The 125,357-nt window shown below is 58.2% G+C and overlaps 3 protein-coding genes across 4 annotated transcripts; 2 read left to right on the top strand and 1 right to left on the bottom strand.

Annotated features, from left to right (window-relative positions):
- The first annotated feature begins 26,751 nt into the window (after positions 1 to 26,751).
- Positions 26,752 to 61,520, top strand: PPP1R13L (protein phosphatase 1 regulatory subunit 13 like). 2 transcript variants are annotated; one of them, XM_044989214.1, is made up of 13 exons: positions 26,752 to 26,848; positions 47,440 to 47,545; positions 48,730 to 48,860; positions 49,530 to 50,064; positions 50,817 to 50,915; positions 51,420 to 51,517; positions 52,033 to 52,450; positions 54,385 to 54,926; positions 55,872 to 56,009; positions 56,536 to 56,669; positions 57,782 to 57,948; positions 58,277 to 58,476; positions 59,925 to 61,520. In XM_044989214.1, exons 2-13 carry the CDS (start codon positions 47,491 to 47,493, stop codon positions 59,961 to 59,963), a joined length of 2,556 nt encoding a protein of 851 aa, XP_044845149.1. In that variant the 5' UTR covers positions 26,752 to 26,848; positions 47,440 to 47,490; the 3' UTR covers positions 59,964 to 61,520. The 2 variants fall into 2 exon arrangements, with proteins under 2 accessions (XP_044845149.1, XP_044845148.1); XM_044989213.1 differs by having other exon boundaries at positions 54,385 to 54,992.
- A 9,636-nt stretch (positions 61,521 to 71,156) lies between these two features.
- On the top strand, positions 71,157 to 90,100 carry ERCC2 (ERCC excision repair 2, TFIIH core complex helicase subunit). The gene is made up of 23 exons (XM_044989216.1): positions 71,157 to 71,224; positions 72,266 to 72,365; positions 73,164 to 73,241; positions 73,675 to 73,737; positions 74,106 to 74,219; positions 75,681 to 75,797; positions 77,105 to 77,221; positions 78,507 to 78,630; positions 79,570 to 79,666; positions 79,742 to 79,875; positions 80,379 to 80,547; positions 81,137 to 81,255; positions 85,048 to 85,117; positions 85,243 to 85,312; positions 85,909 to 86,010; positions 86,174 to 86,237; positions 86,830 to 86,951; positions 88,091 to 88,183; positions 88,598 to 88,670; positions 89,004 to 89,074; positions 89,334 to 89,477; positions 89,605 to 89,748; positions 89,862 to 90,100. Exons 1-23 carry the CDS (start codon positions 71,220 to 71,222, stop codon positions 89,952 to 89,954), a joined length of 2,283 nt encoding a protein of 760 aa, XP_044845151.1. The 5' UTR covers positions 71,157 to 71,219; the 3' UTR covers positions 89,955 to 90,100.
- On the bottom strand, positions 90,099 to 100,717 carry KLC3 (kinesin light chain 3). The gene is made up of 13 exons (XM_044989225.1): positions 100,389 to 100,717; positions 98,855 to 99,134; positions 97,668 to 97,895; positions 97,335 to 97,413; positions 93,849 to 94,074; positions 93,430 to 93,517; positions 92,683 to 92,784; positions 92,426 to 92,599; positions 92,024 to 92,123; positions 91,839 to 91,882; positions 91,570 to 91,697; positions 90,927 to 90,999; positions 90,099 to 90,825 (listed from the first exon to the last, which is right to left on the bottom strand). Exons 2-13 carry the CDS (start codon positions 99,119 to 99,121, stop codon positions 90,754 to 90,756), a joined length of 1,581 nt encoding a protein of 526 aa, XP_044845160.1. The 5' UTR covers positions 99,122 to 99,134; positions 100,389 to 100,717; the 3' UTR covers positions 90,099 to 90,753.
- Positions 100,718 to 125,357: the final 24,640 nt, after the last annotated feature.

Below are 125,357 nucleotides of genomic sequence, written 5' to 3'. Positions count from 1 at the left end.
ATCCTGATTTACTCAGAGTGTTCACAAGGGCTTTGCAGGGAAGCCCAGCTGTTCCCTGCCGGCACTGACAGGTTTTCAGTTGGTTTAATGACTCCTCACTTCGGCTGGTGGCTCCCAGGATCCCTCTTTCCTCAGAGCCCTGGTGCTCTGGAAGCCACGGCTCTTCCCCTCGTTCCAGATGGGTGATCACATCAGGTTTGGAAGCTGCAAACCCTGCTCAATGGAAAGAGAAATGAATTCACTATGAGTCACCCAAAAAAAGTTCCATTATTTTAACTCCAGCCCATTTAACGGAGTAAAATCCCAGCACACTCTGCTTATGAGGGATTTAACTATCTCCACCTCCACTGTGGGGGACGACACAGCCAGATACTCAGCACCAAAGGGAAGGTAACTCCATTTCCCAGGATGGGGTGACTCCAGCCAGAGGGGAAGTCCCCCTGGAACTACTCCTTACTGACACAGAGAGGCCCAGATGCACTGCAGGAGAGGGAAAGACACGAGGCCTGACAGCTGAGAGGGGGCAGTCAGAGACATCAGGTAGGGGACAGAGGTGCTGCTAGCCCTGTCACTCCCTATGACACCCACTCCCCACCCACCCACACCGCCTTGGGCCCAAGCAGCACCCACTCCTTTTTCCCCTCTCCTCCCCTCCCATTGAGTGCTGCCCTCCTCACTACCAGGTCTCCCAAATTTTCTCCCCCCCCCACCCATTTTCCACCCCCAACCCCCATCCCACTGTCCCAAACGTTCCTTGCTCCTGACTCCCCAGGGCTCCTGCCAAACCAGTGTCCCTTGCCTCCCTCCTGTTGCTGGTGCATCCACTCCTGGGCACCTACCCTCCCTTTACTCCATCCAGCACCGACCCTTCCAACTCCTTAAGCTCCATTTCTTCCAACCCTCCACACATCCCAACTCCCTACAGCAGCTGCTCCATTGCATCCCCTCCCCATCCCGCTGCCCCCAGCCCTCCTGACGCACAGGAGCTCTTTGTCCCAACCCTTCCCCTCCCTGGTTCTCCAACACCCTCCCTCCCACTGCCCAGAACTGCCCTGTTTTTATCATAGAGCCTAGTAGCACGTTTTTGGAGCAGGATCCCACGGGGCTAGACATTCTCCAAACAGAACAAAAACAGTTCTGCCCCCAAAGTATGACAAGCAGCCTGGAAACACCTGGATACAGACAAGAGTGTGACAGAGGTGGAAATTTCCTTCAATATCCTGGACCATCCTGACCACATTAATTGGGGGAGATTTAGGTTGGATATTAGGAAACACTATTTCACTAGGAGGGTGGTGAAGCACTGGAATGGGTGACCTAGGGAGGTGGTGGAATCTCCATCCTTAGAGGTTTTTAAGGCCTGGCTTGACTAAGCCCTGGCTGGGATGCTTTAATTGGGGATGGTCCTGCTTTGAGCAGAGGGTTGGACCAGATGACCTGAGGTCTCTTCCTACCCTAATCTTCTATTATGCTAAATTTCAGTACCTAAGGAGTATTAGAAATATGAGTGTGTATGTGTTACTGTGGGATTGGCTGTAACATCTCTGGGACTCTGAATCAATGTGCTAGGCCCGTGGCTCTCAACCTTTGCAGATGCTTGTCCCCCTTTCAGGAGTCTGATTTGTCTTGTGTACCCCAGGTTTCACCTCACTTAAAAACTACTTGCTTACAAAATCAGGCATAAAAATGCAAAGGGTCACAGCACATTATTACTGAAAAATGGCTTACTTCTCATTTTTACCATATAATTATAAAATACATCAATTGGCATATAAATATTGTCCTTACATTTCAGTGTATAGTATATAGAGCAATATAAACAAGTCATTGTCCGTATGAAATTTTAGTCTGTACTGACTTTGCTAGTACATTTTATATAGCCTGTTGTAAAACTAGTCAAATATCTAGATGAGTTGATGTACCCCCTGGAAAACCTCTGCGGACCCCCAGGGATACGTGTATCCCTGGTTGAGAACCACTGTGCTAGGCAAGCAAAGTTAAGTGGGAGTCCTAGGAAACACTTGGGGGGTGGGGAAGGCAACTTCTCACCTTCAGACTAAACCTTTTCAAGCTGCGCCCTGAGGAGAAACCCGTTGCCTGCTGATCACCTGTTACATGAAGCCAAGTTCACAGGCCCAAACTGGGCAAAAGGTGACACACAAAGGCCCGGTGGTGCTTGTTCTGGGCTAACAACTCTTATGAGTTTGTGACCACAGGAAAAAAACTCTTTAAGGCATTTGGAGGTCTGTTCAAATGCCAGAAGCTTTGGTGGAGTTGGGTGATCTCTGGTAAGTTTATTGGCCTGTGTGCCAGTTCTTTTCTTGTTTTCAGTATGTTTTCTCTGTAATGCTTTACCTTAAGAATAAATGCGTGCTTGGAAAGGGCTGTGTGGTACCTTCAGCGGGGGCAGTTCATAGCCTCTGAGGAAGGAAGGCAAAGAAGGCCTGCTGAAGAAGTCTACCTTGCTGGGGAATTTACATTGTAGGCAGAGAGTTAAGCAGCCTGGAAATACCCCAGTCAGGAGGAAGAGAGATGTGGGTCTCTGCCCGAGAAAGGTGATGGCAGGGGCGCCTGAGAGTGGTGTCCTTGTCCATAAAGGGGGGATACAGGTGCAGTTATCCTGAATAGAGACGGGGCAGCACAAGGAACCAGTGAGACAACATTGGTCACCAGGAGAGGCAGTGGTATCAGCACACAAGCACCCCAACAGTTCTCATGTGTCTGACGGCTTTATGGAAAAGAGGAGTTGTGCAGAGGGATAGGAAGGAGGATAACGAGGTAACTATGGATGTTTATGGGGAGTTCCTCCGAAGAGGAAGGGGCAACATGGGAGAAAGCACAGAACCATTGAAATGTAGGATCATAGAATCATAGAATATTAGGGTTGGAAGGGACCTCAGGAGGTCATCTAGTCCAACCTCCTGCTCAAAGCAGGACCAGTCTTGGAACCCCAAGAAGTCATCAAGTCCATCCCCTTGAGATGTGACAGGACCAAGTCAACCTACACCATTCGGCACCGGTGTTTGTCCAACCTGTTTTTAGAAATCTTCAGCGATGGGCAACCCGCAACCTCCCTTGTGTAAGAGAGAGAGAGAGCCTGGATCACTGGCCTTGGTGCAAGATCTGAGGCCTGAACCAGAGGCTGTGAACCAAAGTCAGGCCATGTAGGAAAGCAGGTGCTTACAAGTTCATTGTCCAGTACATGAACTTGGCAATGTTGTTACTAGTGCACTAGGCACTAGATATTTACGTAAATATATTCCAGCTAGTACAGCTACATTCCAATCTAGTGCAAGATGAGATGGTTGGATGGAATAATGAATAGGGATGTTTTGTCCGAGATATCAGGAACAAAGGGAAGTAACAAAACAGATGTCATGAAACATGTAAGGTGGTATGTAAGTTGTTTATTCCAGTTGTATGTCTCAGCCTATAAATGTAGGGTACTTTGCCTTAACCCTTTGTCGAGACTAGAGGACACTGGAAAATCCCGCCTCTGACCGAGCTGAGTCCTTGCCACTGGGCACTCATGTGTTAGTGTACCTGTAGATACTGATCCGAGAAGCTAGTATTATGCCTTGAGGGCAGTAAAACTGGCCGAGCGCCTTCACCACCGAACCAAGTCTGTGGTCTTTCTGGGTAACAATTATCGAGATCTACTGCTTCCCTTCATCCACTAGGCCAGTAACCTTGTCAAAGGAAATAAGACTGGTTTGCTACAATTTGTTCTTGACAAATCTGTGCTGGCTATAACTTATCAAATTACTATCCTCTAGGTACTTACAAGTTGATTGTTTAATAATTTGTTCCAGTATCTTTCCAGGTACCAAAGTTAGGCTGCCTACTAGTCTATAATTCTCTGTGTCCTTTTTGTTCCCCTTTTTAAAGAAGGCAAGTGTTATGTTTGCCCTCACCCATCCTCCAGAAGTTCTCAGTGATAATTGCTAAGGGTTCCATGATTGATTTAGCTAGTTCCTTACGTACCCTAGTGTGAATTTCATCAGGCCCTGCCAACTTGAATCCATCAAACTTATCTAAGGCCATGTCTACACTGACAACTGAACGACAAAACTTTTGTCTTTCCGAGGTGTTAAAACAAACACAGACACACACACACACACCCACCCCGAAAGACAAAAGTTTTGCCGATGACAAGTGCTGATGTGAACAATGCTTTGTCGGGGGTGGAAGTTTTTTGTCAGCAGGAGAGCTGACAAATAGTGACTACACGGTGCGCCTTTTAGCGGCACGGCTGTAGCAACACAGCCGCCACTAAAAGCTGTGTAGTGTAGACATAGCCTTAAATATTCTTTAACCTTTTTGTTTAGAGTATTAATTATGTTGAGTATTTGGTCACCATTAACCTTTCTAATAAAGACTGAACTAAAATAGGCATTAAACACCTCAGCTTTTTTGATGTTATCAGTTATTATCTCTTCTTCCCTGCAAGGAGAGGACCTATGCTTTCCTTCATCTTTCTCTTGCTCCCAAAGTTTTGAACAAATATCTTCTTATTGCCTTTTATGTCCCTTGCTAGGTATCACTCATTTTGTGCCTTAGACTTTCTCAATGTGTTTCTACATGCTTGGGCTATCCTTTGTACTCATCCTTACCAACTGGTCCACGTTTCAACTTTCTGAGAGATTCTTTTTTGATTTTCAGCTCAGTAAAGAGCTCCTGATAGAGTCACTTTGATCTGTTACTATACTGCCTATCTCTCCTTCACATTAGGATAGTTTTCAGTTGCACATTTAATATTGTCTCCATAAGAAACTGCCAGCTCTCTAGAACTCCTTTTTCCCTTGGATTTTCTTCCCATACCTACCAGTTCTGAGTTTGTTCAAGTCTGCTTTTTTGAAGTCCCTTGTCCTTATTTGTTTTGGATATTTCTGTGATTTGTTCAGAAATGCCTCATGCACCTCCTCTTCCTGATTCAGTGGACTATAGTAGACCTCTACCATGAGGTTACCCCTATTTTTTAACCACTTTTATCTTTGCCCAGAGACTATTAAGTGGTCTGGCTCCCACCTGCTTTTGCAGCTCAGAACAAGTGTGTACAGTCTTGATTTAGAATGCAACACCTCCTCCCTTTTTACCCAGCCTGTCCTTTCTGAACAAGCTGTACACCTCTATACCAATATTTGTGTCATGACACTTATCCCACCAAGTCTCTGTGATGCTAATTAAGTCATCATTTAGCTTAGGTACTAATACTTCCAAATCTTCTTCTTTCTTACCCACACTCTTTGTATTTGTATATAGACAGCTAGACGTTGAGCAGGTTCCCCCACTGATTTCCCTCTTGTTGTTCCTATCACCCGATTATAATTTCCCATGTCCATGAAGGAGCATGTTTTAAGAATCAGAGGGGTAGCCGTGTTAGTCTGGATCTGTAAAAGCAGCAAAGAATCCTGTGGCACCTTATAGACTAACAGACGTTTTGCAGCATGAGCTTTCGTGGGTGAATACCCACTTCGTCGGATGCAAGTAGTGGAAATTTCCAGGGGCAGGTTTATATATGCAAGCAAGAAGCAAGCTAGAGATAACGAGGTTAGTTCAATCAGGGAGGATGAGGCCCTGTTCTAGCAGTTGAGGTGTGGAAACCAAGGGAGGAGAAACTGGTTCTGTAGTTGGCTAGCCATTCACAGTCTTTGTTTAATCCTGAGCTGATGGTGTCAAATTTGCAGATGAACTGAAGCTCAGCAGTTTCTCTCTGAAGTCTGGTCCTGAAGTTTTTTTGCTGCAGGATGGCCACCTTAAGATCTGCTATTGTGTGGCCAGGGAGGTTGAAGTGTTCTCCTACAGGTTTTTGTATATTGCCATTCCTAATATCTGATTTGTGTCCATTGATCCTTTTCCGTAGAGACTGTCCAGTTTGGCCGATGTACATAGCAGAGGGGCATTGCTGGCATATGATGGCGTATATTACATTGGTGGACGTGCAGGTGAATGAACCGGTGATGGTGTGGCTGATCTGGTTAGGTCCTGTGATGGTGTCGCTGGTGTAGATATGTGGGCAGAGTTGGCATCGAGGTTTGTTGCATGGATTGGTTCCTGAGCTAGAGTTACTATGGTGCGGTGTGCAGTTACTGGTGAGAATATTCTTCAGGTTGGCAGGTTGTCTGTGGGCTGGCCTGCCACCCAAGGTCTGTGAAAGTGTGGGATCATTGTCCAGGATGGGTTGTAGAGCCCTGATGATGCATTGGAGGGGTTTTAGCTGGGGACTGTATGTGATGGCCAGTGGAGTCCTGTTTGTTTCATGTTTTAAGAACATGTTTTAAGAGTTCACAAGTGGGTGATGAAGGCTGGCACCACGGGCTAATCAGAGGTGGGAACTGGCACCTCAGTACCAAATGAGAGATGATTCACAAGGAAGGGATAGGCCATGAAGGGCTTTGACAGGGAAGATAGGAAGTTACGGTTTTACAAGGTCTTAGATGCCCCAGTTTTTATACAGTCTTTGCCCCCGTTATATTTACACTGCATCGGGGAGCGAGCCGATCAGCCTGGATCCACCGTGATGCTAATCTTAGCACATTAAAAAAACATCCGTGCAGACATTTCTTTGACACAGTGGCTCAGGCTGAAGCTCAGGCTCTCAAGCCCACCCTTGGCTTGACGGACTGAGCTCCAGCCCGATCAACAACATCTATACAGGTCCGTTTAGCCCACTGGTGCAGGTCTATGGACCCAGGCTGGGAGGCAAGGGGACATACCCATAGTGTGCTACACCCTAGGGGTAGCTTGTCACACGGGAGATCCCCACAGCGCCACAGCTCTGAGACAGACCCTTTTCCAGGAAGTGCAAATGATTTCAGACTCCTGCTAAACACTCTCTCTGTCGGGTGCTGCAACCAGTAGGTATTTGCAGCAATGAAATTCAGCCTTTTCAAAACAAGATTAGGCATTGATTAGGCAACTGGAATACAGCATTTGACGATCCATAGGTTAGTCTGTGTAGCCCTGAGGGGTTTAAAAGCAGCCCTGCAGAGGGCTGCAGCTCTAAAAGCCTGGACTGATTGGGGGAAAGGAGGCTCAGCTGGGGCCATGCCCCAATCAGGCCCAGCTGACTCCTATAAAAGGCTATGAGCCAGCAGCCCACTCAGTCTCTCTCTGGCTGTAGAGAGAGAAGGGCCTGGCTGCAGGGGGCTAGAGACCGGTTACCTGACTGGAGCAGGGCTGGGGAAAGGCAGAGGAGCTGGGGAGCTCCAGCCTGGAAAGCTCCAGGCTGCGGCCTAGCATTGGGCTAACAGGTACCGGGGGTTGCAGAGGGCAGCCCGGGGTAGGCCAAGGCAGCAGGTCCAAACCCTCCTTGCCAGTGATGAGTGGCTGATACTGCAGTCTGCCCCAGGGCGTGGGGCTAGACAATGACTGGCAGTAGCCTGATACTGAGGCAAGGTGGGGATAGTGGGTGGGGGTTCCCCTGGGAGGGGGAGACCCTGAGGCTGAAAGGGGTTACTGCCAGGGGGCAGAACCCCAGCTAACAGGGCTCTGGGGTCCAGAGAGGGACATGGGGGTCGGAGGCCAGGCAGATCAGCATCCTGCAGAGGGCGCTCCGGAGCTGAAAATCGAGCTAATTCCCTGAGAGACCAGCAGGAGGCGCTGCAGGGGTGAGTCCGTACATCTACAGTTGGGTAAAACAAAACTGAACTCGAAGTCCATTTTGCAAGAGTCATCTGCCTGGCTTTCCCAAAGCCTCCTCGATTTCACCTTTCTTTCTGTCCCCCTCTCTTGGTCTTTTTGCCCTGGCCAGCTGCAAGCTTTTTGTCTGTTTGTAACCTAGTCATAACTTGCAGTCCCATTGTGTTCCCATGTTCTGCTACCCTTGGATCACAGTCACTACAAGTTAATATCTAGTCCTTGGGTCTTCCATTGTCTCTCCAAGGTGCTTATTGATAGTGTATCCATGCCAATATTGAGAAGCCCATGTTACTTCAACAACCACTGTTCCCCTGTCCCATAAGAGGAATAAACTCATTCACAGCCAGTGGGTAAAAAGGCAAAGTGGGAGGAGAAGCTGACTCATGCATATTTTTCATTTAAAAAATATATATACTAATTGAATCCTCACATTCTCCAGAGGGAGATAAAGATCTAGCAAAGGGGTAGGATAAAGAATCATAAAATCTTGGACTTGTAGGGGTAGAAAGCATCTCAAGCGGCCATCTAGTGCATCCTTCAGCCCTAAAGCAGGAACAAGTATCCCTAGACAAACCCCTCTCAGGGATGATGTCACTTATTCTCAAAAAAACTCAAATTACAGGGATTCCACAACCTCACTTGGTAACCCTGTGAACCCCCCTCAGATGCTGGGGAGGGGATGAGGAGAGTTCTCCTAAGGCCCCTCTGGAGGAGAGGTTAGAGAGGTAGGAGGAGAATCAGGAGCGGCTAACTGAAGATCAGACTTCAAGAAAAGGACCATGGTCAGTGGTGGTACAGGTGGCTGACAGGTCAAGGAGGATGAGGACGGAGTACTGGCTCTGAGATTTGCCTAGCTAACAGTTATTAGCGACCTTGGCAAAAGCAGTCTCAGTGGAGTGCCCCAAATCTCTCTCTCTCTCTCCCTCTGAAACCTTCCCTTCCCAGCCCCACCAGACCCTCCACGCTCCCTAGAGGAACCACTCCCCAACCCCTTCCCTCTCCCATGCTTCTACCCCCAGCGTTCCCCACTCCCATGTAAAATGGATCTTCTACCCAAACCTCCTCTAGAACATCACCACTGCTGGGCCCTCCACCCCCGTTCCCATTCTCCCAGTTCACACCGTTCCCAGGAGTGCCTCCCCCGACTCCCTCCATCCGCCTCCTTCCACTGTACCCAACCATCCCTGATTCCCTCTCGTCCCAATGTGCCACAAACCCTTCCCCTTCATGCTCTCAGCCCTCCCTGCCGTGTGGCACCTCAGCACCATCAACCCTCCCCGCCCCCTATCATCTCTTCTCTCACTGTTCCCTACTCTCTGCTTTCACTTGACTCAAGGGCTCCTCTGTAAGACCCTCACACTGTCTCCTGTCTACAGAGGGAAGCACCTAACACCTGCCATGCATGTGCAAGTTTTTACAGCAGAGTTAAGCTCAGCATTACTGTCTGTTTAAAGGTCAGCTACTCTAATCTTTCTAAAATTTACATTCTTACTCATATGGTCTTGAAATACACTGCTCATCCTTGGGGTGCAGGGCTGGGTTAGTGGTCCAAAGATGGGGTTATTTGATCAAGAAGTACCTGAGATACAGCCCCCACAAAAGCAGCTTTTTTTACAAAAATCACTTTGCTCCTATAAACACTTCCTTGCAGAACCTGGACTCAAACCGCAGGGCTTTGGAGCTGTGCTCCGGTTCTGCTCCAGCTCCAGGCAAAAACCTGCAGTTCCACTGCTTCGCGCTCCAGCTCTGCTCCAAAGCCCTGCTCAAACCATAGTTTTAATGGTTCCCTGACTAATCTGTCACTTGGCATTTATCTCAGCTAGTCCATGGCCCCCACTGCCTCTTTGAGGAAGCAGCACCGAAAAAGTTAAATATTGCAGAGTTTGAAACTTAAGATTGGCACAAGCCAAACTGAGTCAAAGACAGTGGCTCCAAACATTTGGACTGGTGACCCCTTTCGCACAGCAGGCCTCTGAGTGCGACCCCCCCTTATAAATTAAAAACACTTTGTATATAGGTAACACCATTATAAATGCTGGAGGCAAAGCGGGGTTTGGGGTGGAGGTTGATGGCTCACAACCCCCCATGTAATAAGCTCACAATTCCCCTGAGGGGTCCTGACCCCCAGTTTGAGAACCCCTGGTCACAGAGATTGAAATGCACATGTGTAGCAAGACTGACTCTGAACAGCCAGAGCAATCGGCTCTCATACTAACTGGTAGGCTCAAGAGGACATGCTGTGCCCACGGAACCTGAACTCCACCAGTGCATTTGAATCTGAGCCCCATCAGTGACAGCTTTCAGAGAAATGTGTGGGGTGGAGTTTTCTGACATTCCGCAGGAGCTTCTCTTAGAAATGTTGCTCTTAACCTGAAATCTTGGTATCAGGACAATATTATCAAGGTGCTCTAAAATCCACATGGAGACTTTGGCCTGGTGACCACTTAAATGTTTTGCCTGCAAATCACTATCACATCCCTATCCAACGCAGCTTTGCTGGCAAAAACTCTAGTGACAGTCATCAGTGGCAAAAAAAGACCATTTAAAAACTCAAGAAAATTAAATATCCATAAACCAGATAAATGCAGAGTTCAGGTTGCTCAGTGCTGCCCCATGCCCTTCCAGCATGTGGATGGTAGCTACATTTAAAACCTCTGAAAACCAGGAACTGAAGAACTCAACCCCACACCATCCCTGCAATGCAACCTTAACTCTGCCCCTGACCCCTAACCTTGGAGCTTAGGTCAGTAAGGGTGATGCATAAGTTAAACTACCAAGTGACAGATTTTCCATCTCCTGAAGTCTTCATGCCCTTCAGGAAGATGTTTTAGTCAAACACAAGGTATTAAGCTCAATACAACAGTAAGTGGATTAAAATTCCACAGCCTGTATAATACAGGAGATCAGATGATCACCTAATAGGTAATAATTGGAGATATACCAATCTCCTAGAACTGGAAGGAACCTTGAAAGGTCATTGAGTCCAGCCCCCTGCCTTCACTAGCAGGACCAATTTTTGCCCCAGATCCTTAAATGGCCTATCTCAAGAATTGAACTCACAACCCTAGGTTTAGCAGGCCAATGCTCAAACCACTGAGCTATCCCTCCCCCCAAGTTATCCCTCCTGGCCTTAAAATGTATTAATTTATTATCAATATGAGGCAGGACTAAGAACATGCCGTTGTGTTCTACGTATTTGAATACCAGCATTTCTCTGCATGTACTCCGGCTGTGTGCACTGTGTCAGCTGTATGTTAATTGAATAGTGACGGGATTAGCTGGTGCAGCTTGGCAAAGCTGTGACTGTGATATAAAGACAGGTGCACGTGAACCTTGATGGAACAGGTGTGCCTCATTTAAGTGCTGAACACTGGAGGTTGTGTCAGTAACAGTGCACAAGGGGGTGTCCTTGCCATAGTTTGTCAGCACTCCGGTGGCATACATGCTAGATAGAAGTCTCCAGGGCCTAGTGAGAGGTAAGTGAACGCAATGACTTAGCAGAGAGTAAAGGGGAGGTAACATTTTAGAAGTCTGACTTGGTCTGTGTGGAGTAGGCTCAGTATTTGAGTTCAGCCCACGTGCATGAAGCTTCTGTTCGCCACACCAGACCTAAAACCCAAGTTTTGCCTTAGCAAAGAGACGGTGTTAGATGTCTGAACTGCCCCTCTCCTTCTAGCAGGAGATGTTGTGCTATGCGGCTCCTGTGCTCTGTTCCCAAAGTATCCTGTAGCAGAAGAGGGTAGAGCGCTTGCACAGGTCATTGGCCTGTCGAGGTGCTGCTGAACCAGGGCAGCGTTAAGGTTGTATTGTCGGTGTTGTGAACTTTAAATCTTAACTTCCCCTTCGAAGAACCGAGAGGACAGGAATCCTTACCCAGCGAGGTCACGTTCTCATAGTTCTCCTGCATGACGTCTCTGTAGAGGGCTTTCTGAGCGGGGTCCAGCAGAGCCCACTCTTCCCTGGTGAAATGCACAGCCACCTCCTCAAAGGTCACCGGCCCCTGTAAGAGCAAGAACCCGCTCCCCTACTCAGTACCTGCTGCCTAGTGACAACCCCACTGGTCACGGGAGAGGAGGGACAACCAGATGGCAGCTCAGGGAAGTAGACAAAGTGTTACACCGACCCCGCCCTGCACAGCCAGGAGGCATCAGGGTGAGGGGAGACAGAGAGAGCCCCTCTCCTATACAAGCAGCAGAGAGTCCTGTGGCACCTTATAGACTAACAGACGTAGTGGAGCATGAGCTTTCTATACAGTAGACACAGGCAACAGGAGTCTTCACATTCATCACACACATCCTAGCCTGAGGCTGATACAGGAGATGGGGATCCAGTGCCGTCCAGGAACAGCCCCCAGTAGGATTCCCAACACCCTCCCTATTGCCAGCAGTTGGATGGGAGGGGAGGGGGCATCTCCCCAAATCATCGCTGGTGGGTGTTTCCTTCATATTTCATACAAGACTGGCTAGTAGGTTCAGGCTCCAGCACCTGGAGTCTGGTCACTTTTTCCCAGCCCAGTTCATGGGGGTTTGTTTCCTTTTCCATAAATGAAGGATTTTCCAGCCATAAACCCCCTGGGTCTGTTCTTAGAATCTAGGGCCCAAGTAAACAAATCCCAGGACCTTTGTCACACCCTGTCCCCCTCCCCTTCTCCCCCCTGTATATTTCCTCCACCTCCAGACCAACCACCCAGAAGCCCCCACCTCCTATATATTTACTGCCCCTCTCTTTCTAGCAGGAACCCACCAGCCACCCCCCAATGATCCCTACCTGAACTGTCTCCACTGCAACCATGTCCCTTCCTTGTCCCACAGGAGGATGGGCTGATCCGGAGCAAAACACGGATGTCACACTGCAGCCTGTCAAGGAAACAAGGGCAATTTGGAGAGATTTCAGAACCGGGCTTAGTCATTTTACATTACAATTCCCTGCAGCCTCTTTCCCTGCAGACAGATGTTCTAGATGCTGTCATGCAAATAAGAGAGATTCAAAACATAATTAACTACCCAGACATCTGCTGGAAAAGTTCTCCAACCAAACACAGTGTCCAATATGTTCGTGGAATGGCTGTTTCAGAAGATGGAAGCAGTAATCGGGGGGCAGCCATTTTACACTTCATTCTTACGAAAAGGGGGGGATTGGTTATGAAGCAGAAGGTGCAAAGCAATCTGAGTGGAAGTGATCAAGAAATGATAGATTTCATGACTCTGAAGAAAGGAACGAGAGCAGTAAAATAAGGACAATGGAATTGGAATAAACAGACTTCCATGTTGCAATAGTAATCCTGCTCAGTAGGAAGCGCAGGTTCAGACATTTGGTGTATGTTCTTGGCTGAGGAGCCAATGGGGCAAAACTACCATCTGTGGGATTATGACTGAACGCCACTAAGTCAGAATCCCCCCTAAACGCAGTGGTGAGCTGGAGCAGGTTCCCACAGGTTCCCAAGAACCGGTTGCTAAAATTAGACCTTTGTGGAGAACCGGTTGTTAAAGGGCCAGAGGGTGGGCAAAGAACTCCGGTCTGCGGGCTGGACCATCCTGTTGCTCCCAGGATTCCCAGCTGGGGAGGCTGAGGCTCCCCCGGCCCTTCCCCCGCTTCCCACCAGCTGCAGCGGGGCCAGCCGCTGGCACCAGCTGGGCAGCTCAGCTGAGCTGAGTCGTCCTGCTGCTTTGAGCTGCCAGCAAGGTAAGGGGGGAGGGGTTGCAAGCTCTAGGGTTGCCGGGAGGGGGGCAAGTGAGGCAATGTGCCCCAGGCCCTGCAGGGTATGTCTCCCTCCGCCCCGGCCCCTCCCCCATTCCCCCCCCCCTTAAATCAGAACTTTTTATAGGGAACCGGTTGTTAAGATTTTGGCAGCTCATCACTGCCTAAACGTAATGATACGGCAGCGCCGTGGAGCATCGGTTAGCTCCAGATAGCTGCCCCTCCCCCTTCTGGGGGACAGGGCTCGGTGAGGAGAGACATTTGTGTCGGGACCGGAGTGTGGACAGAAGGGAGCTGCCTCTCACTCGTTGCGCACCACATATTCATGGGGAACCTTGTGCTAAATCATTCGTAGACTGCCTGATTCTGGGTCAGAGCAGCTCCCTCGCTGCGATCTATTGAAAGTCAGCCTTTGACACGAGACTTTGTATTAAAAAAAACAAACCAAAACCCCTCAGAGAAACGGTCGGTAGAGGCCCATTGAAATAAAATCTAAGGCAGGGGAGGGCAAACGACAGCCCATGGGCCGGATCTGGCCCATCAGGGCTTTCAATCCAGCCCGCGGGATTGCCAGCCTCCTGGCGCAGCGGGGCTAAGGCAGGCCCTATGCTGCTCCCAGAAGCAGCCAGTACCACATCCCTGCAGCCCCTGGGGCAGAGGGCTCCGGGCACTGCTCTCGCCTGCAGGCACCACCCCTGCAGCTCCCATTGGCTGGGAACAGAGAACCGTGGCCAATGGGAGCTTTGGGGGTGGTACCCACAGGCAAGGGCAGCGCGTGGTGGAGCCGGCTGCCACGCCCCACCCCCAGGAGCCAATGCCGGATATGCTGGCCACTTCCAAGAGCGGCGCGGGGCCAGGGCAGCCAGGGAGCCTGCCTTAGCCCCACTGCCTGCTGCTGCCCCCCGGCGCCACTCCAAGTAAGCGGCGCTGGGCTGGAGCCTACATCCCGAACCCCTCCTGCACTCTACACCCCCTGCCCTGAGCCCCCAACCCCCTGCCTTGAGCCCCTTCCTGCACACCGCACCCCCTCCCATACCCCGCACTCCCTCATGCACCCCAACTCCCGCCCCAGCCCTACATTCATGGCCCTGCATACAATTTCCCCACCCAGAGGTGGCCCTCGGGCCAAAAAAGTTGCCCACCCCTGATCTAAGGGAAAAAATAATTCAGGAGACCCGGCAGTTTCTCTAAGAAAATATTAAAGGAGCAAACTATCAAAATGTCAAGAAAAGATAGGAAGAGGCCACAATGGCTCCATCCAGAGCTCTTTAATGGCCGGAAAATAAAAGGGAAAAATGAACAAATTACTAAAGATGGATACAAAAGAGTAGCACTGACGTGTGGACAAAAATCACAAAAGCACAAAATGATTTACACCTAGCAAGGGACATAAAAGGCAATAAGATTCTATAACTATATTAGGAGCAAGAGAAAGGAGAAGGAATGTGTAGGGCCTCTACTTAGCAGGGAAGGAGAGCTAGCAACACATGACATCAGGAAGACTAAGGTGTTTAATGCCACTCTGCTTCAATATTCACACACACAAAAGTTTAACTGTGACCACATACTTAAAACAGTAATTACGAACAATGAGGGGGAAGGAGCAGAAACCCACAATACAGAAAGAACAGATTAAAGAATATTTAGCTAAATTAGATGTGTTAAAGTCATCAGGTCCTGATGAAATTCGTCCTCGGGTAGCTGTGGATTAGCTGAAGCACTTTCGGAAACATTAGCAATAATCTTTGAGAACGTCTGGAGCATGGTGAGGTCCCAGAAGAGTAAACACAGTACCTATTGTTTAAAAGGGGAACAAAGACCACCTGCCGCATGAAAGACCAGTCAAGTGTTACTTCAATACCTGGAAAGATACTGGAACAAATTATTAAAACATTAATTTGTAAGCACCTAGAGGATAGTAAGATGAGAAGTAATAACCAGCATGAGAGGGGGGAAGTTGATGATTTAACCCTCTGCAGCAACCAGAATGGAAAATGACTCAAAGCAACTATTCCCTCCAGCACAGGGGAAGTGGCTGCAGCTAAAAACCAGGGGAAATATCCCCAAACTTGAGAGGATTCCTACATGGAAAAAGGTAAAATCTGAGAGCTGATACCAATGTTCAGTAATTAAAGAGAAAAGTGTGGAAATCTGAAGAATTTTAGATCAATTTTTACAAACTAGGGCAGTGGTTTTAAAATTGTGGGTCACGACCCAGTACTGGATCGCAGAATGTAAGGCCCTGGCCATTAAAAGTCCCATTGGCTAAGGCAGGCTAGTTCCTACCAGGTCCGGCTCCTAGGTGGGTGGGCCAGGGGGCTCTGCACGCTGCCCCCACCCTGAGCACTGGCTCCGCACTCCCATTGGCTGGTTCCCAGCTAATGGGAGCTGCAGGGGGCTGTGCCTGTGGGCGAGAGCTGTGTGGAGCTGCTTGCGTGCCTCCGCCTAGGAGCCGGACTAGCTGCTGGCCACTTCCAGGGCGCAGTGCAGTCTGCGGTGCCAGGACAGGCAGGAAGCCTGCCTTAGCACCCCCACTGCACCGCTGACCGGGAGCTACCAGAAATAAGCCCGCGCCTCAACCCCATGCCCCAATCCCCTGCCCCAGCCCCCTTCCTGCACCCCAAAACCCTCATACCCAGCCCTACCCCAGAGCCCTGACCCCCTCCCACACCCCAACCCCCTGGCCTGAGCCCCCCCCAAACCTGAAGCCCCCTCCTGCATCCCAAACTCCTCATTCCCAGCCTCACCCTGCAGCCCTCACCCCTGTACCCAACCCTCTGTCCCAGCCCTGAGCCCCTCCCCCACCCCAAACCCCTCATCCCCAGCTCCGTTGGGTCATGGGCATCAACAATTTTCTTCAACTGGGTCATCAGAAAATTTTTTTGAAAGCCACTGATCTAGACCAATGGTTTTCAAACGTTTTGTATTGGTGACCCTTTTCACACAGCAAGCCTCTGAGTGTGATTCCCCCTTATAAATTAAAAATGAGGGGAATGTAATTTAGTGGAGTTTGGGGCTGTCAGCCCCATGGAGCTGACAGCTTGCGACCCCCAGTTTGAGAACCCCCTGATCTAGACCATCCCTGACAGGTGTTTGTCTAACCTGCTCTTAAGAATCGCCAATGATGGAGATTCCACAACCTCCCTAGGCAATTTATTCTAGGGCTTAACCACCCTGACAGTTAGGAAGATTTTCCTAATGTCCAACCAAAACCACCCTTGTCCTATCCTCAGAGGATAATTTTTCTCCCTCCTCCTTGTAACAACTTTCTATATACTTGAAAACTGTTATCATGTCCCCTCTCAGTCTTCTCTTCTCCAGCTGAAACAAACACAATTTTTTCCAATCTTCCCTCCTAGGTCATGCTTTCTAGATCTTCAGTCATTTTTGTTGCTCTTCTCGGGACTTTCTCCAATTTGTCCTCATCTTTCCTGAAGTGTGGGTGCCCAGAACAGGACACAATACTCCAGCTGAGGCCTAATCAGCTCACAGCAGAGCAGAATTACTTCCCGTGTCTGAAAATAGCTAAAGTAGTAAAATCTGAGTGAATTTCAGATTATTTGATAAATAGAGACAAAAGAGCCAACGTGGAAGGATTCCTATCAATAGTCAAGAATTTGAGAAATGGGCAAAATCTGAGCAGATTTATGTTAATATTTCCTAATTAGGGGAAAAATCTCAGGACATATTAAATTAGGAATAGAGAAGCAGAGAGAAAACAGGGCCAAATGTAAGGATATGCGCTATCAATCTCTGAGAACTGGAGAGGAAAGAGGGCAAAAACTAAATATTAGATAACAGCTGAGAAAAACAGCAAGAGCGGATATTAAATACGTGGGGAAATCTGCAAGGACTGTATATGAAAGTTCAATTAATAAATCGAAAGTAAGAATTCCCCCCCCCCACCAGTCTACATGGGCAGCAAGGAGCCATGTTAAGAGGGCAAGTGAGGGGATATGGAGCAGGAAAACGCCCCAGCAGTGGGGGCAGGGCTGTGCAGGTGACTTGGGGCAGCTGCACAGGGCAGTTGAGGGGGGGCAGCAGCCAGGCGTGGGTAACCTGGGGCTGGGACGTCTCCATTTGCAGCCGTTTCTCCTTCCTGGGGCCGTCCCAGGCCTTGTTGCTGGCAGAGAACTGGCTCTGCAAGCTGCCCCCACTAGCTCCCTTCCCATGACTCAGTTTCCCACCTAACAAAGGACAATTTGCAGCAGGTCAAACGGCTGGGAAAATATCCCACCTCTCAGGAGACTGTAAATGGACATGGGAGCCTGTAAGAGAAAGTGGGGTAAAATCTGAGGTGGAGACTAGAGACAGGGTCAGTGATTAGAAAGGGGAGACACCTGCCTGGATTTTACACCCCTCAGTGACAAGCGGGGGCAATTGTAGCCCTGTTGGAGAGACACGTGGCCAATCACAGGGGGGGGTTCATCAGCCCCCCTCCCCCTGTCACCAGCCCGGCCGCCCCGGGGGCTCCTGGCTGCAGAGATGGTCCATCTCCAGCACGTCCCGCCTGACCCCAGGGGAACCCCCCGGGCCCCGCCCCCAGAGCCTGCCCGAGCCGGGGCAGCGGCCCCATCGCTCCAGCCCGGGCGCGCCCCCAGCGGCTGCGAGACCTGCAGCGCGCGGCCCCTTTGTGCAGCGCCGCGCCCCTGCCCCCAGCTCGCGCCGGCACCTGGTGCCTGCGGCTCCGGGCGGGGGCGGCAGAGCCCGGGGCCGGGTCCAGCCGGAGAAAGTCCCGCCGGGCGCAGGCCCAGCCGGGGAAGGAGCCGCTGCTCCGCCCCGCTCCCAGCTCCGCCCCCGGAGCTACTGCCCCGTGTCTCGGATCCTTGTTTTTCCTGCTTCCTCCTCCTACCCCCCCCCCGCTCGCTCCGGCGCCTACCTGGGCTGCAGCTGCCGCACTCCCCGGGACAGGGACTTTCACCGCCCCCTCCCTGCTCCTGCTCCTGCATCCCGTGTCCCAGAGCCCTGCACGGCCTGGCCCGCACCCGGGCTCTGGCTCCTCTTAGCACTTGCAGCCGGGGCCGATCCAGCTAGGGGAGAGTGAACGCCCCTGGGAACAGGAAAGTGACAAGTCTCCGGGGTGGGGTGTTACAGAGGGGAAAAGGAGCGAGAGACTGACCGGGGATAAGGAGAAATAACTGGGGAAAGCAGCGCCCGGCTCTTTTCTACTGCAGCACCCCTGAGTAGATTGCTCCTGAGCTCTGGGTGAATATCCCGCCGTGGCCAGGGTCTCCCAGCTTCCCCCACGCCGCCTCCCAAGGGAATGCACATAAGTGTCTCCTTCCTGCTAGGCGTGAAGGAGGCGGAGGTGTCATCACCCTTCTGTCACATGAGGAAAACAACAAGCCTCGGAACGTGCATCTGTAGCCCACGGGGTGCAGTGTCCCCGTGCCTGCTCCAGGAGGTGTTTGTGCTCTATTCCTGCTTGAAGGGCACCGAACAGGGCAGCAAAAGGCTTGTGTCCATTCTTGTTGCTGCACATCCCTTAAATTAGAATAATAATGCAATGAAGAAACGGGAGATTGACTAAAAGGGGGAAATAAAAGGAGAGTGTTAATATACTTTGGTAAGGAGAAGATTGAGATTGAGCCGGACAAGGCTGCAAAGTGACGATTATAATAAAATAGAAACATCTCCGTGTGTTGAGATCCACAGAACTCTCCTTGTGTCGGCTGAGTGCGTCCACAGTCAGAGCGACAAAGAGAGTGTTGCATCGTGGGTAGCTATCCCACAGTGCAACTCGTCAGCAGGGCCTGCTCCAGGCACCAGCATCCCAAGCAGGTGCTTGGGGCGGCAATCTGCAAGGGGCGGCAGTCTGTGTTTTTGCCCCCAAGCAGCGCACCAAATTGCTGCCACGGATGGCAGGAGCAGTCCGTGCGCCGTTAGGGCAGCACGCGCGTTTCCGTGGCGGCAATTCGGCAGCAGCTTCTATGTTCAGCTGTCCGCAGCGGCACAGCTTCTGTCTTCCGGCTGAAGACAGAAGCTGCTGCCAAATTGCCACCACTGTGGAAACACGCGTGCTGCCCTAACGGCACACGGACTGCTCCCGCCGTCCGCGGCGGCAATTCGGCGGGCTGCTTAGGGCGGCAAAAACAGTAGAGCCGGCCCTGCTCGTCAGTCACCGTTTGCTGCTGGAAGCTTTGTAATGGATCGCGGTGCATCATGGGGACATACCGGCTGTCCCATGATGCAGTTCTTTCCATCCCATCATTCCATGGGCTTCCTACTTTGTTCTGTGCCATTTTTCAACAGCACTTGCAAACTGTGCACTCTCCCTCTCTGCCTGGCAGCACGGATGAGCTGCTGACTATTCTGGTAGCGAGCATTGTGAACACAATACGGCTGGTCCTGCAGTATTTCATGAGCTGTTAAACAGAGAGTGAATCGGTGATGCCTGCCTTGCTGTTTGCCATGGAAACAAATAATTGAAGATATCTGCTGGCATTCCCGGAACAGCTTGCCAGGCTGGACCGTCGGTACTAGGCTCAGGAAACAAGCACTGAGTGGTGGGATCACAGCATGATGCATGTATGGGACGATGAGCAGTAGCTGCAGAACTTTCAGATGTGCCAAGCCAACTTCCTGGAACTGTGTGTGGAGTTTCCCGCAGCACTGCAGAACAAGGACACCAGAGAGTTGTCAACACGGCCTTTATAAAATGTCTTGCTGGGAGCGGAAGGGGAGAGAGAATAGGTGTTTTCTCTCTTTATTTCCTCTCCATTTTCTGTTCCTTTTTCTCTTCCAGGATCATTCCTTCCATTTCAGATTGTCCAGTGACGCCGTCCCCACTTAGGAGCAGAAGGATCCCATCAACTCAGGATGAATCTGAGGGGTGAATTGCTGGAAGTGAGGAGACCCAGCAGCTCTTCTGGGACTGCAGCTGAGAAATAGCACCCTGTTCTCTAAATTCTCCCCCAAAGGGCTCTGGGGAGCAGGGCAGGCATGTGTGATGCATTCTGTCCAATATTCCCCTCTGATGCCAGCCCAGGGACATGATCCCAGCCCATTACCCCAGGCTTCCTTTAGCAGCAGCAAATAAGGGATGTTTCCCATTGCCCAGGAGACCCCAGCCTGGGATTAAAGGCTTCATGGGCGCCAAGTTTGTATAATTTTTGGTGGTGCCCAGGTCCAAGTCCTGCCCCCCACACCTGCCTTGTAAGCCGATATATATCCTACCCCTGTTCACTCTCCCCGCCCTGGGTGGCAGCTGGGACCCCAAGTAAAATGGGGTGCTGCAGCACCCCCCGCACCTCTAGTTCCTGCGCCTATGAAGAGAAAGTTCAGCGTGCCCTTCAAGTTGATGCTCAGTGGACAATTGTGAACAGAGATACTGTTTACATCAAAATGTATGTAAAATATAAGCCCAAACATTGGTGGAGCCAGGCCCACATTCCAGAATATTGGGGGAGCATGGGCACCACGGGCCCATATAACTCGCCGTCTATGAAAGGCATCTCTGAGTTTTTTCTCTCTCCCTTCCTGGGAATCAAGTTCATGTGTTTACCAACAGTTAAAGAAGCCTCCCCCACACCCTTCCTTTATGTCTGAATTAATCTCTCATTCCTGACTATCTAGCAAAAGAATCCAATGTCATTTTAGTTCCCAGGGAGTGGAGTTCATTCAGTTCTCAGCCTGCATCCTTTTCAGCCACATTCCTGAGGGCATTGCACCACTCCTTGGGCATTTCATTTCCCTCCTCAATTTCACACACAGACACAATTTCCTTTACATGAGCAGCACAATCTTTTTCTGTCTCTTCTCTGAGCCGGGGCGTTCAATTCCATCTAAACATTCTCTCTTGCAACAGAGATGTGTGGTTAAACAGAGGGGACGTGAACACCTTCATCTCTGACAGTGAGATGTTCCCTCTCCTCTTTCTTTCTGTGGCTGCGGTTATTTCTTGGAGTGCCAGGGATGGAATGAAAGGCTGAGTTCCCTCCAGGGGAAGGAAAGAAAAGAGCCATTAAGCTCAGGTTCCCAGGGAAAACCTGACCCCTGCTATTGGAATCCCTGAGCTGCAGGGGAGATGAGTGAGAAAAGACTTGTCTCAATTGTCGAGATGGGGAATGAACAACTCTCTACAGCCATGTCATTAACCACAAACACACTGGAATTATGCTGCAGAGAGAAGGGACATTGGCAGGGAATGTTGTGATTCAGCCCTGGCCACACTTACACAACTGCACAGCAGTGAGTGTGTTGGGGAAGCCGGTCTGAGCAAACAATTGGAAATGACAATTCAGTGAAATGCCTTTTCGATGAGAACACCGCCGCAGTGCAGTGAGACAACTGTGCTCTCTAGTATCGACATGGCCGTAGTCTTGTACAATACCACAGAGAGTCTTTTCAGTAGCCCAAACCTCTCCCCACCACCCCCACCTATGGCCAGCTGGTGGGGTGACCAGTTGTCTGGTTTTCAGCCGGAACACCCGGTTGAAAAGGGACCCTGGCGGCTCTGGTCAGCACTGCCGACCGGGATGTTAAAAGTCCAGTTGGCGGTGCTGCGGCACTAAGGCAGGCTAGCCCCTACCTGTCCTGGCACCGCATTGCGCCCTGGAAGTGGCCAGCAGGTCCGGCTCCTAGGCGGGGGCTGCACGGGGCACCGCATGCTGCACCAGCCAATGGGAGGTGTAAGCCATAGAACATTGGAGTTGGAAGGGACATCAGGAGATCATCTAGTCCAACCCCCTGCTCAAAGCAGGACCAATCCCCAACTAAATCCCCAAATGGCCCCTCAAGGATTGAACTCACAACCCTGGGTTTAGCAGGCCAATGCTCAAACCACTGTGGGGCAGTGACTGCAGGTGAAAGCAGCCTGCTTTAGCCCCCCTACTGCGCCACTGACTGGAGCCACCTGAGGTAAGCTCATGTGCCAACCCCCTGTCCCAGCCCTGAGCCCCCCCCAAGCCTGGTGCACCCTCTTGCACCCCAATGCCCTCATCCCTGACCCCGCCCCAGAACCCTCACCCCCTGCCCCCCAACCCCCTGCCCAGAGCCCCCTCCCACACCCTGAACCCCTCACCCCCAGCCCCACCCCAGAGCCCTCACCCCCTCCCACACCCCAACCCCCTGCCTCAACCCGCAGCCCCCTCCCGCACTCTGAATCCCTCAGCCCCACCCCACAGCCTGGAGCCCCCTCCTGCACCCTGAATCCCTCATTTCTGCCCCACCCTGGAGCCTGCACCCCTAGTTAGAGCTCTCACCCCCTCCCGCACCCCAACCCCCTGCCCTAGCCCAATGAAAGTGAGTGAGGGTGGGGGAGAGCGAGCCACCGAGGGAGGGGGAATGTAGTGAGTGGGGATGGGGCCTCATGGAAGGGCTAGGGTTAGGGTGTTCGGGTTTGTGCAACTAGAAAGTTGGCAACCCTACCAGCTGGGGAAAAGATTACAGGCAGCAGAGACCTTAAAAACAATTAAGTAACAATAAACCCATCAGACTAAGTGACCAAGTAGTTACAGCAACAGTTTGCTAATCTTTCCTCATCCTTGTGGGCCTCTTTTATTCTCCCCCCATCTTTCTTAAACAACCATTTCCCTCCTTCAGTTCAGGGTCAGTCCCACATTCATCGCTTCCTACACACAACAATTCATACACACACGGTGCAAGAAAATGCTCATCCAGGAATCAGAGGCACCTGCTGGATCCCTGCCCCGCTGCTTTACAGAGACCGGTGGGGGCTGGCCGGGAGTCAAGGGCTGGATCATTTAAACTACAGTGGCCGGCACTAATAGTAAAGTTGCTGAAAGCAAAGGAGTTAAAAGTTGGTAGGTCAATGTCCCAGCCTTGTTATATATAACTCCAGAACTTGATCAGATTGAACTGCAGCCATTTTGTGTGTCCAGCCATTGTCAGCTGAAAACCAAACCCCACATAGCTAGGAATGGTTGTTAGGACTCTGAGAGGCAGCAAGGCCAAGCAGCTGCATGATCACAGTTTTGCTAATCAGAATGGAAAGATGGGACCGAAAAGTTAACAGACCATGAGAATGGAAGGGAGTAAGTGGATAGCGACCTTGCTGTTAAGAGCCCCTGACAGACACGTTTATTACTAGTTCTGACTAGTAATATTAGAAATGCTTTGGTGATCAGAGACAATGAGCAATTTGTTGAAGTTATGAGAATTGCTGACCCAGTAGGGGTTACTGTGGGATATGTGTTTTGTAAGCGTTAGCTACAAAAGATGAAGTAAATTAAACACCTCGGAGCAGTCCAAGGGAGCTTTTCTTTGGGCAAGGAGCGGACATCTAAACTCTCCATCAGCTAGACAGAAGGAAGCCCCCCAGTAGCCCAGCTAGGGATCACGCCAAACCCTCTGAGACTGTGAGTAACTATGTTTGAGATGCTCTGAACCTGTGTGTGTGTGTGTGTGTGCGCGCGTGCTTGAGACTTGATAAAAGTAGTTTTAGGTGAAAGCACTCTGGTTTGTGTCAATCATTCACCAGATGGCAAGAGCTGTGTCCCCACTGGTTTATTCCTGGCACCACCTGGAGAGAAACAGTTCAGTTACCCCTGCTTTGGGTTCAAAACCCTGGGTAACATTGTCACAGGCCACCCAGTCACTCTGTGAAAGATACCAAATGGCCCAGTTACTCTATGAAAGGTACAAATGGCCCCTTCTGGCTCAAAGAACGTGGGAGTGGCTGTTTAGTTCAGGGCCGGCTCCAGTGTTTTTGCCGCCCTAAGAGGCGGAAAAAAAAAGCCGCAATCGGCGGCAGCTCTACCGCGGCCACTTCATTCTTCGGGGGCAATTCGGTGGCAGGCCCTTCCCTCCGAGAGGGACTGAGGGACCCACCGCTGAATTGCTGCCGAAGAGCCGGACGTGCCGCCCCTTCCCCTTGGCTGCCCCAAGCACCTGCTTGCTGTGCTGGTGCCTGGAGCCGGCCCTGGTTTGGTTCACTCACTGAGGTTTGATTCCTGTTTTGTGCATTGTGTTTGAGAATGAAAATCATAAACTCCCCCTGGGCATAATGAATCCATCCGCACACGTTATTGCCCCTGCCCCCGTGCAGACAGACTAACGGAGAAACGCTGTTGATTCAAGAGTAAGACTCCCCAGTGTTTGGCCAAGCAGGCAATCTCCTCCCTTGAAACATTGTCACTTGTTAAACTTTTTGCTAAGTGAGTACAATGCTGCTATTTTAAGTGTGAGGTTGTGAGTTGAAAATTGCTAGACCCTTAGACCAGCTGTAGCTCAGGGGGTTGGAGCAGTGGTCTTGGACTGCCTGGGTCACTGTCTCAAATCTTGCCGGGGCCTAGGTAGCTGTCTCAGATTTGGAATCTCCTCACTGGTGGCTTGTCACTCATTCCTTGATAGCTCATCTCTCCTCAGCATTAACCGTCCTCTACCAAAGGGACCTGGGCTGGGGCTCCATAGCTCAGGGGGCTAGAGCAGTGGTCTTGGATTATAGATGTTCTGCAGACTCCAGCATGCTAGGTGCTGCACACACCAGAACAGAGCCGGTCCCTGCCCCTGTGTGACAAAGTTGGGGATTTTTGTAGTGTTTTACATTAAAAGTGTGTGCGTGCCTCAGTTTCCCCATGTGCTGCATGTTTAATGAGGTGGGAGAGGATTTGTTGTTGCAGAGGACCAGGTGTGACCTCGCCTAGCAGCAGGGACCCCCGGACAACAGCCTGGAGATGGGGGACCCTAACAACTGATGACTAAGAGGCCCAGCCCAGCTTGGCAGTCAGCTGGTTCTGACCAGTGGGAGGACAAAGGGCTGAGGAGAGAGGACCCTGGTGACCTGACCAGCCAGTTCCAGCCAGAGGAGAGAGGGCCCCAGCGACCTGTTTACCTGGGATGGAAGACATAAGACAGGGGAGGAGCGGTTGAGGAAGATGATATACGATGCCTTGGCTGGAAGGAGGGGGCCACTGGACTAGGGAGAGGAGCAGCCAGAGCCCACCTGGATGCAGAAGAGACCTAAATGTACTGTGCTCAGGTTGCTAGGCCCGAGGGCCTGGAGAGTTTCCTGCGCTGTGTTCAGATGCTCAATAAACCCTCCCGTTTTACACTGGCTGAGAGTCACTCCGGGCTAGAGAACGGGGTGGCATTATTCCATCTGGAAGTGGAAGCCCCGGGGGTCCAGAGTGAGTGGACTTGTGAGGGGGCCCACGGCGAGAGACAGGGGTGCTGAAGGCTCAGAGAGGTGCAGTTCCAGGAGGCAGAGGGGCTTAACCCCGCGAGAGAGTGGACCCCCGAGAAGGGCTGTCGCTCTGAAGGGGGTTCCTCCCAGGGACTGTACAGAGCCGGGAGAGAGCACGAGTCCTGTGAGTCTGTGACACCCTGTCACCCACCTGCACAGACCAGTTACCTGGACACCTGAGCACTAGGTGATGCACAAAACAGAACAGAGCCGGTCCCTGCCCCTGGGAAGCAGGACTGGCTCTAGGCACCAGCAAGCACGTGCTTGGGGCGGCACATTTCCAGGGGTGGCATTCCGGACATCCTTTTTTTTTTTTTTTTGGAAAAATCCACCAATGTACAAAAAAATAATAATACATGAAGATACAAAAAATCTTCACTAGTGCGATAGGACCGTGACGTGAAAAATATTGTCTTACGTCGTAACACAGTCACTCATAATGTGAATGTGCATAAATGTGCAAATGTTAACGGTTATTGATTAATTAAATCAGGAATCACGATCACTTGTGTGTACTGTGCCACTTTATCGGCGCCATTCGCGCCAATTTCCGTGTCGCATTGGTGCCAGTGGTTATAGGGCTAAAATGCCGGGACAAAAATGAAAACAACTTTCCAGTGCTTTTTTTTTTATTTTAAACAGTCAAAACAAGATAATAATAATAATAATAATAAAAAAATTGTGAAGTGCAAACATGTGTAAAAGCCAAAAAAAAAAAAAAAAAAAGGCGGGGGGTTGGCCAAACATTTTTTGCTTGGGGTGACAAAAAACCTAGAGCCGGCCCTGGTGGGAACTCCCTGTACAGACCGGTCACTGGGAACCCCGAGTGCTAGGTGCTGCACAAACCAGAGCAGAGCCTGTCCCTGCCCCTGGGAACCCCTCTGTACAGATCAGTCACCCAGACCCCTTGCTGTGCTAGGTGCTGCACAGACCAGAGCAGAGCCTGTCCCTGCCCCTGGGAACCCCCGTGTACAGACCAGTCACCCAGACCCCTGCTGTGCTAGGTGCTGCACAAACCAGAGCCTGTCCCTGCCCCTGGGAACTCCCTGGACAGACCAGTCACCCGGAGCCCCGAGCGAGCGCTGGGTGCTGCACAAACCAGAGCAGAGCCGGTCCTTGTCCCCAGATCTCACCCTGTTCTGGATGAGACGCAGGACAGAGGCCGCCCCGCCCTGGCCACTGGAGCCTCGGGGCTCCGGAACCGCGGTCCCAGCTGGATCCGCGGGAGAACTACAGCTCCCAGCGTGCACCGGGGCGCGCCCGTTCCCTGTCCCACCTGTGCAGCTGCCCGAACCTGCTCCCAGTGCAGCGCGGCGCGACGCGGCCGGAGGGAGCTCGGAGTGCGCAGGCAGCGCCCGGCGCCAGGTCAGTGCCAGCCCCGCGCGCTCTGCCCGCGCGCCCCGGACCGGCCGGGGGGTCGCGCAGCCCGAGCACCTGCGCCCGCTGTGCCGGGGGACTGGCCCGTTCCAGCGGCGCTGCCCCGGGGGCGGCTTTCGGGCTGGGGGTCTGCCGCCTGCCCGGTGCACCCAGCGGCTGGGGGCGGGGGGAGAGCGCGCCTGGAGCGGAGCCGGCTGCAGGGAGGGGGCGCCCGCCCGCCCGGTGTGGTATGGTGGGAAATGCTCCAGCTGCGGGGCGGGAAAGGGGCGCCCCCCCCGGGGTACGATTCTGGGGGTTTGCTGGGAGGCGCTGAGACCCTCCTAGCGCGCGCTGCGCCGGCCGCCCTGACACGTGTCTGAGCTTGTTCGGGGCACGGGGTGTCGGGCTGGGCTTTGCTGCAGGGGGAGAGAGCTGGACACAGAGCTGGTGGGAGGATTCTGGCTGGGGGGCCTGGTTATTGGTGTTACGCAGGCTGGGGGGGTGGGGGGAGCTCTGGTCATTGGTGTTACGCAGGCTGGGGGGGTGGGGGGAGCTCTGGTCATTGGTGTTACTCAGGCTGGGGCGGGGGGGGAGCTCTGGTCATTGGTGTTACGCAGGCTGGGGGGGTGGGGGGAGCTCTGGTCATTGGTGTTACCCAGGCTGGGGCGGGGGGGGAGCTCTGGTCATTGGTGTTACGCAGGCTGGGGGGGGGGGAGCTCTGGTCATTGGTGTTACCCAGGCTGGGGGGGTGGGGGGAGCTCTGGTCATTGGTGTTACCCAGGCTGGGGGGGTGGGGGGAGCTCTGGTCATTGGTGTTACCCAGGCTGGGGGGGGGGGCCGACTGGTCAATGGTGTTACCCAGGCTGGGGGGGTGGGGGGAGCTCTGGTCATTGGTGTTACCCAGGCTGGGGCGGGGGGGGAGCTCTGGTCATTGGTGTTACGCAGGCTGGGGGGGGGGGAGCTCTGGTCATTGGTGTTACTCAGGCTGGGGGTGGGGGGGCCCTCTGGTCATTGGTGTTACCCAGGCTGGGGGGTGGGGGGCTCTGGTCATTGGTGTTACCCAGGCTGGGGGGGGCCCTCTGGTCATTGGTGTTACGCAGGCTGGCCTTGTGGTTCCCTCTGGCGCTGCTGTCTCTTGGCCAGGGTAGCCATCCCTGGGGTCAGCTGGCCACGATGCCAGGCCCGGTGCTCTGGTCTGCAGGGGGATACAGCATGGTGCTGATCTGGTCTGGCTCAGGGTTTGCTCCCAGCTGGCATTTGGCATTGGACTGTTGAGAGACCCCGCGCACTGGGACCCTAACCCTTGCTCCAGCCATGCCCAGGCAGGCCCCAGAGGAGCTGGGGAGGGGTGCTGCCAGCCCCAGGAAATGCCTTGGCTTTGTCTCGTTAGGTCCAGCCTCCGTGGGCACGGACCGGCCATGCATCCTCTGGTTGGGACTCCGCTGAGCTTCCCAGCCCCTCTTCCGCTGTACCATGTGCGTTGTGGGTGGGGACGTGAAACAGCACCAACCTCAGGACTGATTCTGACCTCGCTCATCCCAGTGTAACCTAACTCCCCATTTACCCAGGGGACCAGGCCCAGAGCAGCCTCAGGGACCCCCTGGGCTTGTGCAGGCTCCAGCCTAGCCTGCACATGAGTCACTGGGATTAGCCTGCAGTCTGGAGTGAGCAGCCTGAGATAAGTGCACATACCAGCCAGCCATAAAAGGCTCCTAGTGGCTGGCTGCATTCTGGCCTCTCACATTCTTATCATTAGCTGATACCGGCTTGTCAGTGACCCATGCCAGGGGCTCTGGGAGCTGCTGCATGGCATGCTGGCAGACAGCCTGCAGAGATTGGCATTTGCAGGCCCCAGCTGGGGTCCGCCACGTCCAGTAGCTGGGGTTGCTGTGTCCTGCAGCCCAAAATGTAGCAGAGTGGCTATCAGCCCCCAATGGCGTTGCTGGGCTGGTGAAACTTAATGGCATCCCTGGGCTGGCTGCGGTTGGGCCTTCCTACCGCCCTGGCCCTTGGTTCAGACTCCTGCGACCTGGGTGGCATGTGATGCTCCTGGCTGTATGGTTCATTCCCCGGGTGTCCCTGCTCTGCCAGGCTGTAGGAGCTTGGTGGGCCCATGCTCTGCCCACCGTGCAGCATGGGGGCAGGCAATTGCCCATTTGAATGACTGGGCTGAATCTGCTGGGAAAGAGCTGGAGATAGCCATGTGGAGAGGTGTGAGCAGCTCTTGCGGAGTGTTGACTCTGGACCCTAATGCTGACGGATGGTCATTAGCTCTCTGGCTGCTGATCATGTTAGCAGAAGCTTGGGCAATGTGTTATCCAGCACTGTGCCCAGTGGCAGGTTCGGAATGTGAAAACAAATGTATTTCTGTGAGCAGGCAAGCAGATGGGCACCCCCTATGTAATGGGTCGTTCTCTGTGCTCTCGGCTTCCCCAGGCACCTCCCAGTGCAGTCCTGGCTGCTGCTGGTTCCACAGCACTGGGAAACATTGCTTGATGCCTAGATATAGTGGTGATGGGTGCATTGGGATGGAGTGAAGAGGGGCTGAATATGTGGTGTCCTGTGCCAGGATAGGTGGTGCTGTGCAATCTGTTTTCGTGGTGTTGCTCCCTCCAGCTGAGTGGCCCTGATGCATCTGGCTCCCCTGGCAGGTCCTTTGCCGAGGAACTGGGGGTGGGTGGGGAAGGCACATTTGGCTTTCGCTTGCGGAAGGTACAGGTTCTTCCAGGCCTTGGAGCACGGAGGCAGGAGATCAGAGCTGGGTGGGGGGCTGCAGTGCCAGGCAGCGAAAGGCCTCCAGCCAAGAGGACTTGGTGCCCTGTGGGGCATGTACCCCTGTGCAGAGTGGGCATGAAGTGCTCCAGATCAGGGCTCTCAGTGGGGGAGAATCAGGCCAAGAACCCATGTGGGATAGGAGGGGACATGGGGAGACTGGGCAGCATCCCCAAGTAGCCAGAGCAGCAGGGCTAGATATCCCAGCAGGGAGAGACACACCCCTTATCACCACCGTGGGGATGGTCTGTGGCCTGTCCCCTCAGCGCTCCTGCCTACCAGAATGGTAGGGGGCATCTTTCCCCCTGTTCCATGGAGGGCGGCAAGGGAGACTGGCTCCCACTCACCTCTGGGGTGACCAGATGTTAAGGGGAAAATATCAGGACCGCTGCAGGGGCGGCGTTTTTTTTGTTGTTTTTTTTTTACACTCACCCATCCGGGAGTTCGGCGGCAATTCGGCGGAGAGCCCTTCAGTTGCGGACGGTCTTCGGCGGTATTTCGGCGGGGGGGTAATAAACTTTGCCGCGAAAGACAGAAGCACCCGCTGCCGAAATACAGCCGAAGACCGTCCACAACTGAAGGACTCTCTGCCGAATTGCCGCCGAAGACCAAGAAACAAAATATTGGGTCAAATGGTGTCCCGACCGTACTCTGGTCGGGATGTGGGACAAACTCCTCAAAATCGGGACAGTCCCAATTTTATCGGGACGGCTGGTCATCCTATTCGCCTCCCCCGCCCCGTGTCTGACTTCCTGCCCCGACGCTGTTTCTCGGCTCCACTCGGGTGGGATTGGATTGCATTGGCCTTTCTGAGGTGCTGCTGGGAGGTTTGAGCACAGACTGGCCCTGAATCCAGAGCCCCCAGCTCGTGGTGCAAAGCTGCTGGGGTGGGGGGCTGGGATTGCAGGGACCGAGAAACCTGCTGCTGGGATGCGCTAGGCTGTGCTCATTGTTCACAGTGGGCCTCTGTTCCCAGATTTGCCAGGTAAATATCGGCAAGGAGCTCATGTGGCAGAAACTGGCTCGTCTCCACTCCCCAAGGGGCCCTGCCAGCCAGGCTGGGATTGAGCAGTTCAGCCCGAGCCCAGCTGCTGCCAAACTCTGCTCTGGGTTCAGTGAAGTGGCTGCAGGCTAATTGCTCCACCTGCTCAGAGGCTTGGGAGCAGGGACATCACACAGAGAGTGTGGGCAGACCAGCTAGTTGGCAGCACAGGGCAGGCACTGGCAGCCGAACCCCTGGGGCTGCCAGTGCCTGCCCTGTGCTGCCAACTAGCTGGTCTGCCCACACTCTCTGTGTGATGTCCCGAACCCCTGGGGCTGCCAGTTTTGCACGTTTCGTGGGGCCCAGCTCGTTGGGTGAATGGTTCATCAGTGACCCCTTGCAGAACCACTGCTGCCAGGGAAAAGTGAGGGCCAAAAACTGCATGTTAAACGCCCAGTTTGCACTGGTGCCAATTACGTCACATGGTGCTGGGCACAGTAAATTGGGCACTGTGCTTCCGGAAGTGGCACATGGGGCTTAGCTGGGGGCAGTGCCAACCCCAATGCCCCAGTACAGTGCTAATGAGTATTGTGCTGCAGGCAGCCGGGCAGGGGCTCAGCAGTGCTGACTCCAGTGTGGTGTCGGGGGTCGCTATGCCCATAGAGATGCCATCTTTCAAAAGAGATGCTGGTTGCTAAAGATCCTAGGGACTTTTTGCAGGAGGGCGGCGCGTTAGTCACAGAGAGGGGCCCACGTTCCCACTGGCTGTTTGGCTAGTTCCCCTGACATCCCTGCTCTGCTAGGCCGTGGGGGCTTCGTCAGCCCGTGCTCCGCCCACCGTGCCATGCAGCATGGATGACGGGTTGTGGTGCCCATTGTGTATCGGTAGTTTGCTGTGGGAACCTTCCTCGCTTCCTGTCCCAAACTGCACTCAGTGTTGCTTGTGTGGCTGTTTAACAAACTGCCCTGTTCAGCAGTGGGTGAAATGATTCCCATGTGCACCCCCTGGGCCTGGTTCTCCCGGGGCCGTGTCCTCTGGCTGCCGTTTACACCTGGCCTCCTGCTCCCCACTGTGGGGGCGGGGCAGGTCCAAGGTGTGAGTGCGGCTCTTGGGTGTTTGTGTCAGGCAGGGGAGCGAGGCACCTGGGCTGGGCAGCAGGATGTGCTTTATGAGAGTCACTCCCAGACGCCGGGCACTGCCGCAGAGCCTGCCCTGCTATTAAGGGCTTTGGTGCATTGGCTCAGCCTGGCTGGAAGTGGCTGTTTGATCTTCTGGCCGGCTCCCAGCACTGACAGCAGCTAGATGGTGCTTGTACAGATGCAGAGCCACGCCTGCCTGGCAGCACGAGTACACGCCATTCGCATGAGGCAATCGCTGTTCCTTCTTCCTCCCTGGCTCCACCTTCTGCTGGGGGGTCTCCTTCCTGTTTGCCTGCTCCCCCCAGCTCTGTGGCGGCGCCTGCAAGGACCTCCTCTGTGCAGAATGGCAGCTCCTGCCTCCGCATGGCTTCCTTGGCAAACCCTGAGCTCCGTCAGCTTCGTTCTGCACCAGGCGTGCTCCCATGGGAAAGTGCCTGGAGGGTACCAACAGCCCCACCCCAAACAGAGAGCGTCTGCTTTGATCGGGCCTTGCTGGCTCAGGGGACAGGGAATTCCCCTCTAGGGGTCGCTAGCACCAGTCTGGCCTCAGGGCAGTGGGATGGGCTGGCTTTGGGGGGCAGGGAATGGGGCACGACGGGCTGGCTCGGGGGGCACAGAATGGGGCTTGAGGCCTTTCCTCTCTAGGGCACCAGCCCATGTTGCTTGCTAGTGATTGCACCGTCTCCCCTCTCTGCTGCTCCGTGGCTGAGGTGAAGGGGGTTTGATGAGGCCCAGCCCTTAGGGTAGGGTCCCATCGCCAACCTTGCTGTGGCCAGTGGCACTAACTGACCCCTTCCATATAACCTCAGCAGAGAGGCTTAGGGCTGAATGGGCCATGGTCAGCCAGGCCCACTTGATCCCTGGGGAGTGGGGATCCCGGCTGGGCTGGAGCCTTGTGTCTGTGGGGCTGGGAGTGCAGCTCCTGTGGGACAGGACCAGTCCGGGGCCTGGCTTTTGAGCTGGCATTATCTGCTGGCTCCGGAAAGGGTCTTAGCCCCAGGTCCCATGCAGGGGGGAGCTCTGGGTGTGGAGACAGGTCCCATCAGGCCTGGCCGGCCCTCCCGGGCCTGGGGCAGGACTCGGAAGCATAGTTACACCCAGGGAATGGCGTTCACCCTCTTCTCATCTGGGGAACGTGGAGCCCAACTTCTGTTCTTACACTACCCCACTGGCAGCGCTGGCCCCAGGGCTCCAGCCTGCCCTGGGGAGCCGGGGCTGCTGCCTGCAGAGCTCTGTGTCCCCGGGGGCTCTAGTTGTCCCCTTAGCTTCCCCCAGCCCCCCTTGGGGCTGGCTTATCCCAGAACTGCCCTCGTTGCCTTGGGCGCAGACACACTGGGGGATTCCCCCCCCCCCACTGACAGTGGAGGGGTGTATCTATTTGCGGTTCCAGCAGCCGTTCTTCTGCCCCGGGATCCAGTCCCTGTTCTGCTGCAGGCTGCCTGTGGGACGAGTCACTCAGCCTCCCTGGGCCTCGGTTCCCAGCCGTACTGCGGGGAGACTGCTGGGGCGGCGAGGCGCCCAGGTACTGCGGTGGTGGGGACTGGAGGTGAGGGGCGTGGGTAACTCACGGTAGTCACGCTGCAGCTGTGGCATCCAGGAGCAGGGGTCCCGCGCAGCGCCCCCCAGTGACTCCAGCGCAAGCAGGGCTGGCGCCGATCCTGGGCATTGTGGCAGCCTGGTGGACGTGCGGCTCCTGGGAGCGTCTCTGGCAGGTCAGCACCAAACAGGCATTTTCCTTAATTCCTATGGGATTCTGACTCCGGGAGCAGCGGGGTTTCGCTGCGCCCCATGTGCTTGAGCAGGACGGTGCTTACCCGGTCCCACGCTCACTGGCTAGATTCCCCTTGACTCCCATCATGCCCCAGAGCAGGGTGTTCCCTGCCTGTCTGCGCTGTGGCATCACCATGGGTGAGGGCAGCATGGCCAATGCCAGGCAGAGCCTGGAGGTCTGGCTAACCAGCCCATGCTGTGCTGGTGTGGTGGCATCTCTGGGAAGCTCTAGGCTGGGCCATGCCCGCCAGTGTATGTGCACCCGTTCTGCTGAGCTTTGGAGGGGACGTGTCTCTGGCTCTGTCGCCATCGCATGGCCCAGGGCTGAGCTCTCGAAGAAGCCAAGAGGACAGGGGTGCCTATGGAATTCAGTGGGGCTAGGGTGCCCCAAACTCCCCAGGCTCAAGAGTGCGATGCTCCTGCCCTGGCGTGCTTGAGGGGCTGCTGAGCCAGCGGGGGGCACTGGCGTAGAACCCCATGGTCAGGGAGACTTGGGCCAGCTGGAATTTAAACACATTTTGTTTAGGAAGCAAAGTCCATGGGATGGGGTCGCCTCCCCCAGCTTGGCATATCACGTCTTCCCCGGCTCATCCCTCCCAGCACCTTCCTGGTGCTTCACAGCTCCCCCCCCCCCCACCAAGTTTATTTCTGTGGCCTTCAGGGGCACTTACTGAACCTTGCCTGTGTCAGCACCAGCATTTCCTGCAGTGCCCACCCTAGAGGCCCCTTGGGCTGGGGGTTGCTGACTCCTGCTCCAGGTGTGTGAGGTGGCTGCTGTCCCTGAGTAACTGGGTTCCTCTGCGGCTCAGCCGTGCCCGGGGTCACATCCTCCCCTGACTAGGAGGCTCTGAACTGCACTCTGCCCCAGAGACCCCGGGCACCACAGAAGAGGAGAGTGGCTCAGGGTCGTGTCCTGTGGGAGGGACTTGGGCTCCCCAGAGTGATGTGCACTTTAATACAGCTAAAGGCAAGGCTCTGCATCTAGGAACCAAGGACAGTGCTCATGCTGGTGGGACGAGGAGCAGGGACTGAAAGGGACTTGGGGTTACAGTGGACATCAGCTGAGCAGTGTGGCTAAGAGAGTGAACGTGATCCCTGGGTGCGTGAACAAGGGATGCTGAGCAGGAGCAGGAAGGGGGGTCACCTGGGTATATGGCACTAGTGAGACCCTCACGGACCCTGTGCCCAGTTCAGGGGTCGTCAGAAAGGGGACCGATGAACTGGAAGGAGCTCAGAAAAGAGCCATGAGAGCCGTACAAGGGCTGGAAACCTGCATTAGAATTTCTTCAGTCTCTCTCCCTGCCCCAGAGAAGGGTCCGAGGTGACTGGATCTGTCTGCGACACCCTGGGCAGGAGGGTTCTGGGAGCAGAGGGCTCTGCAGCCCAGCGGACAAAGGCAGAGCAGGTCAGTGGCTGGAAGCTGAGGTAGATCCAGAGCAGCCAGAGGGTGTAGCCGTGAGGGGTGTTAACCAGCCATGGGAAGGCCCCCAATCTACTGGAGGGTTTAACTCCAGACTGGCTGTATGTCCTTGAACGCTTCGCTCCGGCTCCACCAGCCTGGATGGGCTGGGAGGCAAGGCCCTGCGGAACCATTGTGACCATCCAGACACAAGCCAGGGGATGTCAGGGGGTTCGATGGATGCAGAGGATCTAGGAATAATCGGGGGGTTACACGTGGGACACATGAGGGCTTAGCAGGGAGAAGGACAAAGCCCTGACTGGGATGATTTAGTTGGGGATTTGAGCAGGGGGTAGGACTAGATGACCTCCTGAGGTCCCTTCCAACCCTGATCTTATATGATTAGGGAAGGTCTGTGCGGAGCCCTGGGTTCCTCTGGGATGGGGTGTAGGGGGAGTGTCAGCTTGGGTCAGGTCTGGCTGCCATCAGGTCACAAGGTCAGATTTGCAAAACCTTTCCTGTGCTGCAGCTGTGACACTGCTGTGGGGGGGCTGGACCCGGAGCTCCAGCCACCTGAGGCTCTGGTCACGGGGTCCCATCCCACCCTGGGGGGGCATCTGCTGATGGGTAGCCCTCCATGCAGGGCAGTCTGTGCTCAGAGGCCCCCACCTGCCAGAATCTGGGGCCGCGAGGCCAGTGCCACTTTGCTTCTGGGTTGAGCCAGGGAAGGGGTGTAGTGCAGTGAAGGGGACCCAGCCCCAGACTCCTGGGCCCTGCAGGGGAGGAGCACGCTGGCCCCCACAGACTCCCTGCCGAGCTGGCAGTAGCGGGTGGCAGCCCGGGTCCAGGGCAGTTTGGTCCATGATGGTGTCTCCCGATGGTGATATTCGGGGCTGGGGCCCTGCTCCTGGACCGGCGAGGGCTGGTTTGCTGGGGGGCGTTGGGCAGGTCTGTCTGCCTGGTGCATCCTGCGGGCTGGGTGGCTCCAGCTGCGCGTTACCTGGCTCTCTGGAATTGGGTGTGGCTGGCTAGGGAACAGGTTTCCCTAGTGGGCGGTGGAAGAGCGAGTGTCTGGGACATGCACAGTGCTGCGTGTTACTCACCCGCCCGCCAGCGCCGCCTGGGAGCCAGGGCCATGCAGGGACCTGCGTGCCAGCCACGCAAGGATGTGCGGGACGTTCTGCCGGCTGGGGGGCACCAAAGCCACCGGTGCCGCAGCCGGCTCGGAGCTGGGCTGCCTGAGGGATGGAGAGCGGTGGCACCTGGCTGGCGCCAGCTCGCTGGCCCTGGGGACGGTTACAGCCCACTGCCGGCTCACCCCTGGACTCACCGCTCCCTCAAGGCAGGTGCGGGAAGCCAGGGGTTCAGTGCTGGGTGCAGAGCTGTGCTGGGGACGGTACCACAGCACCTCCTGCCAAAGCCCTCTTCCTTCACCCCTTCCCCTCCTCTACGCGGCCCCAACGGGCCGGCGCCAGGACTAGGCCCCAGGGGGAGCCCTCCCGAGGCCCAGCCATGGGCAGCATATGAGGAGAAGCTCACAGGGGGTCTGGCAGGAGACACACCCCACCCCCTTTCACAGGCAGGCAGGTAGCTCCTGCCATCCCTCCCTGGAAAAGCCCCTTTGACCTGGCAGATCCAGTCAGACCCACCAGAGAGTGAGGAGAAGCTGGGAACAGGGCAGGTCCATGGCTGCCAGTGGAAAGCTGAACCCTGTGCCGAGGGTCCTGGCTCCCCGGTCCTCAGGTGTCTGCTGCAAGCACCGAGGTAGCCAGCTGCATGGCCAGGCCGGTCTTCCTTTCAGTTTGCATTTGCTCTGGGGAAAGTGACGACGTCGGGGCTGCTTGCCCTAGTTCTGCAGAGGCTGGTGGCTGGCACCAGCCCTTCACCTGGGCCAGGAGGCTTGGACAGCTGCACACCCCCAAAAGCCGTCTCTTGGGTGCCCGCTGGTGTGGCTGCACCTGTCGGGTTTGGTACCCATAACTGCCTGGGATGCTCGGCCGTGTGGTGCCCACTGCTCCGCTCATCAGGCCGGGGGTGAGCAGGAGTTCTGAGTGGACAGATCCCACCTGCAGCTCTCTCGGGAGCTATGGAGACAGCAGGGGTTGGAAGGAGGATTCCTGGTTTCTGTCCATGGCTCTGGGAGGGGATGGGAGTGGGGGTCTAGTGGGAAAGAGCAAGGGGCTGGGAGCCAGGACGCCTGGGTTCTGTTGAGAGCTGTGGGAGGGGGCTCCCCTTCATTTTCCCAGACAGATCCAAACTGAAACTCCCTCCAGCCGTCTCACTCAGCCTCCCCCCCGCCCCCTCCCCCAGCCTTTGTCCAGTTTCCCAGGCAGAGGTGTCACCTGGCCTCCAACCCCGTCCTGGGTTCTCATGTTACATGCTCAGGTATCCTCCCTCAAGGCAAGTCTCCCATACCCAATGCAGACAGTCCCAGCAAAACTCCCCTGCAACCTTCCCTGGCCAACACTCCCCGCTCAGCATTCAAAGAACACATCAAGAACATTCCCGCTTTGTCACACTAGGCAGTTAGGAAGTTTTTCCTAAGATTTAATCTAAATCTGCTGTGCTGTAGTTCGAACCCACTACCCCTTGTCCTGCCCTCTGTGGCAAGAGAGAACAACTTATCTCCATCTTTCTTATGGCAGCCTTTTCAAGTATTTGAAAACCACTATCATGTCCCCCCTTAATCTCCTCTTTTCCAGACTAAACATACGCCATTCCTTCAGCCTTTGCTCATATGGCTTGCGTTCCATCCCTCTGATCATCTTTGTCACTCAGCTCTGGAGCCTTTCCAGTTTCTCCACGCTCTTTCTATACATTGGTGACCAAAACTGGACACACTATTCCGCTGAGGCCTAGCCAATGCCAAGTAGAGCGGTACTGTCACCTCCCGTGACTTGCAGGCTACGCTTCTGCTGATACAATCTAAAATTGCGTTTGCTTTTTTTGCAGCAGCATCACATTGTTGACTCAGGTTGAGGTTGGGATCAACCACAACTCCCAGATCCTTCTCAGCCAAGCAAGTTATCCCCCATTCTGTATTTGTTCCCGCCTCCCGAAGTGTAGCACCTCACAATTAGTCTATAATGTGCCACAGGACTCTGCTGCTTTTACACCTCACAATTGTCTTTGTTGAATTTCATTTTGTTGTCTATACCCCAATTCTCCAATTTATCAAGATCCTTTTGGATTCTAGCTCTATCCTCCAAAGTGTTGGCAATTTCCTACCCCCAGCTTTGTGTCATCTGCAGATTTGATCAGTGTGCTCTCTATACCTACATCCAGGTCATTGATAAACATGTTAAACAACATCAGACCCAGAAGAGATCCCTGCAGAACCCCACTGGAGACCTCCCTCCAATCTGACATCATTCCATTTACAGTTACTCTTTGTTTGTGGTGGTTTAACCAGTTATGTATCACTCAATGGTTCCACTGAGCCCACATTTCTCCAGCTTACTCATGAGACTGTCATGTGGGACTGTGTCAAAAGCCTGGCTAAAGTCCAGGTTATGATGTCCACTGCATTCCCCCCATCCACCAAACCAGCTACCCAGGGAAAAGAAGGAAATCAAGCTGGTTTGACATGATTTGTTCTTAGTAAATCCATGCTGGCTGCTAGTCATCACCCCTTCAGCCTCCGGGTATTTGCAAATGGGATGTTTTATACATTGCTCTAGTAGATCCCAAGTATCAAGGTCAGGCTGAGTGGTCTGTAGTTCTCCGGTTCCTCCTTTCCCCCACTTTTAAAGATGGGCACCACGTTGGCCCTTCTCCTGTCTTCTGGGACCTCTCCTGTCTTTCATGAGTTTGTAAATATTATCGCCAGTGGCTCTGAGATTTTGTCAGCTAATTCCTTCAGCACCTTGGGGTGAATAGAATCATAGAATATCAGGATTGGAAGGAACCTCAGGAGGTATCTAGTCCAACCCCCTGCTCAAAGCAGGACCAATTCCCAACTAAATCATCCCAGCCAGGGCTTTGTCAAGCCGGGCCTTAAAAACCTCTAAGGAAGGATATTCCACCACCTCCCTAGGGAACCCATTCCAGTGCTTCACCACCCTCCTAGTGAAAAAGTTTTTCCTAATATCCAACCTAAACCTCCCTCACTACAACTTGAGACCATTACTCCTTGTTCTGTCATCAGGTACCACTGAGAACAGTCTAGATCCATCCTCTTTGGAACCCCCGGCCTTGCTGATTTGAATTCATTCCGGTTGGGCAGAAGATCTCTGACATGTTCCCTACTTATCCCGTCCGCTTTATTGTCTGTGGTAACTTCGCTGGTCGTCCGGTCACATGTTGTTGTTTGTGTGATGACTGAAGCAAAATAGGCCTTGAGCAGTTACAGGGTCGCCTTCTCCATTGAGCAGAGGCCCCACACCATCCCTGGTTTTTCTTCTCTGTCCGACGTATTTGTAGAACCCCTCGTTGTTGTCGTCTCTAACATCCCTGCCAGCTGTAGCTCATTCCTTGCCGTGGCTTTCCTGATTTTGTCCCTACATGCTCGCGCTGTTCCCGTGGACGCTCCTTGGTGACGTGCCCCTCCTTCCGGTTCCCGTAGGGTTCTCAAGCCCTGACTGACTGGCCAGCAGCAACGGGCCTGGGGCCTGTTTCACCTGAAGGGCTGCGCTGATCCCTGGCGCCCCATTTCCCTCCTGGCCATGGGGACCCCCGGTGCCCCTCACCTACTTAGAAAGTTTATGCAAAAATGGTTAAGTACAGAATTGGGGTTGGGGGGGGGATGCGCTTTTCCCATGATCTGAACCCCCCCTGGAGCTTTTCGGGGTCACACACGCCCAACAGTTGCTTCCTGTTGAGAGCTTGTGAAGTCCCATGGAAGCTGCTGGAATCCCCACTGAAGCTAAGAGTCAAGTGCGTGCCAAGGGGCTTTCCTGGAGCGGGCTCTTACGGGGCTTTGCGAGTGCATTTGGGGGTGGGGGCTGCGCCCTAAGTGTGTTTGGGGCCAGGTCTCCCCAGTATACTGAGCTCCTGGAGAGCAGTGCTGCCCGTGGCTCCTTCCCTGGGTGCCTTGGCTGGGTTCTCTGAGGGGACTGGGGTGATGTGGGTGCCTGACACTCCTGGTCTCGGCGCTCCCACCATCCCCTTCTCCTGCAGAGTGTCACAGCTGAGCTTCAACCCCCCGAGGGACATCTCCGTTCAGCCGCAAGCTGGCCTGGGGAGCTGGTAGGAAGAGACTGGGGCATCCTCCATGGCTCTTCCTGTTTCCTCCTGTCCTGGGACCTTCATCCTAGAGCAGAGATGGGCAGGACCAGAGCCTGGAGAGCTGGGCTACTGGAGCAGCGGCAGTGATACACAAGGGGGGACAGGAGTGACCTACAGGGTGATGCTGCTCCGCCCCGGAAGCACCAGGTCAGGCTGCTTCAGCCCCACAGAGCCTCAGCCCCCATGTGCTGCAATGTCTCTGTATCGGTGTCTCCCAACCTGCCTCCTCCAGCCTGATGGATGCATCACGGTGATGCTCAACGCCAGGCTGGGCCTGGGAGACGCTCAGCAAAACCACTGGGCATTCAGCCATACAAGTGTGCCCCAGCTTCCTGGGATTTGCACACAGGTGTCTGGGCTTTGCACACCTGTGAGTGTGTGTGTGTGTAGGGTATATGTACCTCTGCATGTGCTCAGTGTGTGTGTAGGGTGTACATACCTCTTTGTGTCTGTATGCACGGTGTGTGTGTGTGTGTGTGTGTGTGTGTAAGGTGTTGTAGCACGGTGGGTATTCACTGCCACGGCTCCTGACCTCCTGCTGGTCAGTCTGGGAATTAGCTCAGTCCAGCCTCGGAGCGCCTCCTGCTGGCCGGTATCTCCCTACCGGTACCTGCTTCCACGTCTATCTCCACCACTGTACTTCAGGCCCCGCATCCCTCCCTGACCCCAGTGCCTTTTACCCTGGGGTGCTGCTCCACAGCAGCGCCCCCACACTCTGGGTCTCCCCTCCCGGGGGGACCCCCTTCCCCTATGCCCACCTTGCCTCAGTGACTACTGCCAGTCGTCATCTAGCCCCCTTTCTCTGGGGCACACTACAGTCTGTAATGGCCACTCCTCATTGGCAAGGGGGTTGGACCTGCTGCCTTTCTAGCCCCAGCTGTCTCCCTGCAGCCCCAGTACCTCCTTAGGCCTTCCTGCCAGGCCTGAGCTCCCCAGCAGTGCTCTGCCGAAGGTACCCGTCTCTCCCAGGCAGCTGGGTCCTTCCCACTCCAGGGCTGGAGTGAGACTCTCAGGGCTCCTTACTCACAGCCCTCTTATCAGGCCCCGTGGCCAGCTCCCTGGCCAGCCTCCCTCAGCTGCTCTCACTCCTTTTATCCCAGGAGTGGGGTAACCGCCTCGCTACAGGTGCATACCTCTGTGTGTCTGTATGCACTGTGTGCATATGTAGGGTGTATGTACCTCTGTGCATCCATATGCGTAGTGTATGTCCTCGCTCTGTGTGTGTGCGTGTACATACCTCTGTGTATCTGTATGCGCTGTGTGTCTGTATGTGTTGTGTTTGTGTGTAGGGTGTACATTCCTCTGTATGCACTGTGTGTGTATGTAGGATGTATGTACCTCTGTGTATCTGTATGCATTGTGTGCGTGTGTAGGGTGTACATTCCACTGTGTGTCTGTATGCATTGTGTGTAAGGTGTATATTCCACTGTGTATGTGTGTGTAGAGTGTATCTACCTCTCTGTGTCTGTACGTGCTGTGTGCATAGGGTATATGTATGTGCTGTGTGTGTGTAGGGTGGATGGAGCTCTGTGTGTCTGCATGCACTGTGTGTATCCGGTATAGGGGGATAGCACGGGGAGCAGGCTCTGGCCTCGCCCACGACGTTGGGAGGCCCTGCCTGGGGTGACCCTAATGTTGCTCTGCCAGGGGCATTCTTGGGGGGGGGGGGCTGCACAGCATGAGAGCAGGGCTGCATGGGTTACCGGCATGGCACAGCGCGGGGGGGGGGGCTAACCCCGGAGCAGGAGGATGAGGGGACAATGGGGCGGAAGCTAGAAAGGCCCTGTCTGGACTGACTATAGAGGGCCAGGCAGCAGCATCCTTAGTCTGTCCCTGGGCCTTTGCCAAATCTGGGTCTACACATCCTTCCTGATGGGGCCCCCAGCCTTCCCCCTTGGGGTGATTCCTGGCCGCATCCATCCCCGTCAGGGAGTGGCAGAGCCCCCGGCCTGTCCCTACGGCGTTCGCCTTCCCCTCCCTCCACAGGGCTCACACCCTGCCAGGCTTTGTGGATTCTCGCTAAGCCCAGGGCCAGGCCCCAGCCCTCCTGGCCAGCCAGGCGGCTCCTGGGCTGTAGATACTCCTGGGGGAGGGTTAGCTGGGTCGCTCTGGGCCCATCCCCTGGCCTGTTTCTCTGGCCTTGGTCAGCGTGGTCTGCAGGCTCTGACTCCCAGCCTACCCGCGAAGCAGCTCCCTCTCCAGCCTGTGCTCCTGCCAGCAGGAAGGTGACAGGCCCAGGCAGCCTTGCTTCCGGTGGATGTCGGATAGCTGGAGCTCAAAGTCCTTCCCCTTGGCTGGGCCCCGCCGGGTTCTGTCCCGAAAAACAGACAGAGCCGCTCTGGCCCTCGTGCGGCTCCGCACTCCTTCGATTCTTGCCTGGGGAATCCACTCTTCCCTCCCCGCGACCCCTGGTCCTGGATTTACCAGGGTGGGACCAGGATCATGGTCCTGTTTGTACCTGAAGGCTGCTCCCATGCTGGCTTATCTCCGGCTATGTCCTCACTACACTACAGACCTTACAGCGGCCCAGGAGGTGGGGGTGCTTTTTTCACACCCCTGACCGATAATAGTGCCCGTGTAGATACAGCCTCAGTCTCTGCTACCTCCCTGGGTCTCCAGAGCCAGCCGTGGGTTGGCCACACGGGGAAACGTCTGAGTTTGCACGTCGCGGCAGCGTGCGGCCCGGAGCCTGGCCATTGGCTTCAGGGCAGGGCCGCCCAGAGGATTCAGGGGGCCTGGGGCAAAGCCATTTTGGGGGCTCCTTCCATAAAAAAAAGTTGCAATACTATAGAATACTGTATTCTCGTGGGGGCCCCTACAGGGCCTGGGGCAAATTGCCCCACTTGCCCCCCCCCGGTGGCCCTGCTTCAGGGCCTCATCTGTGCATAGGTCCAAGTGTCCCTGCAGTGTGGAGGCAGTTCTTCTGGGGTGGTGCGGGGGTTTGTAGCGCGTTAGTTACTCCCATACGGGTAGCAGGCCGATGGCTGCACCTGCGTGAGGGGTGGTAGTGTACGACCGCACACAGCTCCAGCGACAGGTGCTGAGTGCAGGGCAGAGCTTAAAGGGGGCAAGTTTAACTCACCTGGCTTTAAACCCCCCTCGGGCTGTGCCCTCACCGCCCATAAAGCCGCGTGTTTCCAACCCGCACTTGCTCTCCTGTTGTCTCCGTGCAGTTTTACAAGGCTGTGCAGCAGTGCCCTGAGCATACCCAGTCAGGGGCTAGTGCTGGCCTCACTGGGCTACCTTGGGTTAGCCCTCCCGAGCCTTGTCTCCATGAGAGCTAAGCCTGCCCCCACCCTGTGGCAGGGAAGCCGCAAGCTGGTCGGCTCTGGTGCTGAACCTGGGCTAGCTGGCGTGTGTGCTGGCACCCCTCGCTCCCAGCCTGGGCAAACCCCCCGAGCTAGGCTTGCAGCCTGGCTGACCCACGCTGCTCAGCTTTACAGGGCTGGCTCTGTGTCCCAGGCCAGAGGTGCCAACTTTCTAATTTCCCAGGGGGGACTCGACCCCTGCTCCACCCCAGGCCCTGCCCTCACTGCACCCCTTCTCCCAAGGCCCTGCCCCGCCTCTCTCCACCCCTGCCACTTCCCACTCTCGCTCCGCCTCCTCCTGCCCCATCGCCTCCAGCCCCCCACTGAACAGCTGATCACTGGTGGGTAGGAGGTGCTGGGAGGAAGGGGAGGAGCTGACCAGCAGGGCTGCCGGTGGGTGCTGAGCACCCACTGTTTTTTTCTCATTGGTGCTCCAGCCCCGGAGTACCCATGGAGTTGGCACCTATGCCCCAGGCCCCTCCTTTCCCCTGGGAGCGGGGTCTCATAGTGATCCCACCCTAGCTCACTCTGCTCCTTCCCAGACCCCATGGCAAAGCCCCTCCAATTCCCTTCCTCCGTGGCCTACTGGCTGGCTCCTCCCAGGGCCTGTGCGTTCCACCGCAGCCGTAGCTGGCCACGTCCTCCCCCTGTGGCCTCCTTGCTCTTCCTTCCCTGCCCTCGGTGCCAGCCTAGCTAGGCCCGGCCATCGGCTGTAGCTCAGGGGTAGCTGCGGCTCGGGGTAGGGCTGGTGATGAAGGTCACAAGGGGCGTCCACAGCTGAGAATTGAATTCGATCCCCCTGACCCACCAGCCTGTCCCTCCCAGTCCTGCCCCCTCAGGGGCTCCGCGCACTCCCTGGGGCCAGCTCCCCTGTTGCACTGGTAGGTTTAATCCCTGTGTCACGGAGTGTGGGGGAGACAAGGCTCTGCACGCCTGGATTCCTGCCATTCACCATGACTCTCAGCCAGCTGAGAACAGTAAAACAGCCAGCAAGGGAACAGTAAAACAGGTGGTTTATTTAGATGACAGGAAGACAGTCCAAAACAGGTCTTGCCGGTACAGACAACAGCACCCCCTTTAGTTAGGTCCTTCTGGGGGCCCCAGGGAGGCCACAGCCCTGTTGGTCGGGTCGCCCCTCTTTTCCCAGCCAGCTCCAAACTGAAACTCCCTCCAGCTTCTCACTCAGCCTCCCCCTGGCTCCTCCCCCAGCCTTTGTCCAGTTTCCTGGGCAGAGGTGTCACCTGGCCTCCACCCCCCTCCTGGGTTCTCATGTTACTTACTCAGGTCTCCTCACTTCCCCAATGTAGACAGTTCCAGCAAAACTCCCCTGCCACCTTCCCAGGTCAATACTCCCCACTCAGCATTCACATAACACATCGAGAACGTTCCCACTTCCTGTCACCCTGCCCCAATTGCGCCTCACTCTCTCCATGCCTTAGCTCTGCGCCCCCCTCTCCCCCGCCAAGAGCTCTCCGTGGCTCAGGATGTGGTACCAGGGAGGAGGCAGCACTGTACTCCATGCGCACAATGTGGCCCCCTGCATCGGGCATCTAGCCAGCCTCCTCGCCCTGCTGCAGGCGGGGGCCTTGGTCCCCGGGAGCCGCCACCTCCCTGCCATTTCCTCTGCAGTGATTGTCCCCAGGCACCTTCCTGGCCTGGCCAGGGGTCTGTAGTGCCCGGGAGATGGTGTCTCCTGCACGGTGGGCACCAGCACTCTCTGCCCACCTGCCCCGCCTGGCTCCAGGGGGAGCGCACATGACGTGTCCCAGCTGGCCTGAAGTTTGGGTGGGGGCTTCAGGGGCATGATGGGGAAGGGGCAGAACAGCTCAGAGCATAGGGTCTGTGCGGTGGGGTTGGGCCATGGCCCCTAGCTCTGGGGCTGCAGACAGTGCGATCCAGCCTGGCCCCCACAGTAACAGCTCCCGGAGGCAACAGACCGGAAAGCCCAAATCCAGGCAACGCAGCCTCAGCCCTGGGAACTAGCTCGACCCCCTGCCTACAGCTCTGAGCCCCTTGCTGCATGTCTCCCAGCTCGTTTGCTGGTGCCCTCCCCTGCCCCCTTGACCTGCCCCAGGTGCGGCTTCTGCCCGTGGCTGGTAACTGGAGACAGTGCAGAGCCTTGGTTCGGTGGGTCTGAGGCTGCAGCTCAAAATCCTTCCAGCAAGGGGCCCAACGTGAACCAGACCCAGGAGCAGCCAGGCTCTGGGTCCCTGTGGCTGAGGAGGACAGGCCAGGTTCTGGGTTGGGCCACCCCAGTCTTTCTGGACCCGTGGATGGATGCAAGAGTCCCGTGGGATTAGCGTACGTGTGTCCATGTCACTGTGTGTCTGTCTGCACCTGTCCATGCAGTTGTGTCTCCATGGTCCCATGCGTGGGCCTGTGTCTCCATGTGCCCAGGTGGGTTTGCCCACATGTATCCTCATGCCACTTGTTCCTTGCTCTCAGGAGACCGTTCTGGGGGCTCTGCTCTGCGTCGTGGGGTCTCGGGGAGCTGAGGCCAGCCCCTCCTGTGGAGCTGTGGCACTGCTGGCACTCGGGGGAGGGTGTGCTGTGCCAGGCTGGGCCGTGGTGGCCCTTAGCCTGGTGTGAGGACTGGTTCAGGCACGGGGAGCTGGGATTTGGCCTGGCTCAACCTGTGTACGCTGGAGCCTCTCACCATGATAACTTCCATTTTGGTGCCACACGCTGGCGCAGGCGTGACGTGTCCGGGGGGGGTGCCTCACTCAGGGCAGAGGTGCCCGCGGCAGGTAGCTCTGGCGGTGATTGCTCTCGGGTAGGATGCCCGGTGCAGAGCCTCACAATGGATTGTTTTTACTATTATTATTGAAAGTGATTCAAGCCAGTCACAGCATGCAGCCGGGAATGGGCTGCAGGGTCCCTAGGGATTCTGGATAACAGGGTGGGGGGAAAATCCAGTCCCAAGGGATTTGGGGTAACAGGGTGGGTCCCCTAGGGGAACGGAATGGGCAGGTCCCCCGGGGGTTCTGCGTGATGAGAGGGGAGGGCAGGTCCCTGGGGGGTTCTGGGTGATGAGAGGGGAGGGCAGGTCCCTGGGGGGTTCTGGGTGATGAGGGGAGGGCAGGTCCCTGGAGGGCGCGGGGAAGCAGCCACTCAGAGTGGAGCTGATATTAGCTGTGCTGCTGGCCTGGCGAATGGCAGGGCACTACCAGCTCTGCATGCGCCTGGCGAGCAGGCCCGGGTGCGTAGCTGTCAGCTGTGGGTGCTCACTTAGTGCCTGGGATGGCTGGGGGTGGCAGGCCCAGCTGCAGGAGGGTTTGCTCCCCTACATGGTGCTCAGCGGCCTCAGGCATGGCTGTGCCCAGCCTGTGCGCCAGGCAGGCTCCGCGAGGGGGGCAGAAGTGCCAGGGGCTGGAGTATCATCGACCTGGTGGGGGTGGTGCCAGGTGGGCTGGGTTCTCGCTGTGTCTCTAGCCCGTGCATCGGTGGCAGTGCTGGCTAGGGCCGGCTTTAGGCCAATTCCCCCGAATCGGGCCCCGCGCCCTAAGGAAGAGTGCCTAACTTTTTAATTTTCACTCACCCGGTGGCGCTCGGGTCTTCGGCGGCGGGTCCTTCAGTCACTCCGGGTGTTCGGCGGCATTTACTCACCCGGACTGCCGCCGAATCGGGCCCCGCAGTTCCTAAAGCCGTCCCTGGTGCTGTGTCCCGGTGCCTGGGCATCCCCGAGCCTGTCCCGTTTGGTGCTGGATGCCTGCTGTGGCAATCTGGCTTGCGAGAGCTGGGACTGGCGGCGCATGTGGCCTGGTCAGGTGTCTCTGCTGCTGCTTCCATTGCCCAAGAGCCCTGACTCAGCCACTCCGCCTGCATTCCCAGGGCTGGGCAGGAGCCAGCCACGCCCCTGGCTCCCAGGGCAGCGTCGTAAGGCAGGGGAGCGATACTGAGCACCGGGCGCCTACTCAGCCCATTGGCACTTGGGCAGGGCAAGGGGGAGGCCCTGGCTGAGAAGGCGGCTCTGGGTCCCAATGGCAGTGCTTCTTGTCCCCAGATCCCTGCGACACTGCAGCTGGTGGCCAGTGGCCTCAGAGCCCCCTGCACCATGGCCAGTGAGAAGATGCATGGTGCCCAGGACCTGCTGGACCTCAGCTTCCAGTGTAAGGGCAAAGGGCTGGGGGGTGGAGGGTGGGGAGGCCCTCTGCTTTGTGCACAGTGGTCTGTGGCAGTGGCTGAGGGAGATGGGGGCTGTGTGGTGACTGGGGGGGAGGTGTTTGGGAGGGTGGCCAGGAGCGGGCACTGGTGGGTGTGTGGTGACCGGGGGCTTGGGGGCAGTGCCTGGTGGTTGGCAGGGGTGCAGGGTAGCCAGGGATTGGAGGGTGCATGGTGGCTTTCATGGATTTGGGGTGCCAGGGAGTTGGGGTTCTGGGGGGAGCAGAGGGTGCATGGTGGCATGTGGGGTGGCCAGGAGGGTGGGGGATGTGGGGTGGTTGGAGATTTGGTGGTGGTGTGTGGTGGCTGGCAGGGTTGTGAGGTGGCTGGGTTGGGGGTGCAGTAGGTTGGGGTTCTGGGGGGTGCAGAGGGTGTGTGGTGGCTGGCAGGTGTGTGAGGTGGCCAGGGGCTCGGGGTGCAGTAGGTTGGGGTTCTGCGGGGTGCAGAGGGTGTGTGGGGTGGCCAGGAGTTCAGGGTGCAGTAGGTTGAGTTCTGGGGGGGTGCAGAGGGTGCATGGTGGCTGGCAGGTGTGTGGGGTGTGTGGTAGGTTGGGGTTTTGTGGGGTGCAGAGGGGGTGTGGTGGCCAGGGGTTCGGGGTGCAATAGGTTGGGATTCTGGGGGGTGCAGAGGGTGTGTGTGGTGGCCAGGGGTTCGGGGTGCAGTAGGTTGGGATTCTGGGGGGTGCAGAGGGTGTGTGTGGTGGCCAGGGGTTCGGGTGCAGTAGGTTGGGATTCTGGGGGGTGCAGAGGGTGTATGTAGTGGCCAGGGGTTCGGGGTGCAGTAGGTTGGGATTCTGGGAGGTGCAGTAACTAGTGGATTTTCAGCTAGTTGGTCACAGCCTCCCAGAGCTCTTGGGCTGCAGTTGCTGATCCGGCAGCCCAGGCCTCCCACCAACAGGCCCGAGCTCTCTGCTACCCACCGACTCCTTGGGAGAGGCCTGGAGATGAGCTGGGGATGGGATGAACCTGGGACCCGTCGCTCACTGAGTCTATGGGCCTCCCTTGAGATCGCCAGCCTGCCCAAATACACTCAGAGCGGGACAAAGGCCCCGCAGGGCCGTGGCTGCATAGCCAGGGCCAGCCGGGTGCAGCACCTGCCCTGGCACAGGGCCTCACGGTGCCGTCTCCCCCAGCCCTAGCTATGAAGCACATTGACCTGAAGCAGGTGGAACTGGACACGGCCGTAGCCAAGGTGGATGAGCTGTCCAGACAGCTGGAAACCCTGTGGACGGACAGCCCGGGGCAGACTGCTGGGCAGCCCAAGGTACGGCAGGGAAGGGAGACGGCTTGGCACGGGGAGCACTGCCCCACCCCTGAGATGCAGCCAGCTCTGGGGTGGGATGTTTCAGGGAGGAGGGATGAGATTTGACCAGGACCCCAGGGCTAACACCCTGGGAAAGGGGAGTGTTGTGAATGGGCCATTGAAGGAATCAAATGGGCAAGAGTTCAGGTCTCTCATCCCCAAGATGGTACCTCCAGCAGCACAGCGCCCCCTAGTGCCAGGCTGGGCCAGTGGGGTCAGCACTCACCCCGAAGGGACAGCACCCCCAACGAGTCCTTGCGGCACAGCGCCCCCTTGTGCCAGGCTGGGCTGGTGGGGTCAGCACTCACCCCGAAGGGACAGCACCACCCCGAAGGGACAGCACCCCCAACGAGTCCTTGCCCTGCTCCCTGCAGCACAGCGCCCCCTAGTGCCAGGCTGGGCCGGTGGGGTCAGCACTCACCCCGAAGGGACAGCACCCCCAATGTGTCCTTGCCCTGCTCCCTGCAGCACAGCGCCCCCTAGTGCTATGCCCCCCCCCCGGTGCAGTGGTGCCAGAATAAGAGTCTGATTTTCCCTGGATGGGGCAGGGGCCTTCTCTACCCCACCAGGGCCATGTGCTGCAGCAGCCAGGCCCGTGCTGAGCCTGTCTGCTCTCCCTGCCGCTCTCAGGTGGACAGATACGGCGCCAGCCCCTCGCGCGCCCCGGAGCCGCTTCGCTTGGCCACGTCCCCACAGCTCCAGTACGTCCGGAAGAACTTGTCCCTGGAGAGCACCGACAGCTTCATCTCCTACCATGCTGAGACCTTCTCGCCCACTGCCGCCTGCAGCCCGCCGGCCAAGGCCCACCCCGCCTCGCCCCAGTCCCCCTTCTACCTGCAGGGCGAGCCCCTGGAACGGGCCCAGTCGCCTCGGCCCAAGGTGCTGCCTGTCTCTTACGACGCGCTGCCCCTGCCCAGCCCCAAGGGACGTGCGCCCTCCCCACGCTCCCTGTGGCAGGCGGGTGCCGCGGAGCGCCTGTCCTTCTCCAGGCCGGGGGGCCGCGCGGGCTCCCCCAGGCTGGTGCCCGCCCCCTCCGAGGCCTCGGCCCCGCAGATGTTCTTCCCGGATCGCGCGCTGTCGCCCCGGCCGCCCCACCCGCCGCCCTACGAGAGCCACGGCCTGTTCCCCGCTGGGCCCAGCTCCTTCGCCCCCTTCCGGGCCCAAGGTAAGCCAGCCCCAGCCTGACGCACGGGCCCCCTCCCCATGTGGCTGGGGGGGGGAGAAGGGGAGGGCCTAGCAGAGTGCACCGTTGGGCCTGTTCCTCTAGGGGGCACTAGAGGTGCTTGCTGCACCTGCAGCGTTATGGGGGGCTCAGAGCAGGAGTGACGGAAGTTCTCTAAAAGTGGGGGGAGGGGGGGCATGATAGGGTGACCAGACAGCAAGTGTGAAAAATCGGGAGGGTGGTGGGGGGGTAATAGGAGCCCATATAGAAAAAATCTCCAAGTATCGGAACTGTCCCTGTAAAATCGGGACATCTGGTCACCCAACATGGGTGCCTGAACTGTGGCCCCGCCCCTTCCCCGAGGCTCCGCCCTCACACTGCCCGTTGCCCCAAGGCCCCGCCCTTGCGTCGACCCTGCGCCCTTGCTGTCCCCGCCCCCGAAGCCCTGCTCCTGCACCACCTCTCCCACCCCCCCAAGCCCCTGCCCCTTGCTCGCTCCTCCCCGCCCCATTGCTCACCCTTACAGCCAGTAAACAGTGGGGTGGGGCATGGACCCCTGGCTCAGAGCAGGGACCAGCCGGTGCTGAGACAGGCAGTTACCTCCCTGGGGGAGGTGGGGGTCTCTGGGTCACACTGGTGAGGTCTCCCCTGCCCATCCCCCATCCTGGGGCTGGAATGGCCCCCCCTGGGGGCAGGGCAGGGCTGAGGACCCAGGGGCTGGGGCGGGTGAGACCATTCAGAGTCTCTCTCCCCAGATGACCTGGTGATCCGGCGAAGGCCCCAGAGGAGCTGGAACGAGTCGGACCTGGACGTGGCGTACGAGAAGAAATCGTCCCACTCGGCCGGCTACGAGAGTGAGTGCCCGGGGTCCGTGGGGAGGGCCTGGGGGGATGGACAGACTTCTCTCTCCCACTCCCAGTCTCTGGGGAGCTCCTAGCTGCGGGGGAGCTGGCAGCGCCCAGGGTCCCTGGCAGGCCACGGGGGAGCTGGCAGCGCCCAGGGTCCCTGGCAGGCCACGGGGGAGCTGGCAGCGCCCGGGGTCCCTGGCAGGCCATGTGGCTGCGGGGGAGCTGGCAGCGCCCAGGGTCCCTGGCAGGCCATGTGGCTGCGGGGGAGCTGGCAGCGCCCGGGGTCCCTGGCAGGCCATGGGGGAGCTGGCAGTGCCCGGGGTCCCTGGCAGGCCACAGGGGAACTGGCAGTGCCGGGGGTCCCTCCTAGCATTATCACATGATGGGTGCCAGCTCCATTTCCACACAGAGCCCCCCAAAACCCCCGTCCTAGCAGGACAGGAAAGTAGGGTGTTGCTTGGCTCCGAGACAACATGGGAGCCTCTCACCTCACCAGCTGCCTTCCCACAGGAGGAGACGTGCATGCGGGGCTCAGGCAGGCGCCCGCAGGGCTGCAGCTGGCTCCTTGGAGAGAATCGAGCCTGGATGGGGCCGCAGGGCAAGGCAAGGTAAGTGCTGGCCAGGGCTACCAGCCGGCTGCGCTGGCCCATAGCGTGGTACCACATGGGGAGGAAGCAGTCCCAGCACCGTGCTCTGGGGGGTGAAGAGAATTCATCTGCATCTGAACCAGGCCAAGCTGACCCCAGCCAGAGGTCAGATGCTGGGCTAGCTGGGCCCATGGGTCTGATCTGGGGCCACTGGTGCAGGGATGGGACGAGCTGGGCCTGATCTGGGGTGACGGGGGAGGGGTTTGGGGCCAGCTGGGCCCGTGAGTTCGCCCCTGCGCTGGGCACCCAGCACTGGGCAGATGCTGCAATCTGGTGGCAGGCAGCTGCTGGGGCTGGCAGCCCTGCGTGGGTCCTGCCCCGCTGCTGGTGGGACCCTGGAGCCAGGGCTGTGCTGACTAGGTGTGGAAGCTGCAACGATTTGTGGCTGGGTGTCCCCCTGTGCTGCTGGGCGGGGGGTGTTCCCAGCACTGCGTCTGATCCTGCCCGGCTCACGGCGCCCCCTCTCTCCCCTCCAGGACGAGCGCCCCCAGCCGTACGCCATCCACAGCGCCACCCTGCCCCGCAACTACAAAGTGTCCCTGCGGCCCGGCGAGCGCAGACCAGAGAGCTCCTTCCGCAGGCTGCTGCCCGCCAGCCAGACGGGCACCCTGCCCCGCAACTGGCAGTTCTCCCAGCAGCCCGTCTCGCGCATCGCCATGCCGCCCCCCAGCCCGCAGGGCACGCGGGCCACGCGCCACAAGCCCCTGCCCCTCTCCATGATCTTCAAGCTGCAAAACGCCTTCTGGGCGTCCGGAGCCTCCAGTGCCAAGGGCCCGCCCCAGGGGGCCCCAGGCTCCCCCATCTTCCTCCGCTCCCCACAGAAGCAGCCCCAGCTCCAGCAGCCGTCTTCTCCGGCCCCGGCTCCGCTGCGACCGGCCCCGTCGGGGGCTGAAGGTGAGAGACCCGGGGCAGCTGCTGCTGCAGGGCCTGATGGTCTCCTGGTCCCCCCAGGGTGGGGGTGAGGTCAGACCCCTCGCACCGTGGGGCAGCGTGTCGGGGGGGAAATGGGGAATTGCTCTGCACTCAGCAATGGGGCGCCCTGAGGCAGGGCCGCCCAGAGGATTCCAGGGGCCCGGGGTCTTCGGCGGCGGGGGGCCCTTCCGTTCCGGGACCCACCGCCGAAGTGCCCCGAAGACCCGCGGCGGGAGCTCCCCCGCCGCCGAATTACCGCCGAAGTGGGACCCGCCTCCAAAGTGCAGCCCGGTGTTCGGGGCACTTCGGTGGCGGGTCCCGGAACGGAAGGGCCCCCCTGCCGCCGAATTGCCGCCGAAGACCGGGCTGCAGGTCGGCGCGGCTCCCGCTTCGGCGGTAATTCACCAGTGGGGGGCCCTTCCGCCCCGGAGCGGAAGAACCCCCCGCTGGCGAAGACCGGGAGCAAAGAAGCTCCTGCGCTTTCTTGCCCTGCCCCCTCTGGGCAGCCCTGACCCTATCCACCCCCCCCAGAACACCCACAATCCAACCCCCCCCCATTCCCTGCCCCCGACCGCTTCCCCAACCTCCGCCCCCTCCCTGTGCCCTGACTGTCCCCAGGACTCCCTGCCCCTTAGCCAACCCCCCGGCCCCAGCCTCTTACCCCCGGCTCCCTCCTCACCCGGAGTCTCAGCGCCTCGCGGAACAGCTGCAGCGTGTCTCCGGCGGGGCCTGAGCCCCGCCCCGCTCCGAGCCGCGTGGTGAGGGGGCGGGGCTGGGAGCTCCAGCAGGGCCTGAGCCCTGCCCCGCTCAGAGCCGCGTGGGGAGGGGGCGGGGCTGGGAGCTCCAGCAGGGCCTGAGCCCCGCCCCGCTCCGAGCCGCGTGGGGAGGGGGCGGGGCTGGGAGCTCCAGCAGGGCCTGAGCCCCGCCCCGCTCCGAGCCGCGTGGGGAGGGGGCGGGGCTGGGAGCTCCAGCAGGGCCTGAGCCCCGCCCCGCTCAGAGCCGCGTGGGGAGGGGGCGGGGCTGGGAGCTCCACGCCGAACGGAGGGAGCTGAGCTCAGCCCGGAGCTCGCAGCCCCGCCCCCTCCCCACGCGGCTCTGAGCGGGGCGGGGCTCAGGGGCCCCGCCGGAGACACACCACTTGATGTGCTAGGGCTCCAGGAGAGGGGCGGAGCCGGGAGCCTCAGCTATTCTCTTGGGAGCCCCTGCGGAGCCCGGGGCCCGGGGCAAATTGCCCCCTTTCCCCCCCCCCTCTGGGCGGCCCTGCCCTGAGGGGGGGCTGAATATGTGGAAGGGCCGGGGGGCTGGTAGTGGATCCGGGACTCCCCCGAGCTGTTGGGATAAGAGTGGAAGTGAGCAAGTTTGGGGGATCCCCCTTGGGTCCGGGGGTGCTGCCTGGTGTCTGGGGAAGGGGTACTGCCCTAGTTCCCCCAGTGTATCTGTGGAAGGGGGCACTGCCTTGGCCCCCCTGGGTCTGGGGGTGCTGACTGGGCTCTGGGCTTTGGGGTGCTGACTGGGGTCTGGGGGTGCTAACTGGTGTGAGGGTCTGGGGGTGCTGCCCTGGTTCCCCCTGCGGATCTGGGGAAGGAAGTGCTGCCTGGGTCTAGGGGTGCTGTCATGGGTCTGGGGGTGCTGACTGGGGTCTGGGTCTCAGGGTGCTGCCCTGGGTTAGAGAGTGCTGTGCTGGGTCTGAGTCTGGGGATACTGACTGGTGTCTGAGTCTGGTGGTGCTGTCCCACATCTGGGGGTGCTGACCGGGATCCGGGTCTCAGGGTGCTGCCCTGGGTTAGGGGGTGCTGTGCTGGGTCTGAGTCTGGGGGTGCTGTGCTGGGTCTGAGTCTGGGGGGTGCTGTCCCACGTCTGGGGGTGCTGACTGGCGTTGGTGTTTGGGGGTGCTGACCTGGCGTCTCTCTTGGCAGCAACGGGAAGGGCCTCAGCCCTTGAGGCACCAGTGGAGCCCGTGCGAGGGGCCCCGGCGGGGGGCGACACGGAGCCCGAGCTGGAGAGCATCCTGCGGGGCAGCGAGGCGGCAGAGGCGGAGGAGGTGGCTCGCCCCTTGAGCCCCACCCGCCTGCAGCCTGTCCTGCCCCCCGAGGCTCAGAAGGTGCCCGAGTTCGAGGAGGTGGCCCGGGTGCTGGCGGACATTCCCCGGCCCCTGAAGCGCCGCGGCTCCATGGAGCAGAGCCCCGGCCCTGTGCTGCCGCCCGCTCACAAGAAGCAATATCAGCAGCTCATCAGCCGCCTCTTCCACCACCGGGGCCGCAAGGAGGACGCAGCGTCGGCGGGAGACGACCTGCCGCTCATCACTGAGACAGCTGAGCTGAAGGCAGCAACCCCGGTCAGCCCTGCCCCGGCGCCCGTGCCCCAGAGCCCGCTAGCACCCGCAGCGTCACCTCTGCTGGCTGTTACGGAGAGCCCCGGCACCCCGACGCCCAGCCCCGGCACCCCGACGCCCAGCCCTGTAAGTGCGCCATGGAGCTGTCAGCCAGATACACCCCCAAGCCCTGGCACCCCAACACCCAGCCCTGTAAGTGCACCATGGAACTGTCAGCCAGATACACCCCCAAGCCCCGGTACCCCGACACCCAGCCCTGTAAGTGCACCATGGAGCTGTCAGCCAGACACACCCCCAAGCCCCGGTACCCCAACACCCAGCCCTGTCAGTGCACCATGGAGCTGTCAGCCAGACATGTCCCCAAGCCCCGGCACCCCAAAGCCAAGCCCTGTCAGTGCACCATGGAACTGTCAGCCAGACATGTCCCCAAGCCCCGGCACCCCTCCCTGTAAGTGCACCATGGAGCTGTCAGCCAGATACACCCCCCAAGCCCCGGCACCCCAACACCCAGCCCTGTCAGTGCACCATGGAACTGTCAGCCAGACACGTCCCCAAGCCCTGGCACCCCGCCCTGTAAGTGCGCCATGGAGCTGTCAGCCAGATACACCCCCAAGCCCCGGTACCCCGACACCCAGCCCTGTAAGTGCACCATGGAGCTGTCAGCCAGACACACCCCCAAGCCCCGGTACCCCGACACCCAGCCCTGTAAGTGCACCATGGAGCTGTCAGCCAGACATGTCCCCAAGCCCTGGCACCCCAACACCCAGCCCTGTAAGTGCACCATGGAGCTGTCAGCCAGATACACCCCCAAGCCCCGGCACCCCAACACCCAGCCCTGTCAGTGCACCATGGAACTGTCAGCCAGACATGTCCCCAAGCCCCGGCACCCCTCCCTGTAAGTGCAACATGGAGCTGTCAGCCAGACACGCCCCCAAGCCCCGGCACCCCGACGCCCAGCCCTGTAAGTGCACCATGGAGCTGTCAGCTAGCTCTCTCCCCCCACTCGTCGGTGCAGCCCGAACTCCGGCCCCTCCCGCCCACACCGTGACCTTGCCCCTTGCGTGCCTGCAGGAGAAGCGCTCGGCGCTGCGCAAGCTCTCGTCCCCGAGGCGGCGGCTGGGGAAGCGGGTGCAGCTCAACCCCCTGGTGCTGCTGCTGGACGCGGCCCTGACGGGCGAGCTGGACGTGGTGCAGCAGGCAGTGAATGAGGTGAGGCTGCTGCCCCGCCCCTCCCCTCTGGGACCACCGGAGCTGCCAACTCCCCTGCAGCCACATGGCCTGCCAGGGACCACCGAAATCCACCCCAGAATCCCCAGGCGGCTCCCAGCCTGCTGAGCGCGGCTGGGCAGGAGGCAATGGCTGGGGGCCGGTGCACCCCCAGGCTGCGCTGCTCCCCTTCATCCGGCTGGGGCCTGGCCGGCTAGATACAGACTCCAGCCTCTGCAGCTTGTGAGCCAAAGCTGCTCCCCTGTCAGCCTGTGATCCCCGCAGGAATCAGCCAAGGGGCCCCCCATGGGCAGGCCCAGCACATCCTGTACCCCACGGCGGGCAGGCCCCTGGGCGGCTGCTCTGGCTCCTTTGTCAGCAGTGGACGGGGAGATGGCGAGTGTCCTGCCCTGCCCTGCTCTGGTGGATCGGGATGGACGCAGCCCCTGGGACAGGCCCGGTGTGTGGCGGGAGCAGGGGGCACAGGGGGTTGGCAGTGTTTTTGGAGTTCACCCACTCTGGCCCGCAGCTCAACGACCCGAGCCAGCCCAACGACGAGGGCATCACGGCTCTGCACAACGCGATCTGCGGGGCCAACCACAACATCGTCGACTTCCTCATCGCCGTGGGCGCCAACGTCAACTCCATGGACAGCCACGGATGGTGAGCACCCACCGCGCGGCCACGGGCACCCACCCTGCACTCTTGTGCCTGCCAGCGCCCACGGTGCAGTCTTGTGCCCCCGGTGCCTGCCAGCACTGCCCTGGCACCCTGGTCCCAGCGCCTAGCCCCGGGCCTGCCATGCGGCCCTGGCACCTTGCATCCCAGTGCCAAGCCCCGCGCCTGCCAGCCCTGCCCTGGCACCCTGCATCCCAGTGCCAAGCCCCACGCCTGCCAGCCCTGCCCTGGCACCCTGCCCTTTCACCCTGCATCCCAGTGCCTTGCCCTGCGCCTGCCAATGCTGCCCTGGCACCCTGCTCCCAGCGCCTAGCCCCGGGCCTGCCATGCGGCCCTAGCGCCCTGCATCCCAGTGCCAAGCCCAGCACCTGCCAGCGCTGCCCTTTCACCCTGCATCCCAGTGCCTTGCCCTGCGCCTGCCAGCCCTGCCCTGGCACCCAGCATTCCAGTGCCAAGCCCAGCACCTGCCAGCCCTGCCCTGGCACCCTGTGTCCCAGTGCCTGGCCCCACGCCTGCCCTGCAGCCTGTTGCCCTGCGTCCCAGCACTGCCCTGTGGCCCTCCGCCACTCAGCCCCACTCCTGCCAGTGCTGCCCTGCACCCTGTGTCCCAGTGCCTAGCCCCGTGCCTGCCAGCGCTGCCCTGTGGCCCCCTGTCATGCAGCCCTGTGCCTGCCAGCGTTGCCCCAGCATCCCAGTGCTCTCACCCTATGTGCAGCCCCATCTCTGCCCTCCTGAGCTCCTGCTGCACAGCCCTGGCACCTCAGAGCACTGCTGTAGCCCCCATGCCCCCCCATCACCCAGTGCCTGATGCCCAGCCCTGCACCCTGCCCCTCGCTCGCAGCATGCCAGGCCTAGCCTTGTGCCCTCGGCACCTCAGACCGTGCTCCCCACGGGCCCGGGCAGAGTTGAGGTGGGTGGGTGGGTGCTCTGTGCGAGGCTGGGGAGGCAGAGCTTGCCTGGGCTGCTGGTCCGTCCCTATCCCCAGTGCTGCCTGCCCCAAGTCTCCGTCGTGCCCACTGGTGCAGGCACACGCTGGCGGTCCCAGCAGAGCCCCCCACTGCCCTGGGTGCCTGTCAGCTGGTCCCTCCTGCCCCCAGGACTCCCCTGCACTGCGCCGCCTCCTGCAACGACACGGCCATCTGCATGGCCCTCATCCGGCACGGAGCCGCCATCTTCACCACCACCTTCAGCGACGGCAGCATGGCCCTGGAGAAGTGCGACCCCTACCGCGAGGGCTACAGCGAGTGCTTCAACTACCTGGCCGGTGAGGGGGGGGGGCCATGGGGAGGAGCAGGGGGTTGGGGGGGTCAATTTCAAAGGGGCGGGGTGGGGGCAGCTGTTGGGGGGGCCGGGGCTTGACACCCCCCCCCGGGGGGAAGGGGTGGGACACTTCTATGGGGAACCCCGGTGGCTGGTAGGAGGGGTGGGGCCAGGAGGGTGGGTTATTCCACGGAGGGACTTGGGCCTCCCCCGGGGGGTGCTGGCTATCGCCTCCCAAGCCCGTGGCAGCTGGTTCGCTCACGCGCCTCCCCCATCCCCGTGCTGGCGTCTGGCTCACGTGTGTCCCCCGCCCGGCCGGGCTGTCGTTGCAGATGTGGAGCAGAACATGGGGCTGCTGAACAACGGGGTGGTGTACGCGCTGTGGGACTACAGCGCCGAGTTCCGCGACGAGCTGTCGTTCCGCGAGGGGGAGCCGGTCACCGTGCTGCGGCGCGACAGCCAGGAGGAGCTGGACTGGTGGTGGGCCTCGCTCTACGGCCAGGAGGGCTACGTGCCCAAGAACTACTTTGGGGTGAGCCCTGCCCTGAGCTCACCGGGGTGGGGAAGGGCCCGGCACTGAACCGGGGCTGGAGGAGGAACCCCCTGGGAGCAGACCTGACCTAGGCTGTGTCTTCACTGCAAAGCCTGTAGCGCACTGGTCCCCAAACGCACCCACCTTACCCCTGTCCGTGCCTCCAATCTCCCAAAGCTGGGGCCGGGGCTGCAGCTTGGGGAGGGGGGACGCGGCCCCGGTTAAGCGGGCAGGGCTGGGGGTGGGTCTGGGGGCTGGAGCCTGGAGTGGGGCCGAGGCTGGGAGCGGGAGTGCACCTGCAGCCAGGCTACGGTGGGGGCCTGGCAGGGAATGGAGCAGCAGTCAAGGCTGGGGGCTGCCATGGGGCAGAGGGCCGGGGCGGAGCCAGGGACGTGGCTGGAGGCAGGGCCAATTCAGAGCTGGGAGTGGAGCGGGGTTGTGTAGCACCCCCCCCCCAATGGGGGCTGGCCTGGACCCCGCCGCACCCCCTGGATGTTCATTCACGCCCACCCCCCCCGGGGGGGGTCCCACACTTTGGGGACCTGTGCTATGGCAGCAGAGCCCCTAGCGCAGACGCAGCATATGCTGACAATAAGAGGAGTCTTGCTGCCTTAGGAACGCCATCTCCCCGAGCCCCAGAACCTGCCCCTGTCCGAGCCTCCGGCGACAACGCTGTCTGCGCACGGGGCATTGCCGGCAGAGCTGGGTCACTGGCCAGGGTGGTTTTACACGCCCCCGATGGACCTAGCTGTGCTGGTGTGCGTTTGGCCCGAGGCCTGGGGATTTCAGTTCGCCTGAAGCTTTGGTATTTTCTAATTTGCTTTGGTTCAGATTCAGAAAATACATTTTACCAATATTCCCTGGCGAACCAGAGATCCCTGAAAAATTGGTTTCAGAAAGACCAGACTATATGGTGTTCCTGGAACAGAGCTGTGAAATTGACAAGAATCCCGAGCTATTCAGTAAATAGCTGCCATGAGACGGAGAAGAATGGCAATTTCACTTCGCAGTTCCACGGCTGGGAGCCGGCCAGTCCCTGGAGCCCCAGTTCCAGCCAGGATCTGGGGGGCGGGCAGGCTCGCTGGTGGAGCTGTGGACCCTTGAACACTGGCAGGCTTCTGACCACGACTGGCCAATAGCCACTGCTGTGGGGAAGCTTGTGGCGCCGCAGCCCCTGGCAGGGCACTGCTGTGGGGGGAAGCTTGCGGCGCCGCGGTCCCTGGGAGGGCACTGCTGTGGGGAAGCTCACGGCGCCGCGGCCCCTGGCAGGGCGCTGCTGTGGGGAAGCTCGCGGCACCGCGGCCCCTGGCAGGGCACTGCTGTGGGGAAGCTCACGGCGCCGCGGCCCCTGGCAGGGCGCTGCTGTGGGGGGAAGCTCACGGCGCCGCGGCCCCTGGCAGGGCGCTGCTGTGGGGAAGCTCACACTGTTTCTCTCTCTCCTCCCTTAGCTGTTCCCCAGGGTGAGGCCTCAGCAGAAGAAGGTCTAATGCACCAGCACACGGCCCATCTGCTGCTGCTGCTGCAGACCTGGGAGTGCAGCTGGCACCCGATGAACTTAGGGGCTGGGGAGAACATGGGGCTCTGCTGCTGGGATTCTCCCCTGCTGGGAAGTGCGCCCCTCTCCCAAGGACTTGGTCGATTGGCCCCTGGGGGCTGAATGGATGGGGGGCCGGGCGGATGTCCTGCTGGCAGAGAGGTGGGATTGGGGGGGGGGTCATGGCTTTGGTGTGCACTGTGGGGGGGGTGAGAGCGTTGGTGGGGGCTGGGTCTCACCCTGGACTCGGTCGGGCCCCGTCCGTGGCTCATCTGCATCGGAGACTGGTAAACGTGACTGCAGGGGGTGGGGAACAAATTCAAGTTGGTCTCTAATGAAACTAAACCGCCTGTGCCTTGGGGAAACCCGAGGGCGGGTGAGTGTGGCGGGGGCAGCCTCCTGCCCCTCCCCAACCCTGTGGGCTCCAGCCTGTCCCGGTGCCGTGGCTGGGGGAAGGGGCGGGGAGCGGTCGTTTCCTGGCCCAGTCTCAGAGCAGCTGTGGGAATCCCTGGGCCCAGGCGCATCTGCTTGCCAGCCCTTGCCAGGGGGAGAATCCTTCGAGAGATGGACATGCAGCCCAGGGAGACTTTGGGTCCCAGCATGCATTGGGGCCAGTCGGCTCGGTGACCCCCGGCGGTGAGGTTCTGGGGGTTTCGCCCTCACTGGAGCCTGGGCACTTCCACAGAGGCCTAGGCCAAGAAGGCGCAGGGCCCAGCTTCCTCCACAGTCTGGCAGCGCTCCTGGCGCCAGTACAATGGGCCCTAGGGTGCTGCTGTCCTCCTTACCCGTGGGGCGTGGTGCCCAGCCCCCATTCAGCCAGGGAGTGGGGAACGAGGCTGAGCTGAGCCCCACTCTGTGCCCTTCACTCACAGGCCTCTCCCCAAAGACGTCCCTCTGCCCCCCCACCCGCTACCTGCCAGCCTCAGCTCAGCTCCCCACACAGGCCCTGGTTCTGCGCCGCTCATCTCCGGCTGTTTGCTATGTCGGCGTGATGCTGAAGGGGTGGGGAAGCTCTCCAATCAGTGGGGCAGCTTGGAGGTGTGGGGCCGAGCCAGGGAACCCCAGTGGGCTGGGGATGCAGCTGTGCTGTCCTGCAGCCCTTTGCATGAAGCCGGCTGCCGAGGCCTGTGCCCCTGTGCGGCTGGCTGCCGTGCACACGGGAGAGGCTGTTACTCCAGTGGCAGAACCTGTATTTCTCTCAGATTCCAAGGCCAGACGTGCCTGTTAGATCATCTAGTCTGACCTGCTCTGTCACAGGCCAGGGAACTGCCCCAGGGTTACCCCTGTGGGGACCCAATCGCTTGTGCTTGGCTGAAGCATCTTCCCAAAAGGCAGCCAGGTTGGACTGGAAGAGATCAGGAGGTGGAGAATCCACCACTGCCCTGGAGAGTTTGTTCCACTGGTAAATATTTGTGCCTAATTTCTAACTGGAATGTGTCAGGTTCCAACTTGCAGCCATTGGTTCTTGTTCTGCTTTTCTCCATTAGATTAAAGTGCCCTTTAGTACCCAGTTTGGCTGCCGTGAAGTTGCTTAGACGCTGTTATCAAGTCGCTTCTCAGTCTTCTCTGGGATCAGCTAAACTGACTGTGCTCGGCACCGAGAACTTTAAAGCACCCTAATAGAGGCTCGAACTAAATGTATATCCCGAATGGGGAAAAAAATGCTGCCATGGCTAAACAAGAGGTGGTTAGAGACAAAAAGACGTCCTTTAAAAATCGGAAGTTAGATCCTAAGAAAAACAGAAAGGAGCATAAAGGCTGACAAGTAGGAAGTAAATTCGGCAGCCCAGAAAGAATTTGAAGAGCAGCTAGCAAAAAGCGCACAAACTAACAGCAAAAAAAAATTAAGTACATCAGAAGCAGGAAGCCAGGCAAGCTAGCAGCGGGGCCACTGGATGATCAAAGTGCTAAAGGAGCACTCAAGGAAGGCACAGCTGTTGTGGAGAAGCTACATGAATTCTTTGAATTGGTCTTCGCTGCAGAGGAGGTGAGGGAGATTGCCAAACCTGAGTCATTCTTTTTTAGGTGACAGATCTGAGGAACTGTCCCAGATTGACCTGTCACTAGAGGAGGTTTGGGAACAAATTGATAAATTAAATGGTAATAAGTCACCAGGGCCAGATGGTATCACCCAAGAGTTCTGAAGGAACTCAGATGTGAAATTGCAGAATTACTATCTGCGGTATGTAACCTATCATTTAAATCAGCCTCTGTACCAGATGACAGGAAAGGAGCTAATGTAACACTGATTTTTTGAAAAGGCTCCAGAGGTGATCCTAGCAATCCCAGGCCAGTGAGCCTAACTTGAGTACTAAGCAAATTCATTGAAACTATAGTAAAGAACAGAATGATCGGGCACATAGATAAACACGATTTATTGGGGAAGAGTTAACATGGCTTTTGTAAAGGGAAATCATGCCTCACCAGTCTATTAGAATTCTTTGAGGGAGTCGTCAAAGGTGGATAAGGGTGATCCACTGGATATAGTTTACTTGGACTTTCATAAAGCCTTTGACAAGGTCCCTCACCAAAGGCCCAAATAAGCAGTCATGGGATAAGAGGGAAGGTCCTCTCATGGATCAGTAACTGGTTAAAAGACAGGAAACAAAGGGTAGGAATAAATAGTTTTCATAGTGAAGAGAGGTAAATAGCAGGGTCACCCCAGGATCTGTTCTGGGACCAGCGCTGTTCAATATATTCATAAATGATCTGAAAAAAGGCATGAACAGTGAGGTAGCAAAGTTCACAGACGTTACAAAATTACTCAAGATGCTTAAGTCCAAAGCTGACTGTGAAGAATTACAAAGGGATCTCACAAAACTGGGTGACTGGGCAACAAAATGGCAGCTGAAACTCAATGTTGATAAATGCAAAGTAATGCACATCGGAAAACACAATCCCAACTATACATAAAAAATGATGGGGTCTAAATTAGCTGTTACCACCCAAGAGAGAGACCTTGGAGTCATTGTGTCTAGTTCTCTGAAATCATCCACTCAGTATGCAACGGGAGTCAAAAAAGCAAACAATGTTGGGAATCCTCAGGAAGGAGATCGATAATAAGACAGTAAATATCATATTGCCTCTATATAAATCCATGGAACGCCCACACCTTGAATAGTGCGGGCGGTTCTGGTCGCCCCATCTCAAGATATATTAGAATTGGAGAAGGTACAAAGAAGGGCAACCAAAATGATTAAGAGTATAGAACAGCTTCCCAATGAGGAGAGATTAAAAAGATTGAGACTGTTCACATTGGAAAAGAGACAACTAAGGGGGGATATGATAGAAGTCTATAAAATCAGGACTGGTGTGAAGAAAGTGAATAAGGAATTATTTGTCCCTTCACATAAGACAAGAACCTGGGGTCCCCTGCTGAAACTAAGGCAGCAGGTTTAAAACAAAATAATACTTCACACAGGCAGAGTCAACCTGTGGAACTCATTGCCAGGAGATGGTGTGAAGGCCAAAAGTATAACTGGGTTCGAAAGGCATGAGCTAAGTTTCTGGAGGACAGGTCCATCGATGGCTGTTAGCCAAGATCATCAGGGATGCAACCCCATACTCTAGCTATCCCTTGTCTCTGACTGCCAGAAGCTGGAAATGGATGACAGGGAGGGATCACTCCATAATTGCCCTGTTCCGTATGAAGCATCTGACACCAGCCATGGTCAGAGAGGATGCTGGGCTAGCAGGACCATGGGTCTGACCCAGTCTGGCCGTTCTCACATTCTTGGCACCAGCATCACCATGGGAGCTCATGTTGAGTTGCTTGCGCACTGAACATAAGAATGGCCGTACCGGGTCAGACCAAAGGTCCATCTAGCCCAGTATCTGTCTACCGACAGTGGCCAATGCCAGGTGCCCCAGAGGGAGTGAACCTAACAGGCAACGATCAAGTGATCTCTCTCCTGCCATCCATCTCCATCCTCTGACGAACAGAGGCTAGGGACACCATTCCTTACCCATCCTAGCTAATAGCCATTTATAGACTTAGCCACCATGAATTTATCCAGTTCCCTTTTAAACATTGTTATAGTCCTAGCCTTCACAACCTCCTCAGGTAAGGAGTTCCACAAGTTGACTGTGCGCTGCGTGAAGAAGAACTTCCTTTTATTTGTTTTAAACCTGCTGCCTATTAATTTCATTTGGTGACTCCTAGTTCTTGTATTATGGGAATAAGTAAATAACTTTTCCTTATCCACTTTCTCAACATCACTCATGATTTTATATACCTCTATCATATCCCCCCTTAGTCTTCTCTTTTCCAAGCTGAAGAGTCCTAGCCTCTTTAATCTTTCCTCGTATGGGACCCTCTCCAAACCCCTAATCACTTTAGTTGCCCTCTTCTGAACCTTTTCTAGTGCTAGAATATCTTTTTTGAGATGAGGACACCACATCTGTACACAGTATTCAAGATGTGGGCGTACCATGGATTTATATAAGGGCAATAATATATTCTCCGTCTTATTCTCTATCCCCTTTTTAATGATTCCTAACATCCTGTTTGCTTTTTTGACTCCCTCTGCACACTGCGTGGACATCTTCAGAGAACTATCCACGATGACTCCAAGATCTTTTTCCTGACTCGCTGTAGCTAAATTAGCCCCCATCATATTGTATGTATAGTTGGGGTTATTTTTTCCAATGTGCATTACTTTACATTTATCCACATTAAATTTCATTTGCCATTTTGTTGCCCAATCACTTAGTTTTGTGAGATCTTTTCACAATCTGCTTTGGTCTTAACTATCTTGAGTAGTTTAGTATCATCTGCAAACTTTGCCACCTCACTGTTAACCCCTTTCTCCAGATCATTTATGAATAAATTGAATAGGATTGGTCCTAGGACTGACCCTTGGGGAACACCACTAGTTACCTCTCTCCATTCTGAGAATTTACCATTAATTCCTACCCTTTGTTCCCTGTCCTTTAACCAGTTCTCAATCCACGAAAGGACCTTCCCTTTTATCCCATGACAGCTTAATTTACGTAAGAGCCTTTGGTGAGGGACCTTGTCAAAAGCTTTCTGGAAATCTAAGTACACTATGTCCACTGGATCCCCCTTGTCCACATGTTTGTTGACCCCTTCAAAGAACTCTAATAGATTAGTAAGACACAATTTCCCTTTACAGAAACCATGTTGACTATTGCTCAACAGTTTATGTTTTTCTATGTGTCTGACAATTTTATTCTTAACTATTGTTTAAACTAATTTGCCCAGTACCGATGTTAGACTTACCGGTCTGTAATTGCCGGGATCACCCCTAGAGCCCTTTTTAAATATTGGCGTTACATTAGCTAACTTCCAGTCATTGGGTACCGAAGCCGATTTAAAGGACAGGTTACAAACCTTAGTTAATAGTTCCGCAACTTCACATTTGAGTTCTTTCAGAACTCTTGGGTGAATGCCATCTGGTCCCGGTGACTTGTTAATGTTGAGTTTATCAATTAATTCCAAAACCTCCTCTAGTGACACTTCAATCTGTGACAGTTCCTCAGATTTGTCACCTACAAAAGCCAGCTCAGGTTTGGGAATCTCCCTAACATCCTCAGCCGTGAAGTCTGAAGCAAAGAATCCATTTAGTTTCTCCGCAGTGACTATATCGTCTTTAAGCGCTCCGTTTGTATTTCGATCGTCAAGGGGCCCCACTGGCTGTTTAGCAGGCTTCCTGCTTCTGATGTACTTAAAAAACATTTTGTTATTACCTTTGGAGTTTTTGGCTGTGACTCCTCAATCCCATTCAGAGTCCCTGCTTGCCAGGACACAGCCCCTGTGCGGTAGGGGAGGCTGGCGTCCCTTGTTCCCACACGGGTTCGAATGGGCCCAGCTCCCGCTGGCTGACGGCCCTGTGCCCACTATTCACCACTCCACCAAGCTGTGCCGTACGCTGTCTCCACAGCGATAGTATGTTTAGTTCTGGCTCATTGCTGACAATGTCCAACAGTGTCAGGGTTAGCACTGCTCCCTGCAGAACCCGCTTGAAACCCCCTCATTTATTCCACTGTCCCAACTCCCACCTCTGCTGTCCACACTCCCTGCTGCTCCAGCCCTCGCGGGTCTCCACTGCCCTGTGACTCCCTTGGCCACCCAGAGGCTCCATCTCCCAGCCACGTTGATGCCAATGGGAAGAGTGTGAGGCCAGGGCCAGGCAAGCTCCTCTGGGAATCCCACCACCCTGGAGCCAGGCCCTGCCTTAGGGAGCCGCTGTGGGCATGAGGCTCCGAGGGGGTGCCTGGGCAGGACCCACGGGGGTTCTCCATTCACCTGTGACCTACCCCCTCTGCCCGAAGCATCTGGGGCCATTCTCCCTGGGGCTGTTGGTCCTCATGCAGCCCCCGCATCTGGCAGGGCCTTGGGGCAGTGAGCAGAGTTTTCCCAGTCACACGTGGGTTGGGGAGACCTGTTTAGTTGCCCTCAGGGGCATCCCCCCCATAATCATCAGGGGCACAGAACTTCTCTGGCCCTGGAACAGCTGAGGGAGGGAAGATCGAGCTCCTCCCGGGGGAGGGGGGAGAGCAAGCTCCTGGGGTGGGGCACAAAAAGGGTCAAATTTAAATTCCTGCACATGCCCATGGTTGCCCTGACTCCCAAATGGATGGAGCTCCAAGAGCCGCCACCCTACGGCATGAAGGGCTAGGGGTAGGCGTGCTGGGGCCACTGGCTGCTCCTAGGTGAGGCAGCGTCTAGGGGGCCCTTCCAGCCCAGGAGCCCATGGGGCAGAACACGGCCCAATCAGGTGTGTGGGGGGGGGGAGCGGGTGTCAATGGGGTTTGTGCACGTGGCTCTGAAGCTGCTGGACAGACCCGCACAGCAGTTCTAGGTGCATCCCCCACCCCCGGGCCTGGCACAGCACGGCGCGCCCAGTACTGACCTCACCCCACCCCCCAGGCTTGGGGCCTGGCTGAGCTGGGGCAGGGCCAGCCAGGGCAGTGAGCCAGAGGCCATTAAAGCTGCATCAATTGGACCAATGTGCTTCTGCTTTGATGGGCCAAACCCCTGTGAGCCCCTCCCTGGCTGGCGGGGGGACAATGAGGGGTTGGGAGAGACCCATTGGCCTGCAATTCACAGCCCCAGGGCTGTACCAATACCCCACAGCCCTCCTTTGAGGGCTGGGCCTGGCTCACTGGCTGGGGGTCGATGGTGGGGGTGACAGTGCCTGTGCTCGTCCAAGGTCAGCCCACAGAATATGCCCCTGTATGAAACAAGCCCCAGTGAAGGTGCCGTGCCGTTAGGACAGGCCAGACTGGAGTCAGAAGAGCCGCCGAGGAGCGTGTGCACCAGCACCGTGGCACTGAGCAGGGAGCCACAGCAGCGAGGCTGCAAACCGAGACCTTTGGGGGTCACTCGTTGGTGGGGGGGGGGGTGTCCTGTGCCCAGGGGGTCCCTCGTGGTACGTTGCCAGGGCTCGGGCTCTCACACCGGTGCCCAGCTCATGAGCAGCTAGAATAATCTGGAAAACCAAACAAAAGTTCTGAAGCCGCAAGGCTCTGTGAGGGGCCGGCCCTTGTCTTGCTGCGGCTGATGGGGTTCCCAGCGTGGGCTGTGCCATCAAGGGCACCCGCGGGCCATGGCTGGCTTCCCACATGGAGCCTCTGGATGAAAATCACCTCAGTTTCAAGCCCCCGTTTAAAAGGCTGCCTCCCCCACCCCTGCCTGCATGGTGCCTCAGGGATATTTGGGAGGACGCTGTGCTTTCATAGAATCATAGAATATCAGGGTTGGAAGGGACCTCAGGAGGTATCTAGTCCAACCCCCTGCTCAAAGCAGGACCATTCCTTTCACCCTAATGACCCAACCTGTGTCTTTCCTGGGCTGTCCAGTGCTCGGTGCTTGGCACGAGTCCCATGATGGGGGAGGCAGCCCTTGGCTGCCCACCGCCCTGGGGGAGGTGCAGGGGGCAGGGTGGCTAAATGGTGCAAGCCCCAGGGATGAGCCCAGCTGCACATGCACAGATACACTCGCAGCCCCACCCTCGGATCCGCGGCGCGTAGTGACCAGCATGGTCAGAACAGGCCTCGTGCTCAGGAGGGACCATACGCCAGGAGTTCTCAACCTTTTCCCCTCGGAGACCCTGCAACACGCTAGAAAATCTCCACAGCCCAGCTGTGCCACAGCGACTGGTTTTCTGCATAGAAAAGCCAGGGCCGGCGTTCGGGGGTAAAGCAGGGCAATTGGCCAGGGCCCCACGCCACAGGGGGAACCCTGCGAAGCAACGTTGCTCAGGCTTCAGCCCCGGCCCCGGCCCCCAGCGAGTCTAATGCTGGGCCTGCTTGGCGGCCCCCCTGAAACCTGCTCACAGCCTCCCAGGGGGCCCCGGACCCTGACTGAGAAGCACTGCTGTACGCCACATATTGCCAGACACATTCCTGCTGTGTGCCTCCATCGGGTCAAATGCACGTTCGCTTGTTTCAGACCCACCACATCTTCCCTCCCGCAGGGCATCTGGGCCCCGATTTTCACAGCCCCACCCCCCCGAGGTGTCTGGGCACCCATTGGCACAGCCCCCTCCCCCCCGAGGTGTCTGGGCCCCGATCATCACAGGCGGAGAGGAGCAGTGAGCAGTGGATGTTGTGGGGGTGGGGAGCAGCGGGCAGTGGATGGCGCAGGGGTGTTGGGCAGGGGGCAGTGGATGGGGCAGGGAGCAGTTGGTGGGAAGGGTGGAGGGGAACAGTGGATGGGGCAGGCGTAGGGGAGCAGGGGGCAGTGGACAGGGCAGGCAGAGGGGGGCAGTGGATGGGACAGGCAGAGGGGCGCAGGGGGCAGTGGATGGGATATGCCGAGGTGAGCAGTGGGCAGTGGATAGGGCAGGCGGCGGTGAGCAGTGGACGGGGCGGGGAGCAGTGGATGGGGCAGGGGGCTTGCTGCACACTCAGGCAGCATTGCTGGGTCAGATCCCTGCAGCCCCTGCGTTGGGGGGTTTGTCACTAGAAGAGCTGGAGCTGACCCTGACTGCATGTAACGCTATCAGAACCAGCCCATCCCACTAGCTCCTGGCTCTGACTGAGGAATGGTGGTGCCTGCAGAGCTTGTCATCATAACAGAAGCAGCTGCGGAGATCCCAGCCTGCAGCCTCCCCAAGCCCCACGGTGCCCAAAGCAAAGCCCATAGTGTCTGGGTGGGGCCAGTAAAATCAGCTGTCCCTGGGGCAAGCGGGGTAGGAGCTCCCATGAGGCCGGCCTGAGAGGGAGAAGGCCCATGTGCCAAGCCGCCAGGAGAGGCACATGCAGAATTGGGGAGCAGACGACCTGAGCTGCATCTGTTCTTGCACAGCGCCTGAGTCCCATGCAGCTGCCTGCGGCTCTGCAGCCCTGCGACACAAACCCTGGGCCGGCAGCAGGCTCACCTCTGGGCTCAGGAGTGACGCCTGGACAGCAAAGCACACTTCAGGGCAGGGCCAGCTCCGGCTTTTTTGCCCACCCCCCCAAGCAAAAAAAGAAAAAAAGGGGTGGGGCCACCGGAGCAGCAAAGTGGGGGGACGGGACGTAATGGCTGGAGCAGCAAAGCGGGGGGGGGGGGGGGGGGGGGGGGGGGGGGGGGGGGGGGGGGGGGGGGGTGGGGGGGGGGGAACAAGGCACGGTCGGTGGGGCAAAGCGGGGAGGGGGACAACACAAAAATGGCGCGGCTGGAGCAGCAAAGCGGAGGGGCGCGGAAGGCAAAGCAGGGGAAAAACAAAACAAAAAACCCTACAGGACGGCCAGAGCCAGGGAGCAGGGGGACTCCCTGTGCTGCAGAGTGAGCGCCTGGTCTAGCGGGGGGAGGGGGAGGAAGCGAGGGGAGAGAGAGAAGTGGGGCGGCCAGGGCTTCAGCGGAGCACTCGGCACGCAGCCCCGACCGCTGTGCTGCCTGCTGGGAGGGCTCTGCTCTACTCTGGTCAGCGGGGAGGGAAGGACGCGGGCTGCCCTGCCGAGTTTGCTGGAGGGCGCTTCCCTCCTCCGCCCCCTACAGGGCGGCCGGAGCAGCGAACAAAAAAAAAAAAAAGCGTCCGTGCCGCCCTAGGTTTGGGCGGAAGCCGCCCCGTAGAATCTGCCACCCCAAGCACGAGCTTGCTCAGCTGGTGCCTGGAGCCGGCCCTGCTTCGGAGACACTGGCACTTCCCAGAATGGGGCCTCACTCCCTGGCCCTCTGCCTGCATTGTGGGGGTGTGGGTGGGAGGAGGGGGGGAAGAGCCATGCCCAGGTTCCCTAGGGCTGACCTGTGTCCTCCAGTGACACCCTTGTGGCACAGCAATGGTGTCCAGCCGTGTTATGGAGCCCACGTGGCAGCAGGGCGAACACTCTAATTTAAGGTTTCGGGTGCCAGTCATACATTTTAACATTTTTAAAAGGTCTATAATATATAACTAGAAGGTCTATAATATATAACTAAACTATTGTTGTATGTCAGATAAATAAGGTTTTAAAAATGTTTAAGAAGCTTCATTTAAAATTAAATTAAAATGCAGAGCCCCCCGGACCGGTGGCCAGACCCAGGCAGTGCGAGTGCCACTGAAAATCAGCTCGCGTGCCGCCTTTGGCACATGTGCCATAGGTTGCCTATCCCTGCAGTAGATACTCCATCACTGGCAAGATTGGATGTTTTCCTAAAACCTCTGCCCTAGGAATTGTTTTGGGGCAGTTCTCCGGCCTGTGCTCTACAGGGGGCCAGGAGACCACAATGGTTCCTTCTGGCCTTAAAATTTATGCATCTAGAACCTATTAAATGAGCTGTGGCTCCCCCCAAAATCCATGACTCCGGAGCTGGGGCAACAAACCATGTGAGACTGGCCCTAAACCCCTGAGAACTGGCAGCATCTCTCTTGCCATAGGGTCATCCTCCCCCTGACCCCTCCCTTACCCCCATCCACCCCAACGCACCCCCCCAGAGTCACCCTAGCCCCCAGATCCCAGCTGAGCTGCTCCTGCAGCTCTGGGCTCGATTGCTCACGCCTGCCCATCCATAGCGATCCCCTGCGCTGCTCATGCCTGCGCCGTGCAGCCGAACCCACCGCGCGCTACGGGCTGTCGGCCTACCCTGCCGCTCAGGCGGCAAGGCCCCGCCTCTCCGATCTGACTGGCAAGGGCTTCACCCAATGGCAGTCGGACTCTGCCCAACAGGACGGCCCTCCAGCCAGTAGGCGGAGAGGGCGGGCGTGGCGGACCGAGGTGGGAACCGGCAGAGGGCGGGGCAGGTCTGGGATGAGGCGTGTGTGGGGCAGGGCTCGGAGTCATGAAGTGAGTGAGGGGCGCTGGGGTGAAAGGGGCGGGGGGGGTGTTGTGGGGGTGCAGAGGCGGGGATAGCGGGGTGGGGAGCTGTGGGGTGGGGAGGGATGGAGGGGAAAGGGGGGCTGGGGGGTGGTGTGGGGGATGGAGGTTAAGGGGTGCGGGGGGTGGTGTGGGGGATGGGGAAGGTAGGGGTGCTGGGGGGTGTTGTGGGGGATGGGGAAGGTAGGGGTGCTGGGGGGTGTTGTGGGGGGATGGAGGGGAAAGGGGTGCTGGGGGGTGTTGTGGGGGATGGAGGTTAAGGGGTGCAGGGGGGTGTAGTGGGGAAAGGAGGTTAAACGGGTGCGGGGGGGTGTTGTGGGGGATGGGGAAGGTAGGGGTGCTGGGGGGTGTGGTGGGGGATGGGGATGGAAGGGGTGCTGGGGGGTGTTGTGGGGGATGGGGAAGGTAGGGGTGCTGGGGGGTGTTGTGGGGGATGGGGAAGGTAGGGGTGCTGGGGGGTGTTGTGGGGGATGGGGAAGGTAGGGGTGCTGGGGGGGTTGTGGGGGATGGAGGGGAAAGGGGTTCGGGGGGAGTTGAGCGGGAATGAGGGCAAAGGGGTGCTGGGGGGTGTTGTGGGGGATGGAGGTTAAGGGGTGCGGGGGGGTGGTGTGGGGGATGGAGGAGGTGGGGACAGTAGGGAGGGGAGCCGTGGAGGGATGGAGGGGAAAGGGGTGCTGGGGGGTGTTGTGGGGGATGGGGAAGGAAGGGGTGCTGGGGGGTGGTGTGGGGGATGGGGAAGGAAGGGGTGCTGGGGGGTGTTGTGGGGGATGGAGGTTAAGGGGTGCGGGGGGGTGGTGTGGGGGATGGAGGAGGTGGGGACAGCAGGGAGGGGAGCTGGACAGAGAAAGGAGGCTTAAAAAAGACGCTGTGTCTGGGAAAACCCGGACGTGCTGTACAGTGATTTCGCTTGCTCATTGCTGGGCCAGCCTCCTCTGCCCCACTGTGCCAGGGTGCCCCTCATAGCAACGGTTCGGCTGCCTCTCTGAGCCCATGACTTGATCTCCTTGTCAGGCTGAACATCGATGGGCTGCTGGTGTATTTCCCCTATGACTACATTTACCCGGAGCAGTACTCGTATATGCTGGAGCTCAAGAGGACGTTGGATGCCAAGGTCCCTCCCGGGGGTGGGGGGTCTGCGTGGTGGTGGGGAGCACCGGGGTCGGGGGTGGCACATCTCACTGTGCATGGCTAAATACCAGTGCTTGTATTCACCCATGTACCCTTCGGAGCCCCTGAGCCCTGCCCAAGTGGGACTCCTGGCATGCAGCCCGTCACCTGGCTTGGGCACCCTGGGCTGGATGGCAGATGTGGTGCCCACTCAGAAATTAGCAGGGTGAAGCTCTGTGTCCTGGGGGCAATGATAGGCTGTGGGGGCTGCATGCCACCAGGCCAGATTGCCAGGCTGGCACAGCCCTCCCTCCACTACGGTCAACACCCTGCTCCAGAAGATGGAGAGATGCCCCAGAGGTCCCCTGGCTGGACAGCCGTGGGGGTGGAATGGGTGGTGTTTGCTGCCCCTGGAGCCTGAGATCTGGTTGTGGGTGCAAGGGTCATTGGCTGTGATATGTCCTATCCCTGTCTCTTCCCCCCCCCCCCGTCCCTGGTGTGACACTGCCCCTGCGCTACCCAGGCCACTCTGCTGGGAGGGACCAGTGTGGCCTGGCCCAGCCACTGGGGTCCTTCTGCAGCCTCCGCTCCTCCCAGCCCTGCCTCTGTCTCGGGCTTGGTGACTCCAGCTCCCAGGGCCTTTCCTCGCAGGACTCTTGCTGTCTCCTCTCTCTTCTCTGGCCCTTCTGGGTCCCTGCAGAGGCAGGCATCGGGGCTCCGTAGGCCCTGGCTCAGCCTTCCCTGCTAGCCCCCTGCCCACGCCCTCGGGGCTCCCTGTGTGACGGCTGTTCCTCTCTCCCAGGGCCATGGCGTGCTGGAAATGCCTTCGGGGACTGGGAAGACCATTTCCCTCCTGTCGCTCATTGTGGCCTACCAGCGGGTGAGTGCCAGGCAAGAACTGGGGGCAGGGGCTGCCAAGCGTGTGTCTAGGGAGGTCCACTGGGAGAGGCACTTTCCCCCGAGGCCAGCGTGGCAGGTGCTGGCCCAGCACTGGCGCTATTCCGCAGACCTCGTGGGTGAGTCTGGGCAGGGGCTGGAGCTGCCTCTGCTTGCTCCACTGGCAGAGCCCTGATCTGGGGACTCTTGGGGCTGGGGGTCAGGGCCCCTTCTGGGCAGGCTACGCCCCCTAGCCAGGTGGGAGTGCTCACACCATCCCCCCATCCCTTGGGCTGTAGCTGTGACGGTGGTGGGGAGGGGAATGCAACCTGGGGAGTTTGATGCCCTGGCTGCTCCAGGCCCGGCATCGGTGACCTCTGGGGCTAGCGAAGCCCCCACCCTGCCCAGTAATGCAGGTGCCTGGCCTCTCTCCCTAGGCCCATCCACTGGAGGTGACCAAGCTGATCTACTGCTCCAGAACCGTGCCTGAGATCGAGAAGGTGACCAGTGTGTGACGGGGATGGACCTGTATGCGGTGGGGCCCCTCGTGACCCCGTGTTGCGGGGTGGGTGGGGATCATGGGAGGCCCCTTGCTGCCCTGTGATGGGGAGTGGGGAGATTGTGGGGGAGCCCCTCATTACCCGAGTGGGAGGAGGGAGAGTGTGTGGGGGATGATGACGGGATCTTTGCTGCCCCAGGGGGAGGAATGCAGGGGGGGAGGGTGTGGGGGATGGTGACAGGGCACCTCACCGCCCTGGGAGGAGGAGGGGGAGGGGGTGGGGAATCGCAGCGGGGCCCTTCGCTGCTCTGCGGGGAGAAGAGGGTGTGGGGGATCATGGTGGGCCTCTCACTGCCCCTGCTCCAACAGGTCATTGAGGAACTACGGAAGCTCCTGGATTTCTATGAGAAGCGGACGGGGGAGAAGCTCCCCTTCCTCGGCCTGGCTCTGAGCTCCAGGAAGAACCTCTGCATCCACCCTGAGGTGAGTCGGTTCCTGGCTCCCTACCCTTGGGTCCCTGGTTCTGGGGCACAGCCAGGACTCAGCTGCCCGGCAGGCCGGGGGAGGAGCCCAGGGCTGGTCTGCCCTCCGTGCCTGCCGCCCCACGGCCAGCCCTGGGCAGAGGCCGAGGCTGCTCCATGGAGTGACTGTGGAACTGCTGCCCCCTGCCCCCCCCTCCTCCGGAGTCAGATCCCCCTGCCCTGCCCCTTCCTGTGCATGTCCTGGCCCGAGAGAGTGACAGGTGACTCCACTGCCCTGTGTGCCCCAGCAGCTGCCCCTTTGTATGAGCATGTGTGGTTGAGTCTGACACGTGCCAGGGATCGCCACACTAGCTGGATAGCAGGGCAGCGGCTCAGGAGTGAGGGGCACCGGCAGAGCTGGGGGAGTCCAGGGTGGGCTAGCAGGGGGCTGCGGGTCGGGAGTGAGGGGCACCGGCAGAGCTGGGGGAGTCCAGGGTGGGCTAGCAGGGGCTGCAGATCGGGAGTGAGGGGCACAGACAGAGCTGTGGGGGTGGAGCCCAGGGCTGGGCTAGCAGGGGGCTGTGGGTTGAGACTGAGGGGCAGTGGCAGAGCTTGGGGGAGCCCAGGGTGGGCTAGCAGGGGGCTGCAGGTCGGGAGTGAGGGGCACAGACAGAGCCGTGGGGATGGTGCCCAGGGCGGGGATAGCAGGGGGCTGCAGGTCGGGAGTGAGGGGCACAGACAGAGCCGTGGGGATGGTGCCCAGGGCGGGGAAAGCAGGGGGCTGCAGGTCGGGAGTGAGGGGCACAGACAGAGCCGTGGGGATGGTGCCCAGGGCGGGGATAGCAGGGGGCTGCAGGTCGGGAGTGAGGGGCACAGACAGAGCCGTGGGGATGGTGCCCAGGGCGGGGATAGCAGGGGGCTGCTGGTTGGGAGTGAGGGGCACAGACAGAGCCGTGGGGATGGTGCCCAGGGCGGGGATAGCAGGGGGCTGCAGGTCGGGAGTGAGGGGCACAGACAGAGCCGTGGGGATGGTGCCCAGGGCGGGGATAGCAGGGGGCTGCGGGTCGGGAGTGAGGGGCACAGACAGAGCCGTGGGGATGGTGCCCAGGGTGGAGATAGCAGGGGGCTGCAGGTTGGGAGTGAGGGGCACAGACAGAGCCGTGGGGATGGTGCCCAGGGCGGGGATAGCAGGGGGCTGCAGGTCGGGAGTGAGGGGCACAGACAGAGCCGTGGGGATGGTGCCCAGGGCGGGGATAGCAGGGGGCTGCAGGTCGGGAGTGAGGGGCACAGACAGAGCCGTGGGGATGGTGCCCAGGGCGGGGATAGCAGGGGGGCTGCAGGTCGGGAGTGAGGGGCATTGGCAGATGAGGAAGAGGAGGGGAGACAGCCCCCCCGTGCGTTACGCATGGTGCTCTCCAGAACTGAGGGCCCCGTGGCCAGGTGCCCGTGGCTCTTTGCCCGGCCTGACGGCTGCTCGTTGTAGGTGAGCTCGCTGCGGTTCGGGAAGGAGGTGGACAGCAAGTGTCTGAGCCTGACGGCGTCGTACGTGCGGGCGCAGCAGCAGTGGGACAGCGCCATCCCCTCGTGCCGCTTCTTTGAGGTAGCCGGTTCCTGGGCGAGGGTCAGGCCCTCCCAGCCCATGGGGCCAGCCTTCCCCTCCCGGGAGGTGGCGGGGCAGGGGTTTGACACGCCAGCTGAGCACTGTCACTAGAACCGAAGGGCTACTGGGATGCTTCCCGGGGTACCCCGGGCTGTGTGGCACCTTGCTGCCATCTGCCGGAGCGTGCGGGAGCCTTGTCTGTGCCAGCCTGGCTCAGCTCCGCCGTCCGCCTGCGGGTTAGCAATAGGCACACGCCAGCCTCCCAGCGCCCGCACGCTGCATTCACACATCTGCTGGCCCAAAGCGCCCAGCCTGGCTCCCCAGTCCCAGCCCAGCTCGCAGCCCTTCCGTTCGTTTGGACTGAGAACCAGGCGAAGCTCATGGGACAAAGAGCAAAGGTTCGAGGGAGGAGTATTGGAAACATGGTTACGAGTCAAACAAAATCCTAACTCGCCTTCCAGATCCCAGATGTAACTCACCAGCCGCTCGCCTGTCTGAGGGGGTCTCGCGCCCGGGTTTTCTCCCAGCGTTTCCCAGCCAGGCCGGCCGTGACCCTGCAGTCATAAGACAAACCGTTGGCAGCTGGGCCCCGGGGGGGAGGATCCCAGGTGTGTCTCTGGATTCCCCAGGCACAGCGGCCTTGGTCTTTGATCTTAGGCGTAAGCAGGGCGCCGCCTGCTGCGTTCCGGAGCTCGTGTGGTGCCGTGGCAGCTTTGCAGGCTTGGTTAGCTGGTGGCTTCCTGTGCCAGCGGACTCCCACTGTAAGACACACGAGACCCAGGAGAGCCACGGCCAGTATCCCCTGCCCGAGCTGAACCAGTGCATCGCCTTCTGGTCGTAACTCCCAGGCCTTAGGACGACACTGACAGGCACCACCTCAGACACTGTCCTGTGACCAGCCTGCTTAGGGGCTCTCACTAGAGACCGCACATGCCACCCGTTGGCGCAGGACGATGTAGACATCAGACCCAGGGGATCCTGTAAACCCCTCCGCCAGGTGGCACCAAGAGGTCTGCCCTCCCCGGGGGAAGCTCCCGGCCCCAGCGGCCAGCCCAGGACACTGGCGAAGAGGAGACCCGCTCTGCTGCCTGGCTGCTGGCTGTTGCCATTCACACTGATGGGAGGCGTCCCCGCGGCCCGCTCCGAGGGGTTAATGGGCAGGGAGCTTGGCAGCGGGGACGATAGCGTGAAGGGGCTGAGCTGGAGCAGCTGGGGATGGGCTGGCCCAAGGCCCGGCGCAGCAGTGGGAGGGACATGAGCCTGGGTGGCGCTAGGCCCTGATGTGCAGTGTGATGTGCCCCCCGCAGGAGTTCGATGCCCATGGGCGGCAGGTGCCCATCCCCTTTGGCGTCTACAACCTGGATGACCTCAAAGGGTACTGTCGGCAGAAGGGCTGGTGCCCCTACTTCCTCGCCCGCTACTCGGTATGTGGCGGGCCAACGCTGGGGGGCTGGGAGCTCACTGAACCTCCTCCCCGGGCGGGCAGCAGGGAGCCCAGGCCAGCGCTGCCAGGCGAGGGGAAGGAGCTGTGATGCTGGGTGCGGTTGTGCTCCTGGGCTGGGTGACTCCCCCCTGCTGAGCACAGTGCCAGCCTGTCCTCCAGCCCCGGTGGCTCTGGCCTCCTCTGCCCCCTGGCTGTGACCCAGGCCGGGTGCTCCCGCGCTGGGCCCAGTTCTGCGCTAATGCTGGCCCTGACCCATTGACTGGAGGGAGTCTGCCCCAGGGCGAGTGAGATCCAAATCAGGCTCCTGGCAGACCCAGGGAGGCTGCCCAGGGGCACTTGGGTTGGGCAGAGGCTGAAGCTGGGGCACTGGTCCCCCAGGGCCATGTGTTCCTGAGGAGTCTGAGTGGGGCCAGGCCTGGGCTGGGCGAGCCCCCAGGGCAAAGCAGGTGGCGGGGTCGACAGCCTCCCCCCTGAGCTTCCCCCCAGGGGGCTCCGGGCGTTCCCTTTGCTCAGTGGCCTAGGCAGCTAGAGCAGCCTCAGCCCATCCCACCCAGAGCTGCCTGCCTGGGCGACAGGGCTGTCGAGTGCCTTGCGGCTGCCCGCTATGCCAGCCCGTCCCAACTGCTGCTGTGCACAGCCCTGCTGCCGGGCACGGAGCCTCCCTCTTGCCCGGGGGCTGCTGGCCTGTGGCCCTCCGGGGCTCGCCAGGGAGGTGGTATGCCAACCCGGGGGCTGCTGGCCTGTGGCCCTCCGGGGCTCGCCAGGGAGGTGGTATGCCAGCCCGGGGGCTGCTGGCCTGTGGCCCTCCAGGGCTCGCCAGGGAGGTGGTATGCCAACCCGGGGGCTGCTGGCCTGTGGCCCTCCAGGGCTCGCCAGGGAGGTGGTATGCCAACCCGGGGGCTGCTGGCCTGTGGCCCTCCAGGGCTCGCCAGGGAGGTGGTATGCCAACCTGGGGGCTGCTGGCCTGTGGCCCTCCGGGGCTCGCCAGGGAGGTGGTATGCCAACCCGGGGGCTGCTGGCCTGTGGCCCTCCGGGGCTCGCCAGGGAGGTGGTATGCCAACCCCGGGGCTGCTGGCCTGTGGCCGTCCGGGGCTCGCCAGGGAGGTGGTATGCCAACCCCGGGGCTGCTGGCCTGTGGCCCTCCAGGGATCGCCAGGGAGGTGGTATGCCAACCCGGGGGCTGCCTGTCTCTGGGCCCCGGGTGGGTGGGTGGGGGTGTGTGTGTGTGTGTTCTGGGCATTAACCCTTTTCCCCCCTTTGGTCAGATCCTCCACGCCAACATTGTCGTGTACAGTTATCACTACCTGCTGGACCCCAAGATCGCAGACCTGGTGTCCAAGGAGCTGGCCAAGAAATCCGTCGTCGTCTTTGACGAAGCTCATAACATTGGTAATGGGGGGATGGCTGAGCCTTCGCAGGGGGCGGACAGGATCCGGGGGGGGAGGGGCTGCCTGCCATGTGTGCCGGGTCCCTGCCTGCCGTTCAGTACTAAGGGCCCCTGGTGGGGGCGGCTGAGCCTTTTGCTGGCGCTGCGGGGCGGCTCCATGCCCGGCTGGCTGGCACGCTGTCCCAGCTGGCTATGAATGTGCTGGGCGGACGATCCCTGCACCAGCCCCCTGGGGAACGACGCCCCGCCTGATCCGGGTATGGCTCTCTCTCCAGATGGCTGGGCGTGGTATTGCTCCCATTCCCTGTCACGCCCCTTGGGCTCTCAGGGGAGTGGGAGGGATCAGCTCCCTTCCCATCAACCTCCACTTCATCAACCCCTCTGTGCAAACGAGGTGCCCAATTGCTTCTGTTGCCTCCCTGCTCGGGGCCGTGCAGCCCGGTGCCTGTGTTGGGCCGGTTGGATCCAGTGCCCCGGTGTCCGCTCTCCGGCGTCTGAACGTTTCCTGGTTCAGGGCATCCCTGTCTCCTCTGCCAAGTCCCTCGTGTCCTGTTGTGGCTCTTGGCTCCCGCCCTGCGGCTCTCACTCGGGACAGGACGCTGCTCTTGTCCGAGCCAGTGGGACTGCCCCAGGCCCCGTGCCGAGGTGTCCCTGGGCCCCAGCCTGTCATGGCTGTTGTCCTCAACTACTGTCTGCTCTGGGTCAGGGGGGCGTGTATGTAAAGGCCAGTCCCTGCCCCCCCGTCCCTGCTTGTTACTGGCCCCCACTGGCAGACCTGACCTGTCCTTTCACTCTGCCTGTGGGGCATCTGCCCAGCCTGGTGCTTGTCAGGGGAGTCGGAGTCTCTGCCCCGCTCCCGCCTGGGGTTTAGTCCCTCCCCAAGGCCCCCTGCCCACCCGACTGCTGGGTTCCCCTGGAGACCAGGTGCCCTGTTCCCGCAGACAACGTGTGCATCGACTCCATGGGGGTGAACATCACGCGCCGGACGCTGGATCGCTGCCAGGCCAACGTGACCACACTACAGGCCACCATCCAGAAGTGAGTGCCCTCCCCGGGCCCCCTCCCTGCCCTCCCCACGCCCACCCGGGCTCACGGGCGCTGCTCCCCTTCCAGGATTAAGGAGACGGATGCCCAGAAGCTGAAGGAGGAATACAGGCGGCTGGTAGAGGGGCTGAGAGAGGCCAACGTTGCCCGGGAAACGGACATCTACCTGGCCAATCCGGTGTTGCCCGACGAGATTCTCCAAGGTGGGCCCTGGTAGCGGGTGGGGGGAGGGTGGCGTTGCTGGGGACCAGCACCTCCCAGTGCAAACGGAACTGGCTGGCTGGGGTATGGGCTACTGGTGTAGCTGGATCCCATCCAGCCCCAGGGCAGGGGGACTGACTGACCTTGAGGGCACTGGGGGTGGGTGGGGAGTGGGACACAGAGCCTTCCCCCCACGGCATCACTTCCATTGACTCAGCGACTGTTCTCCCAGGCCCCCTGGTGCTGTACATGAGATGAGCTGGTGTTTCTCAGCCCTCTCCCTGCTCGCCCTTCTGGTCTCCTTGGAACCATGGAGCCTGAGCCCTGATTGCCGGCCACTAGCGCAGGCCCTGCAGTCGAAGGCACGGTGGGCATCTGTGTGCCCCCTTGGACAGGGGCCTGGGGAGGGGTGGGCTGCAGCAGTGGCATGCTCACCCTGGGCGTGCCCCCACGTGGGTGGGGCGTGGGCAGGCTCTGACTCAGAGTGAGGCTCTACCCCTTGCAGAGGCCGTGCCTGGGAACATCCGGACAGCCGAGCACTTCGTGGGCTTCATGAAGCGCTTCCTGGAGTACCTGAAGTCGCGGCTGCGGGTCCATCACATGGTGCAGGAAAGCCCCCCCTCCTTCCTCAAGGACGTCTTTGAGAAGGTGTGCATCGAGCGCAAGCCACTGCGGTAAGCAGCTGGCCTGCCTCTCTGCCTTACCTGGCCTGCCCCGCTCTGCACCCCTGCCTGGCCTGCCCCTCTGCTCTGCGCCCCTGCCCGGCCTGGCTTTCCCTGGCCTGCCCCTCTGCACCCCTCCTTGGCCCAGCCTGCCCCTCTGGTCTCAGCACCCCTCCCTCGCCTGGTCTGCCGTCTGCTCTGTGCCCATACCCTCCCCACTTGGGCACTGCCCACCCGCCCCCTGCCATGTCTTCCCCCTGGAGGCGCTGGCACTCCTCCGATATGGGCACACAGGTCTCGCAGCACCCCTTGTCGTACAGGGTTTGAGTTGTTGAATCTCAGCCCCCTCTTGGCTGAGCTGCTTCCAGACTGCCCATGTGGGGTGCCATGGAGGTGCCTGTGCTTGGCGCTGCCCGGGGCCACTGGATGCCCTGTGCTTTGCTCAGCCCGGCTGGCTCTGCAGCCACACCAGGCTGGGAGTGGGATCAGCAACCCCCCTGCAGTGTGTGGGGCTGGAGGGCAGATAAAGGGGCGTCTCCTCCCCCGGAGGTAACATCCCCCCCACTGTGGTAACCCCCTCGACCTCTCGTGCCTGCCGTAGGTTCTGTGCCGAGCGGCTGCGCTCCCTGCTCCGCACGCTGGAGATCGTGGACATCGCTGACTTCTCTCCCATCACCCTCATCGCCAACTTCGCCACGCTCGTCAGCACCTACGCCAAGGGTAAGGTGCCCCGCCCCCGGGAGCCAGGACTTCTGGTGTCGCTCGTGCTGTGGCCTCGGCCTGGTGGCTCCCCCTTGGTTTCCAGGTCAATCTGAGAGGCTTGCAGGGAGTTGAGGCTCACAAGCACGTCCTGCTCTGAGCGTGAAGCCTTCAGGCTGCTGCTGGAGGGAGAGGGGGGCACTGGCACCAGCCCGGTGCTGCCACTGAGAGCTCTGTTCCTCGGTGTCATGGCTGGGTTTGGGTGATGGCCCTTCACTGAGCTCCTCTTGCAGGGTTGGGGTGGCAGCAGCGGCTGGTGTCTACAGTAGGCGTCAGTGAATCTTCCGAGTCTGGCTGGGTGCCCCACCGATGTGCCGGAGTCCCTTGGGTGCATGCTGGGTGCACAGGGGGGCGCTGGGCTGCGTTTGCTGTCGGACTGCCCAGGAATCCCAGATCGGCCGCGGGGCCCTTCTGTGCCTGGCTCCACGGGGCCCAGGCCATTCTTTCCCGCAAACAGGGCTGTTGCTCATCTGGGAGCAGGCGGAGGGAGCCGCAGGGGGCCTGGCAGAATGTGGGGCTCCCCGTGCCAGGCCTGGGCATGTGCCGTAAGCACAGTGAGAGAAAGCCTTGGCCTTCTCGGCCCCTGACCGGGCGCCCCTCGGGAGCCAGCAGGGGGCTGTTTGGTGCCAACCCCCAGCGCGTGGCTCCTGGCTCACACCCCACAGCAGCCTGTCCCCCAGCCAAGGAGCCAGGGCCTCTCCCCAGGGCTCCCCTTGGCCCCTCCTTCCTTGGGGGAGCAGCTGTGGGTCTCAGGGCCCTCTGGGGAAAGGGGAACACCAGGGGGTTGCAGATCTGTCTGGGCCAGGGCATGCTGGGGAGGGGAGGGAAGTGGGGCCAGCCGTGTGTCTGGGCCCATGGACACCAGGCGAGGGGCCGGGCCCGTGGACGGGGGGCTGGGGCCAGGGGGCTGGGTGTGCCCTGGCCTGTGGGGCGTGAGGCGTCTCTCTAGACCGGCGTGCTGACGTGGCAGTGGAATATAAATACCACATACATTTCTTAAGCGTTCAGCTGCGGGGATGCAGCAGTTTCAATCCTCTTAGTGCTAAGCAGCTTGCTCCCCTCCCAGCACGTGGACTGGGGCCTTCCCTTATGTGGCGGCCCTGTGGGCCTGGCTGGCACAGACGCTTGCAGTCCTCCCAGAGCAGCACAAAGCAGCTGGGCCTGGTGGGCACCTGCCCCTCTCCTAGCGCTGGGAGTGGAGCCCGGGGAGGGGGTGAGCAGGTGGCAGGGTAGGAGGGGGCAAGCAGGGCCCAGGTGCAGGGGGCGAGTGGAGCCAGGAGTGGGAGGGGGCAAGTGGGGCTGGAGGGGGTGAGCGGGGCCTGAGTGCAGGGGGTGAGCAGGGCTTGGCTTTCCTGCTCGTTCGTATCTTTGCCTGTCACGCCAGGGCCAGGTTCCCAAATGCTCAGTGGCTGTGTGAGTTCAGCGGGGGGGTTGCAGACACCACTGCAAATCTGGGACAGTAGCTGTTGTCACTTGCTCTCCTGTCTCCGTGGTGCCCCCGGCGGGCAAGCTGGGTGAGACCGGATGGCTAACGGGAGAAGCCGAGCAGCGGGGCCCCAGCTCCTGTGTGGGTCTCCAGCTACACAGGGGCTAGGGCATTCCTGGGGCAATGCAGACCAGAGAGGGGCTGGGTCACCCCTCCCCTGCAGACTCGGCTGCCCCCTGATGCTGTGCTGCTGTGGCTTCCGCCTGGGCCGCTCACAGCCAGTCTGCCGGTCGCACCTCAAGTGTCTGTTCCAGCAGCTCTCGCCCCAGCAGGCTGTCGGCAAACGCCAGCCACACTGACTCCCGCCGGCCTGGGTTACCATTGCAGGGTGACCCTAGCTCACTCCCACTGGCCTGGGTTACCATTGCAGGGTGACCCTCGCTCACTCCCACCGGCCTGGGTTACCATTGCAGGGTGACCCTCGCTCACTCCCACCGGCCTGGGTTACCATTGCAGGGTGACCCTCGCTCACTCCCACCGGCCTGGGTTACCATTGCAGGGTGACCCTCGCTCACTCCCACCGGCCTGGGTTACCATTGCAGGGTGACCCTCGCTCACTCCCAGCCCCAGATGTTCCCCCCAAACGTGTTCTGCACAGTCCAGCCCTCTCCTGGCTAGTTCAGATGTGTTAGGTCTGTTGCTGCTCTAAGGCAGGGGTGGGCAAACTATGGCCCAGGGGTCATATCTGGCCCTCCAGCCGATTTAATCTGGCCCTCGAGCTCCCGCTGGGGAGTGGGGTCTGGGGCTTGCCCTGCGCCCGTGCTCCAGCCAGGGAGCAGGGTTGGGGGCTGCTCCATGTGTGAATGTCGTGGCTCTGTGTGGCCCCCGGAAGCAGCGTCATGTCCCCCCTACTCCTCCTACGCATAGGAGCAGCCAGGGGGCTCTGCACGATGCCCCCACAGCTCCCATTGGCCAGGAACTGCAGCCAATGGGAGCTGCATGGGCAGCACCTGCCCCTGCCTCCGCGTAGGAGCCAGAGAAGGGACATGCGGCTGCTTCCGGGAGCTGCTTCCCACACCCCAATCTCCTGCCCCAGTCTGGAGCCCCCTCCCACACTCTGAACCCCTCAGTCCCTGTCTGGAGCACCCCAACCAGAGCCCTCACCCACTCCTGCACCCTAACCCCAATTTTGTGAGCATTCCTGGCCCACCATACAATTTCCATACCCAGCTGTGGCCCTTGGGCCAAAAAGTTTGCCCACCCCTGCTCTAAGGGGATCAATATACAGCAGTCTGCTGCCTCACATGGTGGTCCCTGCCCAGTTCCCAGCCCTGGATTGGTTCTGATTAACATGTTTATTTAGCTACACGGAGGCAGGTTTTAAGGGAGCACACGTCCAGGGCATTGAAGTCAGAAATGGTTATAAGAGAACGATAAACCTCTTCCTAGCACTGCAGCGTAACAACCTAGCCTGGGGGTCGAGGTGGGCTCCCTTACCACGGGCTCCCAGTGTAACTGCTGGACAAAGTCCCAGGCCAGGATCTGCTGCCCAAGTTCAGCGGCTCTTCCTTCGGTTCTCTTCGGGGGAAGTGGGAGCGGAGGACGGAGCGCTGCCTTTGCCCCTCCCTTTCATAGTTCAGGCCCCTGTTGAAAAGAATTTTCCTGAGGGTTACCCCGGCAAAGGTCATTCCCAGCGCGATGACGGAGACCAGGAGCACGGTGGTGACAGAGGTTCCTTGCTCCTGTTTGCTAAGATGTAGATCTGTTTGCTACTGTCCACTGCCTTGCCAAAGGTGGCCACTGGGCAGGGGATGACACCTGGCTACAGGCATTAGCTTCTCCTTTGTCCTTGAGAAACGGGTTTACCCATTGCCCAGGCGTGTCTGGGAAACGCTTCGGTCCTGATTTCAGCCTCTGTTCATAGCTTTACACGCAACGTTGCTACACGTTTCCCCACGTTTGTGACCAGCGAGTTACTAGTCTCCAGATACCTCACAAGGCATGTTTGGTACAAAGCTCCGTACAGTGGGGTGCAGGGAGTGAATACGGGGGTGCAGCTGGTCAGTGTGTGTGTGTGGTGACCCCAGCAGAGCAGCAAGGGGCGGGGAATTGAGTACAGGGGTGTGCCCCAGCCTGGCACGATTGGGGGTGAGATGTTGAGCCGTCCAGCTGAAGCCACTGCAGGTGGTGCTGCTAATCAGCAGCTCCCTGCCACCCGGGGGGGCGGGGCGCATCTCAGTGGTGAGGGGAGGTGGGAGCCTTGTGGGACGAGGAACAAAGGGAGATCCCGACGCCTCGCTGACTCCAGAGCTCTGACCCCTCTGCAGGCTTCACCATCATCATAGAGCCCTTCGACGACAGGACCCCCACCATCGCCAACCCCATCCTGCATTTCAGGTGAGCGGGCGGGGGAACAGGCGTGGAAAGGCCATGGACTCTGGTGAGCGGCGGGGGGTGGGCAGGCTTGCACAGGGGCCGCTGTTTGCTGCCCACCCCCCAAGACACTCGTCCTGTCCTTCCAGCTGCATGGACGCCTCCATCGCCATCAAGCCAGTCTTTGAGAGGTTCCAGTCGGTCATCATCACCTCGGGGGTAAGTGGCAGCCTAGCGCGTGGCTCCTGGGCCGGGGGCGGGGAGCTGGTGTGGCGCTGGGCCTGGGACGTCTTGCAGCTGTGGCTGCTGGGGGCACCGGTGATTGGCCGTTGCTCCACACGGCGGCTCTGCTAGAAACAGCCCTTCCCATTCACCGGGTGCTTCTGCCTCCCCCCACCTGGTGCATTCAGGGCTGCATCTCTGGTGTGTGCCACGACTTGGGCCAGCCTGGCTTCTCCGTCCCCTGCAGAGCCGGCCTGGCCTGGGCATAGGTGGGAATTCTGAGGGTGCGTGGCTGGAGCCCTCTGCTGCCCTGGCTTGCCAAGGGCCCATGGGCTGGGCTGGTGACCCAGTGCTGCGAGTCCAGCTTGGCTCCCACGTGTGTGTGGGGACCCCCCAAACCCTGGCACTGCATGTGGGTCACCCTGAGAGCAGAGCCCTGCCCTGGCACAGCAGAGACACTCGAGCCGTCTGTAGCTGGCATCTCTGCTCAGCCACCTCCTCATATCCAGGCCTTTGGAGCGAAGGTCCCATGGGCTGAGTGTCTGGTGAACAGCAGCCCCCCAGCTCATGCTTCACCCCATCTCCCCATGTAGACGCTGTCCCCGCTGGATATATACCCCAAGATCCTGGATTTCCATCCTGTTACCATGGCCACTTTCACCATGACTCTGGCCAGGACCTGTCTCTGCCCCATGGTGAGTGGGCGGCTGGGCTGGAGTGGGGTGTCTGCCGAAAGCTCCATGCTCCCCCCGTCTGGCAGTTGCTGGGCACCTCTGAGCCCCGGCTCTCCTGGGAGCAGCTGGGCCCAGCTTGGCTCTGGGCCGGGGCCCACTTGCCAGCGTCCTGTTTTCCTTTCAGATTGTGGGGCGAGGAAACGACCAGGTGGCCATTAGCTCCAAGTTCGAGACCCGCGAGGACATTGGTAGGGCTGCTACAGGGCGTTAACCTGGGGGGAGGATGTGGGCGCCACCCTGGGGCATGGGCTCACTCTGGAATCACCTCTCCTCTTCCCAGCTGTGGTGATAGGCTGCCCTGCCAGGGGCTCCCCCCGCGGCTCCCCTCTGCCTTGGCCCTGCGGGCAGAGTTAGAGTCCCCCAGTAACAGCTTGGGCTGTGGGGGCTGTAGCAGCAGCCGCTTCCCTTGTTCTGCCAGGGGCTGCTGTGCCAGAATTCAGGGTGCAGGGGTGACCTGTGTCATATGCCCCCCCAGGAGGGAGCAGGGCAGTGGGCGCCAATGGACCACCCCCCGTGTGGTGTGACAGCTGTCGGCCTTCCTGGCCAGGTGACTCAATGCAGTTCCAGGCCTGTGGCCCTTCCCCCATGGCCGCCTTCTACCACTGGGGAGTTGAACATGTCCCCCCACCCCCGTGAGCACTGGCTGGGACTGCCCCTAGCATGGGCCAATGGGGGGCCAGATCTCAGCTTCAGTCCCTGCCCCACCGCTGTGTGGGTGTTCACCCCCAACCACGGCCCATCTGGCTCTGGCCCCATGAGACCCTCCCTGCCCGTTCGCAGCTGTGATCCGGAACTACGGCAACCTGCTGCTGGAGATGTCTGCGATCGTGCCCGATGGCATTGTGGCCTTCTTCACCAGCTACCAGTACATGGAAAACATCGTGGCCTCGTGGTACGAGCAGGTGTGTACAGGGGGGCCAGTGCGGGGCTGGACGCAGAGGTGCCCTGAGGTCTGGCCAGTGCTGCTGGAGTGGCTGGCGGGAAGGGTGGCCTGGGAGGCAGTCGCAAGGGATTTCCCTGCTCCACTTCACTGCCAGAAATCCCAGACTTGTCTGCAGAGAGGGTGCCTGCTGCTGGCCCTGCCCATTCCCTGCCCACACAGCTGCTGCCATAGCCACTGCCCTGCCAAAGAAGCCCAGCTGGTGTGGAGACAATGTGGCAGGGCAGCCGGCGGCACAGCCCGCGGGCAGGGTGTGCGCTGTGGGCACGCTGGCTGAGCAAGCTCCGTGTTGGGGGTTCCTGGGCTGAGTTCTGTTAATGCCATGAACTCTGGTGCCTAATGGGCACTCGGGCATCTGGGATCCAGACCGGCCCCTTGCCATCCCGGGAGAGGAGAGATCACAGTGCGACACCAGGACCCTGCCAGCCTGAGCGGGCGGATGGATGTCACAGCTGTGTGCTGCTCATGGAATGCAGGCAGGAAAAGGCCCTTTAAAGGATCCAGCAGGGAGTGGCTGGGAAGGGCCCTGGCTGTGTTAGCCGGCTCCCCGCGGCAGTGCCCGCTGCTGGCGGGGCAGGAGCCGGTGGGTTCGTCCTGACCTCCGGTCCTGCCTGCTCTCAGCCGTAGCTGCCTGGCCGGGCACTGAGCCACAGCGAGTCTCTGGGGAAGCAGCTTCTCTCCAGGCTCATCTCCAGCCGCAGTTCTCCTGGGACTCCCTGCCAGTCTCCTGGGTGAGGCAGCTCCAGGCCGCACCCTTCCTGGCATGGTGCGCTGGCATCCCGCTCCCTCAGTCAGGTCCCCCATGGGACTCGACTCCACCCCTCTGAGAGGGAAGGGCAGGGGTCGCCCCTCCTGCTCCCCATTGACCCTTCTGGCAGGGAGGAGTGCAGGGTTCCACAGCAGCACCTGCCGGTGCCTGTCGGGTTTGGTCTCCAGCCTGTGATGCAGCAGAGCCGCCCGTGGCCAGATGCTGCAGCCCCTGCCGAAGGGGAATGTGCTGCTCTCCCCCACAAAACCGTGAGTGGGACTGGAACCTGCATCTGGCCCTGCCGTGGGTCCCAGCTGAGCCCCGGTGTCTGACCCAGGCTGCTTTCCCCACAGGGCATCCTGGAAAACATCCAGCGCAACAAGCTCATCTTCATCGAGACGCAGGACGGGGCCGAGACCAGCATGGCGCTGGAGAAGTACCAGGAGGTGGGCACTGTGCCAGCACCCGCCCAGTCCCGGTGCTGGGGAAGGGAGGGGCTGGCCCCTGCGGGCTCGGCGCAGGGCGTGAGGCTGCAGGTTGGGATGGAGCGGAGCAGGCCGGTTACGGCAGTGCGGCTCTGCTGCAGCACCCGTGCTGGCTGAGCCCTGCCCTGCTGCCTGGGGAGGGCCAGGGTGCTCCCACTGTGACAGTTCTCCCTCATCTCCCGAGCGCCTGAACCCCCCGGGGCTGGAACACAGCAGCTGGACTGCGCCGTGTCCCAGCGGGGGCGGATGGAGACTCCTGGGTTGAAACTGGCCGTGCCCGCTCCTGGACTCAGCCCTAGCTCTCCCCTGCGCAGCACTGGCTGGGCCGGGGTGGAGGGATGATCCCAGCTTGGCGTGACCCCTGTTTGCACACAGGCCTGCGAGAACGGGCGGGGAGCCATCCTGCTGTCCGTGGCCAGGGGAAAGGTGTCCGAAGGCATCGACTTCGGTGAGTTTGCTTGCCGGGGAGTGCCAGTGTGGCCCTGCCCCAGCCCCCCTGCTTGGCCTGCTGCTGTTTGGAGGTGCAGGACCTTCTCAGCGCCCTCTGTGCAGTGGGTAACGCTGACCTGAGCACAGCTCTTCCTGCTCCCAGCCTGTACGACATGTCCCCGCAGAGCTCGCTCTGGGTGCCGGGGCAGAGCTCGGTGGGCAAGGTGCCCTCGGGCCTGTCCTTGCTGGCAATAGCTTGGGCTCGGTTTCTGACCACAGGGCCCCTCGCGTGGCACCTGCCAGGGGTGGCGTGAGGCAGGGTGGCAGCCTGACCTCTGATCTGCCCTTGCAGTGCACCACTACGGGCGAGCTGTGATCATGTTCGGCGTACCCTATGTCTACACCCAGAGCCGCATCCTCAAGGTGAGCTGGGACCCAGTGCACTGGGGGGGGAGGGAGGGGGCGCAGAGATTATCCTCCTGAGAGCGCAATGGGGATCAGCCTACAGGGCTCTGCGGGGGGGGAGAGGGGGTGCAAATACAGGATTGGCACAGGGGGTCCCCGCCCTGCTGCCCCCTGAAGTTGAGGTCTATAGCAGGAGCCTCGTGGCCCAAGGCCGCGTCCCATCCACTGCAGCTGGTCAGGGCAGGTGTGTGCCACAACCCCGCTCTTGCCCCCTCAGGCACGGCTGGAGTACCTGCGGGATCAGTTCCAGATTCGGGAGAACGACTTCCTGACGTTCGACGCCATGCGGCACGCGGCGCAGTGCGTGGGCCGGGCCATCCGGGGCAAGACAGACTACGGGCTCATGATCTTTGCAGACAAGGTGTGTGGGCAGGTGGGGCAGGGCGGTGGGCACTGCAGGACGTGGCTGCTGAGCATGCTCACCCGAGGGGGAGCTCTGGTGGGCAGTGGCCCCACAGCTCAGGGTTGTCTGGGTCTCTGGTTGGTAGCGTTTTGCCCGGGCAGACAAGCGGGGGAAGCTGCCACGTTGGATCCAGGAGCACATCACGGACGCCAACCTCAACCTCACGGTGGACGAGGCCGTGCAGGTGGCCAAGTACTTCCTGCGCCAGATGGCCCAGCCCTTCCACAAGGTGAGCGCCGTCCTGTGGCAGTGGGAGGTGGGGCTGGTCCCAGCCCTGGAGGGGGGAATTGGCTGTAGGCTCGGTCCGGGGCGCTGCTCTCACAGGCTGTGTGGTTTTGGCAGGAGGACCAGCTGGGCCTGTCCCTGCTCACGCTGGAGCAGCTGCAGTCGGAGGAGATGCTCCGCAAGGTCGAGCAGATCGCGCACCAGGTGTGAGCCGGAGCAGCGGCAGCCACACGGGCGAAGAGCTGGCGGCTGGCTCCAGCGGCAGACGGGTTGGTCCTGCCGCCAGGGCCTTGCTTGGTACTGGCTTTTATACTCAAAGTGACTGTCTGGGACTCAGCAATAAAGACCAGGACAGAGCCCGTGTGCTGTGAGATCACCCTGCCCCAGCCACTGCGAGCCAGGAGACCACGACAGAAGGGTGCTGGGCCTCTCCTGCTGCCCGGGGGTGGGATTCCCCCAACCCGCAGGATTTTAACTGGGGGGCTAGGGCCCTGCGCTACACCTCTGGTGTGGGGGTCCCTGGCCTGGGTGGTAACAGTGCCGGCCCACTGCCTCCCAGAGGGGCTGGGGGAGCTTTTCCTCCTGCGGGGGTTGAGGCCTGACAGAGACCCAGAGCCAGCAGTCGCCAAACACCTTTATTCACGTTGTGCTTGTTCTGCTCTCACCTACCATGTCCTATAAATAGAATAAATAGCGAGCGCTGGCCCCTGCAACCGAGAGGGGAGTTAAGGCAGCTGGAGCAGGGCCAGGCCGAGCCCCGGGGCATCCTGAGAAGGAGCAGCTTGTGCTATGGAGCCAGAGCAGCCCAGTAGGGGGCAGGCACCAGCTTGGTCTCTCCTAGTTGAGGGGGGCACATTCACTGCATCCAGTGTGGGGGCTGGCTGGGCTGCAGCCAGCAGTGCCCCTTGCTCTGTGCACTCTGCTCCCTGGAGGGTTAACGGGCAGGCTGCGGGGGGGGGCCGGGAGCAAGCAGAGCTGAGCCTCCAGCTGGCCTGGTCATGCCACTGCCTCAGCCCGCACTGGAGAGGGAGCTGCTGGGGGAGAGGTTCTGGCTGCTGGCGCTCAGGTTCCTGCTGGGCACCTGTGGAGAGGAAATAAAGGGGAGCCGGGAGTTAAGGGGTCCTGGGCCAGGAACCCTGCTGCTGGGCTTGCAGCTGCTGGGGCCCTGGGACCAGTTCTCACCGCTGGGGAAGCCGCTGGCACCGGTGGCCTCTCACCCACATGCAGGATGTTCAGGGAGCTGGCGCGTTTCATCCTGCAGGGGAGAGCGTGAGGTGAGCAGCCGGCGTCGCTGCATGCGGGCAGTGCACCGGTTCTTGCCATGGGGCTAGTCAGCCTGCCTAGGACAGGCCAACCCAGCGCAGGGGCTGGAGCCTTCGCAGCGGGGCACTGGCATTGCCAGGTGTTAAAGCAGCCAAGCAAATGGCTGGGAAATGGGCCCTGCTAGAGCTGGCTGCTGAGGGTAACCCCAGGCAGAACAGACGCGGGGTCTGACGGGTCCCCCCACCCTCCCAGGAAAGCATTTGCACTCTGCCAACCCAGGGTCACCCCCATGGACTGGATTAGACACTAGATCATAGCTGGGAATGGGGAGTGGTCACCCCCTGGGGCATGGGGGTCCTGTGGGGCTCTGCTCTTGGCACACAAACTAGTGCGGTAACTAGCGACGGGCCGGGGCAGCTGCCTCGGGCCAAGGAGCACTTCAGTGGCCAAAGGCAGCTATGCCAGTGGGCACCAGTGACCCTGGCAAGGACATCGGAGCCTGGTAGAGCGCAGGGGGACAGCGCTGGGGCTCTCACTGGCGCTGGGGGCAGGAGCCCCTTACCCAGGGTTGGGGTCAATGGTCCGGATGCTCTCGCCTTTCAGCCGGGAGACGAGCTTCTCGCTGCCACGCCGGATGGACTCCCGCAGCTTGGAGAAGGAGCTGCTCCGGCGCACGCTGCCCATGGCATCCTGGGGGAAGACAGGAGGGAGCTGGGGTGTGCACAGCTCCCAGCAGGGAGGGGCTGCAGCCCCCCAGGCCGGCTAGTGCCCCTGCTTGGCTGACTCTCTGGGCCTGGCCCCTCCCCACCCTGCACGGGCCCTGGTGCTTACCTGGCTCAGGGGGTCTGCACTGCTCTGGCCTGCTGCGGGGTCACCTGGACGAGAGAGGAGATTAAGAGAAACCGCACCGAGCCCCTGCCCCCCTCCCCCGGCAATAAACCTGCCCCTGAGAAAGCCCCCCCCCCCCCGAACCCCATGCTGGGGCATAGCTCAGCCCCGGTGCTGGGTGGCCTCACCGTGGTGGACAGCTGCCCGCTCCTCGTCATGTGAGGTGAGGATCTCCTTGTACAGCTCCTCGGCCTGCTGGTACTTGCCCTGCTTCAGGTAGGAGGAGGCCTGGCGGGAAGGGGAGTGTTACCAGAGGAGCCCTCATTCACCCAGCGCCCCCCCAGGGCCGGATTTCCCCCCCTCAAAGGCCAGACCACGGAGCAGGGGCAGTTTAGCCCGTCCTGTGCAGCAGCACCCACACGTGCTGCAATTGCTGAAAGCCCCCCAGCCAGCCACCAGGGAGCCCCCCAGTACCCCAACCCCTCCCCCAGGGGCAGTCATGGGCCCTTCCCCCACCCCTAGCAACCCTCCCCCTCCCCCCAGGGGCAGTCATGGGCCTTCCTCCCCCGCCCGTAGATCTCCCCCCTCACCAGGTTGTTCTTGGTCTTGGCCACGTTGGGGTCGTGGGGGCCCAGCTGGCTCTGGTAGATGCGCAGCGCCCGCTCGTAGTACCGCTCCACCTCCTCGAACTTGCCCTGGTTCTGGCACAGCAGCGCCAGATTGTTGAGCTGCTTGGCCACGTCGGGGTGCGTGGGGCCCAGGACCTGCCCGGGAGGGGAGGGAGAGCGTCAGGGCCGGGGCCGGGCCAAGGGGCTGTGGCTGGCAGCGCCCGCCAGGGCGGCCTTACCTTCTCGCGGATCTCCAGCGCCCGCTTGCACAGCGGCTCCGCTTCCTTGTACTTGCCCCGCTTGCCATACAGCACGGCCAGGTTGTTCAGGGTGGCGGCCACCTGCCAGGGGAGGGGGCAGCGTTAGGGCCCAGATGCACCGGCACGGACGCGCGTCTCCTTCCACCACAGACGTGCCACAGACACCCTTCCACTCCCAGCAGGGGGCGCTGGCTGATGGGGGACTCCAGGCTACTCCAGCCCCAGCTCTCCCAGCAGGGGGCGCTGGGGGGGGGCAGGGCACTGGCTGTGTGAGGAGCTCCCAGCTACTCCAGCCCCACCTCTCCCAGAAGGGGGCGCTGGGGGGGCAAGGCGCTGGCTGTGTGGGGAGCTCCTGGCTACTCCAGCAGGGGGCGCTTGGGGGAGGGGGCAGGGGTGCTCATGGGGGAAGCTCCAGGCGACTCCAGCCCCACCTCTCCCAGCAGGGGGCGCTGTGGGGGGAGCTCCTGGCTATTCTAGCCCCTCCCAGCAGTGGCGCTGTGGGGTGCGGGGCAGGCTGATGAGGGGCTCTCCTGCTGCACTCTGTGGGCAGTGGCTGGCGATGGACCCATCTCTCCAGAGAAGGATTCAGGGCCTGTGCCTGGAAACCCTGCTGGACTCAAGAGCCACTGGGATGGGGGAGGCCCCCCCCCTTTTCCAGCAGCCCTTACGGGACCCACTGTCCCAGGATATCTGATCCAGGGAGCCCCCCATCCCCCTGGCACTCACCGCCGGGTGCTCCACACCCAGGGCCTGCTCCCGGATGTCCAGAGCGTCGTTCAGCAGGTCCGTGGCCTCCTTGTACTTGTTTTGGTCCCTGCAGCAGGGCAGAAAGCAGCGGTGTCACCCAGGAGCTCGGCCCACCCTCACTTCACCTGGATCCCCGGTCCCTGCCCAGATACCAGCCAGGCCTGGGACCCTCCTCGCCCGCGCCACGTGCCGCTAGCCACACGGGACAAGCCCCAAGTCCTCTGCCAGCCTCTCTCTGCACATGGCGCTGCCAGTGTCCTTCAGTGCTGGAGGCGGCTCTGCCACATGCCTGGCTGAGGGTGTCTCTGAGCCCCGGGGGGCTGCACCGTGCATCAGCCAGGAGCCCATGGGGGAGGAGACGCGAGGCCTGGCCCTGCCCCGCTGGCCGCGGCCCTCACCTGTACACCAGCGCCAGGATGTTGAGCATGGTGGCCACGTCAGGGTGGCTGTGCCCCGAGCTCTTCTCCAGGTCCTCCAGCGCCTGCTTGCAGAGTGGCACGGCCACCTCGTAGCGCCCCTGTGAGGCGTATTGGATCACCAGGTTGTGCAGCGTTCGCAGCCGCGCCGGGATCTCGTAGCCGCCCTGCTGTGCTGCTGCCATGGCTGTGCTGGTCGGCTGGCTCCCTGCGGAGAGCGCCAGTGAAGGGAGGCGCCCGCGAGAACCAGGACCCGGCAGCCGCCCTGCGCCCAATTCAGGGCCAACCCACCAGGACAGAGCCAGGGTCAGCGCCCCTCCACCCCCAGGGCCTAGCACAGCTAGGGGAGTCGGGGCAAAGACCCCCCTGGCAGGGTGCCCCTCACCCAGCTCCCCAACTGATAGGGCTGAGTCAGCAGAGGCCTCCATGCCTCAGGGCTCCCTCCTCTCCCCCCAGGGCCACCTTCTCCCCCCCCGACTGACCCACCTCTCCCCACCATCCCGACGCTCCTCTCACCCCAGGCCCCCTTCCCCTCCTACACCCCCCCCCACCGACCCCACTTCTCCCACCCTCACTGACCCTCCTCTCCTTCCTTCTCCTCTCCCACCGGGTCCCCTTCCCCTCCCACACACCTACCCCCACACTCCTCTTGCCCCTGGGCCGCCTCCTCCCTCCAGCCCTCTCATCCCTGGCTCACTGCCCCAGGGTCCTGGACTCCGCAACTGGAGCTGGCTGAAACAACGAGGAGTCCTTGTGGCACCTTGGAGACGAACTAATGTATCTGGGCATAAGCTTTTCTGTATTTTTCACTCCGTGCATCTGACGAAGTGGGTTCTAGCCCACAGAAGCTTATGCCCAGGTACATTTATTAGTCTCTAAGGTGCCACAAGGACTCCTCGTTGCTTTTGGTGATACAGACTAACACAGCTCCCACTCTGAAACCTGGAGCTGGGTGGATGCTCCAGTCTCGGGGGCTGGGCTCCGGGGGCAGGGGCTCTGTAAAACCCCACGGGGGGAGGCAGTAAAAATGGTAACCCCCTTGGTGCCAGGAAGCAGCTGTCTCTAGGGGTGCGGGCAGGCGAGGGGTGCCACGGGGAACATGCAGAGGAGCCCATCTGGAGCACATCCGCCCCTGCCTAGGGGTCCGGCTGGCTGGGAGCCCCCAGGGTTTGAGGCAGACGTGGGGCTGCTCGGTGACGGGTGGCGGGGACAGCTGCGGGGCATCACCACACAGATAGGCCGGCTCAGGCCGTGGGGGGCTGTAAGAAAACCATCCGGAAGGTGGCCCGGGGGTGGGAGTCACCCCACTGCAAAGCCTGGGGGGCTGCTAAGAGCCGGCGGGTGGCTGGGGACGGCCTGGGAATGGCTGGGTAGAGGGACTCTCTGGCGCAGGCGTCCATCGCGTGTGAGGAGACGCTGGGCCTGCCCAGGCTGGGATGGGGCGGGAGGGCGCACAGGAGGCCGGGCAAGGCGGAGCAGGAGCACAGCATGGGCAGAGTGGGCCAGAGCACAGGAGTGCAGGGTGGGCCGGGGCGAGTGCACAGGAGGGCAGCACAGGGCAGGAGGGCAGGCAGCACAGGGCAGCAGCACAGGTGGGGTGGGTGCACAGGAGGGCAGGCAGGTGGGTAGCTAGGCCAGGCAGGTGGGCAGCGCAGGGCAGGAAGACAGGCAGGGCAGGTGAACAGGTGGGCAGGCAGCATGGGGCAGGACAGGTGAGGCGGGTGCACAGGAGGGTGGGCAGACAAGATGATGGCTAGGCCAGGCAGGTGCGCAGTGCGGGGCAGGAGGACAGGTGGGGTGGATGCACAGGACGGCAAGCAGGCAGGCAGGTGGGTGGCTAGGCCAGGCAGGTGCACAGTATAGGGCCGGAGGACAGGCAGGGCGGGTGCACAGGAGGACAGGCAGGGCGGGTGCACAGGAGGGCAGCACGGGGCAGGAGGACAGGCAGGGCGGGTGCACAGGAGGGCAGCACGGGGCAGGAGGACAGGCAGGGCGGGTGCACAGGAGGGCAGCACGGGGCAGGAGGACAGGCAGGGCGGGTGCACAGGTGGGCAGCACGGGGCAGGAGGACAGGCAGGGCGGGTGCACAGGTGGGCAGCACGGGGCAGGAGGACAGGCAGGGCGGGTGCACAGGAGGGCAGCGCGGGGCAGGAGGACAGGCAGGGCGGGTGCACAGGAGGGCAGCGCGGGGCAGGAGGACAGGCAGGGCGGGTGCACAGGAGGGCAGCTCGGGGCAGGAGGACAGGCAGGGCGGGTGCACAGGAGGGCAGCGCTGGGCAGGAGGACAGGCAGGGCGGGTGCACAGGAGGGCAGCGCGGGGCAGGAGGACAGGCAGGGCGGGTGCACAGGAGGGCAGCGCGGGGCAGGAGGACAGGCAGGGCGGGTGCACAGGAGGGCAGCGCGGGGCAGGAGGACAGGCAGGGCGGGTGCACAGGAGGGCAGCGTGGGGCAGGAGGACAGGCAGGGCGGGTGCACAGGAGGACAGGCAGGGCGGGTGCACAGGAGGACAGGCAGGGCGGGTGCACAGGAGGGCAGCACGGGGCAGGACGACAGGCAGGGCGGGTGCACAGGAGGGCAGCACGGGGCAGGAGGACAGGCAGGGCGGGTGCACAGGAGGACAGGCAGGGCGGGTGCACAGGTGGGCAGCACGGGGCAGGACGACAGGCAGGGCGGGTGCACAGGAGGGCAGCGTGGGGCAGGACGACAGGCAGGGCGGGTGCACAGGAGGGCAGCGTGGGGCAGGAGGACAGGCAGGGCGGGTGCACAGGAGGGCAGCGTGGGGCAGGAGGACAGGCAGGGCGGGTGCACAGGAGGGCAGCGTGGGGCAGGAGGACAGGCAGGGCGGGTGCACAGGAGGACAGGCAGGGCGGGTGCACAGGTGGGCAGCATGGGGCAGGAGGACAGGCAGGGCGGGTGCACAGGAGGACAGGCAGGGCGGGTGCACAGGAGGGCAGCGTGGGGCAGGAGGACAGGCAGGGCGGGTGCACAGGAGGACAGGCAGGGCGGGTGCACAGGAGGGCAGCACGGGGCAGGACGACAGGCAGGGCGGGTGCACAGGAGGGCAGCACGGGGCAGGAGGACAGGCAGGGCGGGTGCACAGGAGGACAGGCAGGGCGGGTGCACAGGAGGGCAGCGTGGGGCAGGAGGACAGGCAGGGCGGGTGCACAGGAGGGCAGCGTGGGGCAGGACAGGCAGGGCGGGTGCACAGGAGGGTGGGCAGACAGGCAGTGCTTTGTTCCCACCATTACCATTAAACCTCGCTGGTGGGAGCAGGCGCAGGGTCGCTGCCCTCCCGATGGCAGAACCGCGGGGCTGAGCCCGTTGGACCCACTGGGTCAGCGCCTGGGCAGACAGCAGGGAGCCTGGGGGGCACTCACAGAGCTGAGGGCAGCGAGCCAGCCCTGAACCAGCAGCCTACAGCCCCCACCCCACAGCCCCCCTGCCTGGGGCTCCCCCCCCAGCACGTACCCTGCCGCTGCTCATCCTCGTCGCTGGCAAACAGGGAGGCCAGGCTATCCTTCCGCCTCTGGGCATCGTCCTTTTCCGGCTGAGGGGACAGGGGGAAGGCAGCTGGGGCTGAGCATTCCCACCCCACAGCCCAGCACCCCCCATGCCTGGGCTCCCCTGACCACCCCCCATTTACACCCACGTGCCCCAGAGATCTCAGCCCCACACTCCTCCCTGCCCGAGGCTTCAGCCCGCAAAGGTGGGGACTTAGATGCTGTGCAGCCAGGGAGGGGGTCTGGGCCGCACCTGCTCCTCTCCCTCCCCCGCCCCCCAACCAAGGGGGTCTGGCCGCACCTGCTCCTCCTTGGGGTCATACTGCTTCAGCTGGTTCATGAACTCCAGGTGTTTCTTCTCCTCCTCCAGCTGCGCCACCATCTCCTCACTCTGCTGCAGCCGCAGCTGGGTCCCCGCCAGCTCCTCCCGCAGCCACAGGTTCTCCTGGCAAAGCCTCTTCACCTGCGCCCGCAGCTTCTGCTTCTCGGCCTCCAGCGCCCCGATGTGGGACGACAGCGCGATCATCATCTGGGCAGGGCAGGGCACAGCTCAGCAGGGAAACCCCCTGCCTGCCCCGCTGGCCACCGCACAGCCCAGCCCCACCCCCCAGGAGAGACTGGGATGGCCGGGAGCTCCCCACAGCCAACCTCCTGCCCCACAGCCCAGAGCGCCCACTGCTGGGAGAGAATGGGATGGCTGGGAGCTCCCGCCACAGCCAGCGCCTCTGCCCTGCTTCCCACAGCACCCCCTGCTGGGAGAGGCCCATATAGCCACCGCCCTGCTCCATCCCCCACAGCACCCCCTGCTGGGAGAGGCCCATATAGCCACCGCCCTGCTCCAGCCCCCACAGCACCCCCTGCTGGGAGAGGCCCATAGAGCCACCGCCCTGCTCCATCCCCCACAGCACCCCCTGCTGGGAGAGGCCCATATAGCCACCGCCCTGCTCCATCCCCCACAGCACCCCCTGCTGGGAGAGGCCCATATAGCCACCGCCCTGCTCCACCCCCCACAGCACCCCCTGCTGGGAGAGGCCCATAGAGCCACCGCCCTGCTCCACCCCCCACAGCACCCCCTGCTGGGAGAGGCCCATATAGCCACCGCCCTGTTCCATCCCCCCACAGCACCCCCTGCTGGGAGAAGCCGGGACTGGGAAAGCCAGGAGCTCCCCCCACAGCCAGTGCCTCTGCCCCACTCTCCACAGCGCCCCCTGCTGGGAGAGGCCAGGGCTGGCTTATCTGGGAGCTCCCCCCACAGCCACCGCCCTGTTCCACCCCCCCACAGCACCCCCTGCTGGGAGAAGCTGGGACTGGAGTAGCTGGGAACCCCCACCACAGCTAGCACCACTACCCTGCCCCGCCCCAGCACCCCTTGCTGGGAAAGGTGGGGCTGGAGCAGACCCCCAGAGCCAGCGCTCCTGTTGCCAGACACCCTTCCCTTGTTGGCAGCCCCTCTGCCGCACTGGGGCGCTGGCACAGCACAGACAGTACCTTCGCCTCGCCAAGCCCCAGCTCAATCCCCTCCAGGGACTTGCGGACGAGGTCGTACTTCTCCTCCAGGAGCTGCAGGGCCTGGCTCCCCGGGGGCTCCTCCTGCCCATGGCCCTGGATCAGGGCTTCCTGCAGCCGCTGTGAGATGCCCCTGTTTTCGCTCCGCAGAGCCTCCAGCCCCTTCACCACCTGCCGCGTGCCAGCGATGATGTCATCTGCCGTCATCCTCCCCGGCTGGCTCTCGCCGACCTCCACCATCAGGGACATGGCACAGCTGAGCCTGCAGGGAGAGGGCGCCCTGAGCACTGGCATCCTCCGCCCCCGGCGGCTCCTGAGCCCATCTCCCACGCGCCCCTCAGCCCTGGAGCTGGCAGCCCCGCTGGTGATGCTGTGGGTGAGCGACCTGCCCAAAGGGGGGCATCCATGGCCGGGGCAGGGAATAAGCCTTTGTCCTTCCAAGTGTGGACCTGGGGTTGATCTGTCTGTGCAGTGCAGGGACAGGCACCTCCAGGGTGACCCATGTCTCCAGGGAGGCTACTTGGGGGTGGGGCTGACACAGCGGCACTGGGGGCAGCACGGTAGGCCGGACAGGGGAGCACGAGGGAGGAATCCAAGCTACAGAGGAGCAGACACGTTCCTGACTCAGCCTTGGCTTGTGGCCGCAGGGACCACGACTCGCCACCGCCGATGCCCAAAGGCTTGGGGTGACGTGGGGCGAACCCAAACAGGGGCGGGGCCCAGAGCTGCAAAGGGGTGGAAGGGCCCCAGCTTGCTCACAGCTTGGGGAGGGAAGGGTGCACGTTAGGTGCCGCGTTCCTCCCCGCCCCAAGAACTGGTCCTGCCAGCCTGCACTAACCGGCCCGGCCTGCAGCACAGCGGGCGCGGCGCAGTCACCAAACAACATGCACGGGCAGGGCACACGGGTGAGCAGCACACCCCACCTGTGCACCGGCACAAACACCAGATGCACCCCGCACACCAGCCACTGTGCACACAAGCACGGCACACACATGCCCAGCCACAGCCTGGCACGTGCCTGTGCCCGTGTCACACACCCCCCCGGCACAGGTGAGTGCCAAGGTGACACGCACTGCGTCCCCCCTGCCGGGTGTTGTACACACACCTACAGAAGTGCAACATGCACCACGTGCCCCAGCCACAGGGCACGCGCGCACACACAGACTCCACGCGTGTGCACACACAGGGTGCTTGCACAGATGCACGGGGGCCGCGCACGCACACACACGGTCCATGCACAGACACCCGCACAGGGGCGGGTTCCTGCGCACACTCACGCACCAGTCCCAGCAGGGCACAGACACCCGTTGGCTGCGTGCCCGCCCCGCACGGCTGCACGCTGGAAGCACGGACACGCGTGGCGCGCACGGCCCGCGGGCAGCCGCGGGGGCTCCGACCTGCGCGGCCGGTTCCCCGGGGCTGCCTCCGCACCGCGTCCCGCCGCGGCCGGTCACCACCCGCCAGGCGCGTCCCTGGAGCCCAGCGCCGCCGAGCCCCCAGCCCCACCGGGACCCACCTGCCAGCCGGGCCGGAGCATCCGCCGCCTGCGCCGCGCCCGGAGCCGCTGCCCTCCCGCGGCTCCTCGCTCACCTGCCGCTGCCATGGGCGGCACCCACAATGCACCGGGCTCCACCCCCTCCCTGGGCCATCTTGGGCGGGGCGGCCCCCCCACGGCGGAGGGGAGCGGGGCAGCGGCCGGGCTGCAGCGCGTGTCCCCCTTCCCCGGGGCCGGGCCTGACCCCAGCGACGCCCCCGGACCAGGGCCCTTTGAGCTCCCTGCGGTGATCTGGGGGCTGCCAGGAGCTGCTGTAAGTTAGAGCAGCCCCAGGGTGGCGCTGCCTTCTGCACCCCGCAGGCTCGGGGGGCAGGGAATAGCCACAGGACAGTGCGCTCCGGCCACGCCCCCGATCCGCCCCCTATGGGCCCTGTGGGGCAGGGAATAGCCACAGCACAGTGTGCTCCGGCCACGCCCCCGATCAGCCCCCTACGGTCCCTGTGGGGCAGAGAATAGCCACAGGACAGTGCGCTCCGGCCACGCCCCCGATCCGCCCCCTATGGGCCCTGTGGGGCAGGGAATAGCCACAGTGCAGCGTGCTCTGACCCCCCCCCCCGATCCGCCCCCTATGGGCCCTGTGGGGCAGGGAATAGCCACAGGGCAGTGCGCTCTGGCCACGCCCCCGATCCGCCCCCTATGGGCCCTGTGGGGCAGGGAATAGCCACAGGGCAGTGCGCTCTGGCCACGCCCCCAATCCGTCCCCTATGGTCCCTGTGGGGCAGGGAATAGCCACAGGGCAGTGCGCTCTGGCCACGCCCCCAATCCGTCCCCTATGGTCCCTGTGGGGCAGGGAATAGCCACAGGGCAGTGCGCTCTGGCCACGCCCCCGATCCACCCCTCATGGGCCCTGTGGGGCAAGGAATAGCCACAGTGCAGCGTGCTCTGACCCCCCCCCCGATCCGCCCCCTATGGGCCCTGGGGCAGGGAATAGCCGCAGTGCACTCTGGCCACGCGCCCATCTGCCCCTTGTGGTGGGGCCTGGGAGCAGGGCCCATGTGCCAGCTCCACCCTGGCTGACGGGTCTCTGTCTTCTGCTCCATTTAAGGCCCCTTTACACGTGCAGAGGGGCCTAGAGGGGCTCGAGTGTAACGGACCTGGGCCCACGTACCCGAATCGCTCTCCGGCCAATCACCTCCTGCTGGGGCAGCTCACGCTGCACGTTCAGACTGGGCCCATCACGGGGGCCTCTGGCCCTGGGGCCTGCTGCTCCGGGACGCCCCTGAAGAGCAGAGGCTGCTTGGTGGCCTGACTGAGTGTCCTCCGTGCCACTGCCTGGTGTCACGTGTCCCCTGTCCCAGGGCACAGGCAGACCCAGGAGAATCCACTGGCCTCCCTGGTCTGTGAGGAGGAGACGGGAGCGAAGCGCCGGCCAGCGCCGGCCAGCCCCACGCCCTCGCGCGAGGGGCAGGAGCGCTGGCTGCACCTGGGAAGATGATGTCAGGCAGATCTGCTGCCCTTGGACATGCGTGGAAACTGGGGGGCAGATCCCTGGCCAGCTCCGAGCAGCAGGATCCTGAGCTGAACGCGCCTGGCCCCAAGCAGCCGTGAGACTTCGGGCAAACCCACGTGCTGCAGATACCTCAAGTCAAACAGACTCCAGGCCGGGGATCGTGGCAGGAGCAGGACGCAGGGGAAGCCCCTCTGGGGCCGCAAGTGGGGGATCCAGACCAGCTGCTGCTGCCCCGGCAGCCTGCCCTCACCTCCTCTGGGGCTGCATTCCACTGCGCTAGCGTCATGCAGCTGGAGGAGTCATAGATACTGAAGGCAGAAGGGACCATAGACAAGGACCAGCCTCCTGGGTCCTGTTGTTGTTGCTGCTTGTAGCCGGGCACCACCCAGGAGTCCCAGAAAAGATCAGGGCCCCATTGTGCTGGGTGCCCCATTGTGTCAGGTGCTGCCCAGACCCTGGCCAAGATCAGGGCCCCCATTGTGCCAGGCGCTGCACAGACCCCAGCGAGATCAGGGCCCCATTGTGCCAGGCGCTGCCCAGACCCTGGCCGAGATCAGGGCCCCATTGTGTCAGGTGCTGCCCAGACCCTGGCCAAGATCAGGGCCCCATTGTGCCAGGCATTTCCCAGACCCCAGTCGAGATCAGGGCCCCATTGTGCCAGGTGCTGCACAGACCCCAGTCGAGATCAGGGCCCCATTGTGCCAGGCGCTGCACAGACCCTGGCCGAGATCAGGGCCCCCATCTTGCAGGCACCACAGGACACCTAGTGAGGACAGTCCCTGCCCTGAATAGCTTCCAGTGTAAGGTGACAAGACAAAGGCAAGAACAGAGCCTGAGCTCAGCAGGGCCGGCTCCAGACCCCAGCGCGCCAAGCGCGCGCTTGGGGCGGCATTTTGCTGGGAGGGCAGCAGGCAGCTCTGGTGGACCTCCCGCAGGCATGTCTGCGAGAGGTCCTCCGGAGCCGCGGGACCGGCGACCGCCAGTGCGCCCCCCGCGGCGTGCCGCCCTGCTTGGGGCGGCGGTTTTCCTAGAGCCGCCCCTGGAGCTCAGGGTGGGGCAGTGGCTGCGCAGGACAGGGACAGAGCTGGGATTACAGTGCAAGGCTCCCGCCTGGGTGGCCTGTCCCCAGACCTGCTGCCTCTCTCTGCTTGCCCTGGGCAATGGGGGAGACCAAGCGCTTGTGCCTCTTGGGTTATCAGATGGAGAATGGGGCTCAGAAGGATTTTTCCAAACAACTAAAAAGCCAGTGTCTGTGGTTGGGTTTTTAACCCTTGTGCTCCCGGGTGTCCCCTGGCGCTGCATGGAAGCCCTCTGCCCACGGGGTGTTTCCTGTGAGCTGCTGCCTCAGGCCTGTGAGCCGAACACGCTGAGGCCTGGTCTGCCCTTGCGCCCTGGTTCTCACCTGTCTACGCTCAAATTCGTCTCCCGCTGCTGTAAGCGCCTGCCGTGGTGCCGGAGTCACACCAGCACCCTGAGTAGTGTTGAACCGTGGGCTGTCTACGGAGGTCGACACAGTGTGACTGTAGACACCACGCGACCTATATCGACCCTCACAGCCACTGTCACCCAACGCCTGACACTGGCCGCTCAAGTATTAAGTCATTGCGTATGTTATCTTGATGTCAGTGGTAGGCCAACAGAGGCATTTCTAGCTGTTCGGGTTATAGAAGACACATCAGCTCCATCTGTGACAATCCACATCTTAGAAGAGTAAAATGCTTGTAAATTAAACCCCAAACATATGGCTGCTTGTGCATTTGATGGAGCTGAAAACTTCTCCGGAAGACATGGTGGAGGACAAGCTTTGCGCAGAGAAAAGCGTAACTCCAATCTCTCCTATACACACTGCAGAGGTCATCAACTCCAACTAGCACTAGTATGAGCTGCAGAATCTTCAGAAGACATTAAAAAAAGCCATAAATGTAATGTCCTCGTTATATTCTTTTTTCAGCAAGAGTCCAAAAGGACTGAACGTCTTGGGGAAAAAAAGAACATACGTTGGGGCTGAAGTTCAAATGAATCCAACCTGGGAAATGCTGTTGGCTTTCTCATGAGTGATCCATGGCTGGTGTCTTAAAATTACTGCAACTGTTATTACTGGCTTTAGAAAGTATCTACCGAGATGGGACGGATCTAAGTAGTGAGGCTGGTGGGCTACTTTTGCTACTACGTTTAGAGAAGACTATCACCATCCTCTCTCTCTTGTAGGTCTACTGTTAAAGCCACTTGGGTCATTAAACAATGCCATCCAGGCATCTGCTCTAACACTAGTAGGTCATTGTCCAGCAATAGAAGCTACATTTGGATCAATCAGAGCATTATCCATTGAAAAAGTACTGGACGAAGCAAAGACTTCAGTCCAGAAGTTGACTAATGACGGCATTTATATTGAATCCTTCAGTGAAGAAGACAAGAAGTGTTTGTTAAGCCAGCTGAAAAAGTACGACAGACTTGATTCTTACAAATCTACAACAGCAACTTCTGGATTCTACTCAACCTCTAACTAGCTTTTACAGATCCCTGTCTTATAAAATACCGACACTTGAGTGGAGTGAGGTGCTGCCAGCAATGGGGCTGCCATGTGATCAGGACAGAATAGAGACTTTGAACACAGAGTGGAATATCATACAATGAACGACGTCGTCTTAACCTCTGAGGATAGGACAAGAAGCAATGAGCTTAAATTGCAGCAACGGGGTTTAGGTTGGACATTAGAAAAAACTTCCTGTCAGGGTGGTTAAGCACTGGAATAAATTGCCTAGGGAGGTTGTGGTATCTCCATCACTGGAGATTTTTAAGAGCAGGTTAGATAAACATCTGTCAGGGATGGTCTAGATCAGTGGTTCCCAAACTGGGGTTTGTGAACCTCTGGGGGTTCATGAAGTGTTACAGGGAGTTCTCAGGAAAAAAGTCCCTAATGGCGGACAGAGCTGTCCCTAGGGACCCCGGGCAGCATGGGGCCAGCAGCCCGGAGCCCCTGGACTTCCAAGAGCGAAGCAGATCAAAGCAAGCATCTCTATCACACTGAGGAGATTGAAACTTCAAGACTCCTTATAAGAAATGGAAAGGGAGGGGGATAGTTTTTGCTATTTTTTAAATTAAATAGCTAGGATTGTTTTAAAAATTATTATCAAGAACAAGTTGACGCTTTGTTGTAACGTGCGTTATTTGCCTGGACTGCTCAAGACCCGAATGCTTGTGTAGGAGGAACTCTGAGTTGGCTTCTTAAATACCTTCCTGCTGTTTCACATCTGATACTCCTTGATGAAACCTAGGAGCCTTGTGTTAGAACAGGCTTGTTCAAAGTGCTACAAGCTACAAAAGTGAGAGCTTGGAAGAGTGTTGCCATTTTCATAATGTAATACAAATACTGTAATGATTAATAATAGTAAATAGAGTGTAATAAGCATGTCATAAAAACAAATTTTATCTTTCCAAGATCACGGCTTTTATTATTTATACTCCGGTGAAGGAGAAAATCCCTGGAAATATTCATTTTTAGGAGGAGGTTCGTGAGACTTGACATTTTAGTGAAAGGGATTCACAGGTTGTTAAAGTTTGGGAACCACTGGTCTAGATAATACTTAGTCCTGCCATGAGTGCAGGGGACAGGACTAGATGACCTCTCAAGGTCCCTTCCAGTCCTATGATTCTATGATTTGACTTCAACTTCTTCTTTATCATCACTAGTGGTTCGAACCAATCGTTGTGCTACGTTTCCCGGGATGAAAGAAGTAGGAATTCATCTCTTGCTACTCCCAGTCACAACAGCTAGAGTTGAACGTTCTTCTTCCTCATTGAATAGAATTCTTTGTTCTCAAACAAGTTGCCTTCTTCCTGATCATGAGCATATCATGAAGCACTGGAAGTACCAGACACACGAGACGCCACCAAAGATGAACGCACTGCATTCGAGAAGTTCATTAACAGAGCTGTGCAAAATGACAAGAAGAAACCAAGAAGGAGGTAGCTGTAGGCTTGAGGGACTGTTATTGGTTCATGCAACTGACCATAAGAACATAAGAACATAAGAAAGGCCGTACCGGGTCAGACCAAAGGTCCATCTAGCCCAGTATCTGTCTACCGACAGTGGCCAATGCCAGGTGCCCCTGAGGGAGTGAACCTAAAAGGCAACGATCAAGTGATCTCTCTCCTGCCATCCATCTCCATCCTCTGACGAACAGAGGCTAGGGACACCATTCTTACCCATCCTGGCTAATAGCCATTTATGGACTTAGCCACCATGAATTTATCCAGTCCCCTTTTAAACATTGTTATAGTCCTAGCCTTCACAACCTCCTCAGGTAAGGAGTTCCACAAGTTGACTGTGCGCTGCGTGAAGAAGAACTTCCTTTTATTTGTTTTAAACCTGCTGCCTATTAATTTCATTTGGTGACCCCTAGTTCTTGTATTATGGGAATAAGTAAATAACTTTTCCTTATCCACTTTCTCAACATCACTCATGATTTTATATACCTCTATCATGTCCCCCCTTAGTCTTCTCTTTTCCAAACTGAAGAGTCCTAGCCTCTTTAATCTTTCCTCATATGGGACCCTCTCTAAACCCCTAATCATTTTAGTTGCTCTTTTCTGAACCTTTTCTAGTGCTAGAATATCTTTTTTGAGGTGAGGAGACCACATCTGTACACAGTATTCGAGATGTGGGCGTACCATGGATTTATATAAGGGCAATAATATATTCTCAGTCTTATTCTCTATCCCCTTTTTAATGATTCCTAACATCCTGTTTGCTTTTTTGACCGCCTCTGCACACTGCGTGGACATCTTCAGAGAACTATCCACGATAACTCCAAGATCTTTTTCCTGACTCGTTGTAGCTAAATTAGCCCCCATCATGTTGTATGTATAGTTGGGGTTATTTTTTCCAATGTGCATTACTTTACATTTATCCACATTAAATTTCATTTGCCATTTTGTTGCCCAATCACTTAGTTTTGTGAGATCTTTTTGAAGTTCTTCACAATCTGCTTTGGTCTTAACTATCTTGAGTAGTTTAGTATCATCTGCAAACTTTGCCACCTCACTGTTTACCCCTTTCTCCAGATCATTTATGAATAAATTGAATAGGATTGGTCCTAGGACTGACCCTTGGGGAACACCACTAGTTACCCCTCTCCATTCTGAGAATTTACCATTAATTCCTACCCTTTGTTCCCTGTCCATTAACCAGTTCTCAATCCATGAAAGGACCTTTCCTTTTATCCCATGACAGCTTAATTTACGTAAGAGCCTTTGGTGAGGGACCTTGTCAAAGGCTTTCTGGAAATCTAAGTACACTATGTCCACCGGATCCCCCTTGTCCACATGTTTGTTGACCCCTTCAAAGAACTCTAATAGATTAGTAAGACACGATTTCCCTTTACAGAAACCATGTTGACTATTGCTCAAGAGTTTATGTTTTTCTATGTGTCTGACAATTTTATTCTTTACTATTGTTTCAACTAATTTGCCCGGTACCGACGTTAGACTTACCGGTCTGTAATTGCCGGGATCACCCCTAGAGCCCTTTTTAAATATTGGCGTTACATTAGCTAACTTCCAGTCATTGGGTACCGAAGCCGATTTAAAGGACAGGTTACAAACCTTAGTTAATAGTTCCGCAACTTCACATTTGAGTTCTTTCAGAACTCTTGGGTGAATGCCATCTGGTCCCGGTGACTTGTTAATGTTGAGTTTATCAATTAATTCCAAAACCTCCTCTAGTGACACTTCAATCTGTGACAGTTCCTCAGATTTGTCACCTACAAAAGCCAGCTCAGGTTTGGGAATCTCCCTAACATCCTCAGCCGTGAAGACTGAAGCAAAGAATCCATTTAGTTTCTCCGCAATGACTTTATCATCTTTAAGCGCTCCTTTTGAATTTTGATCATCAAGGGGCCCCACTGGTTGTTTAGCAGGCTTCCTGCTTCTGATGTACTTAAAAAACATTTTGTTATTACCTTTGGAGTTTTTGGCTAGCCGTTCTTCAAACTCCTCTTTGGCTTTTCTTATTACACTCTTCCACTTAAGTTGGCAGTGTTTGTGCTCCTTTCTATTTGCCTCACTAGGATTTGACTTCTACTTTTTAAAGGAAGTCTTTTTATCTCTCATTGCTTGTTTTACATGGTTGTTAAGCCACGGTGGCTCTTTTTTAGTTCTCTTACTGTTTTTCTTAATTTGGGGTATACATTGAAGTTGGGCCTCTATTATGGTGTCTTTAAAAAGGGCCCACGCAACTTGCAGGGATTTTACTTTAGTCACTGTACCTTTTAACTTTTGTCTAACTAACCCCCTCATTTTTGTATAGTTCCCCCTTTTGAAATTAAAGGCCACAGTGTTGGGCAGTTGAGATGTTCTTCCCCTCACAGGGATGTTGAATGCTATTGTATTATGGTCACTATTTCCAAGCGGTCCTGCTATAGTTACCTCTTGGACCAGCTCCTGTGCTCCACTCAAGATTAAATCTAGAGTCGCCTCTCCCCGTGTGGGTTCCCGTACCAGCTGCTCCATGAAGCAGTCATTTAAAGTATCGAGAAATTTTATCTCGGCATTTCGTCCTGAAGTGAAATGTTCCCAGTCAATATGGGGATAATTGAAATCCCCCACTATTATTGGGTTCTTAATTTTGATAGCCTCTCTAATTTCCCTTAGCATTTCATCATCACTATTACTGTCCTGGTCAGGTGGTCGATAATAGATCCCTACTGTTATATTTTTACTAGAGCATGAAATTTCTATCCATAGAGACTCTATGGAACCTGTGGATTCGCTTAAGATTTTTACTTCATTTGAATCTACACTTTCTTTAAGATATAGTGCCACTCCTCCCCCTGCACGGCCTGTTCTGTCCTTCCGATATATTTTGTACCCCGGAATGATTGTGTCCCATTGATTGCTCTCAGTCCACCAGGTTTCGCAAGGGAGTTCTCCAGGTGAAGGAGGAGCTAATACAGCATCTGTGGGGTAAGTGACTGTCTGTAGTGTGTGTTTGTTTGTGTTTGGGGGTTACTTGCTGTGTGCTGAGCTTGTGTTTGTCAGTCTGTTTGTTTGTTTGGTTGTTTGAGGGACCGTGTGCTCTGGCTGGCAGTTGGAGGCAGGTTTGAAAGCTCGAAGCCTCTGGTAATTGGCTGAGCCTTAATCAGTGGGCGGGGCATTCACTCAGGCCAGGGCTTTATAAAGCCGCGCACAAGCGACCAGGGAGCTTTGTGAACAGGGGCTGCTAACAGGGAGTTTCGCAAGGGAGTTTGGAAGGGGAGTGGGAAGGGAGTGGGAGTCCCTTGCCGGCCCTAACCCCTTCCCTGTAGCCCCCCCTAAAATCCTAAAACCTATATACCAAACTACATTCTAAAACTACTTTCCGTAAACCACCCTTTCACTAACTAGGAGACAATGCAGGCAGAAGCCCAGCAGCAGAGTGGGGGCTATCCAGTTTATTGCACTGACTGTCGCATGTATGATTACCTGCCCTGTGGGCGGGTGGCGTATGTGTGCAGTCGGTGCAAGGAGCTCCTGGCCCTCAGAGACCATGTACGGGCTTTGGAGGCCAGGGTGGCGGAACTGGAGGAGCTGAGAGAGGCAGAGAGGTATGTTGATGAGGCTTTCCGGGACACTGTAGAATTGTCCCACCTCCGCTTAGACAGCTCCTGTGCTGTTGAGGAGGAAGAAGGTCCCAGGGAAGTAGAGCAGTCAATGGGAGCAGAGGGAAACCTTCCCATAGTTGGGACCCTCCTTCCAGATGGTGCTGGGGTTACCTCTCGCACTGAGGTTGCCTCTCCGGGGGAGGGAACTCGAGTTTCTAGGAAAAGGCAGGTGTTAGTAATGGGAGATTCGATTATTAGAAATGTAGATAGCTGGGTCTGTGATGACCGGGAGAACCGTATGGTGACTTGCCTGCCTGGTGCGAAGGTTGCGGATCTCTCGAGGCATCTAGATAGACTTATGTGTAGTGCTGGGGAGGAGCCGGTGGTTGTGGTACATGTAGGTACCAATGACATAGGGAAGGGTAGGAGAGATGTCCTGGAAGCCAAATTTAGGCTGCTAGGGAAGAGACTGAAATCCAGGACCTCTATGGTGGCATTTTCAGAAATGCTCCCAGTTCCACGCGCAGGGCCAGGTAGGCAGGCAGAGCTTCAGAGTCTCAATGCGTGGATGAGACGATGGTGTAGAGAGGAGGGGTTCACGTTCATTAGGAACTGGGGAAACTTCTGGGATGGGAGGAGCCTATACAGGAGAGATGGGCTCCACCTAAACCAAAGTGGAACCAGACTGCTGGCACTAAACATTAAAAAGGTTGTAGAGCAGTTTTTAAACTAGGAGATGGGGGAAAGCCGACTGCTGCAGAGGAGCGTGTGGATCGGACACAGACTTCTCTTAGGGGAGAGTCTGATGATAGAGAATCTCCAGGTTATAGTCAGGAGCAGAGGAATGAGAAGTATAATGTAAGGGCTGGATCAGATGATAAACAGTCACATAAAAAAGAATCTGGCACATCACAAAAAGGTAGGCTAATAAACAGGGACAAGTTTTTAAAGTGCTTGTACACAAATGCCAGAAGTCTAAATAATAAGATGGGTGAACTAGAGTGTCTTGTGATAAAGGAGGATATAGATATAATAGGCATCACAGACCAATTCCCTCCTCATTCCACCCACTGGCCTGTCCTCGCCCGGGCCCAGGAGCTACAAGGCAGAAGTGCCAATAAGCATGTCTTGTTTACAACACTAGGGAGCAGGGAAGGGAGTTCGCTGTCCATCCAATGGTACCTCTGGGTGTTTGATCTGTAGCTGCTGCCATTGTGGCCTGGGGGCTGCCCCCTCTGTAGGGGCGGCTCTAGCAATTTCGCTGCCCCAAGCACGGCGGCACTCCGCGGGGGGGGGGGGGCGCTCTGGCGGTCACCGGTCCCGCGGCTCCGGTGGACCTCCCGCAGACGTGCCTGCGGAGGGTCCGCTGGTCCCGCGGCTCCGATGGAGCATCCGCAGGCACGCCTGCGGGAGGTCCACTGGAGCCGCCTGCCGCCCTCCCGCCGACCGGCAGAGCGCCCCCCGCGGCATGCCGCCCCAAGCACGCGCTTGGCGTGCTGGGGCCTGGAGCCGGCCCTGCCCCTCTGCACCTGCGGAAGGAACGCCTGGCCCTGAGGAGGAGGAGGAGAAAGAAGAGGACGTGGGAGGAGATGTTCAGCGAGATCCTGCAAGCCAGCACTGCACTGGCCCATGCACAGAGGGCCCAGAGGATGAATATTTCAGGTGAGGGAAGGAGCGGCCGGGAGTCCCAGCAGGAAAAGGAGTGGGCAATGCACCAGGACATAATGGGGCTTCTCCGGCAGCGAACACAAATGCTGCAGGCTCTTGTTGGCCTCGAAGTTCAGCGATCCTGGGCTCGCCTGCCTTTGCTGCCAAAGGAGAACTCCTGGGTGGCACATGAATCCCTCCTTTGGGGAGGTTAGCCCCTTGCCCCGCCTCTCCCACCCGAGGCTCTGCCCCTAGCCCACCCCTTCTGCCCCCCCAGCCCACCAGAGCCCTGAGACCCCCATCCACAGCCAAAGGACCCCCGGCTGGAATGCTTTGAGCACCTGCCCACCCAGCTTAGCTGCCCCGGGCTGCCGGCTGGCCCAAGCCCTGAGCTCCAGGCTGCCGGCCTGAGCTGAGCCCCTGGCTTCGGGGGAGAGGAGGAGTGAGGGCGGAGCATGGGCAGGGTCATGGGAGAACAGCTCCCTACATCCCACCCCATGTGGCATCAGGAGCTGCATCCATACCACACCGGGGGGAGGAAGGGGAACCACTGGCTGTGAGAGCCACGGTACTGGATGTGTAGCCAAACCGGACAGGGAAGTTCTGTTCCGCTAATTCATTTCAGAAGTTTTGATTATATTTCTCTTGTGTCACACGCTGGGTTTTTGCACTAGTTTTGGTACACAATAAACAGCTACTTTTTGGAAAATAATGATTTTTTTTATTACTTCCCACCATGTGATGAATATAAACAAATAACACAAGTGTGTAGGGACAAAATTAGAAAAGCCAAGGCACAGAACGAGATCAAACTAGCTAGGGACATAAAAGGAAACAAGAAAATACGTTAGAAGCAAGAGGAAGACCAAGGACAGGGTAGGCCCGTTACTCAACGAGGGGGGTAAGACGATAGCAGACAATGTGGAAATGGCAGAGGTGCTTAATGACGTCTTTGTTTTGGTTTTCACCAAGAAGGTCGGTGGCGATTGGACGTCTAACCTAGTGAATACCAGTGATCAGAGTCTAAAATAGGGAAAGAACAAGTCAAAAACTACTTAGGGCTTGGCTACACTTACAGTTTGCAGCGCTGGTAGTTTGCAGCGCTGGTCATCCAGCTGTGTAGGAGCAGCGCTGGTGTGTGGCCACACTCACAGCTACCAGCGCTGGTGTGTGGCCACATTTGCAGCATTTCCAGCGCTGTTGGGAGTGATGCATTATGGGCAGCTATCCCAGCATTCAAGTGGCCGCAACGTGCTTTTCAAAAGAGGGGGGTGGAGTGGGGTCTAGTGTGACAGGGAGCGGGGGGAAAGAGAGAGTGGATTTTTGGAGCCAACACTGTGTGTTAGCTTCCTGACTTGAAAAATCAGAACATTTTTCCGACCCCTTAGTCTTAACTCTTAATTGCAAACAGCATGTAGGCAACACGACTCCCCGCTGTTTCCCTGCCTGCCTCTCATTTGATTGTTTATAGCCAAGTACAGATGATCACAGCAAACAGGAGCTGTGTTTGTTTTTTAGATAGCAGCAGCAACGGAGGAGCTCCACAGAGCTCGTTCACAACAGGGAGGAGGATCTCATTTGATTGTTCACAGATTGATCACAGCAAACAGGAGCTGATAAGCAGCTCCGGTAGAAACGGAGCTCCTCCGGAGGTTCACAACAAAACAAAGAGAGGCTGCATAACAAAACAAAGGGAGTAATTTAGTTTAAAGCATTCTGGGATATCTCCTTATTCCCTGGAGGCCAATAAAAGCGCTGGTGTGTGTCCACACTTGATGAGCAGCGCTGGATCACCAGCGCTGCAATCGCTACACCCCAACCTGGCCAGGTGTACAGCCAGCGCTGCAGCCAGGGAGTTGCAGCGCTGGATGTGCCTTGCAGGTGTGGACAGTTACTAATTGCAGCGCTGGAAAGCCTCTACCAGCGCTGCAACTTGCAAGTGTAGCCAAGCCCTTTGACAAGTTAGATGTCTTCAAATCACCAGGGCCTAATGAAATGCATCCCAGGGCTTGGCTACACTTGCAAGTTGCAGCGCTGGTAGAGGCTTTCCAGCGCTGCAATTAGTAACTGTCCACACCTGCAAGGCACATCCAGTGCTGCAACTCCCTGGCTGCAGCGCTGGCTGTACACCTGGCCGGGTTGGGGTGTAGCGATTGCAGCGCTGGTGATCCAGCGCTGCTCATCAAGTGTGGACACACACCAGCGCTTTTATTGGCCTCCAGGGAATAAGGAGATATCCCAGAATGCTTTAAACTAAATTACTCCCTTTGTTTTGTTATGCAGCCTCTCTTTGTTTTGTTGTGAACCTCCGGAGGAGCTCCGTTTCTACCGGAGCTGCTTATCAGCTCCTGTTTGCTGTGATCAATCTGTGAACAATCAAATGAGATCCTCCTCCCTGTTGTGAACGAGCTCTGTGGAGCTCCTCCGTTGCTGCTGCTATCTAAAAAACAAACACAGCTCCTGTTTGCTGTGATCATCTGTACTTGGCTATAAACAATCAAATGAGAGGCAGGCAGGGAAACAGCGGGGAGTCGTGTTGCCTACATGCTGTTTGCAATTAAGAGTTAAGACTAAGGGGTCGGAAAAATGTTCTGATTTTTCAAGTCAGGAAGCTAACACACAGTGTTGGCTCCAAAAATCCACTCTCTCTTTCCCCCCGCTCCCTGTCACACTAGACCCCACTCCACCCCCCTCTTTTGAAAAGCACGTTGCGGCCACTTGAATGCTGGGATAGCTGCCCATAATGCATCACTCCCAACAGCGCTGGAAATGCTGCAAATGTGGCCACACACCAGCGCTGGTAGCTGTGAGTGTGGCCACACACCAGCGCTGCTCCTACACAGCTGGATGACCAGCGCTGCAAACTACCAGCGCTGCAAACTGTAAGTGTAGCCAAGCCCCCAGAATACTCAAGGAGCTGACTGAGGAGCTATCTGAGCCATTAGCGATTATCTTTGAAAAGTCATGGAAGACGGGAGAGATTCCAGACAACTGGAAAAGGGCAAATCTAGTGCCCATCTATAAAAAGGGAAATAAGGACAACCCGGGGAATTACTGACCAGTCAGCTTAACATCTGTACCCGGACAGATAAGGGAGCAAATAATTAAGCAATCCCTATGCAAACACCTAGAAGCTAATAATGTGATAAGTAACAGTCAGCATGGATTTGTCAAGAACAAATCGTGTCAAAACAACCTGATAGCTTTCTTTGACAGGGTATCAAGCCTTGTGGATGGGGGGTGTGATAGACCCAGGCCAGTTGGGTACAGCAGAAGGCAGATATACTGGCCACTGGATTAACAGTTTTCTGTTCCCTGACTGACCAGAGCAGGGGCTGCTCCAGGTTAATGAGAACACCTGTCTCTAATTAACCTGCAAAGAGTCAGGTGAGGCCATTAAGCTAATGTGACCACCTGACTCTAATTAAGGCCCCGCTGATACTATACAAAGGGCTCACTCCAGTCAAGCAGGGGAGAGCGAGGGAGCCAGAGGAGAGGAAGTGCGGCTGAAGGGCTGGTTACTGAAGACACCCTCAAACCATCTTTAAAGGAGCCCTAAGGTAAGGATGAAGAAGGGAGAAGCAGGAGAGCGGTGGGGAAGTGGCCCAGGGAAATGTAGCAACTCTGGCAGTGAAAGGTTGGCTGCCAACAGCTGCTGCCATTAGGGTCCCTGGGCCGGAACCCGGAGTAGAGGGCGGGCCCGGGTTCCCCCCAACCCACCACTACAGGAACAGCTCCTGGAAGGGGAAGTCAGGCCCCTGTCAGGACAGGAGGCTGAACAGAGACTGTGGGTGTTCTCTCCCCAACCTCCTTGCAGCCTATGATGAAAAGGGCTCAGTGGACGGTAACCCTGGCCCTAGAGAGAGAAGGGCTACGTGGAGGGTCACAGTGAGCCACTGAGGCAGCATAAACCGCCTAGAAGCGCAGGACCCACGGGAGCAAGGTCAGAGCTCTGCCACAGGGGGAAGCAGTAGATGTGGTGTATCTTGACTTTAGTAAGGCTTTTGATACTGTCTCACATGACCATCTCATAAACAAACAAGGGAAATACAGCCTAGATGGAGCTATTATAAGGTGAGTGAATAACTGGTTGGAAAATCGTTCCCAGAGCGTAGTTATGAGTGGTTCACAGTCAGGCTGGAAGGGCACAACGAGTGGGGTCCCACAGGGCTCGGTTCTGGGTCCGGTTCTGTTCAATATTTTCATAGACGATTTAGATAATGGCATAGAGAGTCCACTTATAAAGTTTGCAGACGATACCAAGCTGGGAGGGGTTGCAAGTGCTTTGGAGGAGAGGATTAAAATTCAAAATGATCTGGACAAACTGGAGAAATGAGCTGAAGGAAATAGGATGAAATTCAATAAGGACAAATGCAAAGTGCTCCACTTGGGAAGGAACAATCAGTTGCACACGTACAAAATGGGCAATGGCTGCCTAGGAAGGATCATTGCGAAAAGGGATCTGGGAGTCAGGGTGGATCACAAGCTAAATATGAGTCAACAGTGTAACGTTGTTGCAAAAAAAGCAAACGTCATTCTGGGATGTATTAGCAGGGGTGTTGTAAGCAAGACACAAGAAGTCATTCTTCTGCTCTACTTCACACTGATTAGGCCTCAACTGGAGTATTGTGTCCAGTTCTGGGCACCACATTTCAGGAAAGATGTGGACAAATTGGAGACAGTCCAGAGGAGAGCAACAAAAATGATTAAAGGTCTAGAAAACATGACCTGTGAGGGAAGACTGAAAAAATTGGGTTTGTTTAGTGTGGAGAAGAGAAGACTGAGTGGGGGCATAACAGTTTTCAAATACATAAAAGGTTGTTACAAGAAGGAGGGAGAAAAATTGTTGTTCTTAACCTCTGAGGACAGGACAAGAAGCAATAGGCTTAAATTGCAGCAAGGGCGGTTTAGGTTGGACATTAGGCTTGGAGAGAGATGCTCTGCTTCCAGGGCTGGAGTTGAATTGCATGGCAGTGCCAGTCCCAGAGAGCTGCCAGCCCTCTTGACGGCCGATGACAGAACAAGGAGTAATGGTCTCAAGTTGCAGTGGGGGAGGTCTAGTTTGGATATTAGGAAACACTATTTCACTAGGAGGGCGGTGAAGCACTGGAATGGGTTCCCTAGGGAGGTGGTGGAATCTCCTTCCTTAGAGGTTTTTAAGGTCAGGCTTGACAAAGCCCTGGCTGGGATGATTTAGTTGGGGATTGGTCCTGCTTTGAGCAGGGGCTTGGACTAGATACCTCCTGAGGTCCCTTCCAACCCTGAGATTCTATGATTCTATGAGACACAGGGTGCTGCTAAGCTATTGCAGAGCCAGGCAGAAAAGCCTCCCCCACCCTCCCAGGTTGGGCACTCCCTGTGGGCAGAGAAGGGGACCAGGTCGCCTTGCCCTTAGCGATGAGAGAGACCGAGTCCTACCAAGGCAGCAAACGTGTCTCCCTCTCTCAGGGATCGGGGGGGTCGTTCCAGGGCACACAAACCCTGATGGGACTTGGCCATGAGTGTGTCTCCCCCTCTCAGGGGCTGGAGGTCGTTCCAGGGCGCACAGGCTCTTAGCCCCCAAACCCCACTGGGACCCAGCCACAAGCCGTTTGTCTCGTGACCCAGGGACTCAGGCTAGTTCCTCCCTGTCTGCTTGTGATGTTATTGACATGAACTGCGACTGTATAGACCATGGTTGCAACCAAGGTCATATAGTGGCACCAAATCTGGTACAAAGGAGGTCAAGTAAGGTGTCTATGACAAGGTTATGGTTTGCTGGTTATGGTTGTGCTGTCTGTATGCAAGTATCAATCTTGTATTTAAAGTTATGAGTGTTGGCTCTATACTGTCTGTATTTCAAACTTGTGCTGTGCTTCTGGGTGACACCCCAGACAAGTTGGTGTTAGCTCTGCCTAGCCTGCCTGGTGGCCCATTAAGGACCATCAGCTGTACAACTGACCCACTGAGAGAAGGCAGATACACCTTGTGACTCAGCAAGACATGCAGGGACATGCCTATGGACAGAACTCTAAGGTTTTTCCATGCCATGTGCTGGGCAGCTTGTCTTTGGAACAAAGAAAGCAGAGGCCACATGACAAGAGACTATAAAAGGCTGCTGCATCTTGTCTTCAATCCTGCTTCTAACCTCTGGAGGAACTTTGCTACAAACTGAAGCTCTGAACAAAGGACTGAATGACCCATCCCAGCTGGGGATGTACTCCAGAGACTTGATTTGAACCTGCAGTTTAGTCCATCACTGCTACAAGCCTGAACCAAGAACTTTGCCATGACTGTATGTAATTGATTCCATTTAACCAATTCTAACTCTCATCTATATTTCTTTCTTTTTATGAATAAGCCTTTAGATTTTAGATTCTAAAGGATTGTCAACATCATGATTTGTGGGTAAGATCTGATTTGTATATTGACCTGGGTCTGGGGCTTGGTCCTTTGGATTGGGAGAACCTTTTTTTCTTTTACTGGGGTATTGGTTTTCATAACCAGTCATCCCCATAACGAGTGGCACTGGTGGTGATACTGGGAAACTGGAGTGTCTGAGGGAATTGCTTGCGTGACTTCTGGTTAGCCAGTGGGGTGAGACCAAAGTCCTCTCTGTCTGGCTGGTTTGGTGCCTTTGTAATAAAGGACCCCCAGCTTTGGGCAGTGACTGCCCTGCTCTGAGCAATTTGTCCTGAATTGGTACTCGCAGTTGGGTCCCACCAAAGCCAGCATCGTTACACCGCTCCAGCCCTGAGTCGTGTTCGTGTTGAATGGAGAACCAGCAAAGCGTCAATGTCACCTGCGGGACTCCAGGTTCTGGGGGCTCCTGCTCTGGCCTCGAGCTCCTGCACCCTGGCCTGGCCACACCTAAGCTCACCTGGGGTCCCAGCGTGGTTTGGCCGGGAGGGAGGAGTGCGGATGTGACAGTGGGACTGTCGCTTTCTTCTGACACTGAACAAGGAGCTCTGGTAGCAGAAGGGCCCCGTCGTCCCCAGAGCTGCTGTCTCTGCTGTGCCCCAGAGCTCCTGCCTGTCCCGTCCCCTCCTGCCTGGTGCCCTGCCTGGGTCCGGGCACCGTGGACTTTGTCATGGGCTTAGGGCCAGGGCTTGTCTGCAGGAGAAAGGCCCTGTGCTGGGGTGGGGGAGTCACACAGCCCCCTGGCTGGGCGCAAGGCGCTGCCTTGCCCAGAGCTCCTTGCTCCCCACAAGTACACGGGGGCCCAGCAGCGAGGGTTGGGGGTCCCATGTCGATCGGACCAGGCCCCCTGGCTTAGGCCAATCCAGGCCGCATTGCAGTGGCCAGGGCCTGAGGCTCGTGGGTCTGCGGTGTCAGCCACACACCCTTTAAACTGCCCCCATTAGGACAGAGTTTCGCCCCCATGGCTCCGGAGCAACTCGGGGGTAGGGGGCAGGGCCGCGAGCGAGCCCCTTGTGTGTGACTGTGTGACTTGCCTGCCTCACGAGGCAGGGAGCTGGCTGGCTGGGTGGTGAAGAGCAGAAAGAGACAGAAGTGCCAAGCCGCAGAGGTGGAGAGACAGAGGACTTGGCCTGATGCCCGGGGCGGGAGCAGGGCACGCAGTGCAGGCCGTGGCATGAGCTTCTGCTGCGGGAGGGGCCCACCCGCTGTTCAGGGGGAGTTGCCTCTGCCATGGCTTGCCGTGCTGACATCACACCACGCCCCATGCCAGGCTCGCCCAGTCCCGGGGCGGCAGCCCCACCCCGCTCCCCAGAGAGCTGCCCCATAAACCAGCCTGGCTTCCGCCCTGGCCTGACGTCAGCAGGGCCCTCCCAGAGGCCGTGCTCGCGCCCTGCAGGCTGGGGTGGATTGGGGACACTGGCCGCAGCCCCTGCTCCCTGGGCCAGGCTGGCTTAGTCTGCCACAGGAGTCGGGGTCCCCTTCTTCACTGGCTCCAAACCACCACCCCCTCTGCCCCACACAGGGTGGAGCTGGCACTGGGGCAAATCTGGCCAGCAGGCAGCTTCTACAGTGCCTGAGAGAGCGTGGTGGGGTGCCCCAGCTGCGGGGGTGATGATGGGACCTGGTGTGATTGGGTTAGGGTGACCAGACAGCAAGTTTGAAAAATCAGGACAGGGGGTGGAGGGTAATAGGCACCTATATAAGAGAGAGACTCAAAAATCGGGACTGTCCCTATAAAATCGGGACACCTAGGTTGGGTTGGGGAGCCCAGCTGCAGGGTTGGGTGTTGGGCGGGAGGTTGTGACGTACTCCTGGTGTTATCTGAACCGGTGATCTGCTAGGTCACTCCAGTCCTCGACTCTGGGAGCCAGCCTGACCCTGCTCTGCTGTGAGAAACCCCCACTCCTGGGCTGTTCACGCACAGCCTCTGGCATGTGAGCTGCTCCTTGGATTGTGCAACCGAATGACACTAACCAATATCGCTGGTCCCTGACACAACCCTAGGAACCTCCGTCTTGCAGTGTCCAGTTATGCCCACTGGATGCTGAAAGCTTATATAAGTTCATCAATTTAACAAATCAATTCATATGTGCCAGGCTTATTATCCCAAGGGGAGTCTCTGACACGCTTCAAATCAAACGCGCTGCTTCAGGTAGAACAAACAAATTTATTAACTATAAAGATAGATTTTAAGTGATTATAAGTCAAAGCATAACAAGTCAGAGTGGTTACCAAAATAAAATAAAATATAAGCACACAGTCTAAACCAGTGGTCCCCAACCTTTTTCGTCTGGCACCTGCCAGACGACAAGCCACGGAGGACCGTGGCGGCGGACGAGCATCTGCTGAAATTCCGCTGACAAGCGGCAACATCAATAGGCATCGCCGCCGAAATACTACCAAAAATCGGCAGCATTTCGGCAGCGATGCCTCTGGATGACACAGCTTGTCGGCGACATTTTGGCGGATTCTCGTCTGCTGGCCAGTACGCGGGCACACTTAGAAGCAAGAAGCAGGATTAAAGACAAGATGGAGGAGATGCAGCTGCCTTTTATAGTCTCTTGTCATGTGGCCTCTGGCTTTCTTGGTTTCAAAGACAAGCTGCTCAGCACATGGCATGGAAAAACCTTAGAGTTCTGTCCATAGGCATGTCCCTTGCTGAGTCACAAGGTGTATCAGCCGTCTCTCAGTGGGTCAGTTGTACAGCTGATGGTCCTTAATGGGCCACCAAGCAGGCTAGGTAGTGCTGACGCCAAATTGTCTGGGGTGTCACCCAGAAGCACAGCACAAGTTTGAAATACAGACAGTATAGAGCCAATACTCATAACTTTAAATACAGAAATGATACTTGCATACAGACAGCATAAGCATAACCAGCAAACCATAACCTTGTCATAGACACCTTATTTGACCCCGCTTTATACAAGATTTGGTGTCACTACAGGACCTTGATTGCAACAATGATCTATACGGTCGCAGTTCATGTCAATAACGTCACACCAGGGCAGGAGGGTGCAGTTCTGGGGTCCTGGGCTGGGGAGCTGGGTGGGAAGTGGCTGGAGCCTCCCTATTGTCAGTTCATGAGAAAACGGGGAAAAGCTCCCTGTAATTCAACTGGGCGTGTCCCTGCCTGTGTGAGGGCAGGACCTGACGGAGGCTTGTGGCTTAGCAACAGCAGCGCAGTGCGAGAGGGAGCCCAGCTTGGTAAGACAGAGGGCTGAGCGGTACCCCAGTTCCAGGTAGCACCCTGGGACCCCATCACAAAGGGACTGTCCCTTGGGGTGACACACCCCCCCCCCCGTTGAAGATGCAGAGAGATGTATTATGAGTGTTACATACCATTTTAAGCATTCAGCTAAAGCGTGGGCTCATTGGCTGGTGTAGCTGAGCACAGCAGACTCGTGCAGGGTAAAGAAAAGACATGAGGTACCAAGGGCCGTGGTGCAACCCTGAACTATCCCGTACAAGGACACAGTTCCCTTGTTCCGCCCCCGTCTGGGCCCAGTGTGGGATGGGATGACCTGCCTTTAGCCTGAGCTATGGGGGTTGGTAGCCTCTCCCTAAGGGGCCAGCCAGGCACACCTGGGCCGGGCCCCTCCTTCTGCAGCCCTCCTTGGCTGAGCTCAGGTAACCCACCCAGCTAGTGGCTGAAGGGCCCTTGTGACGGAGCGATTCTGGCGGGACCCAACTGAGAGTGCCAAATCAGGACCAATTGCTTAAACTGGGCAGTCACAGCCCTAGGCTGGGGTTTTTCCACCTCTAAGGCAAACCAAACCAACCAGACAAAAGGGACTTCGGTCTCACCCCACGGGCTAACCACAAGTCACACAAGCAATTTCCTTAGACACTCCAGTCTCCCAGCATCACCACCAGTGCACTCGTCCTGGGGATGAATGGTTATGAAAACCAACACCCCAATAAAAGAACAAGGTTCTCTCGATCCCAAAGGACCAAGCCCCAGACCCAGGTCAATATACACATCAGATCTTACCCACAAATCACGCTGTTGCCAATCCTTTAGAATCTAAAATCTAAAGGTTTATTTACAAAGGGAAAAAGGTAGAGATGAGAGGTAGAATTGGTTAAATGGAATCAATTACATACAGTAATGGCAAAGTTCTTAGTTCAGGCTTGCAGCAGTGATGGAGTAAACTGCAGGTTCAAATTAAGTCTCTGGAACATCCCCCACTGGGATGGGTCGTTCAGTCCCTTGTGTAGAGCTTCAGTTTGTAGCAAAGTCCCTCCAGAGGTCAGAAGCAGGATTGAAGACAAGATGGAGATGAAGCATCAGCCTTATATAGGCTTTTCCAGGTGTAAGAATCTCTTTGTTCTCACTGTGGAAAATTACAGCAAAATGGAGTCTGCAGTCACATGGACAAGTCTCTGCATACTTTGCTGAGTCACAAGGCGTGTCTGCCTTCTCTCCATGGGTCAATTGTGTAGCTGATGGTCCTTAATGGGCCATCAAGCCAGCTAGGCAGGGCTAACACCAGCTTGTCTGGGATATTTCCCAGAAGCAGAGCATAATACAAAATACAGACAGTACAGAGCCAATACTTATAACTTCAACTACAAAATGATACAGACATACAGACAGCATAATCATAACCAGCAACCCAGAACCTGGTCTTAGACACCTTATATGACCCCGTTTACTTAAGATTTGGTGCCACTACAGGACCTTGGTTGCAACCCATGTTCTATATGGTCCCAATTTATATCAATAACGTCACAGCCCTATTGGCCGTTATCGAGAGGGCGACGAGGTGCCCCTCTCTCCTGCACACCCAGGGTCTGATCTTCCCGGGCACTTTGCCAGCAATGGGGCGGCTGGATGCCCAGCTCTCACGTCAGGGTGAATCCTGTCCCTTCTGGAGCCACCGGGAGTTTTGCCACTGACATAAACAGGGCTGGTTCCAAGGAGAGTAGGGTCGGGCCCAGAGGCCCCCCTGACAGGGCTGGATTACCCAGTAGGCAGACTAAGCATGTGCTTAGGGCACCAGCAAAGCAGGGAATTTTTTTGGGGAAAAAATTTGATATTTGATATTTCAAAAAAAGCAGGGAAGTAGTCAGCATAGGAAAGATCAGACCTTTGTTAGACTTCCTCACACTCCACTACACACTCTTCCCCCATTTTCTGTTTGCTTTTTGTTACTTATCTCCACCTAAACCAGGGGGGCGTCCTACTAACATAGATCGAAATAATGTGAGGAAATCAGATCCTGTCATGTATTGCAATCATTGTATGTTTTATTATTGATATATTCTTCTGAGTTATACGTACTTGATTCGTTTTTTCTTTCTTGTATATATAAAATATACATAAAAATAATGTACGTTGTGTAATTATTTTTTTTTTAAGTTCAGATAACAGATAAGGGGCAGGATGAAACGTAACCAACTGAATGGAGCACAGAAACGTAAACTGGAGGAAGAAAACAAACAAAAAACTAGTGAAATTTTCCAAAATCTTCCAAAGCTGACATCATTTTTCAAAGTGAATCCATCAGAAGCAACATCTTCTCTCGGTAGCACAGACATCGTTCCAAAACCTGTAGGTGTTTCAGAGACTGACCCTTCTTCTATTGGTGAAACAAACACCATTCCAGAACAGGTGGAGGTGTCAGACACTGTAACTGATCATCCTACTCCCGGCGGTAAAACAGACATTGGTCTAGAACAGGGGTAGGCAACCTATGGCACGTGTGCCGAAGGTGGCACGCGAGCTGATTTTCAGTGGCACTCACACTGCCGGGTCCTGGCCAGCGGGCCGGGGGGGTTCTGCATTTTAATTTAATTTTAAATGAAGCTTCTTAAACATTTTAAAAACCTTATTTACTTTACATACAACAATAGGTTAGTTATATATTATAGACTTATAGAAAGAGACCTTCTAAAAATGTTAAAATCTATTACTGGCACGCAAAACCTTAAATCAGAGTGAATAAATGACGACTCGGCACAGCACTTCTGAAAGGTTGCTGACCCCTGTTCTAGAAGGTGTGGATGTGTCAGAGACTGAATCTGCTCATGCTGTAAATAATAGGAGAAAAGATCCTGGTATGTGGGTTGATTTCAGTACCGATGATGTAGCTTACTGGATAGATCGGGGACCAAATGACTGTCAACACCACACTGGTGAGAAATCACGCCGGACTTTTACCAATGGCAAACAAACAAGATATTGTCCACAAAAAATATTTTTCAGCATGAAAGCGAATGGTGAAAAATACACTCGCGAATGGCTACTCTATTCACCATCAACAGGGTCTCTGTACTGTTTTGTTTGCAAACTTTTTGCAAATAAACCTTCAACAACTGTTGATTGTTGTCTGGTGGCAGTAAGGGTTTTCTCAACAATCCAGTTACTTTATACATTTTTCTCTGCCTCAACACACCGATGGGCAGTTCTTAAAACATATTTGGGTAATGAGCGTGTGTTGAAATTTCTTTCTAATACTCACTGGGAGGCACATGCAGTGGCCAGGGGCGGCTCTAGGTATTTTGTCGCCCCAAGCACGGCAGGCAGGCTGCCTTCGGCGGCTTGCCTGCGGGAGGTCCCCGGCCCCGCGGATTCAGCGGCCCGCCTGCGGGAGGTCCGCCAAAGCTGCGGGATCAGCAGACCCTCTGCAGGCATGCCGCCAAAGGCAGCCTGCCTGCCGCCCTTGCGGCGACCGACAGAGCGCCCCCCGTGGCTTGCCGCCCCAGGCACGCGCTTGGCGTGCTGGTGCCTGGCGCTGCCCCTGGCAGTAGCAACAAGTGCAATTCTGGAGTCCTACTCAAAGATTGTGGCTGCATTAGAAAGTATAGCTGAAGACCAATCACAAAAGGGAGAAACTATACGAGAGGCAGAAAACATTGCAAACAAGATGCAAGAGCTAGAGTTTGTATTCATGTTGACCATGTGGAATGAAATTTTACAACACTTTTACCGCACGAGTCAAGCTCTCCAAGAAGAAGAATTGGATTTGAAAGCATGTGCAGACCCTCTGTCAATCATTAGCAGACCACTTACACACTTTGAGGAATGATTCCGAAGGCTTTGAAGACATATCCAAAGAGATCTTGCCTGACACTAACCACAAAGAAGCCCAGTCCCGCAAGCGAATCAGGAAAAAAACAAGCAAACGTGCCGCAGAAACAGCATTGAATCCTAGAGACAAATTTCACATATCTACTTACTACGCTATAATTGATACACTTGAAGCTCACATGAAGAGGAGAGGTGAAGTGTACAAAGAAGTATCAAGTAGATTTTCTTTTCGAAACGATATGGACTTATCTGACGAACAATATACACAAGGTTCCCGAAAGCTAGTTGACTCATACCCTGTTGACTTGACCATGAATCTCTGTGGAGAAGTACAGCAGTTCCACTGTGATATGTGCACAAAGTTTAATGAAACAGGAAAAATGAAATTCAGTCACATTGATCTTCACAACACAATATTGAAAGATGGAATACAATGTGTATTTCCAAATGCAGAGATCGCACTACGTATTTTTCTAACATTGGTGATTACTAACTGTTCCGCAGAATGCTCTTTTTCTCAGCTGAAAAGAATAAAAAACCCGCAGAGAACAACAATGCGTCAGGACAGACTCGATTCACGTTCCCTATTGTGTATGGAAGCGGACGTGCTTCGTCGAGTCAGCTTCGATGAACTTATCCGGAATTGTGCAATCAGAAAATCTAGAAAGAAGCTATTTTAATTTCAGCACACATGTAAGTCTGGTGTCATTTCGAAAAATAAAATGTTATGTTACGGTATTGTATTGTTTTTATTTTGACTTACATGGTGGGGTGGCACCATAATCTTTTCAGTGCTCGGGGCCTCTAAAGGTCTTAATCCG

The sequence above is a fragment of the Mauremys mutica genome, chromosome 15 (assembly GCF_020497125.1).
Source record: "Mauremys mutica isolate MM-2020 ecotype Southern chromosome 15, ASM2049712v1, whole genome shotgun sequence".
NCBI lineage: Eukaryota > Metazoa > Chordata > Testudines > Geoemydidae > Mauremys > Mauremys mutica.
Note: the sequence above shows the minus strand (reverse complement) of the source record. Positions and strands in the feature narration are given on the sequence as shown.

Bases quoted from the DNA above. Each gene is read 5' to 3' on its own strand.
- PPP1R13L (XM_044989213.1), top strand. From the start codon at position 47,491: ATGGCCAGTGAGAAGATGCATGGTGCCCAGGACCTGCTGGACCTCAGC. The intron at 52,451-54,384 runs GTGAGAGACCCG...CTCTCTTGGCAG, and splicing joins GGCCCCGTCGGGGGCTGAAG to CAACGGGAAGGGCCTCAGCC. The intron at 56,670-57,781 runs GTGAGCACCCAC...TCCTGCCCCCAG, and splicing joins TCCATGGACAGCCACGGATG to GACTCCCCTGCACTGCGCCG.
- ERCC2 (XM_044989216.1), top strand. The intron at 72,366-73,163 runs GTCCCTCCCGGG...CCTCTCTCCCAG, and splicing joins AGAGGACGTTGGATGCCAAG to GGCCATGGCGTGCTGGAAAT. The intron at 74,220-75,680 runs GTGAGTCGGTTC...TGCTCGTTGTAG, and splicing joins ACCTCTGCATCCACCCTGAG to GTGAGCTCGCTGCGGTTCGG.
- KLC3 (XM_044989225.1), bottom strand. From the start codon at position 99,121: ATGTCCCTGATGGTGGAGGTCGGCGAGAGCCAGCCGGGGAGGATGACG. The intron at 94,075-97,334 runs GTACGTGCTGGG...CGCTCTCCGCAG, and splicing joins CGAGGATGAGCAGCGGCAGG to GGAGCCAGCCGACCAGCACA. The intron at 91,698-91,838 runs GTAAGCACCAGG...GTCTTCCCCCAG, and splicing joins GTGCAGACCCCCTGAGCCAG to GATGCCATGGGCAGCGTGCG.